The sequence below is a fragment of the Chanodichthys erythropterus genome, chromosome 14 (assembly GCF_024489055.1).
Source record: "Chanodichthys erythropterus isolate Z2021 chromosome 14, ASM2448905v1, whole genome shotgun sequence".
In the NCBI taxonomy this organism is placed as follows: Eukaryota; Metazoa; Chordata; class Actinopteri; order Cypriniformes; family Xenocyprididae; genus Chanodichthys; species Chanodichthys erythropterus.
The window spans coordinates 29,916,809-30,060,987 of NC_090234.1; the positions used below are offsets into that span (position 1 = coordinate 29,916,809).

Genomic DNA, 144,179 nt, shown 5'->3' on the forward strand with positions numbered 1-144,179 from the left:
TGCAAAATCCTTTAATGCCGTTTGACCCATTGATGGCACATACTCCTCAAATGTATAGAGCATCTACAGTATTAGTAGAATTTTCATCTCAAAAAGCTGAATTTATGGACATCATGCAATTTGCTTATCGAGCTAACATATGCTGGATAGAATCCAGCAGCATTTGAACAAAACCAACACTCTTCCTTTAATAGTCACACCCCAAAGTACCTACTGCGTGATGTAAATGTCAACAGCAGGTCGGTCCTTTGCATCAAAAAGCTGCTTCAGCAAATCCGTCTGAACAGCACTTCATCCGACTGGCGTTCCTCAGGGATGTGTACTACTGTATCTCCCCTGTTATATCATGTTAATAGCAGTGAAGTGCAATGTAACAGCAGTGACCTGCTCCTTTCAAGTGTGCTGATGATACAGCTTCGGTCGCTTTCCAGAAGGATGTAAATAGTCTATTTCCAGTATGTTGACAGCTGTGTCTTCTGGTTTGATAACAGCTCCCTACACATTAATATCACCAAGACGAAGAAGCCGTGATTAGAAAGTTACGCTCAAGCTGGCAGCACAGGATGTGAAGCAGGTCACCATTTAGCTACTGTAATAGACAGTAAACTTAACTTTCAGAGCAACACTGACTACATCTACAAGATGCCAAAACAACAAACATTATTTCATGTTGGAAAATTCCTATTGATAAAAAATGTATATAAATCCTCGTAAAACTTTACAGTAAGGTTCAATATGTTAACAATTCATTAGCCTAATACGCTTGTGATATTTCAAGTAGTATAAATTAACATTGGTTAATATATTATGAACTGTATTAACAGTGAATAACAGTACGTTTATAAATCAATAATAACCTAGATAACAAATGCTATTAAAGGTGCCCTAGAATTAAAAATTGAATTTATCTTGGCATAGTTGAATAACAAGAGTTCAGTACATGGAAATGACATACAGTGAGTATCAAACTCCATTGTTTCCTCCTCCTTATATACATTTGTTTAAAAGACATCTGAAGAACAGGTGAATCTCAACATAACACCGACTGTTACGTAACAGTCGGGATCATTAATATGTACGCCCCCAATATTTGCATTTGTCAGCCCATGTTCAAGGCATTACACAAGGGCAGCCAGTATTAATGTCTGGATCTGTGCACAGCTGAATCATCAGACTAGGTAAGTGTAAGACAATGGCGAAAAATGGCAGATGGAGCGATAATAACTGACATGATCCATGATATCATGATATTTTTAGTGATATTTGTAAATTGTCTTTCTAAATGTTTCGTTAGCATGTTGCTAATGTACTGTTAAATTTGGTTAAAGCTACCATCGTTTCTTACTGTATTCACGGAGACAAGACTGTCGTTATTTTCTTTTTTTAAACACTTGCAGTCTGTATAATGCAACTTCATTCTTTATGAATCTCTCCAACAGTGTGTAATGTTAGCTTTAGCCATGGAGCACCATCAAACTCATTCAGAATCAAATGTAAACATCCAAATAAATACTATACTTACGCGATTAGACAATCTGCATGATGAACATCTTGTAAAGATCCATTTTAGGGTTATATTAGCTGTGTGAACTTTGTAAATGCACTGTATTATAGTCGAGAGCTCGGGGGGCAGGGAGCGCATGATTTAAAAGGGCCGCAGCCTGAATCGGTGCATAGTTAATGATGCCCCAAAATAGGCAGTTAAAAAAAATTAATTAAAACAAATCTATGGGGTATTTTGAGCTGAAACTTCACAGACACATTCAGGGGACAACTTAGACTTATATTACATCTTTTAAAAAGACGTTCTAAGGCACCTTTAAGTATTGTTCAGTGTTAGTTCATGATACCCAAAACTAATGAATTGAACTTTACTGTAGTGTTACCATTGGACGTAATCAAGTTCCATTTAATTTTGCTGTTGTGATTTCACTTTACTATTTTAAGGATAATTTTTATGTTCGTAGTCTGTTTGTAGTAGGGGTATAACGGTACACGTTTTCATACCGAAAATTTTCGGTACGCATCTTTCGGTTCAGTACACATGTATGAATACAGAGTTGTATAGCCCATTTACCACTTTTAACCACCATTAACCACCAATATTCGCAATAAGCTCTGTGTTTTATTACTTTTGATAAGAAAAAAAGTCTCATCCCTCAAATTCTGTCAATTTTATCATAAAATTAAAACAATAAATGCCGTTTTGTCGCTCTTTGACATGGTGTGACAGATCATTGTACAGTCGCCTCATTTCAAGTGGGAGCGTGACCATCTCTTCCTCTTTAATACTAGCTACAGAATATGAATATGAACTTAAATGAACATCTGAAGGTATGTTGAAAGATACAGTACAACTTACTGAAAGTTAATGCGAAAACTGCTTTATATGCAATTTACATGTTTGCATACAATTTGTATGGTTGATTCTGTTGTTAATTGTAACCTTTAATATTATAGTAAGTGCTCCCTATATATAGTCATCTATATAATTGAATTTATTTAAAGACAGAGACACAATTTGTTCAGTAAACCTTTGTTTAATAAAAAAGCAAAAAAGCAATTTTATGTTTAGTTGTCTCTCTCCTGCTGTACTGAATTTGTACCGAACCGTGACTTAAATACCGAGGTATGTACCGAACCGTCATTTTTGCGTACGTTACACCCCTAGTTTGTAGTAATAGCTACAGAAACATGTGCATACATTAGTTCTCATTTTTCTCTTTTATTTAAAGAGGTGCATTCATATGCATATATGTTGAGCAATTATTTTTTGCCTAATCAACTCTAGTATCCAGTATTTAGCATTTTGTTCAAAAGAATAATTGGGATATTCAGTTTTAGCAACTCACCTAGAACGCACACACATACACAAGCGCGCACACATTTTTTTCATGTATTATGGGGGCTCTAAATAAACAATGATTTTTATACTGTACTATATATTCTATCCCCTAACCCTAACCTATCCATCACATAAAACTTTCTGCATTTTTACTTTTTCAAACACACACACACACACACACACACACAAAATTGCACCGACCAGCTTATAGTGGTTTGTGACTTTACTGTACACAGTGAGAAACAATATAAAAAGAAAAATGATTGTGCCTCTGGAGAGATCACACATCTCTCTGTGATAGCTGTTGTTCATAATACAGTAAATATTCAAATCAGGATACACATCTAGTCTCTATGCATACTCAAGAGGTAAACATTCATACATAATTCTAATTATTTTTTATAAACAACTTTTTTTTGCAAACTGAATTTTGAAAAAAAAAAAAAAAATCAAAGAAAAAATAGGAGAAAAGAAATTACAGGAATAGTTTCAGATTTTTTTTTTTTTTTTTTTTTTTTTTACAGTTAGACCTCTTTTTACTGTCAAACCAGTTTTTGATTCTGATTCTAGCTTTGTGTTTTTCCCCCTTAGAGTCATCAGTACATGCTGCCACAAGTGAAAACCCCTAGATCAGTAAAATCTCTAGACAAGATACAACAAATATATGTTGACTTTGGGCATTTATTAAATCATATGGTATGTATTCAAGCGGAGATTATTTGATAACCTATACTAGAGTGCGAGTATACAGGCCCGTGTCCCTCTGTGAAACATGCCAGCATGTATCTGAGTTACACAGCAGCTAGAGGAGAAAAAGACAAGCATGTACCAGTGAGTAAGACATCAGACTGAGAGTTAAACGGATTAGAAATGTGAAAGAAAAGGTCTGTCTGTGGATCAAAAGTTTATGAACATAAATAAAAAAAAAATACAAACAAAAACGCAGCTGATTATTGTTTCAGAAGTTAACATAAAACATTTACTTTTCTCCACAGATGAGAACAATGTAGCAAACTGTATAAAATACCCAAATTCACAAATAAGAGAGTCTTCAGTCCCATTGTCCCAATGACCCTGTGGTATTAGAGAGAAACAGCACTCTTCAGATATAAAAATAGATTTCTCGTCTTTTAAAATCCCCTTAATATTTGAGAAATGATGCTGTTCCTCTTGTAAGAGAAGACAGCACCGCTCTCTGATCGCCTCTGTCGACCCCTTTAGGCTTTCGTATATTTTGCATAATTTGTAATATATTTCCTTCTTGAAAATTTTGCAATTAAAACCATAAATACATACCTTACATTGGACAACAGAAAGAAGGACGGAACAAAACGCAGTAGCTTCCGAGCAAAACGACAGTAGCTAAAATCAAACAAGGAATATTTCAGTCCATTTCGAAAGAAGGTAGAAAAAAAAAAAAAACAAACCAAACAAAATCTCAATCAAATGTCCATGTCAAACCTAAAAAAGAGGAAAAAGTGACAAAACAAAAGCATCAAGCATTAACGAGTAAAAATACATGGCGTGATCAAACCGAACATGGAGACAGGAAGACAGCGTTGCTACAAATATAACGCTAACATCTACACGAGACCCTGTATACCTCCGTGTGGTGTGACTTCATATGCTCAGTTCACGCCTACAGATACGGCACTACGTTGTCCCTCGCCGCTGGAGCAATGCCCGAAAGAAGACTCACATCCTCAGACCCACTTAGCGTGGACAGAACGATCACTTTGCTCACAGGAACCCACTAACCTCATTGTGTCCTGTGCTGTATGCCAGCTTATTTAGTCCCCCGTGTGCCAGGTGGCCCATGCTGAGTACGTTTCACTTCCTCTATCTTTACCAGATGACGCTGGAGATGCTCGTCTCTCTGGGCAGCAGTGGGAGCATGGCGTTGTTGCCGTGGTGCTCGTCCAGACTGTGTTGGCGCAGGGTCTTGTTGTTGACGGGTCGCTGGCCGTTCAGGAGGGTGAGGGGCAGGTTGCAGTAGGTGTGCTGGGGTGGCAGCGTGCCTCCGGCCGTGAAGGGCAGCTCGTAGTCGTAGCTGCGGTAGTGCGAGTGTTTCTGCCGTGCCAGCGAGTGCGAGCGGTACGAGCTCCGCAGGGACGGGCGCAGCTCGGGGTGAGCCGGCGCCAAGGCGGCGGACGTGGCCGTGGCCATGGAGATGGCCGAGACGGTCTGCAGGTCGGCGAAGGGGCCGGGTTCGCTGGCGTCCAGTGCGTGATTGGTGAGGGTTTGCTGGGGGCGGCGGTACGGCATGGTGTAGCGGAGCTGCTTCCAGAAGCGCGAGCCGGGCTTGTTGCTCTGCGGGCCGTTCCAGTGCACCACGCTCAGACATTTAATGGACTGTTTTAACTCCTCCACTTCCTGGTAGTTAATGACTCCTCGCAGATCGGCACACTCAATTAAGATCACTTTAATGTCCCCTGAAACCAGAGAGTTGCGCAGACGGGACTCCAGCTCAAATATACTCCACCCGCGACGCAGCACGTAGCTCGGGGTCAGCACGATGATCAGGCGTTTACTCATGTCTACACAGCGGGACACGTCCTCTATGTAAGCTACATGACAGACAAAGAAAGAAACTGTAATACCAAAATAACAGAGTGTACGACGGCTGAAAATAATGCACATTTAAAGACAAACACACATTTAAGACACAACAACCACACTCATTCATGAACAACAATTTGTGCGTACGCGTGTTTTTGCATTCAAACAAAGCTGTACCTCTAAGAAGATGTGTGTCATCCTGGTAATGTTGACTGCTCATACCTGGACATAAACATTCAGCTTTCAGACACAGCACACATACAGGGCAAAAACACCTGACATATGATGAAAACAAACACAGTGTCACATAAACAGGCTAGCAAAAAAAAAAATAAAAAAAAAATATTATTTATTATTCTTGTACTTGCCCACATTTGGAGTATTAATAATTGTTTAAATTATTGTTTGTTTCTTCAGAAAGTTTTATTTTTTGACTAAAGTCAACATAAGGCTTTCTGATTATATTAATGCTGATGAGAGAGTTTAATTACATTTAATCACAAATGATTCAATTATTTTGCGGAATTAGGAAGCAAGGTAAATCCAGTGCTGCTAGCATGTTTATGAGATGAAAATGTCACACTTCATTACGAATGATCAAAGAGTTTTCATTAGTTCTGTACAATTACAGAATCACTTTTTTTGTGATTGTTGTGGGTTTCTGAATACGCTCCTAAAACTTTACAAGAAACTAATTTCACTGATTATTTCTGAAATTCCTGTGAGCTTCTGGCTTATGCTAATGAAAATGTTTTAAACATTTAAGACAACATTTACAAACACACTAACAAAGACATACATGCATTCACATAAAACACACATTCTGCACATACTGCTGGTAGGAATGAGATCTCGGTCAGGGATGAAGAGTTTGTATCCATAATGTTTCTCCAGGACATCAGGGAGAATCTCCAGAGCAAAGCGCTCCTCCTCCTGTAATTCCTGACCCCATTGATCCAGCTCCACCTTACTATAGGACAGGTACGCATCATACTCTTTATTTTCTGAGGAGAAAAGTAAGAAAGAAAGAAAGAAATTAGAATATTTTGAAAGTGTTACCATGTTTCTGATCAAAAAAAGAGTCCAAATTGTAACTACATACAGTAACAATCTGAAACAAAAATATGTGATTGCTGCAGTGTTGTGTTCAGTAGCTCCTGTAGGGGGAGTGTGTGTGCTTTACCTCCATCTGTATCCTCCCCACCAAAGTGATGCCTGTAGCAGAGCAGCAGCTCAATCCTGTAGCACTTATACACAGACAATAACAATGCCAACAGCAGAAGAATCGCACCCAGACCACCGGCCAACTCAACGGTGTACATCAGCTCCACTGAGACACAAAATGGAAAGGGACAAAATTACGTTCTCTAAGCTGACAGTTCTCCCTGGAATACATTAACATTAGCATAGAAAGCATTCAGACTCTTCAGCCTGTCAAAATACTGTGCTGGTAACATGAGTACTGGGATAAGCTGGTAATTCCACATACAAATTAAAGAATACTAATATTGCCTTCATATTAGCGTCCAATAAACATGGTATACAAAATATAGTCCTGTAATGCTGTAGCTGTATAGAGTGCAACAGTGCCTATACATTTTTTTCAGCAGCCTTGGTTCTGGAAGTATTTTTCCCATTTATTTTTTCACATAGATATGTTTTTTTTTTTTTTAAGTCTTTGTTTAAGAGTAATAAGCCATAAACCAAACCAACAAGCTATGAGCTGTGAGGAATCAAAACAATTAAAATCTTTGATCTGAAGCAAAAAAATATTTGAAAATCGAACAAAAAGAAGGCTTTGATGAAGTAAAGAACTACAAATCCATGAAGCATTGTGAATGAAAATTGAATTAAAAAAACGTCAGAGAAATATAACACTAAGATTTAGCCAGAAACTTGATATTAAGATCAATATATTTTACATTTATTTAAACATGCATATTACGCATACAAATATTTCAGTAGTTTGATAGCATTGAGAAACCGACTCTACATCATTCACATTGCTTCATGGGAGTGGGTGAGTCTTAATGCCACAATTTGTTTGTCAAGATTCTCTGATTGTTGGAGATTCTCTGCAGAATCATGGGTAAGTTCACCAGGTCTTTTCCCACTAGGAATCCCACTGTTGAACATGATTATTTAAAAAAAAAAGTTGAATGCTGGCTGGTGGCTTTAACAAAACCATTGATTAACAACCCTGTCACTCACAGTAGATCTGCCATTAAAGGTGCTACAGAGGATCTTTTCGTCGACTGAGAAACCAAAGACTGTTAGTGAGTTTTTGAAATGAGCGCATGCGTAAGAACAACCCCCCTCCTTCACAGCTCATTTCGAGGGAACGCCTCCCAAAACTCGTGCACGAGTATTGGAACACGAGTGTTTACCACCGGCATTCTCTGTGTCGTGTTCGTGGATTCATTATGTCGGACTCACCGCAGGTAAATTATAATCTGCAGTTGTTACTCTTGTCTCCTGACAAAAACATTGCATGCGGCGCCTGTGGAGTGTGGAAAGTTACTGGAGCGCGCAGCCGCGCACGTCTCTCACAAGAAACGTCATGGCAGTGATTGACAAGCCACAGGGCCAATGTTTGGCTGATGGTTTTAAGGCCCTACCTTGTGCACAGATGATGTATATTAATATTATTCCTTACAGTGCACCTAAAATATAGTCTTTTATCAGTTAGTAAAGACAGTTTCAAGTAATATTGCAAAAATGTATAAAACAAAACATCCTCTGTAGCACCTTTAAAGGTTTATATGTTATGTTAAAAATCAATTCCCCTTTGGTGAAAATGAATGGAATTTTTACTTACAGAACCCAAATGTTGCACTCTATCACAGAAACATTCCATGTCTAGAATACTATTTCATCTGTTTTGTAACCATGGCAATTTTATTTGGAAGATTCAATTATTGTCAGATTTTAATGTAAGACTTAAGTAATTTTGAGCAATATGGTCCCTGATCCCTAGCATAGGATTCTAGGGTTGCATCAGGCTTCATGGCTAGTTAAATCGGCAAGACTTCCTTTGTCAGTTCACTAGCAAATCTACCAGCGAGATCAGCACCAAACCAGCCTGGACCAGCATGGAAATTCATGCTGCGCTAAGGACATACACAAGGGGTGAGAAATGCAAAATGACTTCAGAATGAATAAGCGCTAATGATGTTCATATTGTTCAAAGCTCCTCTGTGATACAGCTAATGGAGGAAAACACGCAAGATATACTCAGATGCTTCAGAGAAGCTGAAAGATTGTGAAAGCATGTATGTTTGAGTGCTCAGCAATGAGCTGAAGGAGAGAGGGGGTGCATATGAGAGATTTGGTTTGTGTGTGTGGCTTTGAGATTATCTGCAGAAATATGTGTGTACGGCTAAGACGAGTTGAAAGAGAGAGAGTGTGTGTGTTTATTCATTTGTGTGTGTGTGAGAACAGTTGAATGAGTTTTGAGTTGGGCTGAGAGGGAGAGAAAATGTGTGAACTGCTGAAGCCGTCTCCTCCTCTGAACTGCCATTAAAAGAGAAGATAGGAAGCCTTCAAAGCAGCTCTCTCTAAAAGAGAGTGAATTTTAGATGCTGATGCATTTCCCAAAAGGAGAGAAAGAAAGAGACAGACAGAGAAGAGGAGGGAGACACAGGAACATGCTGTGCTGTTTATGTAAAGAAATCCCACAGCACATTAAAGGGATAGTTTACCCCAAAATGAAAATCCTGTCATAATTTACTCAACCTCATGTTGTTCCAAACCTGCATGACTTTCTTGCTTCTATGAGACAAAAAAGACGCAGCTTTGAAGAACATCCAAGCTGCTTTTTTTCTCCATACAACAAAAATATATACACAAAAGTATAAAGTCACTAGTAGGTGACTGTCAAAATATTGATTTTATTTGATAGAAAAAAAATATTTTTATTATTGTTCAATATTCATTCATTTCTTTTTTTTTCTAGGTACTTCTAGGTATTCTTAGTTATTATGTGACATTCAAATATAGTGATGAGATGTAGAGACATTAAAATCCTCCTCCCAGTGGATACATTAGTAAATAACTAGTGTGGTGAAAACATGCCTGAGCTTTAAAAGTAAACACTTTGACCACTACATTTCCCCCATATTAAAGGTGCCCTAGAACCAGTTTTTACAAGATGTAATAAAAGTCTAAGGTGTCCCCTGTATGTGTCTGTGAAGTTTCAGCACAAAATACCCCATAGATTTTTTTTATTCATTTTTTTTAACTGCCTATTTTGGGGCGTCATTAACTATGCACCGATTCAGGCTGCGGCCCCTTTAAATCACGTGCTCCCTGCCCCCCGAGCTCTCGACTATAATACAGTGCATTTACAAAGTTCACACAGCTAATATAACCCTCAAATGGAACTTTACAAGATGTTCATCATGCAGATTGTCTAATCGCGTAAGTATAGTATTTATTTGGCTGTTTACATTTGATTCTGAATGGGTTTGAGGCTGTGCTTCGTGGCTAAAGCTAACATTACACACTGTTAGAGAGATTTATAAAGAATGAAGTTGTGTTTATGAATTATACAGACTGCAAGTGTTTAATAATGAAAATAGCGACAGCTCTCGTCTTCGTGAATACAGTAAAAAACGATGGTAACTTTAACCATTTAACAGTACATTAGCAACATGCTAACGAAACATTTAGAAAGACAATTTACAAATATCAATAAAAATATAATGTAATCATGGATCATGTCATTTATTATCGCTCCATTTGCCATTTTTCGCTATTGTCCTTGCTAGCTTACCTAGTCTGATGATTCAGCTGTGTACAGCTCCAGATACTGGCTGCCCTTGTGTAATGCCTTGAACATGGGCTGGCTTATGCAAATATTGGGGTCATACATATTAATGATCCTGACTGTTACGTAACAGTCGGTGTTATGTTGGGATTCGCCTGTTCTTCGGAGGTCTTTTAAACAAATGAGATTTACACAAGAAGGAGGAAACAATGGTGTTTGAGACTCACTGTATGTCATTTCCATGTACTGAACTCTTGTTATTCAACTATGGCAAGGAAATTTTAATTTAATTTTTGATTCTAGGGCACCTTTAAGGGGAACAATGTGTAACAATATGCAAGGTGTTCTGTGGCACAGAAATAGGGTCCTTCTGCACAGTCGTGCAGACTTTCAAGAGAGTCTGGTTACTTAATCACCCACTAAACAAACCACATCAGTGCGCTAACGCTATATGCCACATCCACTGCAGATAAAAACTGAATTAAATATGCTCCTCACCAGTTCCGTTGACCGAGCCAATGAAAGCTATAAGCTGCATCTTATTTCGAAGGCTGCATCCTCCGGAGGTCGCATTTGAAGGCTGCATACGTCATCAAGGATGTCTTATTTTTTTAAAAAGTAACCGTAATAAAATTGACTGTTATTCATTGTGAGGTGTAAAATACTGTAATTTCTTCCTTACTTTGAAATCTAAGGTTACTTTTCTTAAACGAGACTGCCTCGATGATGTATGCAGCCTTCAAATGTGACCGGAGGAGGACGCAGCCTCTGAAATGAGACACAGCAATAGCCTCCTCAGGGGACTCGCAGACTTTGGTAACTTTAACAATCATCACATATCACATTAGGGCCCTTTATGCCCAGTGGCATGTAGGGCAGCAACAAAGGTTCGCCACTCCTGTCTGCTTTAGGCCAGCTTCTGAATGGTATCCCACGTGTGGTTCAGGACCTTCAGCTCTGCTTCCACTGTTCAACACCAGGTGTTCTGTTGGTCTTCCTCTCATTCGTTTATAGGGATGGGAATCGAGAACCGGTTCTTCTTAAGAACCGGTGCCAAGTGAATCGATTCCTTTGAACCGTTAGCATGCCGGCTTAACAATTCCGCTTATCGGTTCCTCTCGTTGCTAACGTGTCATGACGTTACACACACGCTGCGTTGTTTTCATGGCATCGAGGCAGAAGCGATCTAAAGTTTGGTTACATTTTACGCGAAAAGACGACAATACAGTCACTTGCAACACTTGTAAAAGTTCCATTTCGTCAAAGGGGGGAACTACCTCCAATATGCAGAAACATTTGGCCACACAGCATGCAATTCATTTGCAGGACTGTCGCGTGTTTGATACACTACTATACAACGACACCACCAGCGAGTTAAGCACCAGCGGAGCTAACAGGACGCCATCTGTTATTAATGCCGAAGGTAATGTGTTAATGTTAATGTGAGCGCTATTTCATTGTGTAAACTTTTACTATACGGATAATCTCCATTGTCATTATTAAATTTAGATGATGAAGAAGATGATGACAGCCAGAGTCTGGCTGGCTCTCACACTGGCTCAGAGGCTGCAGCAAGTATCTCTCGTGCACCTCTAGCTACTCCGTTTACAGAGGCAGGGAGTTTTATTTATTTATTTATTTATTTTTGTCTGGACCAATGAATGTGATATACTGTGAATGTGAATACTGGTTGAGAAACAAGGCTATATGTCCCTGGAATTTACTTGAAGAAGTAGCTCACCTAATTTTAGGTTTGTTCTGAGGTTGCTACACATAATGTGCGTATACTCTGTTCTGTGTCTTCTGATCAGATATTAAAGCGAGTTAATACAAACAAACAAATTTGTACTTATTACCTCACCCAATGAGAATCGATAAGAGAATCGTTAAGGAATCGGATCGATAAGCAACATCGATAATGGAATCGGAATCGTTAAATTCTTATCAATTCCCATCCCTATTCGTTTACCCTCTGGTGTCCAGAAGAGGGCAATCTAGGCGATGACATCTTCCCTCTTGATGACGTGTCCAATCCATCTCCTTCACCTTCTCATGATGATGGTGTCCATACTTTCTTGCTTGCACTGAGTGAGTAGATGTTGGTTGGAGATAGTTTTGGGATAGAAGATTTGCAGAATTCTCCAGAGGTTCTTAGTGTGGAAGGATGGCAATTTGGTAAGGTCGCTCCCAAAATTCAGGGCCATAAATATTGATGGAAAGGATGCAGCTCTGGTAGTGTCTCAGTTTAGTGTGGGATGCTATATTGTGAGGGCCTCCACACTGTTCATCACACTAAAGGCATTTCTGGTTTTGCTGAGACAGTTCTTGATCTCACTGCCTGCTCCTCCGTCATGTCGAACAGTGCTGCCCAGGTAAATAAACTCCTCAGTTGTGGGTAGATCTGTGCCTTCTACTTGGACTGGTGAGGGGTTGGGGTTGTTCAGTGTCATCAACTCTGTTTTCTTCTTGCTGATCTTCAAGCCTACTTGCTGTGCATAGGTGCTAAGACAAGATGTTTTCTCCTGCATGTGCTGGTGGGTATGTGACCAGTGCCAGTTCGTCAGCAAAGTCAAGATCTTCCAATGTTGAGAAGAGAGTCCATCTGTTGCCTCTTGGTTGGCCTTTGGTTGCATCAGCCAGTCGATGGTTATGTTGAAGAGCAGTTATGTTGGTGACATTACGCATCCTTTTCTGACTCCTGTCTTCATTTAGAAATTGTGATTGCTGTTTCCTACTTTGCATGTGAAGTTAGTGTGGAAACTCTTGATAAGAAGGATGATCTGTAATGGAATCCCGTATGCGCAGAGTACACGCCATAGACTGTCCCTGTGGATGCTGTCAAAAGCCTTCTCCAATTCCATGAAGTTGAAGTAAAGTTGTCTCTGCACTTTTTCAATGATGTTGCACAGGGTGAATATCTGGTCAGCATATCATCTTCCTTTCTTGAATCCTGCCTGTTCTTTCCTGAGTTGTTTTTCTACTGCATCTGAGATTTGTTAAACAACAATCTTCGCCAGAATTTTACTTGGAATTGAAAAAACGGTGATACCACACCAGTTGTTGCAGTTATTCAGGGAACCCTTTTTAGGAATCTTCACAATGATCCCATCTGTCCAGTCGTCTGGTATCTTCTTCTCCTCCCATATGACTTCAAAAAGTGGCTGCAGCATTTTGGCTATAATTTGTGGATAACTCTGCGATGAAGTTGTCCTGTCCAGGTGCTTTTCTGTTCTTGATGGATCTGATGGCTAAGATGATTTCTTCTTTCTCTGGTGGTGCAATATTGACATCTAACTCAGTTTCTGGTTCTTGCATGTCAGCCTCTGCTGTTGGTCGTGGCCTATTCAAGATTTCACTAAAGTGTTCTGCCCATTGAGCTTCCTGTTCTGCTTCTGATGTAAGGAGTTGTCCCTGCCTGTCTGTGATTGGTACATCAGTAGCTCCACTATACTTACTGTAGGCTATATTGGTGATCTTGTACAACTTGCCTTGTTCACCTCTATTGGCTGCTGCTTCTGCTTGGCTTACAAGATTGTCAGTATATAGGTTCGCTTATCTTTTCTTGCCATTTTCTTTCCTGTTTGATCTGATTTCTTATACTGCAGTTTGTATTTCTCTTGCAACCTCTGTGACTTGGGAGTTTTTTATTTATTAATAATTTTTTATTTATTATTAATTTTACTCCTGTTTTCTATGGCTTTCCAGGTGTCTGCTGTAATCCTCTCTGTTCTCTTGTTTTGTTTTCTCAGGCTTGGTTTACTGGTTTCAAAGTATGCTGTTTTGACTTGCTCCCACTTGGTGGTGACTTCATTTAAGTCTGGCAGCGTGAAGTCTGCAGTGTCCACCAGAGCCTGGAATCTGTTCTTCAGCTGTAAAATAAAAGTGTTCTTCACTCTGGGATCACATAGTTTCAAATTCAGTGCTGCTATGACCAGATGGTGGTCACTTCCGAAGTAACTGATGTAACTTGAGCCAGTTTTCTGGTTTCAAACATGGTTCACACATTCCAGAATCCTATCCTGCTCTTGTATTTGGCATTCAGGGTTTCCATTCTCCTGTCAGTGGCATCTACTGGCAATCGCACATGTACCGCTCATGCTCAAAGGTAAAGCAATGTTTGCTCAAATGTGAAGTGCATAATCCTAAATCACATTGCAATTAGGCTTGCTACGGTCAGTGTTGCGACTGAACACCGGTTTCATCACTTGCCCACCGCGGCACAGAGGCAAATTTTTTGTGAGAAAATGGGATGTGTGTCAGATCCGCGTTGTGTGCAGCAGCGGCAGATCTTAAAGTGTCAATAATGTTAATCAAAGAAAAAAGAGAGAAAGAGAGAATTACTTACTGCTCTTCACTAAAAAAAAATTAAACATTCTGTTCCTTATTTATTAAGTTACACAGTTTCTGCGGTTGATTTTCAGTTTTTTATATAAACTTTGTGTTCTTATTCGTTTTGTTAATAAATAATAAAATTTGTTTTGTTAATAAAAGCCAGTTTGTCATTGTACTGTTTTGTTGTGTTTTTCAGTAAGAATAATAACCCACTGGCAAGCAATTGCCTCTAATTTGATGTAAAAATAAAATGTACACTGCCGCAGTGGCATTCATAAGCGATTTAAAAAAAGATGTGGAGGCCCTGCCCACTGTGCCCCGGTGACACCGGTGTTGTCACATGTCAATTAACCAGTGGGAAACTTTTCTCACCGTCATATCCCTAATTGCAATATATCTGCAATTCAACATGCTTTATTTATATATATATATATATATATATATATATATATATATATATATACACAAAGTGGTGCATTCTGTGCAGGTAATGCTGATGTAACTATACATACAGTATTATTGCACTTGTTTGTGCTTAGGTAATTAACACTGTTTAAAAAGTCTGGTGAACAAGTCTATGGCAGTGTAATTAAATACAGTATGTGTTATACATAAATAGTAAGTCAGCCTTTCTGCAAATGCTGTAGGTACATTCAAATTTACTTTTAGTATGATAGTTTTGAACACATAAATCTGTGCTGCTTTACCCTATCATTTAATTTGACAAATAAGTGACAATGTGACAAAGTAAGAGTAGTAATTTAGCATTAAACATTACTATGTTACTTGCGGCTAATTCATTAGAACGAAATAAAATCGTGATCAAACATAAAGGTTATAAAACTATTTCAATACCTCATCCATGGACATGATTTGTGAGTACAGTTGGATTGATTTCCATCGGCAGTGGAGGTGAAGACAACAACTCCCATCATTCTCCACTCCTTCACAATGTTATCAAGCTACGCCTTTGTTATTGTTTTGAATATGCGGTGACCTCTAGTGGCGAAAATTACATACTGTGCCTTTAAGTCTGCCTGTCACTTGCTCAAGTTATTGCGAATGGACTAGAGACAGACTAGCGTTCACAGCTAGTCATCAATCACCTTCGCGATTTTCTCAGTCATTTCTTGTAGTGCTCTGGGTCAAGCCACTGTCACCCATGTGCTGTTTATTACCGCGTCCACAGGTAGATCTTTTTTTATTTATTTTGTCAAGTGTCTTCGTAGGTTTCAGCATTTTCAGAAAAGAGTCAGATCAGAAATTTTCTAGAGATATAATCCTTTAAGTTGCATTGCAAAAAACAGCAAAATTACGTACACAACAGATTTAGTGAGAGAAAATATGAGTGTAGCAGAAGTGTCAGCGAAACAGTGTCAGCACCCCCCATTCAATCATAAATGAAGTTTTTTGATAAAAGAAGAAATCTATCTTGTGCACCAAATTATTAGAATGATTTATGAAGAAGCATGTGACACTTTTTTTTTTGACAGACATTGGTCACTGTCTGTTGAAATAGATCTGCATCAAAATTCTTCAAAACATCTCTTGAAGATCTCTTTAACAACATAAGAGTGAATAAATGACAGAATTTTCATTAGGAGTGAACTGTTCCTTTAAACAAGAAGCAGCTGGTATGATTCAGTCAGTTGAGTTCATGTGTGTTATAGTTGAATGTGTTACCTCGTTTCCCAATCTGTACGTTGGCTTGACGTCTCCCATTGCCGTTTTCCGCATAACAGGAATAATTACCCAGATCTACCTCCTCCAGTGAGTCTATGGTCAGAGTAATGGACACTTCCTGTTCACCCAGGTGTTCTCTGACGGTCCTGGTGGAGCAAAATGAAACAATGAGCTATTGTTCACCATGGGTTGTGGAATCAAAGTTTTTTAATTAGCCCCTTTTGACAGAGGATTTTGGGGATAAATTTTAGACCGAGCAGCTTGTAGAGATTAGACATTTTGGGAGGAAGGGCTTCGGGTTTGGTCGGCACTCAAAAAATGGTGCTCTCATTTAATTATAACAAAACATTCACTCTCTTGTTTGTCCTGGCTGAATCATTTGAAACTGAAATTTCATTTAAAAGATGCTGACATCGCGGCTCCTTAACTGCATGTAAATGCAAATGCATTTGGTGCATGGTGCGCGATACATTTTGCTGTGTTATTAGGATGTATTCACAGCCACTCTGATCCAGCTCTCTTTCAGACAGGGGAATTAATAATAGTGTGTCATCACAGCGACCACCCCTGCTAGATATAAATAGGCTCATATACAAGCTTGTGATATCAGTAATTGAAAATGTACTGTCGACATCTCAGTGAACATTTAAAGTAAGCTTTACTGTGCACCATCTATCGTATTGAATAAGCGATTTCACAGTGGAAGCTAGTTTTAAAAGCAACCATTTCTTGTATTCCATTAAAAAACAGTGTGGTGGCACAGTAATAGCAATACCTTCCAACTTTGATATATACCATGGTACTGCATGATAACCTTATTCTTTTACTGTGTTATTTTACATTGAACCTCAAAGTATTTTTGTTAGTAAATAGCCTGAATATAATGCTCAACCAGCTAAACCATCACTAACTGTAAATATAAATTTGGTAAAATATTTGATATTGATAAACAAATAAATACTGGCCTCAGCTGTTTTTATACACCTCATGCGCAATATTCCTGCAATTCTCCTGTTTGCACATGCTTTTCAGTAAGACATCATTAATTTACCACATAGGCTACTTTTTAAAGAAAAGTAGCTTCTTACTTGATTTCACTCTCTCGAATGCGACTCTGGTCCATGTCCTCAATGAACTTCTCTCCTTTCATCCAGTAAACAAGTGGACTGATGTCCCCACTGTACCCAAAAAAAGCTCGGCATGTCAGGTTCAGCATGCTTCCTGCAGGGGGAAGGGAGGTTTGTGATTAAACATTGATACCAAACTTCTGTTTTGATTCAATAGTTCCTCTGCCCAGGGATTGTTGCCTTGTGTAAGAAAATGTAGGGCCCATACTGTGTTGGTGAAGCCAGAGACAATTTCCCTGCATTGGCCACTAGGGGGTCTCCATGTAATCAATGGCAGCTGACAAGCTCACAATGGCTTATTGTCAGTTAATGAGACTCACCACCCGTGTGCTTGAAAAGGGTAATCGTAGTCATGGAGTTTTTTTTCTTGACAATACACTATAGTAGCATTTAAAATGCAGTTTATTTTTATTTCTTTGAATTTAATTTATTTAAGGTTTCTTTAAAACACCCTTAATGGGTTAGTTCACCCAACTCTGTCATCATTTACTCACAAATATGATACTCCAAACCTTCAAAGCCTTTTCTTTCTTTTGCGAAACACAAAAGAAGCCTGTTATGAAGAATGTTGGCAATCAAACTGTTTCGGATCCAGTTGACTTCCATTGTATTTTTTTGTCCATACAATTGAAGTCAATGAGAACCAAACTGTTTGGTTTTTCTTCTTTTATGTTCCACAGAAGAAAGAAAGTCTTACAGGTTTGGAACAACAAGATAATGAGTAAATGATGATAGAGTATACAATATTTGGCAGTAGGTTCCTGCTCTGTCTCTTAACCATCCTTGGTCTGAAAAAGGTTGAAGAGCCTTGATTTAAAACCTTTATGTGGTGTACAAATGATCGATGTACACTATTTCCTCCAGATAACGTATAAACTGTACATATGGTGCGTTCAAGTCATGTCGGTAAGATCGTATTTACGAGCAGAACTGACATGAATGCCACCACAATGTCGTAAATACCAGTGGGAAGCTCGTAATTTTCTTTAAGCTCCGATCTGTACGAGTTGGGGGCGTGTCAGTCAGAAACATGGCGAAATACCACAATATTACAGGTATTTAGCAGTGAATTGTCAGGCTTTTCTATTTACAACAAAGTAAGCTGATTCCCAGCAAAAAATACAATAGCATCACAATATAAAAATGTAATATGCAACAATAAAGTTTACAACAGCTTCATACATTAATTAAAAAACATAAAAAAGCAACATACAACTAATGTACATTATTTGCTCTACATTTTCTAGAAGCAGAAGTGTTGTTATTTTGTGTAATTAATTTAGAGAAGGCACACCGCCATCATACTCCGACGAAAGTGACTTGAACGCACCTACCGTCGTACACACGATTTCCCACCTCGTAAATACGAACTTCCCAGGAAGACTTGAACGCACCAATATTCCCCTTTACTTTGAATTGAATTTCTTTAAGTTTACTTTTAAACACTTTCAAAGCACCAGGATCAGTGAGATCTTTATTTCTAAAGCAAGAGACTTCAACAGGGGTCTGCAAACCCTAAGGGATTGGGCAATTATTGTTTGATGTCAAGCTAATTTTTGAGGGGAAAAAAACTGAAAAAATTCAGCATTGCATTAAAAATTAAAATGCAAAACTGAGAACTACAGTCCCCAAAAACAGAGAGTTTATTTTACTTTATGAACATGTTTATCTTCAGTGGTTTGAAGTGCTGTTTCTTTCTTTCTTAAGTTGCGGTCGAGGTGGTTTTTCTGCCTTAAGGTTGTGATGTTTGTCAGTTGTTTGACGTTAATTAGGCATGTCTTTAGACTACCAACGAATAAGGCCCAGCACCAGGGAAGATCTTGCTCCGGGCCCCCAAACAACCCAGAAATAGCGTCTGTCTCTCACCAGGATATGAAGTTCATATGGAGCATCTGATCAAAGAGATACTGAGACCATGAGTGTGTAAAACAGCACCATACACACACACTGTGAATGGCATCACGTCACAGAAATACTGAGTTTGATGTATTGTTGACACATAATAATAAACACAAATTACATTCATGGAATGCTAATGCTCAGACATTCACAGTTTGAGACCTTTAAACCAATTACATTTACATTTAATCGTTTAGCAGACGCTTTTATCCAAAGCGACATTCAAATAAGGGAAAACAAGTTATTTATCATACAGGAGCCAGCAACATTAGCAGTGCTACAATACTGAATATCAAGAGTAAACAAAAGCTATGCAGAAGTGTAACTGCAGAAGAGTAGAGAAAAGAGATTGGAATTTGATTAGGATGTCAGTGGAGCAAGACCGAGAGGGGTGAGATGTGGGCCCTCTCCCATCGGTTAATGACCAGATACATTGCCGTGTTCTTAAATTGTGCCAAGCTTAATTGAGCTTGTTTGAAGGCCGGCCAAAACAGCACTGCAGTACTCCAGTCTCAAAATGACAAGATCCTGGATTAGGAGCAGCCCTTTGACCTGTATGTGACCTACACAATAGAACACCCTAGCAACCACCTAGCAACCAAAAAGAAAAACTAATAACCACTCAGAACACCTTAAAAAACTGCATACCCTAGTAAAATTTCAATATTGTTATTGCACAAACCTGAGTTAGCATTCAGTATATCTGTCTGACTGTGCTATCTTTTCTAACGGATCAGACTTGTTATTTTCCTTGTGGATGCTGAAAATCTGACAGACATCCATTGAAACTTTCTAAATCATCTATCTTTTTGGTCTCTCTAGTTTTCTGGCTTTGTATCTTTTTCCCAAACCCTTAATGCGGTTATAAATGCTTAATGCTCTATAACCTTTGAAAATTCAAGACTTTTAAAAAGCATTTTTTTTTAAACTTTCAGGCAAAGCTTTGTCAAGTTTGTCTTGACACACTTTCCTTTTCCAGATATTACAGTGCTTACAAGGCAGTACAGATATTCCTTTGAAATTCCTCAAACACTATATTTTGTTGTTGTTTTTCTTATTCTTTCTCTTTCGTAAATTTTTGCCATAACTTCAGCACAAACTGTTATGTTTACACTTCGTTCAAGGAATCGTTCAAAGGAATGGGGTTGGTAAGATTTTCCAATGTTTTTGACTCTTATCCTCACCATGGCTGCATTTATTTGATCAAAAAATACAGCAATATAGTGACATACAATCACAATTTAACAGTTTTCTATTTAAACATATTCTAAAATGTAATGTATTCCTGTGATGTTAAAGCTGAATTTTCAGCATCATTACTCCAGTCTTCAGTGTCACATGATCCTTCAGAAATCATTCTAATTCTGATAATATTTTTGTGGAAACCTTGATGCACATCTTTCCAGGATTTCTTTCTTACGTCTATTTGCATACATAATTCTGATTGGTCTAATCATATGTTGTGTGTTTATTCTCGTGCACAGCCATGTGTATCCTTCTGATTGCCATGATAACGGCAAAGCGGCTCTGATGTGGCATTTCTTCATTCATAACTACGTGTAAACTCAAGCTTTACTAATACTTTAACACTATTCATTTGCTGACTTGCAAGCTCTGGTATTTTGTCTAGAAAATGCAAATCTAGCTGTTGTCTCCTCTGTTATCACCACAAACTCGTCTGCCTTCTAATCTGGGGATAATGCATTACAGATATGGAATAATTTAGCAATTTCAATACATCATTTAAAAGCTGCTGTTTAATAAGGTCTGCCACCAGAGAGAGCTCTAAGCTCTATCCAGGGCCATTGTGCTGTTTTGAGTGTGTTTCTGAATGTATTTGAATGAAAGGCAAAGTGTACTGAGCTGTTAGCTTGCGGTGTTTCGCTCCATTTACCAGCACAGCCGAAACACTGACCAAGCATTCCTTTGCAAACACACACACAAACATGCAGGTCTAAAGACATCACACAGCCGTGAATGAACGAAGAGACCTACGTCAACATTATGACCTTCACTGAGAATTCACTTCACTTAAAGAATGAATCTCACAGCACTGCTGCTTTAGCAGACTGAATGCACAGATTTCTTTGTATCCATCTTTTCCCCCCTCCTCCAATTCTTCAGCTGATTTGTTCCTCAGCAGTGCAACCCAACGGGGACATGTAAGACTTTAATTATCTGTATAGAATAGGGCTTTGTGAACAGGTACTCCTCCGCAGATCCTTTCATACTCCCTGTCCTCCCCTCATCCTTTCTTTCTGATGTCATAATAGAGACCCTGCCTCAGCACCTCTCTCGCCGATGTTACAGCGTGTGTGTCTGACACTGAAAGAGTGTGCAAATGAGAGAGAAAAGACAATTAGTGCAGTTTAATCCGTTTTTTAGAGCTGTGAGCACATTTGAATTGTAAAGGGAGATTCGTGAACAAAGAGAAAGTTTTCTATTATAAAACACAGACTCACACACACATTTGATTTAAGCAGCAACTATTCTAGAGGTTTTAAAACGGTCCCTCAATACAAAAGTGCACATACTGACACATATGTGCCCCATCCCCCTCACACAGGCGGCATTTCTCCAGAGGATCTGTTTCAATCTCCAAAATAAATCTAAATCCAGATATATCAACGCGTCAGCAGGCCCTTACGTATTCAACCCACTGTTTCTATTCTTCTCTCTCAGCATTCTCTCTCTCTCTTCCGTACAGCTTTCTTCCGCTGACAGCGGGATCAAACTCCGTCAGACCCCTGGGAGATCATGTGTGGAAATCGCACGCGTCACATGACTTCCTGTTGGTACGTGACTATAGCACTAGGCTGATTAACTGCGGTAGGCAGTTTTGGAGAATAAATCACATTAGGATGGACAGAGGAGTCAATAGGATAGTCAATTCAATACATTCAAATGTGGGAACCAATTCAGTTTGCCTTTAAACATGGTTTAAGGTTAGCAAAAGTAGTCATGTATTCTGGCGGTTTTTTAAAAAGTGTAAACAAACATAATGGAGGTATAATTAATTTTGTTTTATTAAGTGTTAACAATGAGATTATGTGGTTTTTATAATCGATTAACACTGCTTTTGTCATATTTGTCTCCAAAAAAGTCATTCGGTTTAATCAGAATTTTGTTTTTACTGAATGACACTTTTGGTTATACTGAATGTTGATATTTTCAAACAATACTAACAGGCTGATATCTAGCTAGCTAGCTAGCAAAAGGACAATCAAACATATTATATTTAGTACAAGTTTTTAAAATATTACAACATTTTCCATGTTTTACAGTGGTTGTACCAAATGACCTGATGTTTCGGGACATGCGTATGAGCAAGTGAAAACATGAATTTTTCAAATGAGAGTTAGTAACTTTGCTTCACAACCATGTGGTCCTTTGCAGGTGTCTGAATGATGTCACATCCTGACACATGATATTGAACGCAAAATGGTCCCTTTATATTGGTTTATCCGAATGACATCAACAAAATTATTTTTTCCGGACATTCTTTCTCATAACAAAGCAACGACTTCTACACATAATTTCAATACCATTTTGCACAATGTTGACATATGATGTTATAAAATCATGCCAGAATAAAAAATATATATACATTTATTACATTTTAAGATGTTTTAATCACTAATGAAATGGCTGTATTGGCCTTTGGACGGTTAAACCGAATGACCTTGTGACACTTCAAAAGCTTTAAAATACCTTTATATGTAGCAAAATATAATTAAAACCTTTTGGATTCAATAAAAGTAATCTAGTTGTACTACCTTACATACTTTGGATGTCATATCTTTGTTTTTTATTATTATTAAGGCCTTTGGACAAAAAAATGACAGTCATGTCATTGACCCATATATTATACACATATACCATTCAAAGGTTTGAGGTGGGTAATATTTTGTAATGTTTTGGAAAGCAGTCTCTTATGCTCACCAAGGCTGCATTGAAAATAATAATAATAAAAAATACACTAACAACAGTCTATTTTAATATATTTTAAAATGTAATTTATTCCTGTGATGGCAAATCTATTACTGCAGTCTTCAGTGTCACATGATCTTTCAGAAATAGAATGTTTGGAATGACATGAGTGATTTTTTGGGTTAACTATTCCTTTAAAGGTATCTTTTTATATTTGTATTTAATAGGAATCACATTCTCTTCAGTTTTCTTCAGCTTCTAAGAGCCAACAATGAGGACTGTGCACTCAAATCCCCAAAGGAAAGATAATAAACTCTGGATATCTGACAAACTGCCAGGATGGACACAAATGAGGTGTTTTTGGGCTGCAAATCTGATTTGATCTGATTATTCTTCTAGCTCAGGCTGGGAAAAGAAATAAAAATGGCAGTTTGTTCAAGTATATGTAACTCCCAACAGTTTGTAGATGATTGACTGTGAAACGCTCTGTGTTTGACACGTGCAAGTGTGTGTGAGTGTGTTTGTGTTTAATACTCCTCTTTTCTGAATGCAGGCGAGTATGAGTCTGTTAGCTGACTGACAGGTGGTTTACGTATGGTTTAAGCTATGCCTGAAACTAAACCTCAACAGAAGGGAAGCCGGGTGTTGTGAATGTCAGATGAAAGGATTTTTTCTTATTAAAGTGAAGGACAGAAAGGACAGAGATCAAACAATTTAGAGATACGCAGAGGATATAGTGTCAAGGGTTAAGAATCAAAGAGTGGTGCAGAGTCGGATTCAAGTAGAAACTGAAATGACACTGTATTTGTTGTGTCTCTATGCAAGAACAGTTGATTGGTTACTCAAACACCCATGCCATTTTCTCCTCAGCCATATGAAAGACTTTTGACTACATAAAATCTGTGTCCATTTTACTGTTATTCTGGCCAGGAACAGCCCAGTTAGAAAGGAGGATATTGTATGACCAATCAGCATCTATTTTGTCTGTCAGACCTGAATGAGTCTGAAACTGGAAATTACTCAAAACACAAAGTGAAATATACAGGATCCAATGCTATGAACCTCACAAACTCTGGCAAATTGAATTATTAGTTATTACTAACTAACAAACAAACAAACAAAATAGCATTAACCACATATGACATAAGACAATAACACTTTGTCAGACTAAGTCTGAATTTTTTTTTGGTTATCAGAATCTATGTTCACAAAAAAATAGTAAAATTAAAAATTAAAGTGCCCCTATTTATGCTTTTTCGAACATTGCCTTTCATGCAGTGTGTAATATAGCCGTTGTTGAATGTAAAAGTTATGAAAAGTTTTAAAGAATAAAGTAACGTCTGTAACATCCGTAACATATCTACATAGGTTTGTAATAATTGTGCATAATGCCAACTTATGTTCTTCACTGGCTGATCGCAAACAACGTCTACTTTGACCCAATATGGTAAACCCGACGGCATCATTACTGCTTGTATCACTGTAGCTGCGTCTCATTTCGGAGGCTGCGTCCTCCGAAGGCTGCATATGTCATCAAGGCGGTCTCATTTAAGAAAAGTAACCGAAAGAAGTAACTAAAGTAAGAAAGAAATGACAGTATTTTACATCTCATGATGAACAGTCAATTTTATTATGGTTACTTTTCTTAAATAAGACATCCTTGATAATGTATGCAGCCTTCAAATGCGACTTCCGGAGGACGCAATCTCCAAAATGAGACACAGCTTGTGTATACAAGTGCTGAGGTAGCATCCGGAGCTGAAATTCAGATACGGTAATGGCCATTTTGTTTCTGACACTGTGACAAAAGAAGTTATGCTACATTGTATATTATGAGAAAAAAAAAGACCTTTGATACATGCAAACCTATTGTAGAAGACCTCCAAAACAACATTGGAAACTTTAAAATAGCATAATAGGGACACTTTAAACAAATTTATACACTGAAATTTCATATTATACATTACACTTACATAAAACTCACAATTATACATTACATTCCCAAGTCAAGTCAAGTCACCTTTATTTATGTAGCGCTTTTTACAATGTAGATTGTGTCAAAGCAGCTTTACATTGATAACTGGTACATTATTTTGGCTGCACAGCAGCTCTTAAAGAATAGCGTCAATGCAGGCAGATCAAAGCACTGTTGAATATCAAATGTCAAGTCAAATGTCGAGTGTCCCCAAATAAGCAAGCCAAAGGCGACAGCAGCAAGGAACCCAAACTCCAACAGGTGACATCAGGTGGCAAACAAGTGGCAGATAGGTGTTAAAATGGAGAAAAAAATAAACTAGGCTTAGTCGGGGGGCCAGTTCTCCTCTGGCGAACAGTGCTTTGTTACGACTCAGGTTGCTATCATAAGTCTGATAGGATTGCAACATTCAAAGTATTTATTTCAGTTCCATCCATCCAGTTGTGGTATTCCCACAATACCACAATTTCATTTAATAAAAACACTGCTTATTAGAAAACTGACATCAACTGATCAACTTTGCAAAATTCCTTGCAAAAAGACTTGCACATCCATCTGGTCCTATAGCTTTCTTCCTAATTGTAGTTTGAAACATTTTTCTGACTTCTTCAACATCAATAACAATCCTCTCTGATGGAGAAGGTACAACACTATTTACTGTTTCATTGCATTTAGCATATCAATTCAAAATGATATTGAAAGTGAATTGCAACCACGGCTGTCTCTGATCCCCATCCACTTTCATTTCATGGAAAAATGCAGCTCAGACATTAAGCTAAATCTCTCTGAATGAAAGTCATATGAGTTTGGAATGACATGAGGGTGAGTTAATGATCACAGAATTTTGGGTGAACTTTCCTTTTAAAGGGCATGCCAAAAATTGCCAGCGCATGAAAGGTCATGGCGACTCTAACAGGGTCATACAGTTGATTAGAAACCCTGGCCTTGTGGACCAAAAATGTGGGACAAAGGATTCTGGATTGGAGTGAACACTTCAGAATGGAGATAACGCGACCTCTCTGTCAAGTCATTCCTCTTTTGTGCTCTCTCTGTCTTTCTCAAATTAAGCTGAAAATGTATGTGCTCAAAAAATGTGAAGCGGATAACTAAGCTGCTGCTCATTGGCTGTTACGATCCCTCATTTGCCTACTGTGCATTACATACAAATGTTTATTAAACAAAGATTAGATTTAAATTAACAAGAAATGGCATGAAAATAATCATTTAATTCATCATTTAATCCACAGCTGTGGCCAGATAGCTGCAAATGGGCTTGTAAACCACAAATATCTAGTTCCAGGCTATTTAGCCCAATAGCCTAACAGCTGAAACACAGCTTTTGCATATATCCACTGCTTTTGTACTGTTCCTTTAAGGATATCAGTGTCCAATCTTACCCAATAACAAATTTAGATGTTTATTTAGAGAAATGCCCTCATCTCCTGATGGTTGCTTAGCAACAACTGTATTATTTTGGGCAAGGGTGATTAATATTAAGAAGAGTTCTCTGAATACCTCTGCACAAATCCTCCCCACTTCTGCGTTAACGTACGTCTGTGTTTCTGTGTGTGTTTTGTGCCATCTGTGAGGAAGCAAAGACACACAGCGAATACATTTCAATTAAGTTAGATTATGTTTAGTTAACCCTCATGTTCAATTTGAGATTGACTTTATTTTTTCAAAGACAAATAAAGCTTCAGAAAAGGTATTTAGAAAAAAACGTACAATACAATACTTACAATTTAGAATAAAATAACAATTTTTATGTGAGTACATAGTTAAAGACACCTAATATAAAGTGTGACCGATCTTTCTTTACTTGATATGATAGTGGCATCTAAAATTATTTAAAAATTATCATGAAAATAATTGAAAGTATAAAACATCTTTAACTTAAAACTAACATTCTAGAACAATAATAATAATAATAATAATAATAGACAACGATAGCTTACATTTATTATTTATTTAATTTAAGTCACCACCTGACTTCCTGGTTGCGCCACCTGACTTTTGTAACTAATTTTACATTGAACAGGTTTCTACTTGAATGTTTGTATTAGCTTTTGCCTATGCTAGAAAGGTCACACATATAATTTTAAATGCAATAAAGAAGTTGATAAAATAGCATTTTCCTAGTTTTATATTGGTTGCACAACCTGACATAAGTGTACCAACCTATCCATACTTGAAAGTAGCTATTTCTTCTATATTTGAGAGAGATCTACAAACCTTTTCTCTCTCCCACAAGCAGCAATTGGGGTCCTCCGGGAAAGGACCCCTTTTTTAAAAAAAAAACAATGAAAAAAAATTAAAATAAACAACTGACTGGAGTGTTCACCAGTCAAAAAAAATGACTTGCATGTGAAATTCATTGCATTTATTAATGGTTTGTATCTGGGTTCTCTGAGACTCCAAACAAAAGTAATGAGGCAATTTTTCATAAAGGACGGTTGATGCATGTTATCAAGCTCAAATTTTGTTTATAATCAGATCTCATAAGATTAGAACAAGCAATGGAGTTTCACCCTTATACTTCAATGTTTATTGTTACATTTTTTGAGCCCTTAGGGGAACCAAGACCCCAAACAGAACATGAGGGTTAAGATGAACTCTCATCAGTCCAAATCAATGTATAAAATACAGATAGATAGTCAAGGCTTTCTTGCATTTGTTCCTTTCTATCTGTTAATCTTGGCTGGCGACTGCATAGAGACAGAGGAAGAAAGGTCACCTTTTTTCCCTCTTTCCATGTTGAGTGCGAGTCAGCCTAGTCTCTTTCTGTCTCGCTTTTTCCCCTTTCTTTGTTTGTCTGCGATATTTGAGTTGTGCTTGTGTGTGTGTGTGCACATAGGTGTGTGTGAGTGCCCCTGTTGTCATTAATAATGTTTGGATGTGAAGGTTTCACACACAGCACACTCTATCCGTCTCTCTCTATCCTTCACTCATCATCCCATCATCTCACATCATCATCTGTTCCGCGTCTATGGCAGGGAGCATGAAAAATGATTTCGATAGCTCATCTCTCATAATAAGCATGTTTATAGCAAAGCAATGGCCATATACATCATATATATCACATAGCATTACACAGTTGCATCAACAAATGCTGGAAATATCTAGTATTAGACCAGCAATATCCTCTTACCTGCAAAATACTTATAAAACTGTGTGTGTAAGTTTGCATGTGTGTGTGTCTGTATTTGTGCGTGTCCAATAAGATTTCTGGAGGAAGTGCTCAGCGAGGAGTGATTCCCTCCTGAAACGTTCTAAAAGCATTAAATATTCTTCCACTAGCTCAGAATATGTCTCCATCTCTCTGAACCTCCTCACTCGCTCTTTTAATACTCTTCTTTCCTTCAAAATCACTCTCTCTCATTTCCATCTGTCACTAAATTTCTTTCATTAGATGTCACCTGCAACCTACATCTGTACGCCACACATTTAAGATTTTGAGTATGTATTTAATGGTTCATTTAAAGCGGTTGAGAAATCAAAATTTCCCTTGATCTTTTGACATGAGAGGTCATTGTACTATAAAAAAACATCCTGTAAGTTTCAGAACTCAAAACTTCCCCTTGAGCCCAAATACAGCTTTTATTGAAACCAAGCTCCGAAAATGACTACTTCTGGATTTTTTCAAATTATGATGTAATAGTGTGATGAAAGATCACCTCTGAAGAAGAAAATCAATGTCTATTTCTACATCAAGGAGAGAAGAGAGATACAGGATCACTGGACTAAAAATTTCATTACCTTCCAAATGATCCAAATGCTAGGAAAGTGGTTATTATATGTGAATGTCTCAGTAGAGCATTATTTGTGTATTCGGTACATTACACTAGCTATGTTTCCATCCGCCCATTTTATCAGGAAGTGACGATTTTGTTCTCTTCGACGATACATCGATTCTCGACTGATACAATGAATCTGGATCGATCCTGATATTTTCTCTCTCTAATCGATTCTGAGCTTAGTTTTAACAGCAGATGGCACTTTAGGATAGTTTTTAACCGCACACTCTCAAACGCTCACGAAGAAGACTGCTGGACAGCGCTTGTGTGTTTGGCTGAGTCATGTAAGTACTTGCACCTCGGCTCAGAATGCTTTTATGATGCGAGTTTTGTAATTAGCTTGAACCTTTTTGAACTTTATGAATGTTTATTTTAGGTTTAAAGGGTTAGTTCACCCAAAAATGAAAATTCTGTCATTTATTACCCACCCTTATGTTGTTTCACACCCGCAAGACCTTGGTTAATCTTCGGAATGCAAATTAAGATATTTTGGTTGAAATCTGATAGCTCCGTGAGGCCTGCATAGGGAGCAATGACACTTCCTCTCTCAAGATCCATAAAGGTACTAAAAACATATTTAAATCAGTTCATGTGAGTACAGTGGTTCAATATTAATCATGATTCCGAATATTTATTCGAATCATGATTCGATATGCTGGTTCATAATGCTCTGAAGCTTTCTGAAGCGGCCATCATATATAAGTCGTTATATATGATGGCCGAGCATTCAAAACAGAGCATTCAAAACAGAGGGCTAATATCAGGGTAGAAAATCTCAGCTTATTTCTAAATTATGAGAATTTTTGATGTAAAAATCATACTAACATTACAAGTGCACCTCAGGAAACATTATAAAATAATAAAATTGAAGTTCATTACTCCTTTAAAAAAAATTGGGAAATATTTAATATTTTTATTTATCTTTATAATATTCTTAGTGTCTTGTTCAGTTGATGTTGCCTTAATTTAATTTGATTAAATTATTTGTTAAATTAATAGATACTGTATTCATTAACAACTCTTAATTAATTTAAAAATATATATTGCACTTAATATTTAATTTATTCAATTTGTTAAAGGTGAACATTACATTACAAAAGTTTTACACATAAATAAACAAATAAGTACTTTTGAAAAATGTTTAAAATAATTTATACACCCTTGATAGCAGTAACCTAAAAAATGGTATTATTTTACACCTTATGAGGCCAACCATGTTGAGATCCCATGATCAACGTAAAATATATATTTTTCTTAATTATCGTATACTTTCGCTTATAGAATAAATTGATAATGTGACTGAAAATAATGCATTACATTGGTAACTGAAAGCCTTTGCATGATGCTACATCCACGCTATTAGGTGTCATTACAAGTCCAAAACGACATAAAAATGTACTGAGCAACAATGATTTATTATTAATTCTTCACTACAACTGTAACTTTGTTTTAATAAACATTCTAAAATTTCCCATGATGCAGCAAAGGATATAGAAAATTTAGATTTCAGTTGAAATGAAACCGAACTGAGAAAAGACAGAGATGAAACTGAACAGTTTCAACAACAACATTCATAATCACCACACGACAAAGTTCGACTCCAATGGTTTCTATTATACTTGCTAAGCTGCCCACAATGCACACACCGTCTAAGCCTCAAAATTACTCATCATGTGGTCAGTGTGTCTCCAGTCGATGAGTGGTGTCCTGCTCTCTCTGCTCATTCTGAAGGCAGAACTTGGTCAGCACTGCCACAATATGTTCCAATCTGCTCCTGTTTCCAACATGCCTGGATCCAGAGCCTCCGCCAAACAAACAGACGCGGCTCCATTCACCACATACACACACACACACACACACGGTTCAGTTCAATGCACATGCTAACAGACTAGGGCACATGCGCGAACAAGCACATCTCTGTCCGTTACTTATATTAAAACGGACGGTATGCGTATGTTAACATGCACAATGAGCTCGGATCAACACACACACATACAGTAAAATCCAAAAGAAGGCCCAGTGAATGTTTCGGCACCATATGGAGCGGCTATTGTTGGGAGACAACAGCAGATAATTAGCATAGAGGATTTGCATTTATGAGAACGACTTCCATTCAGAGCGTAAACAACATAGCATCATAATGCTGACTATAGCAGCTATCTGTCTAGCAGGGGAACTCCTTTCTTAGGCGTCAACACACACACACAAATGCTGCTGAGTTAGTGCATAACTGTGCATGGCATGAGTTTAAACATTCTAGATGAGTCTCCTTTAGTAACAGTTTGATGTCTTTTCAATAACAGAAACAGATCACACATTTGTTGAAACTGTTTTGCTTGTGTTTTTGTGAGTAAATCCATTACAATGCCTCTCATTTTACTTGCACAATTGCTTGCACAAACACAATGCAAATACAAAAACCACACTGGCTGTGTGTGGAATGGAATACTACCGTACTGCTTACTCTGCAGTATATAACACACTGCCAACTACAGTAGCCTATTTAAAAAAGATGGTATGTCAAACAGCACATTACTACATTAAAAGGAAAATTCATGGATTAAAAATGAATTGTGCCCACCATTTGCATGCACTTTCTGCTATTACTATAGCACCCAATTAATTAACAAACTACATTTTTTGCTGATGGAAATTTGCACAAGCCGATTCAAGTGCTAAGTTGTGAAGGGTGCAGCAGTGTACCTCAATTAAGGGTTATTTTGCTGGGACTGTAGAGAAACTGGCTTTTTAAAATGCCAAAAATGCACTCGACTGCACCAAACACCTGGATATATGCCCGGTTATAACACTCTTCTACATAATTTCATAATTATTTAATTAATTAACTGCTGCCATGATCAATAAAAAGTGTTCAAAAACACATTTTTAAAGTAGTATTCCATCTATTGCCAGCTTTCCCTAAATGATAATGTGCCAAACAAAACATTACTGTCAACATTATTTGATGCAAACTTTAATTGCATCAAATTCTGCTGATTTTGTAAAAGTGGTACATCAAACTATGCATTATATACACTACAATTTAAATGTTTGGGGTCAGTAAAATTTTTTTTTAAAGAAATTAGTAGTTTTATTTAACAAGGATGCTCAAAAATGACAGAAAATACATTTATTATGTTATAAAAGACTTCTATTTAAAATAAATGCTGTTCTTTTAAACTATACATTAATCAAAAAAAGCCTGAGAATAATTCCACAAAACTATTGAGCAACACAAATGTTTTTAACATTTAATAATAAGAAACGTTAATAATAATTTGAAAAATAAGAAATGTTTCTTGAGTATTGAATCAGCATATTAGAATATAGATCATGTGACACTGAAGACTGAAGTAATGGCTGCTGAAAATTCAGCTTTGCCATTACAGAAATAAATTACATTTTAAAATATATTAAAACAGAAAACAGTTATTTAAAATTATAATTGCAATATTACTGTTTTTACTGTATTTTTTATCAAATAAATGCAGCCATGGTGAGCATAAGAGACTTCTTTCTTTTGAATGGTAGAGTACACTGATACAGTGTATAGCACTTGGCAGAAGAAGAAGCAGAAGCACCATGCGTCACTGATGCCCCCTCAAGATGCCCTGGTTATTTTGAGAAATGAGTGATATGACAAGCAGACGCAGCATTACATTCAGAAACACTATGGCTAAAATGGTGCAACTGTTGAATTTGCCTGAATGTTTAATTTGGCAAGCATTCCAGTCAGCATCTCAGAAACAAACAGTAATTTTTGTTCATTTTTAATCCAGGTTTGTGCAGCAATTTTGGCAGACCCATCAAAAAATGAGTCAACCAGACACATTGTGAAAAACCATGATTGATATCGCCTCCAGTTCTTTTGTCACCCTGGAAATAGAAGGTCAAGTCGAGAGCAATGCATCATGGGATACAATATTCCACACAATGTGCTCTGGCTCTATACTGCATTTTTTTTTTACAAATGTCATAGGTCATTTGGGTAATCCATGCATTCAGAAAATTTGCATACATATATATTACATACAATGTTCTTTCAAAAACAGCACATGCCATTGCAAACAAACTCCCCCCACCCCCCACGAAGATAAACGGAAGCTGTTCTTACCGAGCTGCACATCCATGGTGAGAAGCTTGTTTTCAGAGGGAAACAGAATCCTGGGGGGCTCTTCAGTCAGAGGAGCTGAAACAGACACAGAGCGTTATTTTTACTAAGTGACATCAAGCACCTCTGATGAAGCACACACTCTCTCCCTCTCTCTGCCCACACGTTCGTGATTGGATGAGTAAACTCCAGCATCCTGCCATCAACATCTCAGCGAGAATCGTCTTGGTCTCCCCGGTGCTCTCGTTTCTGTTCTTCTTGACTTTTTTCCCCCTATCCATCAATCCTCCCCACACCCCTCTCTCTCTCCAGATCGTTCTCTCCCTATGTGGGCACGATGCTCCAAATTCCAGCTCATTTCCTTCGAGTCAGAGGTGTGTATGTGTCTTTCTCTCTGGTGATTATGCTGACTGTGTTTGTTCAGTTGGCTTTTCTCAAGCACAGGATTACTGTAGGTAATACTACATGCACCATGTCAGTGCATACGTGTGTGTTTGCATTCGGCTTTATGTAACTTTTTAAACTCGAAGATGTATATTTGTGCATGTTTGTCGCGGCTCTAGATTGGTTCTGGGCTGTGAGTGTGTGTGTGCGTGACGTGGGGGGTGCGCTTAATAGACAGCGAGCTGGTGGAAGTTTAAGCCGCGCGATCGCTCATCCAAAATCCAATTTTCACTCAGCGGAGGAAAGCGCACTGGCCCCTCCCGACGGATTATTCCGGGTGACTGACGGATAGCAAACAGCAAATTAATGAATTATGCTTCCAGAATATACACACGCTGTTGACCTATGCAGCACATTTCCCTGTTAAAGGGAAATGGACACATTAGTACAGTATGTAAGACGGTATGACTTAAAGGGTTAGTTCACCCAAAAATGAAAATTCTGTCATGAATTACTCACCCTCATGTTGTTCCACACCCGTAAGACCTTTGTTCATCTTCGAAACACAAATTAAGATAATTTTTGATAAAATCCGATGGCGCAGTAAGGCCTCCATTGACAGCAAGATAATATACACTTTCAAATGCCCAGAAAGCTACTAAAAACGTATTTAAAATGTGAGTACAGTGGTTCAACATTGATATTATAAAGCGACGAGAATACTTTTTGTGCACCAAAAAACCCCCAGAATTATGTCTTTATTCAACAATATCTAGTGATGGCCAATTTCAAAACACTGCTTCATGAAGCTTCGAAGTAGAGACCTGCACTCCCGCGGACAGAGTGTGGCGCGGGACAAGATTTGATGGGCGCGTGCGGGCACGGGCTGTGAGACACTACCCGTGTGCAGGTTGTGGGAGGATAAAATGATTCGTGGGACTCCCGTAAAATAGAAATATCTAAACATAAAATATCTAAAAACTATAAATTGTTATTCATATATTGCAAAAAAGCAACAAGAATAAACGATTTACAGTCGCAAGTATATGCGAGATTCTATTTATAACTTGTGTTTGCAGTGTTGAGCAATGTAGCCAATCACAGTCATATCTGTTGATTTCTGAGATGCAACACAATCAGGTGTTGATGTTAGAATCCTTTCATCACTCAAAATGCCAGAGATTTTATGCAGTGCTGAAATTTGCGTGCTCACGAATCCTATTATTATAACACACGGAGTGTAACATAACGAAAGATTCATTGTTCATGTATTCATTGTTATAACAGTTGCGATGAACTGAAATGTCAGCTGTTTAGTCATTATAAAGGGAGCACTCTTTGCACACATTCTGCCATACCAAACAATGCACGCAGCAGCTTACTTTTCGGTTAAAACTAACTGTGGTTTGTGGTTTGCTTTAATAACAAATATTTTATCGGAAGCGTTTATGCTGGGATGTTGTGGCGACACAACTTATTTCATGGATGTACGGACAAAAATCTATATAAGCTACTTTTATGTGGGATTTTGCGGGCGGGAGCAGGACAAAACATGAATGTCGCGGGCGGGAGCGGGACAATATAAAATTTTTTTGCGGGAGCTGAAAAATCCGTCCTGCACAGGTCTCTACTTCTTTTGTTTGCCAAAATTATGCGAACCATTGACATTTCAAAACACTTATGATGTAATGAAGCCTCGTTTACTGAAATCACATGACTTTGGCACCTCAAACCACTGATTAGAAACAAAAGATTCGTAAAGCTTTGACGCTTCATGAAGCAGTGTTTTGAAATCGGCCATCACTAGATATTAATAAAGTTGTTATTTTGTTTTTTTGGCACAGAAAAAGTATTCTTGTAGCTTTATAATATTAAGGATGAACCACTGTAGTCACATGAACTGTTTTAAATATAAAATATTTTTAGTACCTTTATGGATCCCGAGAGTTGACGGTGACATTGCTGGCAACGGAGGCCTCACTGAGCCATTGGATTTTATCAAAAATATCTTAATTTGTATTCCGAAGATGAACGAAGGTCTTACGGGTGTGGAACGACACAAGGGTGAGTAATTAATTATATAATTTTCATTTTTGGGTGATTTAAATCTTATATCACAGTATAGTATCATGGTAATGGTCTGTATCACAATTTAGTTTTATGCTAAAAAAAAAAAACATTATATAATATAAATTGTCATCTGTAATGCTTAATTTTGGATAATCTAACATATTAACACTTTCCATACTTGTTGTAAAGGGATGATATATGTAATTTAAAAAATATATATATATGGAAATGAGCAAAAATTTGTTATTGCAACCTCTTACTTTTGACCCAGCCACTGGTTTGACTAGTAAAATAAATTCAGAAATAAAAAGTCTATTTTTGAAATGCAGGGGTCAAAACAGATTTTCAAAATAACTTTTTGATTTATTCCCTTTCATAAAGTCCGAGATGTGGCTTTCAGACAGAAAATAAATTACCACACAACCTTGGTGTTTGTCAAAAAACAGTCTATAATTCAGCTGGGAATGGGGGTGGGGGGTATGAACACCCTCATTCTGGATTCGGGAGGCAATAAAATGTTGAAAATATTTTACAACCAAATGATAAACTATTACAGTCTGAATAAATCTTATGACTGGTATCAGTGGTTTATAAGGTGAAGTGAATTACAACATTAATTTCAGCTCGTTTCTTCTTCACAAAGCCAACAAATGACTTGAGAGTTGTAATACAGCTAAGTCTTTTAGACCAGTTTTATGGTACTTTTAAGTTTCCGACCTTCATCTCCATTCATTGTAACTGCATGTAAAATACAGCTAGCAAAGCCTTCGGAATAATTCTTTTGTGCTACATGGGAGAAAGTTGAAACAACATGGGGGTGAGCAAAAGATGAAAACTCATTTTTATTTTACGGTGAACTATTCCTTTAAAAGATTTTTTTTAAGAATATAAGGGTCTTTAATGAGCCTGTCAAGACTGTAACTATCATAACATGCTTTAAACGCAGCTTGAGGATGTGCAGAGATTGAGAGGATGAGAGAAAAGATAGAAAGCGAGAAAGAGAGAGAGAGAGAGAGAGAGAGAGAGAGAGAGAGAGAGGATGAGTCACCATATAAATTGCTTGCTGTCTGGTAGAACAATTACACAGCTAATCTAAGCAATGAGCAATGTAGTGTCACCACGACTCGAACCCACAACCAAGACAAACACCCTCAATATGAAGATGCTATCGTCTCTATGTCTAAAAGTAAAAAGAGAGAGAGACAGAGGAGAATTCACTAAGATTGAATTGCAGCCACTGACAGCACCATTTATTTGCGAACACTGTCTGCGTTGTTTTAGCACCCAATTTACAAGCGTCCGCAAAATCGGTGCTGCATTTAGATACAAAGGAGGTCTTTGCACTAAAAAGCATCAAAATAGCTAGACCAGACTGTGATAGTGAATAAGAAGCTATTCTGACTAAGTGACTGTTTAGTGAATTCATCCCTGAGAGAGAGAGGAACACAGAGGGAGATGAAAAGAGAGAAAAATGTGAGTTGGATCAGAAGCAAGGGATGAGTGTGATGGAAGGATAGCGTGATGCAGAAGAGGAGAGAAATAAAAACACTCAGGCCAGCACAGTGGGGAGACTGGTTACACTCAGCAGGGGGGGAAGCTACAACCCAGAAAAAAAAAAAAAGTCCGCTTTTAAATTCCTCCATACTCTGTTTGTGTGTTATAGTCCTCTCTCACACACACTCACACACATGTGTAGAGTAGTTTCTGTGTGTGTGAGATGAGTTCACGGAGTTTGAGACTGATATATTGACAGACTGCGTGTAGGAGAGGTGTGATAGCGCAGGCTCCCTCTGAGGTTCACAACTCTTTTTCTCCAACACACACACACACACACACACACACACACACACACACACACACACACACACACACACACACACACACACACACACACACACACACACACACACACACACACACACACACACACACACACACACACACACACGTAAGCACACACAAACTCTCCCACAAAAGCTCACATACACGTATGTGGCTCCACAAAGTAACTGGACATGTTTAAAAATGTAAACATCTATGCATGCACATTTCCAAGTTGGAAGTCTGAATTCAAATGGCGTTCTATTGCATTTTTCCACACACATTCTGGACATTCCAATTTTCCGAATTGAATGGGACACAGCATCACTAGAGGCACCTGTGTGAAATTGATGGGAATTGACTCCATAGCTCCACTAAAATAATCTTGGAATCAGCGGATTAAAAAATAATAGCAAAATAATACGCAATGCCTAATGCAATAGCATTCATAAATCATTGTGTCATAGTGTGGCTTAAGTGTCTTGGGTAGTTTTGGGGCCACTGTACACACACATACACACACACACACCCTTACCCTAATGTCGTTCCACACCCATAAGACCTTCATTCATTTTCATAACACAAATTAAGATATTTTTGATGAAATCTGATGGCTCAGAAAATGCCCAGAAAGCTACTAAAAACATATTTAAAACAGTTCATGTGACTACAGTGGTTCAACATTGATATCATAAAGCGATAAGAAAACTTTTTGTGCGGCAAAAAAACAAAAAACAAAATAACTTTATTCAACAATATCTAGAGATGGGCGATTTCAAAACACTGCTTCATGAAGCTTCGAAGCTTTACAAATCTTTTGTTTTGAATCAGTGGTTCGGAGCAGGTATCAAACTACCAAAGTCACGTGAACCATTTAAATTTCAAAACTTTCCAAACACTTATGACATAATGAAACCTTGTTTACTGAAATCATGTGACTTTGGCAGTTTGATAGATAAATAAATAAAGTCAAATTGAGTTGAATAAAGTCATTAATTTCTTTTTTTGGTGCACAAAAAGTATTCTCGTCACTTCATAACATTAGGGTTGAACCACTGTAGTCACATGAACTGTTTTAAATATGTCTTTAGTACCTTTCTGGGCATTTGAAAGTGTTAATTAAAATGAAAATGTCATTATTTGTGTTCCGAAAATGAATGAAGTCTTACGGGTGTGGAACAACATGAGGGTGAGTAATTAATGACAGAATTTTCATTTTTGGGTGAACTAACCCTTTAAATTGTATATTTTTTTAGATAATTGGAATGAGGCGGCAATATTAATAATAATTATTATAATTATTGTTATAATTAATTATTGTTACTAATATTAAATAATACATTTTAATGAATTATTAGATCATATTATTTATATGCAATACTGTTCTAAATGATATTCTTTTGACAGAAATTAATACTTTTATTCAGCAAGGACGCATTCAATTGGTCAAATGTGACAGTAAAACATTTAAAAATGTTACAAAAGATTTCTATTTCATATAAATGGTGTTCTTTTGAACTTTCCATTCATCAAAGAATCCTGAAAGAATGCATCACTGTTTCCACAAAAATATAATTTTACATAAAAAAGTTGGTAACACTTTTGCAATAAGGTTTCATTAGTTAACCTGAGCTAAGAATGAACAATACTTCTACAGCATTTATTAATGGATAAGTTATGAACATAAATGAACATTGAAAGACTGTATTTTTATTAACATTAACAAAGATTATTAAATACTGTAAAAAATGTATTGCTCTCTGTTAGTTCATGCTAATTAATACATTAACTAATGTAAACAAATGAGACCTTATTGCAAAGTGTTACCAAAAAGTTTTACAATGCTTCAAAAATAATAACTATAATAATAAGCAAAAAGTATAATTGTTTTCATTTTAATTTGTCAATACAAAATGTTGTTTGGCTATTATTATTAACAGTCATCTTTTTGGATCATCGGTGATGATTGCAGACATGGAGGTGCAGCTTTCATTTAAAAGAGATAAGTGGTAAGAGATAAGTCGCTAAAACCGTCTCATTCATAGATCACCATTTTAAGTTATTTCAAGTCTATTTTGATTTGAACCTGACAGAAAGGGATGTCATATGAGTGGCTGAGTAATTCACTTTGTAATTAGTCTGCCAGTTTCCTCCAGTTTGACCCATTCATGGAGATTTGTGGAGCACTGCTACACATACTACTTCAGCCAATATTACGAAATAATTCTTTTGTGGCATTTTTCAAATTTTGCCTCCTCAGAAAAAAACGCCTCTGATTCTGATGTAGGAACCAGACAGTTTTTTTTAAATCTCTCTTTGTCATAGTTCATATTGCATAACTCTTTGTTCAGTGCGGGGTAAATAATTCACATGCCCCTCTGACTGCTGAAACACTATTTTTCCATTACATATAAACCCAAAACAAGGGAACAGCTAATCAAAAACATGCACCTTAAACGGTCTGAGAACCTTAAACACAGATGTAACCCATACCTAACAGTCTTACTTAGCTGCAGCTTAAACTACAAGATAAACCTTGTGTGAACTTTAGCCTGCAAAAGTGTCCTAGCATTAGCCAGAGAGCACGGTTCGCTGGCAAAACTAGGGCAGATTTGATGCTTGGGAGGACACGAGAATGTATTCATTGCGATCTCTGCAGCACACTGCGCTGGATACGATTCACTTTTGTAGAGCATTCAGAATATCTGACTCTATTTTCAGTGATGAAAGAGATTTTCATGCTATGCATTATTCCTGTTCAGATGTCCTTGAGAAATAAACTGTGAGATAAAAGGAAGCTCTGAGGGGAAGAACTACTGGAGTGGAATGTAAAAAAGGTGGAATCTGTGTTACTGCCGTGTGTGCAGGGCCGTAAGCTAATTGGGTGAAAGGTGGGAACGTTTCTAGGGGACCACAAGTCCAGAGGTTAAAATTAAAATTAAAATTACTCAACAAATCACACACACATACACACACACACACACACACACATTTTTTATATATATATATATATATATATACACACACACACACACACATACACATTTCTACAACTTTCTCCCATCTCCCGACTGCATCTCTGGAGCTCAGCCACAGTGATCTTTGGGTTCTTCTTTACCTCTCTCACCAAGGCTCTTCTCCCCCGATAGCTCAGTTTGGCCGGATGGCCAGCTTTAGGAAGGGTTCTGGTCGTCCCAAATGTCTTCCATTTAAGGATTATGGAGGCCACTGTGCTCTTAGGAACCTTAAGTGCAGCAGAAATTTTTTTGTAACCATGGCTAGATCTGTGCCTTGCCACAATTCTGTCTCTGAGCTCTTCAGGAGTTCCTTTGACCTCATGATTCTCATTTGCTCTGACATCCAAATGTCACAATAATGAAAACACAAATTGATTCCCTCTATTTAAATGAAAAATATTTTGTATATTCATATTCTTCTTGTTATAAAATTGATATAAAATCCAGTATAATTAATTGAATGTTGCCCCTGTCCACCTAAATGAAAAAAAAAAAACATTTTGTTATTTATTTTAAAATTACTAATATAATATAAATGAATGTAGAATTCAATTTAATGAATTCCATTTTACATCCAAATATTTAAAAATAATGAAAGCACAAATCTGCCCCCTATCAAAATGTAAAATATTGTATATTAATAATATACATTTTATTATTATTATTATTATTATTATTATAGATGTAAATTCCAGTATAATTAATTGAATGTTTAAGAATAATAATACACAATTGAATGTAAAAAAATAAACACAAATTGTGCATTTCAATCTGTGGTCCTGCACCCTAAATAAAAAAATAAATAAAATATGTTCATATTAGGATAAAATAAACTGGATTTTTACTAGGCTCGCCCACAAGGGTGTTAAGAATTACTAGCTATGGCTCTCTGTGTAAATAGTTTAAAATAAAATAAAAACAGTAGCAGTCAATAGAAATTCCCCAACATGCAGAAAAATGAGTGTGTGTGTGTGCGTGCGTTATGGGGTGACTAAGAGAGAGTTAAGTTGTCGCACTCTCACTTAGCGGCATCTGTAATTATTCCTTAATTAAATATGATTACATAACTCTCTGCTGATTACGGGCACATGTGCACACACACACACACACACACACTCTCTCTCACACACACACACACACACACACACACACACACACACACACACACACACACACACACACACACACACACACACACACACACACCGACACTTACACACAAAACACACACACACTTATCTTGTCCTGATTAGACTTGACAGATGCAAGGTGTTGGGAGCATGTGTAAAGAACGTGCTATCGCAGCCCCAGTGCACTATAGGGGATTTCAAGACAACGGGGGCTCCAATCAACATGGAGATCAATGGATAAACAAACAAAACGCTCTCTTAACCGTGTATCATTTTGTAACCACTTAATACCCACCCTGCCATTCAGCACCGCTTTCCCAGCAGTCTACAGTACCCACAAAAACCCTTCTGTTATCTATGGGTGACTGGATCGAATCTGAGCAACTGTCCTCGCCTGACCGTTTCCATAGAGATACAGTGGGAAGGGCACAAATTGGTACAGGTGGGAGAGGTAAAGAAAGGTTGGCAATGTCCCTGGAACACTCCATTGCAAGTCCCTCCCGGGCACACGCGGTTACACGCTTACACTGCTCAAAACCTGCCGTTGGCATGGACACCACGCAAGTGTCCATGGAAACCACATTGTCTGTACTAAAATAGCAATAGGAAACGCAAGCTACTTTTGGAAACTGTTTTCCAGCAAGCGCTACAACACACAGCTCTACATCCGGATGCTGGACGCCTCTTCTAACATTCCATAGCAGAATAAAAAAAAAGTGACAAATGAGAGAAAACTAGGGTATTTTTTTTCTCAGGAGAAAAAATACTGAGAAGCAGGTAACTTGTGTAAAAGCCTCAATTTGATCACCATTTTGATTGCATTGCTGTCTAGGACAAATAATCAAAATATTAAAGATTTGTGATTTCTTTTCTAGAAGAAATGACTGTAGTTTCAAGTACATTCCTGTTCTTTGAAAAATATTAATTTATTGGAACATGATACCAACTTTAATATGTAAAAAAACTGCATTTTATATGACCTGTGGTTACTAAGGCATGCTCAAAGCAAAAGCCCAAAGTAAAATAAAATAATAATGAATAACCAGAATTATGAATTATTGAATTTCATGGTAGTTCTGATAAACTGAAGGGTGCTAGAAAATAAAATGGGCTGGAGAAAATAAAATGGGATGGAAAGTTAATGTCTGACACTGAAGAAAAAAAAAAATATGATAAAATATTTATTCTATTTATATATTGTGAGGAAAATATCTCTATATATACACATAAGTTCCCTCACAAACAGCTGGTTTCAGAGACATTTTCCCCCACATGATTTGATAGCCTTATATAATGAATATAATGAAGTGACATAAAAAATGATGATTTGTCCCATTAAGTGTTCCTTACTGCAAAAAAAAAAAAATGTGATGCTTGTATTCATTACTGAGCACCTCAACCATTTCTAATGATTTTATATTCTCTGTTGCCATGTATCTAATTTAAAAACATATTCAGCTGTTTTTTTTCCCTGTGTCTTTGTAACATTATCTTGTTTTCTCCAACTACAGGCAAAGCATGATGAATCACTGGGTGAAAGAGAGGGCAGCAGACCGGCCAGGTCAACATGCAGGACATCAGATTCTACAAGAGCATGATGCTCCTGTGTCCTGTAGATATATCACAGGACAATGGTACTCTACTAAAATGCAACATATTCACTGTTAAAAACCAGCCTGAACTATTTTGCTCTCCCATTACTATAAAAATCAGCTTCTATGACTGATACAGAGTTCACACCCAACTACACACATACTGCTCACACAGGAAGTCATTTTTTCTCTGTTTGTGTGTGCGTGTGTGCGCAACATGCATGATTAACTGTTTAAACACACATTTTTGGCTCTCTGCCTCGAGAAAGGATGTACAATAGCACTGATTCACATCATTGGTCGTGTATTTTTGTAGGTCAGTTTCACGCTTCAAATTTTCAGACATGCACGCGCAAAAAAAGGCACAAAAACCCCACTGCTCCAATCGTTGTTGTCGAAAACCGTGTCCGCAGTAATAGACTGTCTGTAAGTACTCAAAAACAAGAAAATGATTCTGTGTTCTTCCGCTAACTTCCTCCCTCAGGCACACAGGCAGCTCCACCAGATAACCCGCTGCAGAGATGTACCATCGAGGCAAGTTTATGTAGCAATTATAGAGACGTACTGCTGTAACCAGCTCAAAACAAATTGAGCTATAGTGTTTTGATTCTGCTGTAACTGCTATTCGACTCCTAACATCAAAACTCTGTCTCCGTGACGAGGGTTAAATCGAGCTATGGACTAAATTTTACTGTTAATGGTGGTTTTTCCATTGAGAATCATTTGCCGTCCTGGACTATAAGTTCCATCCAGGAAATCGTCCCTGAGAGTCTAATGCCATCCTAAAATAGGCTTTAAATGAGCACGGGAAGAGAAGCGCCGAGTGTTTTAATAGGTTTCAACTGAATGAGGGTTTAGGAAGGAGGAGAGAAATAACATCTGACCTCTTTTCACCTGTACGTGCCGTTTTATTGACCTGCTATAGTGGCAGAAAGGACCGAATTCACAAGGGGCCAATAAAAATCTGTTTAATCGTAGACAGAGATGTTTAAACGTAAAAATATAGATGAAAATGACCTTTCCATTGCCGGCTTAGTGTTGTGTCTGTATAAATGTCATTCTCTATCGCTCTCTATCTCTGTTATTGTGTGTAAAGAGCAGTAATAGAGGTCAAATGTGTGTATTGGGAAGAGCACATGCTCACGACACATATGAGCAGTTGTGCTCACGGGAACGCAGGTCTGGCCTTGTGTCATAACTCAATCTCATTCTCCCTCATTGTCTCTCTCGACTATCCTAAAGGCCAAAGGCCCACGAATAATAAAAAAGGCTGTCATTAACCATTTCATCGCTGTATTTTACATTAAAAAACCCTGGTTAGTGTATATACAGTATTTAAAGCTGCAGTGTATAATTTCTGCGACACTAAATGCTAAAATTTGCCTGGTGCCAGTCTGCACAAAACATTCTTTGCCTATTTCTATCTGTACACTGTAAAAAATGTAGGTCATTTTTACAGAAAAAAAGACTGTAAAGATGCTGTAAAGTTATCTTACCATATACAGTGAAAGATTGTAATTGATTTAACATCATATTATATGCAATTTTAATGTAAAAATACCAATGTATGGTTTTTGCAAGTAAAAACTATGAAATATCAGATCATTTAAATTGAAAAACAGTAAAAGGACATTTTCTACGGATAATTAAATTTTTCTCATTAAATTATGAGAAAAACGTTGTTAAATTATGAGAACAAACTTTTTTCTCGTAATTTAACGACATTTTTCTCATAATTTAATGAATTTGTTCTCGTAATTTAACAATTTTTTTCTCGTAATTTAATGACTTTATTCTCAACATTTTGTCTTGACCTTTTTCTCAAAATTTAACCCGTTTTTTCAAGTAATTTAATGAGTTTATTCTCAACATTTTATTTCAACTTTTTTTTTTTTTAATTTAACCATTTTTTTTCTAGTAATTTAATAACTTTATTCTCAACATTTTTATTATTGCTTGGCCCTAATCCTCTTCCATAATTTTCAGACATTTCCTGTGATAAAAATATATATATTCTATGTAAATAATTTTGTTTCTTGTCATTTTTGTTGTCAGTAATGTACATTAGAGTGTAACACTTTGTTATTAAGTTAATGTTTATTGAATTATTTTAGTATTGTGTGCTACCCTGAGGGTATTTTGTCTTTGCTTGCTTGTATGATTGTCCAAGTTTAAAGGATTAGTTCAATTTAAAATGAAAATTACCCCACGATTTACTCACCCTCAAGCCATCCAAGGTCTATATGACTTTCTTTCTAATGAACACAATTTGAGTTATATTAATAAATATCCTGACACATCCAAGCTTTATAATGGCAGTGAACGGGGGCAATGAGTTTGAAGCTCAAGAAAGTGCATCAATCCATCATAAACGTACTCCACACGGCTTCGGAGGGCTAATAAAAGCCTTCTGAAGTGAAGCAATGCATTTTTTACTATAATTTAACAGAATATGTTTTGAAGTGTAGATCATACAATGCAGGACGAGGTACATACTGATGTTTAATACTTAGTGTTTGTGTTTTCATTGTATTGACTTTTTTGTTGAATAATGAATAGCTACGCTAATTAACACTAATGAAACAAAAACCTTTTTGTCACTGTCTTACACTGTTCTGTTATTTTCTGTATTTGCTCTGTTGCAAAAATACATCTCATATTTCAATTACAGAAAATGTCTTTTAAAAAAATTAAAAGGAGCAAAAATTAAAGAAACTGTTCAAGCACCCTCAATCTAAACCTTATGATTTTTTTTCCATCCGTGGAACATAAAAGGATATAAATGAGGGATGATGACTTTGACTATAAAGCTCAAAAAAGCGGTCCATATGACTCATGCGCTATACTTTGAGTCTTCTGAAATCATATGATAGCTTTGCAAAAAGAATAGACTGAAAAGTTATTCACTGAAAAACTTGTGCATTAATGATAGATACAGCAAAGTCATTTTTAAAAAAGCATGGCACAGCGAGTTTGTCTGAAACCAAATAAGAAGCAAAACAACGACAACAACAACAAAAATATACACGCTTCAAAAAACTATCGACCCCTCTCAGCAAGACTATCACAGCAAGTTCTCTCACACATTGAAGAGACGTCACACGGTACTACCTGTCACGCTCAGATAGGTTGTCCTTCGCACCAGGAAGCCTCCAAAAACTAGCTCACAGGTGTAGTTGCCGATGTCATCCTCCCTCACTTCCTGTATGGAAAGCATGTCTGCAGTCTGTAGTATGCTGCTCCTCCACTGCTGCACGTTACACTCCTGAACACCCGCAGGCAAAGAGAAAGAAAGAAAAATTATATAGAAAACAAAGAGACTGCACCATATTGCATGTGTATATACAAACATTTGTATACAGTCATAATGAAAAAACAGAGGGGAATTCAATAAGAGTAACTGTGCTTGCCGACAGCATTCAAATCAAGAAACGGCACAACCCACCCCCCCAAAAAAGAAAAGCTAAACAATTTCTTGATCTTGCGGGACATTGTCACAACACTACGATCCAGACACCCAAATTGGCTCTTTAAAATGCAAAAAGGTGCACTCGACTGTATAAGACTAACACTCCTATGCTAATTTGATCATCATTTGATGAATTACTGCTGCCATGATCGATTGAAAATGTACACAAACACTCTCTTTTAAGTAATTTTCTGTGTATGTGGGGTAAAAGCACACTGTTAATCGCCCTAGGCAAATAGCGCTAACTTTTGTGAATAAGGCATAAAGTATAATAACCCTAATTTACATAAAAAGGAGGTGTGTTTGCACTGAAAAGAATGACAATGGCTTAATTTGAAGTCTCAGGGGGCAGGTGTCATGATGCTGGATCGCAGGTGGTTTGTGAATAAGACACTGGTTTGTGTACTGAACGGCACAACTGTTTAGTGAATTCACCTCACAGTATCTCCCACTGTACCTTGTACCACGTTATCTGCGGTTTTTCTCCAGACTGAACGTAATCCTGGATATCAGGACAGGAGATGTCTTTACTCTTGCCCAGTTCTCCTTTTTCAGTGTAGCGCAGTTTTGAGTTATAACATCCTGCAGTGTCATTATCGGCAACCAACAGAGTCATAGACACCTTCATACAAAACGTGGAATTCCTGTAACACACACACACACACACACACACACACACACACAGAGTATATAAACTGTGCTTTCTGCAATCAGATTAACACAAACTCACCCAGAGACATCAAATTTGTTATCTCACAGATCCTATACACTAAACAAATTATACAAGAATAAAACCTGATTTTATTTGCTATTCAACCATGATAGATGTAATTTGACCACGATGGAACACAATTTGTCTGCAATTTTCATGTGGGGCTACAAATAATTAGCACTTTACTGATGGAATATGAGAAGCAAATTAATAGAAAATGTTTTCTCAAAGGTTTAAAGGGTCATTTCATACATTTTTTATCACTTTACATTTTCCCTGAGGTCCACTTATAATGTTCGTTAATGTTTTTCACCAGAAAAACACATCAAAATTAGTATTCCACCCTCTCTATGACCCTTACAATTAAACTAGATGTTTTTCTTTTCTTTTTTTTTCTTCTATCAAAGATGCGGAAATATGTCATGAGACATTTCTGAGTGTTTTCATAGTACAATGTCCATTTATTTATTTAATTAACCCCCCTCCCATTTCTAATTATATGACCCTGCATTTTGTTTGCATTAAATTCAAAGTCAAACTAAATTACATAGCTCCAAAGGCATATTTAGACGCACGTCTATACACATTCTCTGTAACTGAGAAGCGTTGCATGTCAACACACACTTCTCCACACTGACGTGTGTCTCCATTAAAAGTGCATTACTGTTTGTTTTGTCAAAGGGTTTTGAGTTTAATCGCTGCTGATAAGATTTCTTGAAATTTGACCTTTTCAGTGTAATGACCTCACACTTCCTACTGGGTTACCGTGGTTACAGAGTGCTTGGGGCAGCAACCTGCAATGCACTTGTCTTTTGTAAAATGCATAAACAAATTTACCCCCACCGCAAAAAAAATACCTATAAGCTCTCTCTCTGCCCTATTAACTGTATAGCAAAGACTATTTTTACATGCTCACTATTTTCAGACAACCACATATGTCATTTGAGTCTCGTTTTATCACCCTATAAACCTAAAAAGAATACTAAAATATCTGCACTCTCCTACCGGGGTGTTGCTGAAAACTATTGTTTATGGTTTAATCAGCTCAAAGACAGTCTCAGAGGAAACACAACAACAAAAACTCTATTTCCTGTTGCTAACTGGGTTCTTAATAAACAAAGCTCTATAGCTCAGTTTTAAACCTAGTGAGCTGCCTGTTTACTGCCTACACAGGCAGCCTCCTTCTTAGGCAGCATCCTAACTGGACTAGAATCTCATAAGTGACAACTAGTGGTAATTAATTGGTTTCCAGAGGATCAATGTTTGACTAGTTAATTTAGGCTGTTATTCACTGCTGGTAAATGCTGTAATCTCAACAATATGCTGACAAAAACAGTTTTTTCTCCATTGCCACCCATTCAAAAGTAGCTGTGCATACTGACTAAATCATACTGACTAACATTTAAATCATCAGAATTTCATTACTGATGTGAAAAGGCAGTAAGAAGAAATTTTGAGCTAAATCAGGTCAACATTATTAGCATAAGTAAACATGCAGTACTCTTAAGGACTATTTACACCAAGGACGATAACTATAATGATGACTATAATAAAGTTTTAATACTGGTACTAATCCTGTGAAAATAGGGAAGTCCACACCAGTACGAGGAACAACATCACTAAATCTACTTTCGGAACGATTTTTTTAGCTGATGAATGATTAATACAGCCAAACAGGATCTGTCCGACTTTAAAAAAAAACGCAGATGACATAACAGCAGCAAGCACCTGATAAACAAGAGCATTATCATCCATTGGTGTGGACACTAATGCAGTTATCTTTACAGTTATCGCTCTTGCTGTGAACGGGCCTTTATAAAGCATAAAATTACTAAAAAAATGGTATTTCAAATTTTTTACCAGCACCTTTATATATTGAATGCAATGTACAGTACATACTGTACATTTATTTATTTATTTAAAGGAAAAGTTCCCTTAAAAATTAACATTCTGACATCATTTACTCACCCTCATGTCATTCTAAATCTGTATGACTTTTTTCTTCTGTGGAACAATGCAATATTTTGAGAAAAGTGTTTTGTTGTCCATAAAATGAAAGTCAATAGACTCCAGTGTTGTTTAGACTCCAATATTCTTCACAATTCATCTTTTGTGTTCATCAGAAAAAAAGAAAACCATACAGGTCTGGGAGAACTATCCCTTCAAAATGTCTCACAACTTGTCTGCCATCATGGATGATTATATTCATTGATGCATTCTGGGATTGTCTTCTTTGCAAAAGATACATTTGACGCTGCCTTAAAAATAACCATTTGAAACCACCTTCACATTAGGAACTGGTTTATCTATCAGGTCTCAGTTTACCCAAGTATTTTTTGTGTACAACATGTAAAAAATGTATTTAGTTATTTATTTGGATAGGGACAGATACAATATACATAGATAAAACTGAGACAGCAGCCATACAATGCAAGTATGATAGTGCTTGTGGCTAAAGCTGATTTGCAACATTCGTCCTTAGAAGAGCTTTTATAGACTACAATTGCAACAACAGCAAAAAAACATAAATACAAGTTTGTTGCTGAATTAACCAAGACTTATTAGCACTCTAAAATATTAAAACTTGCAGCAGATTTTAAATAATCAGGTAGCAAATTCTAATTTTGCACCTTTCACAGGGATGGCAGTCTGTAAATAATTACTGTACCGTGAATTTTGTTCAACAGAAATGTGTTACAGTGTTAAAATTCACGTTTTCTCTCTTTCTGTTTTTTTTTTTTTGTTGTTTTCCTTACACTCACACATACACTATGAGAGTGAAATTCTGTGATGCAAAAGTGAATATGATGAGTAGATTATGTGCTTTGACCTCAAGTCGGTTGGAACCTGAGCAAATGAGGACCCTGGAGAGTTGCCTGACTGTTTAATATGTGTGACAGTGGCCTGCGGCATTATGGGAGAGTGCTGGAGTGTCAGTGTTTGATTGATGGATGACAGAACGTCTCACTGTCCTCTGCCGTCGCTCACTTATTTCACTTCCAGTTTTACTGTCCCTGAGAAGATTCAAATACAGACACACAACCCTCACACACACAATACACGCAGACACTAATACACACACACTAATTTTCTCAGCATGACACTTTTCTTGAAGGCTTTGAGAGACAATCAAAAAACATCAAAGGAGGAAGTTAAGCATGTTCCCCGATCCGGCTAATGTCCGAAAGGCAAAGTGTGTGCGTGTGTCTCCCTGTGGATTTGCATATCTAAGCGTATGAGTGTTCACGCATACACATGTGTGCACGTCTCTCTCTCACCTCAGAACACAGGAGTACAGACCGGCGTCCTGCAGCTCAGCAGGCCGAAACCAGATGGCGTCTTCCTCTTTGCTCATGCGTACACCATCAAAGGAGATTGGCTCCTCAAAATCGCCATGTCCCAACCCAGAACTCCGGTACCACATCAGACTAAGTCCAATGCTCTGTGCCTGGGTGTAGTTTGCTCTGATATAACCATAAAACAGAGCACACTTTATCCGCACCGGCTCTCCGTGTAACACCCGGTACTTCAGATAGTCCACGGACCAATCAGTGCAGCCGTCCACTGCAGAAAGACAGGAGGACAGAAATATAAGTCTCCGCACCTTTAGAATTTTGCAAAGCTTGTTTATTAAACACCATTTGATCTCACTGGCCATCCAGCAAAACATAAAACATGTAAAATAAGTAAATCAAGACAGAATTATCTTTATCAGGTGTAATATCTCTTTAAGTTACATTATATTTCAGCTTAATTATTAAATCCATAACACACATCAGATCCTGTAGGTTTAAAAAAAAACTCTCATTAAATGTTGCAGATAAAGCTTTAGATACGAACACGCACATATGCCACTGTGATAAAAGACAAATCTTTGAACTATTGAAATGCAAATTTTTTGACAGAACATCTTATAATTATTGAGATGTTAAGTCAATATTAAGTTCATTTTACAGCTTGGTTGCTATAGAGAAGTTAACCCATGCAAGTAATTATACACTAACTAATTATGTTTCATTGTTGTAATTAACTGCTGTGTTTTATAATGTTTGCATATGCAAGTACGTGTGTGTGTTGGGGTATCGCTGTGCGCATGTGTGTGTGTGTGTGTGTGTACACAGGAGATGGCATGAGCTTGTAATAAAAGCAGTTAATTGCTTTTTGAAACTCTGGAGATGAAGAATATAGAGCTATTAAAATCTGATAGGACAGTCAAATAATCCACTGTAGCGTTTATATGCAAGATATAAAAAAATGAAAACCTAAATAGGCCCCACATTTTACATAATGTGATTTTGCAAAGTGCTCTTAAAAAAAAACAACATTTTATTTATGTTTATTACATCATTTGAGATGGCCCTGGTGGCCTTGAACAGTGAAGACTGATGTGCCTCTGTCTGACTTCCTTTCCAAGTACAAAACCAAAAATAACAAGACCAAATTGTGACAAATACTACTGCTATAGCAATTCAAAAGCAATAAACTTTTTATCTATTGGGTATATGAGTATTAAATCTTTCAAGCGGTATATTGATGTTGAGATTAATTAATAATTAAACAGTAAAAACATGAAGGAAAATCACTAAACTGAAAAAAAGGGAACCTACCTTTCCTTACAGGGATACTTCACCCAAAAAATGAAAATTCTGTCATCATTTACTCACACTCAAGTTGTTCCAAACCTGTAAGAATTTCTTTCTTCTGTATTCTTCACAATTCATCTTTTGTGTTCATCAGAAAAAAAGAAAACCATACAGGTCTGGGAGAACTATCCCTTCAAAATGTCTCACAACTTGTCTGCCATCATGGATGATTATATTCACTGATGCATTCTGGGATTGTCTTCTTTGCAAAAGATACATTTGACGCTGCCTTAAAAATAACCATTTGAAACCACCTTCACATTAGGAACTGGTTTATCTATCAGGTCTCAGTTTACCCAAGTATTTTTTGTGTACAACATGTAAAAAATGTATTTAGTTATTTATTTGGATAGGGACAGATACAATATACATAGATAAAACTGAGACAGCAGCCATACAATGCAAGTATGATAGTGCTTGTGGCTAAAGCTGATTTGCAACATTCGTCCTTAGAAGAGCTTTTATAGACTACAATTGCAACAACAGCAAAAAAACATAAATACAAGTTTGTTGCTGAATTAACCAAGACTTATTAGCACTCTAAAATATTAAAACTTGCAGCAGATTTTAAATAATCAGGTAGCAAATTCTAATTTTGCACCTTTCACAGGGATGGCAGGAATTTCTTTTTTCTGTTGAACACAAAAGACACAAAAAAGATATTTAGAAGAATACGGGTAACCAAACAGTAGTGGGGCACCATTGACTTCCAAAATAGTTTTTTTCCCCCATACTATGGAAGTCAATAGTGCCACATTAACAGTTTGGTTACAAACATTCATCAAAATATCCTCCTTTGTGTTCAGCAGAACAAAGAAATTCATACAGGTTTGGAACAACTTGAGGGTCAGTAAATGACAGAATTTTAATTTAGATATAACTGTACCACATTATATATATATAGTTTGTATATAACTGGACCCTGGACCACAAAACCATTGTATTGGTCAAAATTATCGATTTTTCTTTTATGCCAAAAAACATTAGGATATTAAGTAAAGATCATGTTCCATGAAGATATTTTGTAAATTTACTACCGTAAATATATTAAAAACATATTTTGTTGAGTGGATATGCATTGCTAAGGACTTCATTTGGACAACTTTAAAGCTGATTTTCTTAATATTTTGATTTTTTGCACCCTCAGATTCCAGATTTTCAAATAGTTGTATCTCGGCTAAATATTGTCTTATCCTAACAAACCATACATCAATGGAAAGCTTATTTATTCAGCTTTTAGATGAATAAAACATCAACCCTTATGACTGGTTTTGTGGTCCATGGTTCATATATTATTGTCAAACCAAAATGTATTCAGACACCTTGAACATTTCATTCATTAATACAGTTTATTCACTATAGTTTAAAAACATGGTAATAAAATATGACAAGATCTTAGACAATATGTCAGAAAAAAATAATTTTAATTATGTCAGATAATACTTTAGCAAAACATGGTAAGGTCAAAGTGTGAATAATTTTTGGTTTAAATTTTTTTTATCAATTTTACTGGAGGGTCCACTGTATGAAGAATTATTGTGTACAATATTTTGTTACCCTCACTTACATAAATGAACTATAGTGTCCTGCACCCACTAGTAAAAATATATCAAAAATATAAAAAATGTCTGAATAATTTTTGGTTTGACTATATATATATATATATATATATATATATATATATATATATATAGTCAAACCAAAAATTATTCAAATTATACACACACACACACACACATACACACACACACACACACAATTGTACAAATATACTTCACAATTCAACAGATTCAGCATTAGGAGAGGTTAAATGTGTTTAATTGTCTCGAAAACAATCTCACAATGCAAAAAAAAAAACTTCACTCTCTTAAAAATAGACTATATTTTCGGTAAGCATAATGCAATATCTTTTTATTTTTTACTTTAGACCCTGGGGTAAAATTTGTCCAGGATATTCCTTAAGTGTTCATGAGAATCACCTAACAAAGGGCAAACATCACAGGCTCTTCATAAACAGACACACAAATTTTCTTTTACTTGTTGTGAGAGCATTAAAACACAAAAGGCGTATTATGCAGCCTTACATCCCCTAAATTATTATTCTTTTCTAGAAAAGAAAAGCTCTTGTCATTGAGCAGTCCTCTGTGTTCCTGCTTGACTGCATTGCCCTTGACCAAATTCACAAATGGCTAAATCCGTCTCTGTAATAACTTCCCAATTGTGTTCAAATTAAGTGAAACCCATTACAGAACATTTCCTCCCGATGTGGAGGACAGAGCATCCACTCATTATTTCGCTTTCCGTCTATGCTGAAAGGTATGAACATAAACAGCATAAACTGTGCGGAAATGCTTAGTGACACACTGCTCATGTACAATATGCACCCCTCAAGACGTTTTCCTTCATGCTGAACTTGGGTGCTCGTCACTTATGAAAATGCTGAGGCAATAGATGGCAGTTTGCTGAATCTTTTAAATGAATACGATAGTGAATAAAAATTATTTGATGACATGCGCTTTCTGCCAAATCAATTACATTTAATATGACAATTACATCACCCTTCTCTCCCACTCCACTCTCCTTCTTTCTCCATATCTCACTGTTTTGTCTTACATATGTCTTGCATCAGTATGCTGTAACTGTACTGTCTGATATGATTCTACTAAACCCAGTTAACCTCTTCAGGTGTCATCATTCCCTGCTCTCCATTAGTTTGTTCTCTAGTTCTTCCACTCTCCATGGTGCTGAAGTCCAGCTGTTACATTTTATTTTCCTGTTCTACTAATATCAACTTTACTTTTTTATGTTTGGGGGCACAGAGACTTGTATGATGTTTGTGTAAAATAAAAATAGCAATTTTTATCGTATATGCCATGAAATACCAAACATGCTAGAAACGCGTTAAGTCATGCAACACTTGGCACAGTGCTAATAATAATAATGCATTTTATTTCTAATGTGCTTTTCTTAGACTCAAAGTGCTACATCACAGATTATAAAATTACAACATTAATAATACAATAAAACAAGTCATAGTCAATTACAATAAGCAGCTCTAAAAAGGTGAGTCTTTAAAGAGCTCCTAAAACAGTCCAGTGTTGGAGAGTCTCTAATCACAGGTGGTAATGCGTTCCACAAACGTGGAGCTGAAACAGAGAAAGCTGGACCACCCATAGACTTTAAATTATATACTAGCTGCTGAAGAATACAAGACCCAGAGGAGCGGAGAGAACGGCCTGGAGTGTAGGAGGCAACTAGACTGCAGAGATAAGCAGGAGCAGTCCCGTGAATCGTTTTATATATTAAGATAAGTATTTTAAAAACAACTCGTGCTTGTATAGGAAGCCAATGCAAGTTCTAAAGTACCAGGGAGATATGTTGACGAGCAGATGTATATGTCAATAGCCGGGCGGCTGAGTTCCGAATGTATTGTAATTTCTTGATAGACTTGTTTGGGAGACCGATATAAAGTGCGTTGAAATAATCAAGCCGCAACGTAATAAAAGCATGAATAAGTCTTTCTGCATCTGGCAGCGATAAAGAATGTCGAAGTCTGACAATATTTCTTAGATGGAAGAATGCAGTTTTCGATACCATTTTGACATGGGCATCAAACAATAGTTGTGGGTCAAAAATAACGCCAAGATTGCGCACCTGAGCAGACGAAGTAACAAAGTCATTGCCAGTCATCAAATTGGAACTATTAAATTTACATAAGGCCGTTGGAGTACCGACGACCAGAACTTCTAATGTGTGCGAATAACACCACGAAACAGGAGGTTATTGTAACTCAGGCATACAATGTCCGATTTGCTCCACGTTTGATAATAGTCCTGGCCTGAAGACCTCTACATGGCAATATTCAGTAACAGTCCAAGCGCAACCTGTTGGCAGGAGGAAGTGTGGCACGTCGAAATGACTTTGCCATATTTTTCCTGTATTTAATCGCATTTAATGTCACCCACTATTCACAGTTTTCCTAAGGCCAACAGGTGGTGGTGAGCCCGAGTGCGAGGGCCCTTTCATCGCTGCTTACAGCTTTAATTTTTACTTAAAATTCTTTAAATTAGTTCATCTGATCTTAAAGTTGATGGGCCCAATTGACTTCCAGGGCATAGAAAAAAAAATACTATGGAAGTCAATGGGGCCCAACAACTGTTTGACAACTGACATTCTTCAAAATATCTTCTTTTGTGTTCTGCAGAAGTTTACCACAAAGTGCCTATCCATTTTAGAAACATTGTTTCAGTTTGGGGTCAGTTTGTCCTCTGGAGTAACAATTGCCAGTGAATTGGTACAGTGTGTACACCAATCAGAAAATCTAATCATGCAATTAAAAATTAATTAAAAATAATTAATTTAATCCTATTTTATATATCTCTGACATCCCAAACACAAGCTAAATACTGTACACTAAACAACAGTATTATATTGGGGATATGGTTTTTTTAATTAAATTATTAATTTTATTCAGAAGTGACAATAACGTCATTTATAATGAGAGGATTTCTATTTCAAATAAATGCTGTACTTTGGAACTTTCTATTCCTCAAAGAATATAGAAAAAATGTATAGAAGTTTAGGATAAATATGATTTTTTTTTTTTAAATTAATTATTAATTCTATTCGGCAAGGAATTTGTGTTTTCACAAAAAAAAAAAACTAATTTTCAACATTGATAATAAATAGAATTGTTTCTTGAGGACAAAAATCATCATATTAGAATGATTTCTGAAGAATCATGTGACACTGAAGACTGGAGTAATGGCTGCTGAAAATGTAGCTTTATTTAGTAGGAATGCACCAATACCACTTTTTCCCAACATGTTCTCCAACCAATACGACCATATAGGTCATTTGTCACTTCCCTGAAATACGACCCATAGGAGCGTTTACTAATGTTGCGCCCTTATCGACAACAGAACACTTTCATTTTAATTCATGAAATACGACCCATAGGAGCGTTTGCTAAAATTGCACCCCTTTTGACAACAAGACACTTTCATTTTAATGCATTGTTCCCTTTTATCTGCATCATATTTTGGGTTTTGCGTAGCTCAATTGGCAGAGCATTGCAATAACAATACGCAATCATGTGATCATGCGATCGTGGGTTTTTTAGTGCTCATAAAGTGTATATGCACTATAAATCACTAAGGTTAGGTTTAGGGATGGGGGTGGGTGTAGTCGTTAATAAAAAATTAGTTTTGCTAAATGGAAATAGGAGAAATGGTGTAAAAAGTCCAGACATTGCATTTAAATGAACACACATTTTGATTGGTAATGACAGTCATACGTCATTTCATGACGACATACTTAACACGACACTGTCATTATTTTTACGCCCACCAGAGGGCGCATGACTTTAAAACATAAATATAGGTCATAATAAGGTGCTTGAAAAACAACCTATAGGGTCGTTTTTTTGGAGGACAGTCTACTTTTTCCAGAACGATATGATACTTTCATTTTTAGTGCTTGCCGAGACAGGGTACCGATACCTCTATTTTCATAGCTTTTTTAATCTTTAAAAATATTGGGCAGAAAAAACAAAAGAGTATGAATCAAATTAGCTGGCTTAGCAAAACGCACATTTCAACATACTGTTACACACGCGTTTTCTTTCTTAACCGTTAATGTTCACATAACCAACTATGTTTCACAAGGATACTTTTGCATTTTGACATAATTATGTGTGAATTTGTCCGATCAAGCGCAAGAAGACAATAAAGAGAAGAGAACTCAATTTAATAGGCTATTCGCGCATTGTCTGAGAGGCAGCTTTCTGTGCATGTGCTGTGGATGTTTGTGCACAGAAAACTATTGCGCTATTGAGCGTATTCGTAAACACCTCTGATTGGCCATTGTGTTTACGGCTCATCAGATATGTCTGTGATTGGCTTCAATGATCAACTCTTTTGAACTCGTTTTAAATAGTCATCAATGAAGCTCTTCACCAAGTGCTTACACAGATACACACGTATACGTTTGAAAACAGGCGTCTATCAGCGGACTGGTCCACAATAGACACCTGCTTTTAAACGCATCTGTTTAAAATCCACTTAAAAGCTCCTGCTTTCAAAATGTTTTCAAATTCAAACACTTCCGTGTGCTTTGAAATGCTGCGGTGCGTTGATCATTTTAGCCAATCAAATACATATCTGATGAGCACGTGAACACAATGGCCAATCAGAGGTGTTTAAGAATATGCTCAACAACGCTCAAAGCGTCACATTTTTTAAATTTCAGTATCAATAGTTACTAAAGTCGGTACTTTTGACAACTCTAGTCTAAACACTACACACAGTTTTTGATATCGTAGGATTTTAATGAGTACATTTTAACGAGTACATGAGCACAGTATCGGGCTCAATACCGATACTGGCATCCCTTTTATTTAGCTTTATTTATTTAGTGGGCCATAAAAAGTGGCCATTACATACCAGAATGGAGCCAGACCAAATACATGTTTGTTAAATGTGGCTATTGGTTAACAATACCCATTAGCTCACATGGCATAAGTAAAGTGAGAAGAAAAAAAATTTCTTTGGAATGACGTGCACTGATGAATTGTTCACAATAATACCAGGAACTTGCATTTATGAAGTAAACAGGGTCAATTTTCAATTTATGTTGAATAAAAGTGTATTTTTCAAGACCCTGAGGTCTCAAAGACCCCAAACAGAACATGAGGGTTAAATCTAAGGGCTCTGTGACACATCTCGCTAATAACACAGTCAAAGAGAGAGGAGGCAATTACATAGTCATATTAAACCTGAACGCACTGACCCAATAAAGCTACGGGGTACGCACCCATACACCATGGGCCTGTGGCTCTCAAATGCACACATGCAAACACACAGTTAGCTTTGGTCGGCTGCACATTATGCAAGGATTTCCAGATGTATGAGGGCTGAAATATGTACAGACAAGCTTCCACTCTAATATCAGGTGTGCTTTAAATGTCTCCCCACTGCTATAAGAAACTCTGACCTTTTTATGCAAGCAAAAGGGGGAAAGCAAGAGAAGGAATGAGAAAGAGAGATATTTCATCCAGCAAAGATCCCTATATTTCTTTGCCCAAGCGATGCTAACAAGCCAAGCTTCCCTGAGGCACTCTGGGTAACAGATAAAAGAAACGAAATGGAATCAAACTGGAATCAACTGCATTATTTTCTCCTTTCCATCCTTTTCTCTCTCTTCGAACTCTCATATCACTCGCACACCTGAAACCTGCTTCTTTCCCCCAATGCCTCTTTCTCCTACATTCACTTCACAAATGTATCCCATCATGCTCGGTTCCTCTGCATGTACATGCTTTTCTCTCCCCTCTCCCTCTGCATTCCCCATTCTCGTTTCATCCTCTCATCTACCCCCACCCCATCTATCTATCTTGTTTTTCACTGCTAAATGAACGATAACGAGGTCGGTTGTCTCTGGGGTGAGGTCCCTTATGTAAGCCTATAAAACATTCACATGTTCTCAATCCTGCGCAACCTACTGCACTAAAATAGTCAGAGAAAAACAGGAGGTTGAGAAAACGAATGAGAAGTTGATTGAACACTCCCTCTCTTTCTCTCTCTACACTCCCCTTCCTTCCCATTGTGTAAGATAAAACAACCAGCTTGCAAATCATTAAGATTTTGGATGCATTTCATGCAAATTACATCTGAATCCCTCCACGCACACGCACACAATCCTATCTCAGGTCTCTCTAGCAGTGCACTTTCATCTCTCTCAAGCTCCGTGTGACAGGGCTGCGTTCACATTGCAGCTGAATGTGGCCCAAATATTATTTTTCTTTTCACGTGACACAGATCTGTTTTTTTGGATGACAGTGTGAAAAAAAAAAAAACACATTGAAAATGACATTCTTAATTTTGATCTGGACATTCATATGCGGCAATCATTTGTAATACACATCTGATCTTTTAAAATGTGACTTCAGTATGAAGTTATGCCTGTTATTCAACTGCTCATTAATGCAAATATCTAATCAGCCAATCACATGGCAGCAGCTCAATTCATTTAGGCATGTAGACATGGTCAAGACAATCTGCTTAAGATCAAAATGAGCATTTGAATATGAAAGAAAGGCGATTTAAGTGACTTTGAACGTGGCATGGTTGTTGGTGCCAGATGGGCTGCTCTGGGTATTTCAGAAGCTGCTGATCTACTGTGATTTTCACGCACAACCTTCTATAGGGTTTGCAGAGAATGATCGGAAAAGAGAAAAATATCCAGTAAGTGTCAATTCTGTAGGATTCTGCCTTGTTGAGGTCAGAGGAGAATGGCCAGAATGTTTTGAGCTAATAGAAAGGGAACAGTAACTCAAATAACAACTTGTTACAACCGAGGTATGCAGAAGAACATCTCTGAATGCATAATAACATGTCGAACCTTGAAGCAGATGGGCTACAGCAGCAGAAGACCACACAGGGTGCCTCTCCTGTCAGCTAAAAACAGGAAACTGAGGATACAACTCACACAGGCTCACAAAAATTGGACAATAGATGATTGGAAAAACGTTGCCTGGTCTGATGAGTCTCGATTTCTGCTGTGATATTCAGTTGGTTGGGTCAGAATTTGGAGTGAACAGCATGAAAGCATGGATCCATCCTGCCTTGTATCAACGGTTCAGGCTGGTGGTGGTGGAGGTGTAATGGTGTGGGAGGTATTTTCTTGGCATACTTTGGGCCCCTTAGTACCAACTGAGCATCATTTAAATGCCACAGCCTACCTGAGTATTGTTGCGGACCATGTTCATCCCTTTATGACCACAGTGTACCTATCTTCAGTATCCATCTTCTATATAAAACAATATCAACTGAGAACAGTTTACGTTAGAGTGGTTGCTAAGGGTGTTGTGTAGTGATACCAAAGACTATAGAATATCACAAGACGCGTCACTCGTATTGTTTTGAATGGGAAAAAAGTGCAATGCGCAATATGGCGGAATAAGTCCCGCCTTCTAAATAAGAGCCAATCGCTGACTGGTAAAGTCATTGCGTCACTGCAGTAGCCGTTAGAAGCACCGGTTTGTATAAAAACAGTCAGACGCGCGCCTCTGAAACATGGCAGAAGAGATGCGCATTTAGGTCTGCGCATGCGCATTAGCTTGAACCAGCCTAAAAAATACAGTTTTTTGTCATGATTCGAGCGTTTGGATAAAACATTTATAAGACAGCTGTTGTCAGAATACATTGGTGATTTCAAATATGAAATGTAATTGTAAGGTTGGCGAACAGTTTTGGAGAATTTGATGTTTCCCCATTCAAAGAGATAGGGCATGATGCCCAGGATGCCCGAGAGGCGTTTCAAAGATGGCCGCCGAGTGAAATGACTTGTCTTAAAGGGACTTTGGTGATACACAGAACCGTTCCGTGAAGCAGTCATAGCCGTTTTTTATCATGAATAAAACACAGCTATTGACCAAATCAGAATCAGTTGATATTTTTCATTGAAACTTACTGCATTATGTAGAACTAGAAGAGTGCTGTGTGAAAGATATCAAGTGAGAGAGTTTATTACCAGCATTCAGATTTAGCATTTTCCTTCAGGTCAGTCCTATGTTCTTAATAAAAAATCTGTTTAAATGTCTGATGTATTATCTTGTCCTTTTAACAGTTAAGGGGGTTTCCTGTGACTAACAGCTCTAGTCAAATCATTTGTCAGTTGCGTCGTGTTCCGTGTTCAAAACAATAGACCTTTTTCACAAGAATCAGAAATCACGTGACGCAGGGTAAAGTTAGTTCCGCTATGGGTCTACGGCTATTACGTTGATATGCTCTTTTCTCAAATATCGCTTCTTACCTTTTCTGTTTTGTCTGTTTTCCAAATAGCTTTTGTATAATCTACAAATAAATTATTTTCTACTTGTTTGTAGCTTATACAGCCACTCAGACCGTTGATCGAATTTACCGGAAGATGGATTTATATCACCAGCTGTCATACAGCAAAGGCTACGCAGCTACGCATTCAGCAATTTCCCAGATCGTATTACGTACTACGAACATTTATATAATTTATTAATTAAAAAAATTAACTCCCAATATATACTTTAATGTGGGATATAAAGTCGTGAGATACATAATATTGTCGTGAGTTTAATAGCTACGTTTTAAAAAATATATAGCATGTCTCATATGGCATCACATCCCACATTCAAGCATATGTTATCATTAATCCTGATCGATTAAAATGATTAAACTAAGACATAATTTCCAAAACCACACTGTACACAACTATCAGTCTTTGCATGTTGCAATAGCACAACAATGCTGCGCATAATACACACTTTAAGATGATGATGACAGGAAAATGAGTGAGAGACTGAAGTGTTTATATCCAGAAATATCATGGTGCGAGCAGTCCTGCTTCACGAATCAGAGGATCAGGCTTGTGTGATAAGGGATCTACCAGTCGATCATTTCCCCAGCACGTCGCTAAAAACACTCTATACATCTCATTATGTGCATACTATCCACCCTAAATAGTACTGAATATTAATAATGTCACATAGTATGCACGTTTAGACACAGACACTGTCTTTACAGCACATGGAGCGCGATAATGCACAGCCGCGCCAAACATACACGAAGAATATAACCAGTTTAACCGCCATCACTTCAAATTATTTATTAAATTTAGCTCTTAATGCGAGCTCTGTAGTCTCACCAATAATTCACCAAGGCCGTTCAAACATTTTCAAGACATTTAATTCGTAAAACGACTTTGATTCCCGAACTGGTTCTGATCGAGGCTATCTATCACTGTAACCGGAAAATCTTTTACACTGCGTGGCTCATTCCGGAAGCCAAAAACCCGGAAGTGTGAAAAAGGTCTATTCCGTCTTTTAAATGTAGAAGTCTTCGCTACTGACTGGCACACTCAATAAAGTCTTTGCCGCCATCTAATGGCATAATAATGTAATAAAGTTGCTGCAATAATGTTGCTGTTTACGGTCAGGGACTTTTTCAGGTCAAAGGAAGGCTTTTAGTGAAAGTTTACTTCATGAAAGTTCCATTGATACATATTTTTGCCTTTAATATTTGTATTGTGTGGTAACCGTTTTATAAAAGCAAAAAGGTACTTGAGACTAGTGCTGAATTCAAGACTTATAGCACGACTTCACGCTGACTTATTCACAATACAACACAGCCTCTTGTACCTTATTGCTTACATACATATACACACACACTCTGTATATGAGCAATATCACACTCGTAGCCGTGCGATATGGCTGTATATCAGCACGGCTGTGATTCGGCCGTAGGTAATCACAGCGTGCTGATATACAACCATATCGCACGGCTACGAGTGTGATATTGCGCTTATACAACAGTTCGACGACACTAGTATGTAAATAAATAAGAAATAACAACGGAGTGTCTTTAAAACTCTCTTTTGTGCAGCACTACTTCCTTCCGCCACGGATTCAAATCGAGTTAACAGTTGGACCAAACCTCCGTTACTAATTCTAAAATGTCACTTTAGACCTAGTAACGAAGGAATGTTGAGTCCCTCCATTGAAACTCATTGTATTTTGTACAGTATTAGAGAGAGAGAGAGAGAGAGAGAGAGATCGCCTGAGCGAGCATTACCTGTGTCTGATATGACATTCATTCTTCAGGTCGATGTCCATAATATTATATGTTTGTCCTTTTTAAAGCTAAGGGAATTTTAACATTTAGCACTAAAACAACTTCCTTTGCAAAAGTTCCTTTCAATTTAAAAGTCTCTTGCGACTGGCTCATTGAATGAGTTTCGTTCACTCGTAAAGTTTTGCTGCCATCTAATGGCGTATTAATGTAACTTTCACTCAATCCACATTACACCCTAATGGACCCTTTCTCAATACCAAATACAACATATTTTTATAAAACAATATTTATTGAACAACAATATTTAAATTAACAACAATAGCCATTATAAATGACACACTAGTGTGCCGTGACAGGTTGTCAAGTGTTCCATGGATAATTACCAAATGCCAAAAAATAAATAAATAAAATAAATGCTACAGAGTTAGGAATATATCGTAGTGTCAGGCGGAAACCTATTATCTCTATATTTCCTCATTTTTGTTTTATTTTATTTAAAAAAAAATCAATGCTATTGGTCACTCTTTAAGCATGTATGTGGGTTTTACAAATATTTAACGAATGAAAAGGATTTTACAGAGCTTGTGACAAAACCTTGTAACTCCATTGGATCCTCAAACTGTCAGTCAAACCACATACATTTGTCCCATCTCTATCGTGAATTAAATGCTGCACGCAGTTTGAAGATCTCTGCTTCTTTGTAATGCAAAGCTAAATAAAGATCTGATATTTGAAAAAAAAAAAAAATGCACAGCATTTTCTTTGCTCAAGAAACGCTGTCTATAAAGGTTAATGTTTTATGTATTTGAAGAGTCTTTGTCTGATATTTCCCATCTAGTGTAGCCAACATGCTATGCTATAGAGGATGTAAGTTAAATATAGCCTTAATATTAAATTATCAAATTTAACATAGCACAATTCGATTTTCTCTGGAACAAGTAATAGATTAATAAGACCAAAGATTGCCTGTTTTATGTACCCAAAATGAATTCTATCTCATGTTTAACCACTATTTAAGACACAGTGGCAAATCCCCGAAGCACTGGCCGAGATGAAGCTGTTTTCGGCACGTGCACGACCCCTGAACGGCCGCTGATGGCCTGGAGCTCACATCTCCGAAAATGTCTAAACAAACTGTAAAATAGGCGCTATGATTAAATATGAGTCACATCTTTCAGGTCTATAAACAACTAAATTCTCGCCTAAAAACTCTTAAAACTACAGTTCGTGGTACAACAAGTGTAGTATTCACAAAAATTACAAGCAGAGTGATACAAACGGTAAAAAGGTGTTATTACTAGAATATCGCATGGCTATCAGCCAATCAGATTCGAGAACCAGAAAGAACTGTTGTATAAACACACACACACACACACACACACTTATATATATATATATATATATATATATATATATATATATATATATAAAAAAAATTAAAATGGTTTAAAATTGTTTGAGAATAAAATGCTCTATAGATTGATGTTTCCCTAATGTCATAGCTACAGCAGTAAATAATGGTTTTGATAGGCTGTGATATACTACTTAAAGCATTTGGCTATTTAAAAAAAATATAAGCCTTTCGATTTGTTCTGCCTCAGCTACCCGTTTAAACAGGAAATATGTCAAAACAAGAAAGAAAATTGTGTTTCTTAAACCATTTCATGGAGTCTTTAATGGCAGTATAAGTAAAGCACTGCTTTGAAACCGTGAAAACATTTTAGGGTGGTTGAATCAAGGCTCTGGCCTTGAGACAGATATTAGATTTTTAGTCCAGTTGAGTTTTTGTTCTTCTGAAGGGTCATTAGTAAAAATGAGCCATTTGTGATGAGGAATTTACACATTAAAATGCTTTATTAAAATGAAATAGAACACAAAGAGATTAGTGTTCCCTCACTGTGTGCTTACTCTAAGAGGTTTTTATTCGTTTGTGTGTGTGTCCCCTAAGTAAGGTACTAATGATCACTTGACAGTTTAAGACGTCAACAGTCTTGAGCAATCCCATGTCTGTGTGCACGCAAATGTGAGTCAATCACCTAAACCTCAATGAGTTTAAAGCTTGTAGCTGCAAAAAGGTTGTTTGGCTTCTTTCTGTGTGAGATGTGTTCAGCAGAAAGACTGCGTGCTTAGTGATCCGACCACTGGGGAGTGTCACTGGCCAAGATTACTGCTAATCCACCATGATCCAATGCCTCAACACACACACCAACAATAACCTCTCTATGCATACACACCAACAACAATCACCTCGCTCTGCAGAAGACCCTTGAACACTTACACATGAGTCCCTTTTAAACATATAGTCTTTACTGGTAAATTACTGTTAAGAGATCATGGTCAAGATTTACTCACAGCTTGCACCAGCACAAACCCTCTTCTGGCGTTAAAAAACTACTGTCAGGATTTACTAAAGACACACATTGAAAAAATTAGCTCTGAAAAGGTGGACAGTTATTTTTGCATATGCATTTATAGGAGTTTCAGTATTTAACAGTATTTAAATTAATCATGCAAGGTGATTTACTAAGGTTTGCGCTAGTCAATTTACTGGTATTTGTGCCATTATTTAACACCCCCCCCAAAAAAACATCTTAACTCCCTGAGGTCCGAAAACGCGCCGGCGCGTTTTGCAGGGTTTTTTTTCACATTGCAGCAAAACAGAATTAAAATACTCTGTCATTTTTTTGTCATAGAGACATAAGTAATATATCAATTGAAACTATAGAATGTCTTCTTTTATTTGTGTACACTCAGAGTAAAAACAAAATGTTGTGCTTTTTGTAAAATAAAGAAAACTAACATGATGCGTGATCTCTCATCTCCCTCTGAACGAAGTCCAATCTGATAGTTCTCCGAAAATGAACTGTAACTTATGAATACTAATGACAAAAAAAGACACTTATGTCTAAAGAAACGTTGAAATGTCAGGTTTTAAATTGTGCAAGTCAAATCGAAAACAAACATTCTGTGTTTATGTAATCTGTATGAAAAGAGAGCCATGTCAGAAGTCTGTGATTCAGCTCATTACCCGCTAATGCGGCCACGCCCACAGAGCCAGCGCTATTCAGACGCAAATTCAGAGGCAATACATGTATGCATTGTCTCAATCGTGTATTTATTGTCTTGAAAAGTTTTTATTTGGATGTTAAAGCCATGGTTAGCGATCTCTAGAAGACATGCCATTAGTTCCTAGTTGCTTTTCTTCTTTATATGAATTTGACAAAAAGTGTCTTACAAAAACTAAATCAATATATTTTTTTATATACTCTTATGAAGGAGTAGGCAGCATAATTTTTACATAAATCTGAAGCAAAAACTCTAGTCTACAACCTCCAATACCCAAAAGTCTTGTAAACACAGATTTAATATACTTTTTTTGGCCTTTTTTCAGTGACTTAAGTTTTTTGTTTTTTCAATAACCACGCATAAACATTATTCCTTCAAAAATACAAACATGTACATACATGTTCCTCACATATTATTGTAGCCTAGTTTGTGCTAATACAGTGTAATGACACTTTTGTCATTTATATGTTTATGAACAACTGAAAAAAGCACAAATGTCAGGGCATGTCAAAACTTCTCCAAGCCCCAAATCAGCCTCAGACTCCAGAGGGTTAAACCAGACGCTAATTTGCGCTGCTCTTGGTAGATTGTGTTTGTCATTATGGAAATGATCTGGCTGCGTCTGTGTTTCATGGGATTGCACCCTCATGCTAATTTGCCCTCATGTGTGAACAGGACTTTTAAAAAAAATACTGGTAAATCAGTTCTGGCAATTTACCAGTATGAGAGGTAACATTACCAGCAAATTACTGGTATGATGTCGTGTGAGAACAAAGAATGAAGATTACCGGTATGAGCATGTACATGCATCTGAACATGCAGATGTAAGAAGTCTGCTTTGGGCCAATCATAAAGTTCTTATGGAGATAACACAAGTACTCCACACTTTTTACAGTAAGCACTGCTGCTTTTTAATAGTTTTTCTATGTAAATACGCACTAGATGGACATCTTTGGCAGTTACGCCATGTCCTGCAGCTTTTTCAGTGTGTTGCGCTCGAGACATTGCCTTTTTTATTCATCAGCACTGCGGCTCTCGAGTTTTTTTATCTTCCATAGAAAGCAACAAAATTACCACATTCAAGATCCATAGAAGTAGTAAAAGAATTGTTAAAATAGTCAACTTGACTACAGTGGTTTAATGTCTTGAAGCAAGCAGAATACTTTGTGCACAAAATCAAAAATAACGACTATTCAGCAATTTTTGCTCTTCCCTGTCAGTCTCCTATGCAGTTGGTGCAGTGAACGCAGTGTAGTTTCTGTGTCCGAACACTGGCTCAGTATTGGCCAACGCTGTTCATGTGAGCACCATGACGCATGCGTGCATTGTTTTCACTGCGTCAACTTCTATTAACCTTGAATGTGGTAATTTCGTTGCTTTCTATGGGAGATAAAAAAAAAACTCTTGGATTTAATCAAAAATATCTTTATTTGTGTTCCGAAGATGAACGAAGGACTTATGGGTTTGGAACGACATGAGGGTGAGTAATTAATGACAGAAATCAAATTTTTGGGTGAACTAACCCTTTAATGGTAAAAAGCCAGAACGCTGTTGCTTGTGTGAACAGCGTGTGAAAAGTCATTCTGAACAGCGTGTGAAAAGGATTACTGTGTGAAAGGGGCTATTGTCAAAGATAAAGTTTTTTTTTCACACATAGGGTGTTATCGCGTGCAAACAATGCACTTACAACTGAAGTGTACGATGCAAGGCACTTCACCAGAACAAAATGCTAAAATATACAGTGTTTTAAAGTATAGCCACAATAATTAAACATTAAAACATGTTAACATACATGCAACAATGCAAGAAAGAGACCCACAGGCCTTACCAGAAGTTCATCTCCTAAAATAGGGTGAAAAGGCTGGTTTAAACAATTTGAAAGCTCAAATAACAAACATTATTGCATGAAAAAAATAAGCACTTCAACATTCAGATTTTGACCTTTAAACTCCAATTGTTTCCAAATGTTTGTACAATAAAATCCTTTCTAGATTGATACCACCTGTCAACGACTAGCTTTAGGACAGTAGTAAATCATGGTGAAAATGCTGATTTAAACTATTTTAATGCTCAAATAACAAAATTATTGTAAAGAAAATGCATGTACTGTAAGCACTTCAACATTCGCATTTTGACTTTTAAACCTTCCATAGAATTGAATGGTAACTGCATTACTACTCATTTTTTCTGTTTTTTAGGAACTGAGAGACAAATCTAAATGAATTTCTGTGGTATCCAACAGCACCTCAGAGATTCTGTCAATAGCGCTTATTTTCTATTGACACCATAAGATTCCCATTTCCTTTTAACAAAAAAAGAAAAGAAAAACAAATTGCTGACATTTCCAATAATTAAATCATGATGATGTACAGCATGTACTGTGCAAACATCTAGTCAGTTCAAATTGCAGTTCTAGGGCTGACCTGTGCATGTACGTTCATGTGTGTGCGCATGTATGTCCAAGGATGAGAGATTTAAAAGGAGGAGGATGTGGAAATGTGTGGCTTGCAGACTTGTGTGTAATTCAACGCAGTATCGATCATGCTACAGGACTGTCAGGTCAAGGAATTCCGCCTCCACACACACCACAAATGCACAACACACAAACAAAGCACATAGGCCTCTAGTGAGATGTGTGTGGTTTAATGTTTTAAATGCTGCCCAGATGCTCTGCGCATAAAGGAAGGATATTAAATAAATAAAAGGGAAAGAGGATGAATAATCCTGTTAAAGATCAAACAACTCCCTCTCCTTCTCTCCCCTCTACAGTCCTCATGGGAAATATAATGCACACACACACACACACACACACACACACACACACACACACACACACACACACACACACACACACACACATGAAAGTGCATATAGAACCAAATGACAGTAGTATTCCCTGGTCAAAACAATGCATGACTGCATTTACCTGTGTGGAAAGATTAAAGGGAGAAGAGGACAACAATTGTGAAAAGGGGAAAAAAAAAAACATGTGGATGTTGCCGTTACTGATAATGCTGACTAGTTTTCAATGGCTTAAGCTTGAATCGCTATTAACATTGCTCATACTTAGCATTAGGGCTCTGTCCTAAACTATTAAACTCCATTACTCTTAAACAAAGTATTAAACTTTGGCACATAATTCATCCTGCACCATCTGTGCTGCATGAATTGTGCAGATTATTCAAGAGGTGTGCTATTGCCTAATATTATTTTTAAGTGACTGATTATAAATAAAGTTAATAATAATAATAGATTTACAATCAAGGAAGGCGCTACAGTAGGTCATATCTAGAGACCATGATATTATAGAGATTTTGTTGACTAATCACCTAGCATATATATCCAGATCCCCCAAGCACCAGCATCACAACAGGCATAAGAACACTCAAAACACCTTAGCAACTGAATAGTAATGCCCTGGCATATGCTTGCAACATGGATGGAAAAATCTAGTTTGCTATATTATTACATCTGAACTGATGTTGAGATGATGCATGAGAGCAAATGAATTAAATGCATCAAAAATAAAATACAGGAGTAGATAAAGAGAGATAATCTTACTTGATAATCATACTTGCAGTCTTCTCTCTGTGCACTTGTTCCTTAAGTTTGAGGGAATCACTCATCTTCAAGGGAGCTGTGTGTGTGTGTGTGTGGTTGGGTGGATGGAGGTGGAGAATTAGTTTAAGTGGGTTTCTGTTGCTTAGATAAGAACCTTGTTAAAATGCTTCACTACAGAGTTTCCATAACTACAGACACGTTTCCAAGCAAACAGGTCATGATTAGCACATCAGATTGGTGTTTCGCCCTAGAATAAAATGGCTACTTGCAAGAAAAAGAAAATAGAACGCAACAAAATGTAATCTTAAAGGGATATTTCATGTAAAAAGAATACTCATTTACTCACTACAATATCATTCCAAACCTATAGGATTGTTTTTTTTCATTGCAACATAAAGATGCAACAAAAAAGATGTTTAGGATAATATTCATGCTGCTTCAATTAGATTCATAATATTTATATTGCTCATATGAAAAAGGCCTTTCAGCTCCAAAAATGATAAAACAAGACAAAGCAGCACCATAAAGCAATATTTCAGGTCTTCTGAAGTAAAATGCAATAGCTTTGTGAACTGTAAAAAATGTTGGCCTGCAACTGTCACCTTAAGGTGCTATTTCTACCTGATCTAACTCTTAAAATGTAGTTTTAAATCTTTTTATTAATATTTTATTAATAAATATTAAAGTTGATTACTGTCTTGGTTACTGTCTGCAAGAACATATTGGACATTCTTATTATACATTATACAGTTTGGGAACAACGGTAATAATTTAATTTCTTGTGAGAACTATTCCTTTAATAGAATGGAATTTGCACAAATCTATTTGAAACATCAGAATCACGGGACAGTAAAAAATGCAGATAGATGTATATGGACAAATGAGACATGCATGACAGAAGCTTTTTCTATTATCATAACAGTTAAGAAGAAGAACATTCATCAGACTGGACTGAACAAATCTCCTCCATCATGGTCACTCGGAATGAATTTTTGTTATGGAATTTGTTTTCCTCTGCAGCTATCAACGTTGTATTTACATAATTGCATAATACAACATCTAACAGAAAAGAAAGAGAAAGCACAGGTCAAGTTTTAAGCCTGGTTTCCTCATTAATTCGCCCTCAAATTGGCCCTAACTAGGTCTGAATAAATATTCGTCCTCCGAAGATATTCTGTAATCAATTATGAAATATGCTAATCGACTGCTGTTGGCCTTGAGTTATCATGTTACTGTCACTAATTGTAGGTCACCTCATCCCTGGAGATCTAACATTCACTCTCAGTCTTTGTCACTCTTACTTTCTCCCCTCTCTCTCCCTCTCTTTCAACCAGAAGGCAGTCCTCTTCTGTGATATTAGCGTGGAATGCCCGACCACTGGAGTCAATTACAGTAATATTAAATTAACCATTGTATCTCATTTAATTCAAATGTTCTGCTTTAACAAAGAGCCATTTAAGGATATGGAGTATATCTTGCGCTTACTTAAACTGGAACATCTTAATAAGACTTGGCAAAGGCCTCTGATCAAACGTAATAAAGCAGAAATACGCCACATGCTGTCATCCTGCCACAGGTGGGCTCGCACCGAATTCGACAGACTCGTGCAGGATTCCAGAGGCTCTCACGCACAATCAAAGAAACCCAAAATATGTCTAAAGCCAATTTGGAGTGTTGCGGTAAAAAAGCAAGTGCTTCTGAACATGACAGGCTTCTGTAAAAATGGCTTTTCAGCCATAATTACAATCATTTCTCTGCATTCAGAAATAAATAAGAGAGTTTGGAGGGAAAAACCAAGAGGTCTGAAAGCACTGCAAGTCCTGTTTTCCATTAAACGAGAGAATGAGAATTTCAAAGATGAAACAGTTACTTGTAATTGAGAGATAGGGTATATAATCATGCTTGGAGGAATCTAAAATTCATTTTGACAATCTCGATTGGCTCTTTCCATGCAAAGGCGCATTAAAAGCCATTCTTTTAAGAGGAAACTCGAATGTTGGTTTCTAATTTCCCATTCCCCGCTTGAATTTGAGCTGGTAATTTCTTTCTCTGATATTGAGGGCAAATGCTAGTCGGTATTTAGTGCAACAGTAAATGGCTGTTTGCTTTAGACACTGAGAGCAACTGCACCCCAGTAAAACTGTCATGTTGACTTTGAGTTACCACTGCTCTCTCAGACACTTTGTGTCTTAGTGTGCGTGTGTTTGCGTGTGTGTGTTTGTGCTGGCTTGACGCCATGCAAATCCAATCACCCAGACCCATAAAGTGTGCATTTCCATTTCCTACTGCTCTCTGTAGAGACAGAGAGAGAGAGAGCGAGAGGAAGAGGTGGAACGGGGCTCCTTTGCTTCGCCGTGCTTTATGGTTATAGCTGTTTTGAGTAGGTATATTCATATAAACTCATTATGTACCCCATATTTCTAAGCTGATGTGTTTTGGGCCAAACAAGAGATTTTAATCTCCCACAATGCACTGCTGCTCCTATTTACTGTTCCCATGGAATCTTACCACTCTCTCGGATCAGCGATCGCAAAAATCGCTTTGTCTGCCTCTAATTTGTCTTAGTCAGAATGCATCAGGCGAATTGAGGACATTTCCATGACGACGCACCGTGTCGACCGAGCGTCTTCCTCCCCGCCCCTTGTTTTGACCTTTCCTCGACCACGCACTGATCTTTCCGAGTTTCCGCTAACCTCGAGCAGGTCTCTGTTGGACAATAGCCCGACTGTTCGTCCCTGATCTTTTCCCATACCTCTCATCTGCTCACCTCCGCCTCTGGCTTTCCATGACGACGGAGGTCGAGCAGGTTCGCTGGGCGAGCAGGTGGCCTGTTAACCAATGGGAGAGAGCGATTTTCTCACAGCTCGGAGGGGAATAATGGAAAAATTCCTTCAGTCGACTAAGATGGAGAAAAGAGGGATTGAAGTCTTTTCTGTCATTAGAGGCCTTTCATTGGTCACATAAAGAGAGAGGGTCCGCGGGTCACAGTAACATGACAGCAAGAGAAAAGAGAGAGACCTGAGAGAGAGAACTGAAACAAACATGGAAATAAAGAGAGAAAATCCTGAGGCCAGAGCACGGGATAATCCATCATTAGCATTTAAAAAAAAACAGACATAGATTGAGAGAGAGCGAGGGGAACTATAGTGCGCTTAATGAGACAGGATGAACTGACACTTTGAGCGTGCTTGCATGTGTTTGTGCATGTCAGAGTGGCGTCGGTTTGTTTTATTTGTAATTTCTGTCATTTATAATGTCAAACTTTCACATTCACTGTATAAACACACAGATTTCCATCCTTAGATATTCTGATACAAATATCTCTTGCTCACACATGCTATATCACCCCTTAACCTTTAAAGTTTCCCTCATTAAAAATGTTTTACATTTTTCAAAAAGTACTTTTAACTTTTAAGTACTTCTTGCATATCAAGTCTTATCAGTAGCTTAATAAAAGCTGTTTTATTCTAAATGGCTCGGGTTGTCTCATGGGGGATGCCATGGTGAGATACTACTAGCCTCATCTCAGTAGTCTCCACAATACTGGAGAGTTTCGATTGCTAAATAAATGACTGAGAATGACCGGTTCAACAAACCAAAGAGGCAGCAGAGTCACGACCATTACCTTTTGGTTGCATTCAAGTAATGTTGGAAAGATCTTAACTGCGAGTGTGAAACAAGTTTTTCTTTGAGCTTTGCATTTCAAAGATGGGGGAGAAACAAGGCGGACACAATAAATGCAGCATCTGTAGATGACAGCAAATTTTTTGAAATGTATGAAATTATATATAATTTTATTTTCAGTAAAACTAGCTAAGTTGCATGTACAAAACACAATATTGTACAATTACAGTAGAATTTATAATTCAGTTTACAGTGCCTTTATATATTGAATATATGTTATATATTTATATATTGAATAAAAACATAAAAAGCAAAAACACACCTAAAGCACATTCTTTATTCTTCACTTTGTAGAAGTAGAGTTAAAAACCTTGCTGTATTGTTTGTAGAAAAAGAACTCTGATCAAAGTGATTTGAAAGTTTTTTTAAATAAATAAATAAATAAATAAAAATATCAATCAATCAATTAATCAGTTAATCAAATTTAACAATCAACACTCAAAACTTAGTTGAACAAACATTTAAATTATACATAAGACAGTTTTTATATAAATTTTTTAATAATAGAATTATTTTTCTACTCCAAAGTTTTGGTGGAATAAACATTTAATCGATAATAACGTGTAAAAACTAGTTTTCATTAGAGATTTATTCAAACATACATTAAATAATGAAGACATCACTAACAGGTTAAATGAAAATATTATATGTAATACAGTGCATGTATTTATCAAAATGCTCCTCTCTAGTTACTTTTTGTAGTTAACCAACAAGTTTATGGTTATTGAATGGCTTTGATGTAAATGTAAAGTTACAACAGTATACAAGCTGTTTTATGGACGTCTTTCCCCGGTTGATATACTGACCGAGCAATTACATGAGAATGATACAAGTTGTACTGTATCTTTCAACATGCCTCTGATGTTCATTCATGTTTATTTTGTGCTATAACTAAAAGTAAAGAGGAAAAGATGATTGGTTCATGTTCGCTTGATGTGTGCTGCCACTTGAACTGAGGCACTATAGCGAAGCATCAAGCCGTATTAAAGAGCACCAAAAAGACATTTGTTTGATTTTCTTGATAAAATAGATAGAATTTGAAAGCTGAGACATTATTTTCATATTAAAAGTAACAAAGCACAATGCTTATTGTGATTAATGGATGGCATGTGCAATACAAATGTTTGGTGAAGTTTTGTTCATGGATCAACAGAAAACAGCACAGAATAAAAGATCAATCTTGATATTTAAGAATCCATATCAGTAATGATTAAAATCGAGCAATCGATATTGTCAATCTAGCCCTATATATGAACTATAGTCTATGAACTTCCCAGGACGACTTGAACGCACCATTTAATCTTCTACATAACTATGATAAAACACTGGTAAGGAGGGACTTAGTCAGGACAGATGTCATATTTATTTTATTTGAATCAAAAAGAGGCTGTGAGGGATACATGTACACTCTGTTAAATGGGTTGCATTGTTGTTAGTCAATGAAATATGGCCTTTTTAAAATTCTAGTGTAAAAAAAAAAAACTTCAAAAACATTGAGATATGGGTTGGTTTGTACAAATTTGATATCACTTAAGACAGAAAAACCCATTAAATAGACTGCACTTCTGGTCCTCGCAGCCTTGGTATCATTCACGTCAAATTTAATGTAGTGTCTACCCTGACTAAAGTCCATTTGCAATTTATTTTTGTTTCATGAGGTCTTGCCCTTCCTTGAAATTACCAAATGTTCTTTTTACAAGCCTAATATGAATAATATAAGCAAAAATCTTGTAAAAATGCACCAATGAATTAGCATCAAATCAACTTAAATAATTTCTTTAGAGAAGCGGCGTCCGTCTTCTTATCTAAGGATGACATTTTTCTCCTCATTTCTCAAATCTCTTTTTATGAATCTGCACTTAAATTTCAACATCTTCATAATCCATAATGCAAGACAATTAGAGCTTGATATTTCATAACCAATCAGAACATGGCCCTTTTCAATTACAGCTGTGAAGTCCTTTAAAACACATCAAGAGGAAAGCATGCTGTGCTGATGAGATGTGTGTTTGTGACGCTCAAAGTCACGAACACACACACACACATACTGATGTTTGGGCCATGCCTTGGGCCTCTGCTGAGATGATCACATGGAAAAGAAAAGAGTTATTATTTCATCTTCAGCATGGAGAGGGATGTTGATGTGTCTGACATTTAATAGTGTCTTTGAAGCGTTGATTCTGCCGCAATACAGTCAGAAGCATCACTGAGCCGAACAGTGCAGAGCACACAAATAGTCCAATAAAACTCTCTTGCTGGTTTCAACACACTTACCAATTTCATTAAAAGAATATTCCAGGCTACATTTGATCTTGTCCTTGGGCAAAAATGTAAAGCTTGGGTTTTCACTAAAACTGTAGAATTCTGTGCGTTACCTAAGTTGTAAAGTTGTCTGTATCATCCTGTTGAGGTGGGACTACTTTTCCGGGTGGACAAACTTCTGGTCATGCATAAGTGATGAAACTTCTGTGAGTGCAGTTTCTAACAGTTGCTCAGAATGGATTTTCTGCATACTGCATAGAGTAGTAAGTACTGTATACTACACGTTAATCTTTTTAAGTATGTGAAACAGTATGCTGTACACAACTGTCACATGATCTCACTATGGTGCTACTTCAGGGAGTGGAGTCACTTTGGCCAGTGCAATATTTTTCACACTGGAAGGAAAATGAAAGTTGAGCACATTGCATTGTGGGATACCAAGCGAATGTAACCATTTTTAATTTAAATAAACAATCAAAAGTTTGGATATGACATACTAAATTATGTAAATACAGTGTGATTTTAAATGTTTGTTCGCAGGGCTGCTGTTTGCCTGGTTTCTACTGCCAGTTTATTATTGTAAACGCATTTTCCTTTTTTTTTTTTTTTTTTTTTTTTTTTTTTTATAAATGGAGGAGCACAGCAAAAATATTTGTGGTAATCAACAAGAAGCCACAAATTTTGTCTTCATACATTACTAAAAGAGGAAAGCCAGCATGTACACATTTGAGTACATCTTGGTACTAGACATTACATCCAGCATGCTTTCATCACACAGCGGTCGGTGGCAGTCCTGCACCACTGTAATTCTAGAGTGCCTTCAAAAAAGCTTTAAAGTACTGCACCTTCAACACCCCCATGGTCAAAAGTCTCTGTAAGGCTGTGCTTTAAGTGATCTCAAATGTGTGCATTTTGAGTGTCTTTTCAAGGCTGCATTGAAGTGCATTCTCATAAGATGACTGTGTTCTGAAACACTCTTTTTAAATTCACCATGAAATCAAAATAGACTATTTACTTTCTTAAAGTTGCACTCAGTAATATTGTGCTCATTAAAAAAAAGTTTTACCCGTGCAGAAATGAATAGTACTTGTGAAACATGTCTACATTGTACACTTACATGAGTTGTCATTAGCCTAACTAAAACGGTTTTATTCTACATATGGTGGCCAAATACTGCTCATTATCTTGGAAACCCTTTTATTATTAGATATCCTTCATGGAGCAAATAAATCATGGCTGACTGCGAATAACACATTTTTACAATGGAATCATTAACTGAAACTTGATTTAAGGTACAGTGATATGGCAATTTAAGGCCAAGACAACCATGTCCACTGCAACATTCAAAAAAAAAAAAAAAAAAAAAATCTTAACAGAAGTAGAATTCTATATTGTGACTTATATCAGAGTGAAATGGATTACTGAAGAAAAAAAAAAAGTAGAGCGTGGACTTGATTCAATAGTTGAATGGATGGACAATGCAGGCTTAATGCAAGCTTGGAAAGAAAGGATTGACGTTTATAATTAAACCGACTAAATATTTATAGAGGTCCCAGCATATGTCACCAGAGAAGAAGATTGAGTTATGACATTATGATTAAACATTACGAGGTCAAAAAAAAAGAAGAAAAAAAGGAATTATAGGGTGTCATAGGAATTTTGATTTCATGCCGATTTTAAGTACACATTCCAATTCTCATTCTTTCGCCTCTCACCTTTCATTTAGGCTGTGCAGGCTTTTGTTTAATGCTGGACTGAATTGGATAACCCAACCGATAACCAAATAGCTATTTAGATACTGTTTTAGCAAACAAGCATTCAGATCTGGCTCTATTCTGGTATGTAACATCCACTTTTCAAAATCCAAACAAATAAAGTCCTCACAAATAAAATCAACTCCCGTTCTACATTTTTTTCCACTCGAATATCCTGTTTCAATCTGAAATACGCATACTTACAGAAGTATAATGGGTTGCGAATGCCATTTCATGGTGACTTTAAGCCAAGGTACTGAAGTTGTCCTCAAAAGACTCCCGCCAGTTTCCATCAGACTGTATATAATAACTGTTCCTTCAGCCAACGCTGAAATAGGGTTCATATTTTTAGATTATTTTCAGTGAACGCATTGAGTTTCAGTAATTGAGTAACTCTTTTTTTGTGTTGTCATTATGCTACAGGAGAAAAATGAGGTATCAGGAAATACAAATTTTAGTCCTGGGGAACATCAAACTGCAGCTGAACTCATAACACCTCCCTGCACCTAATTATCTGGAGAACATGGTGGTCTTGGCTCACATTTTGTGCTCTTTTTCCCAGTCAGTCATACACACGCACACACACACATTTTCTCGCTCCCTTAAACACCCACACCCACACACATACACACCCTCCCTCACACACATTAGAGTATCACCTCTGACAGATGGGCTGGCACTGCTCTCTTCCCAACCTGTTCTCTGTTGCAAATTGTATGTGTGTGTGTGTTTACACGTGTTCCCATTTGTGTGTGTGTGTGTGTGTGTGCGTGCAGTTTGGTGATTATGTACATGCCTACTTGTGCGTAGAGGCAAGCAAACACACACTCACTGTCTCAGCACACAAGAATGACCTTCATCATCAATGCTGCATTAAATTATGCTTTAATATGTACAGTCACATGGCCCGTGAGAGCGGTTTAGCATAGCGGCTTTCATTACGCTGTGAAATAATATTTGATGTTACACTTTAATGTGAAGAGCAAGCCCTGTGTAAGTAATGAGAGAGAGAGCGACAGAAATTGGACATACCTGAGCCTCTCTTTGACACCACCTTCAGAGTCAGAGACACAGAGACACCGCAGAGAAGGAACAGCACTGGGTTGAGAGCTGTCATCTTCCTCTCCAGCCTGACGGAGACACAGAGAGAAACCTCACATGTCATACAGGCAACATACAACCACCAGCTACCCATGTACAGACCTGCAATTGCTTTTCTGCCAAGCACACGATTTAAAGGTGAAGTATGTAATTTTGTCAGTGTTAAAATCCAGTAGGCTGACTTCCTGAAGAGGGTAAACACGGTGACGCTGTCAAACATTTCTCTTTTTGTTTGAGCAGCACGACATTTCAACTTCTGACTCAAACAACAGTGTGAATTTGGGGCAAGACTACTCTTTTGGAAGTATAGGAACTATTTGGCGTGTTTGAGAATTTTTAAATGACTGGAAATTTTTTGGGTGATAAAACTATAGAAAAAAATATAGACTTATATTAAACAATACCAGCATTTCCCATACATTGATTTATTTGTGGCAGCCTGCCACAGTATCAACACTGACTGCCACAAATAGATTTCAGTGCTTCCCATTTATTAACTAGACTGTGGCGGCCCAAAAATTTATTTAAACTTCTCATAAAAAAGGTCTTTAATGTCATTTTTTGCAAACAAACTAAAATCGAAAGCACGATAAGGCTTTGTGTCCTTATCAAATTGCAAAAGGCGTGATCAGCTCCGTGTCTCAGTTCACAGTGAATGAATGCAGTGAACTCCATCTCTTTAACATACATTTGGGAAATCTTTAGCAAGTGATTAACAATATTTAATATGCTAATGATTTTTAACATACTTTATAAAATGGATAGTTTCGGTCCTTGATTATGATTAGCTAAGCGTTGTAAAATACTCTATAAACGCACATCTGTGATCTCATTACATCAGTATTACTGCGCCACTGCGTATGTGTGTTGATTGTCAACCATTCTGCTGAACATTGCTAAAGAACTACATAGCTTGGCGAAAGAATTATTATTATTCATCAATAAATTATTACATTTTTGTTGCTTGCTGTGTGTTTATTGTATGAAACCTTGCCAGATATAACAGTTTATGCTCCGCATTGTGCACAACAATGTCTCTTATTCTAAAACAGTGGTTCTCAAACTGGGGGCCGCCAGATGGCGCCAGGGGGACCTCACAAATGTCCTAGAACTTTAACAACAATAATAATAAAAAAATATTCTATTAAATATATGTAAATTAAAAGTTCAGTATTCATCTACTATGCAAATAGTAAATTAATGTTAAATATTAATTAATTTGTCAGCATGGCCGAGTACCACCGAGTAACACCGGCAGTGGTGTGCTAAAGCACATTTTTGCACACATGAATGCTGGATAATGTGGATATCAGGAAACGAGTGAACTAAAAAAAAAAGAGTGTTTTCAAAAGAAATGACAAGTTAGCAACCAAATGTTACGTAGCGACAATGGAAACATTTGGATTCATGCCGAATGAGAGAGGTACATTATATGAATTAGCCTACTCCTCTGGACATGAAATCTCGTTTCTTTCCCCAAATCCTTACTCACATCTCCATTCACAGTGGATTATAAACCTTTCTTCCTTTCATTCACTTTCACATCTTTTATTATGGTAAAGGAGAAAAACACTGTATTATTGGTTTCACAGTTTGTGCATGTTAGACAAGGTAATGCATGTCAAGTTTATTTGTATTGCGCATTTCGTACACGCTGGTAATTAAGGACATTCCGTGCACGGATACTGTTCTGAACGCTCGCGGAGCAGAAATGCTCCTGCGCGAGAGTGGTATTCTGCTCCCGGATACTGTTCTGCGCCCTCGTATCCTGTGCACATCTACTTTTTGAGTTTTGAGACATAATAAATGCCATAATATTCAGTTGTAGTAGTACATATTTTTCTCATGCAGAAGATAAAATACCTGACCTTTTACAATCAATGGCAATTGCTTTGGAACATCGGGAGAAAAGAAAACATAAAGAACACTGACAGTCCCCAATAAGCACAGAGCGGGATATATGTGAAACCATTTATCTTTATGAGAAAATATAATTAAGTTCTAATACTCTAAATACTTCCAAAATTTTGTGTAATTTCTAGGCTGTTGATTTAGTTCAAGGACTTTGTCTATTGTTTTTTTTTTTTATATACAATTTTAAATGAAAAGCATAATTTCTGCATTAATCTGCAAAACTTTGGCCCTTTAAAACTGCGGTGGTAAATAAATAAATAAATAAAAATTGCCTGTTTTGTTGCACTTTTCCCAAACAAAAATTTCTGAAAGTATCAGTTTTCAACACAATACATTTCTAACAAAACAGTCTCATGACAATTTGTTCCACTGTATAAGATATAGAACCAGCCAACAGAATTGATGTTCCAGCACTGTATAATTTAATATGCTTTTGCTTTAATTAAAATTGTAAGTCTGAGACTGTTTTGGATCATGAATTTTCTTTGGGGGGCCCCAAAGGGATACACCCTACTCAAAGGGGGCCTTGTGCTGCAAAATTTGAGAACCACTGTTCTAAAAGCACTGCAAACCAAACAAAATTCTTGGGGCTTATTGCTTTAAAGCAACACTCAAATACCTTAACAACCACATAGCAACATATCAAAAAGACACTCAGAATTGCAGCCACCCACAACCCATTTTATTCAAAAATGTTTTAAATCAAAAATGGTTCATAATGACCACATAGCATCACTCAGAATACCCCGGTAACATAGCAACCTTTAATAATATGACTGATTTCAACACACTCAGAACACCTTAACAACTGTCCCCCACCCATATTGTACTCAGTAAATGTACAAATGTCTATACTGACTGACTGACACTACTAATTATTTACTATTTTGTCTAGTTTTGAAATTTGTGAAAACTAACAATTTTGTCAGATCTTCAGTATAGGGGTAGCACGTACCTCCAAGGGCCATAAGTATACAATCTTGTTCATACTGACTAGCATTGTCACAATACTGGATTTCTTACTTTGTTACAGCACAATCTTTGATACCACAGGGATAACTGCCACAACATTAAGGGCATTAAATTTGAACAGTATTCAAGTTAACTTACTTTATAATAATCAAAGTATTTTTATCAACTCAAACTCACTTCACTTGCCTGACATTTCTCAGCCCTGATAACTCTGAGGGGATTATATAATAATAATAAAATTTATTAATATTATTTGTATAATATATAATAATAATCTATTTATTATTTATAAGACATAAATGTATTACTATTGTAATACAACTGCACTGTAAAATAAAATTAAAAATGAATATTTTATGAATATATATTAATAATTTATGAAAAATTAAATATCAGAATTTCTGAACATTTATAATGAAAATGGCAAATGTCTTCCATATGCTTCCTTGTATTTACAATGACTTTCTGCTCTTTTTGTACAAAGTTCCCTCCCTCAATGCTCCCTCAATTTGCAAAGTTCCAGCAAAAATTTGTACAGTCTGCAAAATTTAATTTCTCTGGAATTCAGACAGTTTTGCTTTCCTCCATATATATGTATATGTGTGAGACAAAGCTAAGAGAGATACAATCTTTAAGCATTTCTTTCATGGTCAAATCATATTAAAGTATGACTTTTTCATATTTTATCTGATTTCTCTGCCTTCCCACAAAGCCACTCAATCACCTGAGTTCTGTGTTCATATCTGAAATCTATTTTAATCTCTGTTTGCTGTCTGTGCACAACGTCCACACAATTCCCCCATCTGAGAGGTTATAGAAGACTGTTTTCAAGGGGGAACCTAAACCATTTCCAATAGAATAAGTACTGTACACTTATTTCTGTCTTCTCTCTCTTCATGAGTATTTCTAAAACTTAAATGTTTGAGCAATGTAGGACATGCATGATTATTAAAAAGAAATCTGGGTGTACAATATTTGAAGAGAATTAATTAAACGTGTTAACAAAGAGGTCAGAAATAAAAAAGAGCAGTAATGATTTAATGTATTAATCTCTCTTTAAAGTGCAAGAACAAATGATGTGAGCGATCAGAGAGGCCAACATGAAATCTGAACACTATGTGCAAGCTTCTTAAGGCTATTGAACCCAAATTTGACTGAAATATTCATTAATAAAGAGGCACAGAGTTTGGTACCTGGATTCTAAGGCATATATATTGGATAGGAACATGAGGAAAAGGAACATGAAAATTTTAAATTATATATCACAGCATAAGGGAAAGAGTATATTTTAATTGCTGTAACTGTTTTTCACTATTTAGAACAACCATTTAACTTTTTGCAATTAATATAAATAGCCCTATAGTTTGACAGATACATTTTTCAAAACACAAGTACTACATGTATATGTCAGCCACCCATAATCACCTCTGCTTACAGTTTTATTTGAGGTCTCCCACTGATAAAGCACCTTAACATCAATTCAGGATCGGAATTTATTTCACAACCCTGTCACATGACTCCCCCATAATGCACTGCTCCTGTCACTATAACGCAGACCTCTAAATTACTCCCTGCATCTACATGGTATTCTTGGAGTTCCCTCCAAGGCTTGTTATATCTAATCAAATAACACCTATATTTTCTGCTTCTCATCTTTTTTTCAAATAATTAATGTAAACTTAATAAGTGTGTGCAAACCCTTCCTCTTCATCCGTAATTATCTTACAATAACATTCTACTGATGATGAATTGCTTGCCAAATTCAGACACTGGAAGGCCTAAATCCCATCAGGAACAGTAGCATTTGAGAGGTTAATAGACTTTATTTTGTGTGTGTGTGGGAGTGTTTGTGTGTCCGTGTGTGTGTCTGTGTTAAAAAGGCAAAGGGGCGACAGAGAGAGAGTGCTCTTGTGATCTCTTTAAAGGGCTTATCATCCCTCTCCCACACATAATCTCAGGGTTTTGAAAGAGGAAAGAGAGAGAGGGAGAAAAAAAAATGAGAAAAGGTAGAATATAAAGATTTCACATTTTCACAGCCACCAGTTAATGTGTATGAGAACACCTATTACTGCTTTAATTAAAGAGATAGTTCACCCAAAAATTAAAAAATCTGTCATTTACTCACCATTATTCCATTCCAACCCCAAATTACTTTATTTCCTCTGTGAAACATAAAGGGTACATTTTATAGGACTATTCTTGAACAGACCTATTTAGGCAATTATTCACTGACATCCGCCCTTGGCTGATGAAGTAGCAATGTCTAAATCATGAATGAATCGTTCTTTTCTATAAATTGGTTAATCCAGTAAAAAAAAAAAAACACACACAATCTGAATAATTCGTTCACAAATCTGACTGACATGGTTGTTCAGTTCAACTTACTGGTTCAATGAATCAATCACAGCAGTTAACAGCTCACATAGAGGAGAAAATTATCAGTGAACTATGACTTAAATTTCCATGAGTTTCTTTCCACACATTTTTTTATAGTGCTTTATCTCCAATTTTAAAACTTATGAGTTCCAGTAAAATTTCATATAAAGATTATAATTTCATGGAAAAGAGTGACCAGTTCAAGAAAGAAAGTCATACAACTGAGTAAATGACTATTCCTTTAAATTACATAAAAACAAATATGACAAACCCAAACTCATTGCAAAATGTAATTATTTTACGTGTCGACTTTGTATGTGAATTGTATGAAAGTCTATGATTTTTAGCAACAACAAAAAAAAAAAAGCATAAAGGTCCACCCCTCACCCAACTCCTGAACATAAGATCATCTAAAAAAACCTGATCTTATGAATCAGCCGAATCATATGAATTAGCCACCAATTTGCTATTACAATAAAAAGTTACGAATAGCCATTAGATTGTGTTGATTATGACAGAGTTAAACATAATTTTCTGAAGAAAATGCGAGTATAGTGCTGCAGTGATGCTAGGTTGTTGTGGGTGGTTGCCAGGGCAATGCTATGTGGTTGCTAAGCTGATATGTGACACATTGGTGTGTGGTAAGTTATACCCCACTAAGTATATAGATTCAGCAATATTTTTGCACCCATTTTAGCACAAAAAAAAAGAAATAAGCAAATAAGAAAAAAATAAGCAAATTATAAATGAATTATATTTATTATGTATTGCATAAAATATATAATTTATGTAATTTTCTATTTTGCCTATATTCTCAAGTTCAGTTGCTTAGAAAATAACAGTATGCCTCTCTGTCATATGATATGAAGTACAAACAGTGTGGAATGACTTGTGTGTCATATTTTAATCCTTAAGAGTTAAGGCTATTTAAAAATGACTTAAATCACCTGCAATCATACAGTCACCTGTTAATCACAGCCACCTAATCATCTTCTAGACTGAACACTTTTAAGATCGAATAAGTCCTTATAAGCAATGCCTTATTTCAGTCTCAATTGGCAATTGGCAATTCAATCACCGTCCAGTTAGAGGCAACCAAGAAGGTCTTCCTCATTTCTCATTGGAGCTAATATCCACATACACATGTACGGTCGCTCACACACATGCACAGGCGTGTGGCGGCGGGCCCAGCTGTGAATGATTGATGTGGTGATTTTATGATTTAATCCAATTTAAACTCTCCACATCTCCAGGCCTGACAGTCAACACATTTACCATGCGGTAAATATAACAGTGCCCCTGGAGGAAGAGTGCTGCGTTATGAACAGATATACACACTGTTAACCCCCCCCCCTCCACACACACACACACACACAATTACGAGACAGCGGAACGAATGATTCAAGGACAACCTGAGCCACATCTATATTCAGACATTACATATATGACAGTTCACAAGAGAGCCAAATGGACATGTATGCATATATGTATTTGCGTTACTTTAGGTGTGGGTTTGAGTTTGTAAAAAAATGAGGGGGGGAAAGGACAAAGACCACATCAGTCTTTGTGGACTCCATTATTTATTGTGGCAGTTCCAGCTTTCTCATGCCAGCCAAATATCAGAGTAGAAGTCGAACATGCTCGAGGGCATCAAGTGTGCGTGTGTATGTGAGAGAGAGAGAGAGAGTGCAAAAGCAGGAAATGAGAAATAATAAATACAGACTCAAATATAGACTCCTGAAATATTTTTTTATGATATGCACATGCAACCTTGACTACAGATACTTTACTCTGACCATACATCACACTCATGAAAAAGTCAGAGAACACAAATGTAACAGACTTTCTGTTCCCTTAACATGAAATGAAATTCAGAATATTGATCAGGTGTGTGTGTTTGTGTGTGTATGTGGTAAAAGCAGCTTGCAGACTGTTCACACTTCACTGATCGGACCCGGCTAACAAGGGACCCCTGAGTACTCTTCCATGCTCTGCGCTGCTGATGGTGATTAATTATTGAGTATTACTGCTCTCCTACACCACCTCCAGACACAGCACCACTAATCCCCTCACCAGACACACTCATTCTCAGTCAGGAGTCAAAAAAAAAAGACAAGATAATAGGTGGTCAAAGGGCTAGCAAAGATAATGGATAGCAATAGGAGAGAAGAAAAGAGCCATGTGCAGGTAACTTGAGGTTTTCAATTTAAATTATGTCTGACATGACTTTACATGATGAAAGGTTTAGGTGTCTGCAGGGCTCCCACTTCTACTGACTATTCCAGTTGTTTTTGATGCTTGAAAAACATTGCTGCTTCGACTTATACGTGTAAAAGCATTTTGAGATTGACTCTCACATTGGCTACACAAGAATATAATGATATTTATAGAATAATTTTTATACTCACTATAGAACTTTCTATGACTTTTGAGATTTAAATGAGTTGCATGAGTTTTCCAGGCATGAAAATCACCAATTTCCAATTCTCTGGTTTTCCATGACTGGGAAACCTGCCACTGGCACATCATGAATGGATAAATTAGTCAAATTAGCTATTTATGCAAGGACCAAACTATCTTCCAATGCATGAAAAACTATATAAACATGTGCTTGAATATATATTAGTTCACAACATGCATGATACTAGAAAAAAATATATACAACATGTACAAGTCAGAGATTAGAAACAATGTTTTTTATTTCAGAGCAGACAGCATTTTTATATTCTGGCTACGGTGATCCACTGCTTTATTTCTGAGCGCTAAATGGATAGAATCATATAAAACAATGGGGAAAAAAAGAATGTTATCATTCAGGATGTGCTAATAAGCTTCAATGTTAAATAAAAAATGATACCAAATAAATAACTGCTGAATTTATTTAAAAACAGATGCTGTGACCTAAACATTTTATTTGTGTATTTAATTAGTAGGCCTACTTTTTACAAATTAAAAAAAAAAAAAAAAAAAAAAAAAGTATGACTGATGTTTCATAGATATAGCATATTTGTTTGAATTTTAATTCATTGCTTCTAATCACTGGTGCACATACACAAAAAATGAACTGAGACAAGTTGTGTCACAAAAACTATGAGTTTCTGTAATTCAAATTTTCTTTCATTTAATTATCAGCTTCAATCAATACATTCTGGTTTACTGTTTGTGTTAATATACAATTGAGAATACTGTTGTTGGCTGAACCGTTTCAGTCTCCTGCTTCTCAGACTTGTCTGCTGAAAAAGACCCTAATAATCTCACAAGTATTCCCTCTTGAGTTTCAGAAGAGGCACTCAACGGCATCTCAAACAGCACTCCGATCTGCTGAGGTATTGGAATGAAACATCAGAGATTTCAATATGAACTCAAACTTTCTCATCAAATTCTGAACAAATTATCTGAGCTATGTCATTCATTTTACTACTTAGTCTCTGTACTATTACTGTATGTTAACAATTGTCTCATTTGTCTGGTTTTTATTTTCTTTCATCTGAGATTAAGTTTTAGATTGAATGAAAAATAATGAAAAACTCCATTAAGTTTCCAGAGTTCTAAAAAAAAAAAAAAAAAAAAACAGCGTCTGAGCAGATAAATGTTATAAGATAGTGATGCTCATAAAACCTATTTGAATGTACCTCATGTGAATACAATTAAATTGAAAAAGGAGACACAATAACTTCTGAAAACATTTAGGGTATCATTAAGAGGAAAGCCTCACAAAGGAAGAAAATCCAATAATGTTGAGCAGAACACTTTTAAAAATTATACTATAATGTACAGAGAACTGTCAGTGTCTTCAGTCACCAAATGATACTCCAGTGCCCAAACCAATTCCATTCCAAAAAGACCAATAACAGAATGTTACATTTTTAACATTCCAATCTACAATCAAATCGTAGCATAATAATGCAACTCCAAATCATACCCTACTCCCGTGTTCTGAATTATGTATACAACATACTGGAATGATTTCAGAAGTACATATTTGCATATTTGAATCTCAGTAGATAAAAGATGTGACCTATTCATAATACACTGTAGTTTAATAAACACTGTGGTTGAGTTTAATGGGGTCATATGCAACATCCTACAATTAACAGTTCAAAAGTTACTGCAACAGCCTATTATTAAAGACTGTAAGTGATTTACTTTTTTTAATTATTATTATTATTAAAATATACTGTGGGGTCTGAGACCACATTGGAAATCTGGGATGTTTAAAAGAATGAGTAAAAAAATTAAGATTCTGCACTATTTCTAAGTTGCTAATGAGCAAATTTGTCAAATTGATGTGAATTATTTTGTACAAAAGGTAAAATGTTCTTTCATTTAAGCACAAGATGTTCTTTGGATCATTCTCAAATCATGCTGGAGAACATGATCATCAGTTTTTACACAATCTTGTGGAGTTCACGCCAGCTCAAGTGCTGCTGTCATTAAAGCAAAAGGAGGACAAACTAAATACTAAGACATTATGCATGTCATTAATTTTTCAATTAAAATTTCCCATCAAAATGCTATTCTAATCTAATTTGAAGTGAAAAGTTTTGCATTGAACTCTCACTACTGGTCTAAGACTTCAGAACCCCACTGTACAGTGTTTAAATGTGTCTTTTTCCCTGTTTTTCTCTGGGGAAATTAGTATTCTAGCTCATTCCAAATCTACATCCTGACCAATGCTTTCAGAATTACTGTGATTGTCATTATGGGACTACTTTTCTAACTCACGACTAGGTTCCTGACTCAGTTTCGCCAATGTAAATGATTGCACCATCTCATTTACAAGGAGAGGACTGAAAATTGAGGCAGATTCTCAATTCCATCAAAGGTTGTCAGCCCTAGAATCCATTGCATTTGTCATGAGCTTATACTTCAAGGTTAAATGGCGGGAGAGAGAAGCAAAAATGAGGCTTCTCTCAAACTGCGGCCACCACAAGTCATATGAATAAAATCGAGAAACTTTGAAGACATAAACATCAGGTGTTGAATTCTACTGTCTGTCTGAAATCAATAATGAATAAATTAACATTCAGAGCTATTTTATGAGTAAAATCAGTGTAGGAAGTGCTGTAAAAGCTGAATGCTCTCGTCGTACTGCAAACACACTGTTACCATCATATAATATGAGATTAAATTGGGTCTACACAAACACACACTCATACGGATTCACACACTGCAGGTTTCAGTACTATTCGGTGGGAATCAGTGAGGATTCTGACAGTTTGACAGTCTTAAGGGAGAGAGAAAGTGACAGTAATAGAGAGGGAGAGAGCTAGAGAAAAAAAAAACAAGGAAAGATTACATGTCAGACTTCATCAGCAACAGGAAAACCAGCAGTAAATGAGTTTGTGTGCATGTGTCAATGTGAGTCGACTTGCATATTCTGCGCATACAAATATACAAATAAATGAACTTATTGTTCTTATTTATTTGTGTGCATGTGTCGTTTGTACGTCCTTCAAATTGAAATTCCCTACATGTGTTATGAAAATATGGGATGCGAAAGCTCTGATGCGTGATGCATCACCTCCACAGGTGCACTCCAAATGTAAAGCACACCATCAAGGTCAGGAAACCACGATGGACTTTCCCAAAAACCCAACAACTTCTCATCAACTCAAATCAATGCGTTCTCTTCTCGTATTACTAATTGATCGCTATTCTTTTGAGACCCAATCAATCAGCATGGACCACAGGTCATAAACATCACCAGGACGAGAGCTGGCAAGAGTCCTCAACCCAAAGGATTCCATTAACGACAAGACAACAGAGAACGAGCTTATTGTTTCAATCATCTAGCAATCCACCTGAGTATCCTCTACTTGCTTCCTCACTTGCTGTACTTGACTTTAATGGCCTGAGAGCTCAAACTGTTTTATAATGAGGGCTTTCCCACAGCATACTCTCCTCATTATGCACACAAACACACATATATACACACAGATAGAGGCTTCTTATTGATATTGTGCCCAGTAAAGTGGTCCCTAAGAAACTAGTAGGGGGGTCTCAAGAGTGTGTTTTATTAGCCAGGAAAACAATACAACTATACTTCATACATGCAAACACTCACACGCACTCAGGAAACCTATGAACTTCCAAAGTTAACCCCATCCAAGATTTTTAGCCATTTAATAGCAACGATTGGCTCTGCAAACATGTTCCAATCCTAATGAAATTCAAAAGCGCAACAGTATCAGAACTCAACTGCAATACAGAGTTCAATTTGAGTGCGTTCTGTCACGCATACTTTTATCAGACATTCCCACAGATCAGGGGCATCAGTTATAGTGTTTTTTTCATTTTAGTCATACGTGAGTTGACCTGCTGATGTATCAAGGCAGAGAAGGTTCTGACAGATGTGTTGTAGTTCAATAAAAGAGGGAGCTGTTCTTTCAGCACCACTCACAGTCAAATGGCCACATCACATCAAAGTGCATTTTAACATATTGGTTCTCGTGCAGATTCTTCTTCACAGATTTTATCGACAAGTGGCTAACTGATGCCCCTGGCCATTCAGTATAAGCCCATGACAGAACATGCCTTGTTTATTAATAGGCCATCCAAACGCCGCTGGTGATGGCATGCTCTATCGCCAGATCTCTTTGGAAACTTAAGTAGGGAACTGTGTGTGGGTCCATCTTCAAACTCACTCTAGGCAATAAGAGCCCCACCATGGGACTAGATGCATTCTTTATAACCGCACATACTGACACAATAAACCCGGGCTGTGCCCCATGCCACATTCAAACCTGAGTGACAGTTCCTTTAAGAGGAGTCAATGGTGCTGTCAAAGACAATTTTCGCTAGCATTTCATCAGTGTATTCTAGGCACACGTTTGCGGAAATAACCTAAAGTAATCATTAGCATTAGGAGATTGGCTTGTTTATACTAATAATGCATCAAATGGAGGAAGTCTACATGTTTGATTGAGAATTTTTGCGGGTGCACGAGGTAAAAGAGGGCAATGTGAGCTTTTGAATCTGCATCCATGACAAACATAATCCACACGCCTTGGGTGTGTTCTCACATGACTCTTGGATTGTAACAGCAACACTAGGCCAGCCAAAAGGGTTTTCATGCTACGCTTAACTGGGTTAAGGCCACTGTTAACCCTGGGTTAAGCAACTTTCACACTTATTTCGAAAGAGGGTTAGCAAGGCTTTTAACCCTGGGTTATGAAGACCTGCTTTAGGCTTCTGCAGTGCTAACACCTTATAAACTGGTATACAGTGAGAAATGATGCAGAAATATTACAGCGAGTTGTTTAGAAACATTGAACTAATTATAAACGAACAGAGCTTACCTCATTAAGTATTCATGAGCTTTGTGGTACACAAACTTTCACGTTATGTTTTTCCCCTCAGAGAGACTAATGTAGAACAGTGACAAAATGCGTTAACAAGGGATGATAGGAATATATTAAAGTATCATTTTTGTTGTGTTTCATAAGGCTTAAGACAACCAGAGCGGATCTATGTGGCGACTGTTACATAGATGAACAAGTAGTTATTAATACAGGGTGTGTGCTTTATTTGTCCAATCTATGTTACTAACCTCATAAATATGCAAATAAGTACATTGACTCGTCGTTTACAAATGTGCAGTGAGAAATAACCCAGGATTACGTTAGCCAGTGTTAAGATTTAACCTAGGTTAACAATTTCAAGCATGGAAAGCTCAATAATGCGGTATTAAAACGATACAGTGAGTTATTCAGCAGAAGTCAAACAATCATAAGCTAAACGATTGTTTGCCTCATTAAATATTAATGCCACATAAACTGACTCTCTGCATTGTTCCAAGGGAGTTGTTGAAAATGTTTAAAAGGTGGAACAGTGACTCTAACGCGTTAACCAGAGTGAGGAAGAGACTAATATTTTTACAAAATTGGTCCGAAAAGTTCACACACGACAGGTCGCGTGCAATATTTGTCCAATCGATATTATTGATATCATAAATATGCAAATAAGAACGATAACCCGCGGTTCACAAATGTGAAGTGCGAAATCACCTGACTACCCAGAGTTAAATACTAACCAAGGGCAGTGACTGAGCAGTGGGAAACAGTAAACAAGGTAACCCAGCAGGGATTAAGTTAACCCAGGAATAAAAATGACCCTGGCTTTATAATTTCAAATGTGAAAGGCCCACGAGAGGTCTAACCAGCCGGTGTCGGCACAGATACTCATGCGCACGCTCTCTCTCGCTCACTCTCTTGCAGACTGTGATCAGACGCCACTGCAGTGTGTGTGAGAAAGAGTGTGTGTGCGTGCGTGCGTGCGTGCGTGTGTTCTGTCCGTACCATCGCAGGAGGGTGCAATACTCCCGCAAACACCGCCTTTAAACAAGCCATCACATTGCGTTTTTTACATTTAGAGTCATTCCTAAACTAAAACGAGATTATGTATATATGCGTGTACTTTAACAGTGGTTTGTCACACACCGCACAGCTGGTATAAAATGTTAAACCTTAGTTTAGTCAGTAGCTAATGAAATTACCACGATTAAAACCTCGTCTTTTTTTGCGTGTATGTAAAGTCCGCTGCTCACATTGAGATTTTCACTGGTTCCCAACTGAAATTCTGCCTTAGGTAGGCTATGGGTAAATGCGAAGACCAAAATGTTCAGGTTATATTTTACCCCCAAAAAAATGGAGAACTTGTAGAACAATTAAGATGTTTCTACATTTTGCCATTATTTCCATGCCAGTGAAGCATATCTCTGCCCTCATTTTGGATGCCTTGAATTTGTTTATAATTCCCATTAATCTCAATGAAGATTCTTAATAGTCGCATTAGGCTACTGTAATACAGTAGCCTAATAAGAAACATCCAGTCTTGATACATTGATTTTGAAAAATAGGTATAAATTAAAGGCAGGACAGCAAAAACTACTTTTTATATAATTACAGCTATATACGTTTTCACATAATTACTAATAATTGGGGGGGGGGGGGTATTGAATGCTGAATAGTCGTGAAATACCGTCACAATCAAATTCTAATGATGCAAAATACGGCTTACTCTCTTTCACAAAACCTTATTTTCCATTTATTTTTTCTTTAATTTAGGTAAAATATGATCTGGGCATGTTGTTGACAGGTTTCACTCTACAGTTCAACCTTAATGAAAATGAGTTGTCATTATTTAGGCGTCAAACTCCACATTTACATGATTTCGATATTTTCTAAAGGTTAGAGTACATAGCATCTTCACGAGCCGGAGCATATCAACTAGCCACCCCCGCATCACCATGAAACCTCTCCACTTCAAACTTCGCATGGGTAACTAAAACAGAGCGCGAGCTTACCGTCAGCCAACGTCCAAAAATTGATCCGCGGTCAGTCAGTAAGACACTTGAAAACGGAATAAACGCGCATCACGATGAATGAGGAATCTGACCAAATCATCCATCCGAACAGAGAAATTCACCAGCTGATAGTTTATTCCAATACAGACGCTGCCTTAAGGAGAATTTAAAGGATTTCCAGGGGTCTCTATGACTTCATAATGCATTAAGAACTCAAAGGTGCTGAAGAGGGACCCATGACCGCGCGCCCTCATCCAGCGGACAGTCGGACGCTCCTGCGCATTCCGTGGCGCGCCGTGCGCTCGTCGGTCAGAGGGATGATTTGAGATGTCTCAGGTATCCGGCAGCGAGAGCTCCTGTGGGGGTTTCCTCTTCAAGACGCGCTGTGTGCGCTCGCTGCTGTGGGAGATCTCTCCATGGTCCTAAAGTCCGCCCCAAAACTAAGCCTGCGTGCGCAACGACTGTGGTGGGCTGCATGTATTTATGAACATCTTCAGTTAAAGGAATAGCTCACCCCCTAAAAATAAACATTCTGTCATCATTTACTTACCCTCATGTCGCTCCAGAACTTCATGACTTACTTTCTTCTGCGGAAAACAAAAGGCAGATCTTTCTTCTGGCACAAAAAAGCATGTCGCTATATTCGACCAGTGGATTTCAAGTTGCAAAACTGTCAAAAAGCACCTTAAGTTCCACAAAAATAGTCCATATGAGTCGTGTATTATAAGTCTTCTTAAGTCATATTACAGTTTTGTGCAAAAGAGATTTAAGACGTTATTCACTGAAAATATTACCCTCTACCTTTTAAAGCACCTTATAGCTAATGTCATTAAAGCAATATGTGTTTAAGCTGGAGCAAGAGAATACTGTAATCATGTAAACGTGGTTATAGGGTAATCATACTCACAGTAAAATGTGTAGTACACAGCCATGTTTATTGCATTTATTCTGCTCTGACCAAAGTGTGCACTAGTGTTGACAGGTCAGAAAACATACAGTAACAGAAGAAGCCACTTGGCCTTCAGCAACAAATAAAATGTCAGCCTACAAATAAAAATGTTGTCCCATGCAGGAAAGTTTAGTGATGGCCCTGAAATGCTGCTCTTTTAGGAAAAAGAATAAGTTTATTCTTAGAGCTTTATGTGATGTGTTTTACTGATGGCTGAAAGCATCAAAAGTAAGACATTATGGTTATGTTTAAAAAAAAAAAAAAAAAAACTTTGAAGCAGGTAAATAAAAACCATAGCAACAAACAGACCTACTCCTTTTGAATGTAACATTTTGTGTTTTGGTGAATAGCAACAAAATAGCAGTAAACCGACCACATTTTATAGCAAATAATAAAAGTAATGCAAGAAGCAAGTAAACAACATTGAAAATGTAATGTAAAATCTTAATCTGCTTATTCTTTTCTCTGATTATTGGCAATAATCAGACCATTGGTGTACATGTAAAAACAGCCACTGGTCATATCTGAATGCACATGAATGCAAATGAGATTTGACAGCTACCGCTGAAGGAAAGCTGCTTGGTGAATAACAAATTCAATTTCAGTCTGTTCCTCACACAAAGTTATTGCATGACTTCAGAAAACTTAATATAGCCAGAAGTCATATCTACTACACGTTCAGTTCTTTTATGGTGCCTTTTTAGAGAAGTGCAGGAATCTGTAATGTATAGGAACAGACAAAATATTTTTTTTAATTTTATATATATATATATATATATATATATATAATATATATATATATATATATATATATAGTCAAACGAACATTTCATTCATTATTACAGTTTATTTATTAATTTAGTATAGTTTAAAAATATGACAAGATCTCAGAGTTAAACTGTGTCAGAACAAATGAATCTTAATTATGTCAGATAACACTTAAGCAAAACATGGTCAGGTCAAAGTGTCTGAATAATTTTTGGTCCCAAATTTGTATCAATTTTACTGGTAGTCCACTGTATGAAGAATTATTGGGTATAATAATGTCACACTTTATTTGGCTATCCTCACTTACATAAATGAACTATAGTGTCCTGCACCCACTAGTAAAAATATATAAAAAATGTTATCTAGTGCCTGAATAATTTTTGGTTTGACTAATATATATATATATATATAGCACAGTAACAACAAATCTACATCCAGTAACTCAAATCTTAGCTTAAAGAGTGAACTTTTACATGAATTGAAAGTTAAAGAGTAACCAGGACATTATTTTTATATTTTATTTATTTTTATTTTATTTCACATAAGAATTGAAGTCAGGTTTGGAGCATTATGAAGGTAAGTAAATATTCTTTTTCATTTTTAGGTAAACTATTCCTTTAAACTTATGTATGTGTGTATGTGCATTTTATACATGTGTTCTGAAAAGAGACAGCCTTGAGACCCAGGTGTGTGCATTGGTGTGTATGTGTGTGAGTGTGTATGTGAGGGAGAGAGAGAGAGAGAGAGTCTTTTCCAAAACACTTTGCTGTCCTGTCCAGGGTGAGTCTCTCGCTCTGTGAGTTGCATAACAATGAGGAGGTTCACAGCAGAAGAAAAGCCCACTCAGAACACAAACACACACAAACACACACTCTTTCTCTGGTTTCGCTTGTTTCTTTACCTCTCTCTCTTCTCTCATCCATAAAACCACACACATTTCTCTCTGTATATTCCTCCTGCCCAAGGGAGAGAGTTCTCTCCTGCATACTGTCCACGTGTTTTTATAACTTCCAGTATCTGCTGCCCACTCCACTGATGTCATACAGCTCAATCTCTTGTAAGGCCGATTCGGAACTGTACATCTACAGTAATCTCTTTCCACACACTGCACTATAAAATCTGGTTCCAAAGACTGGACGCTTACACCATTTCACCGTGAGGCTGGTCAAACACCAAAAGCAAATGCAACAGTTTAAATAAATTCCAAAAAATTCTAAAAACACTATCAATTAATAAATAATGGATTTGCTGAAAATGTCCAATTTAAAATCAGAATAAATGCTTTGATCAAGCTGGATAAAAACTTTGCAAAACTCCTACAAATGAGCTCATTCCATGAATGCTGCAATATCTTAAACCATCTAAAAAAAATAAATTTACTTTCTGTGGATGGTTTGAGATTTTGCAACATTCAAATTTTTTATCCAGTTTGATAAAAGGATTTATTCTGAGGGGGGGGGGAATCCTAGTTACAAAACCCTTCACAGTAGCCACAAAAAGTATCTTAAAACTGTATTTTAAAATAGTATTTTAATCTGCAAACAGATGATAACTTCAGAATTTGTCTGAAGTTACAGTTAACCAGCTGGTCTCAAGCTAATTTTAGTGGATGAAGAACATCCCTGTGGTTAAATGTCTCTCCGAATGATGTTCAAAACATATACTGTAGTATACAGTAAAAATGGTCTGTTTATATGTCTGACTCTCTGTGTTCCTATCTGTCTGTCATAGTGGCTAGGTCTAATGTAATTTTAACGGAAATTAGAAGGGAAAGGAGAATGACACAAGAGGTTTTAGCAGCTATTTTAAGCCTTTCCCCAAAAAGACAGAATTCATTTTTCATACAGTTGGTGATTTTTTTTCAGGGGCTTCTAAAGGTCTTTTGTCATTTCATTAGGTTGAATACATGCAGCTGTTAGGGTGTGAGGAAGTGAGAAAAGATGCAATACCTAATACACTACACACACAATAAAGTTCCTTAATGGCATCTATAGTTCAGTGAACAACCTTTGATATCTATGTAACTTTCTTTTGCACTAAAGGTTCTTTAAAGGTGCCCAAGAATGCTTTTTTACAAGATGTAATATAAATCTAAGGTGTCTCCTGAATGTGTCTGTTAAGTTTCAGCTCAAAATACCCCATAGATTTTTTTTTAATTAATTTTTTTAACTGCCTTTTTTTGGGCATCATTAACAATGCACTGATTTACACTCGGCGCCGCCCCCTTAAATCTCGAGCTTCCTGCCACATGAGCTGTCGACTATATTACAGGGCATTTACAAAGTTCACACAGCTAATATAACCCTCAAATGGATTTTTACAAGATGTTCGTCATGCATGCTGTATGCATGCTACGAATTATGTGAGTAAAGTATTTATTTGGATGTTGAAGTTTTATTCTGAGTGAATTTGAGGCTGTTCTCCGTGGCTAACAGCTAATGCTACACTGTTGGAGAGATTTATAAAGAATGTAGTTGTGTTTATGAATTATACAGACTGCACATGTTTAAAAAATGAAAATAGCGACGGCTCTCTTGTCTCCGTGAATACAGTAATTAACCGATGGTAACTTTAACCACATTTAACAGTACATTAGCAACATGCTAACAAAACATTTAGAAAGACAATTTACAAATATCAATAAAAAATATCATGCTATCATGGATTATGTCAGTTATTATCGCTCCATCTGCCATTTTTTCGCTGTTGTTCTTGCTTACCTAGTCTGATGATTCGGCTGTGTGCAGCTCCAGACGTTAACTGGCTGCCCTTGTCTAATGCCTTTCATAATGTTGGGAACATCATGGGCTGGTATTATGCAAATTTTGGGGCGTACACCCCGACTGTTACGCAATCTGTTATGTTGAGATTCGCCTGTTCTTCGGAGGTCTTTTAAACAAATGAGATTTATATAAGAAGGAGGAAACAATGGTGTTTGTGACTCACTGTATGTCATTTCCATGTACTGAACTCTTGTTATTTATGCCAAGATAAATTCAATTTTTCATTCGAGGGCACCTTTAAATTGGAAAAACACTCATAAGATTATTAATATGTTCTTCACACTAATAAAAAAAATTTCTTTTAAGAACTGTTCATTTAAAGATTCTTCGAGGAACCTAAAATGGTTCTTCGTATAAACACTTTTTGGAAACTTTATTTTTAAAGGGGTGATATAATGCCATTTTTACAAGATGTAAAATAAGTCTCTGATGTCCCCAGAGTGTGTATGTTAAGTTTTAGCTCAAAATACCCCACAGATAATTTTTTATAGCATGTTAAATTTGTCACTTTTTGAGGGTGAACAAAAACATTTTTGTGTGTCCCTTTAAATGCAAATGAGCTGCTGCTCCTAAGCAGAGGGCGGGGTTTCAAGAGCTTGTTTTAGCACATAGTGTTACCGTGCGTTCACACCGCCGCCGGCAAGAGCGTCAACATTCGCCTTGGCCGCCCTGCCAACAACGCTGTACTGTTCGTTCAAACCGCCGCCGACGGGAGGGTCAAAGCAGAGCCAAAGTAAATTTAACTGCTACTTCTTGACGTTCTACTGTAACCGTCTACTACGGCAGGGTAGCCGATTTGCCGTAGTCGATAATACGTGACAGACTAGATAAGTAAATGGTATGTTCTATGGTTATGTGGTATTTTAGTTGTATCTGTATGTCATTTAATGCCAACAGCAACCATTCTCTTGCTTTTATTTACATGTAATGTATTGTTTACTATGTCAAATGATTAAATGATCCACGCCATCCTCTTTGTTGTTGCTTAGTGATTTTTGCGTTCTTTAGCTACGGCAGTTGACAGTTTACTTCCGGTTGTCGTTGCCGTTCCATCAACAGCTGTTGCTTAAAGTCCCTATTATAGTTCTTAAACAGAGAATCCTTTAAAAAAACTGAAGTTTGACATTTGCACCACCAAATGGAATGGACAAATTAATGACTGTTTTCAAACAGGTTTCTTCAAGCAGTCCTCCTTATCTGCCACTGGTCCTATGAGTCATATGATATTTTAACATAAAAATACAATTAAAATAAAACATTTCTAAATTAAAATATAATTACACACCAACTATAAGTAAATCCTGAATCTGCATAAAGGGCAACATAATGATTTTATGACTGCTTAAATCTGAATAACTGAGAACATTACCTTACATATAGTGTGCTACAATAGCACAATAAGGCAAAAGTATGAGAAAAATACCAGCTTAGTTAAAATGACCTTGCTAAACCTCACAACACATGAAGAATTGTACTAATACTTATGTATTAAATTTTTTTCAAATGCTGTTCTTATTTCTGAAAACATAATGTGATTTCAACAGTAAAGTGGAGATGTGCATGTTCTGATATGATAATGTTTGACTGGTGTCAATGTTTGTCCATGAGGATAAGATACAGTGAACACAATAATGCGATCTGACGTTTAAATGTGATCTCATCCCTGATGCTCAACACATAAGTTACACCCAAGGAGGTCTGAATACCTGGAGAGAGCGTTAGCATTTCCATTCATCTCAATAGCAGATGCTCAGCTGGTGTATTCAGCCCCTGAAGTACACAACCTGCAACCTGCCATCTTTGCTCCTGGGCACTCAGTTCCTACATATTTTGAGCTGCTACAATACATGACATATTTATCCAAACCTATAGTAAAAGTGCAAAATAACCAGATTTATTTCTGAGATAACTACATGGCACCATACTGAAATAAAGGCACGCAACGCAGAAATGTTCAGTTACTCTTTGTAAACACAACATTCAAATTTGGCCCCTCCTCATGGGTGGAACACTGCCACAAGTGCACCCTAATAAACAATAACTATGTGTCATCTTTAAAACTGAATATAACTGTCTAGTAATCTGTCGAGTTACAGATATCAGTCAATAAAGCAAGAACAAAAATAAATTGTGTTGAGACAGAAGAAATTAGCAGGTTCTTCTTCCCGAACTTTAAAACATTACAGACTTTAAAGTCCCACCTTTACATGCACCACCCGTAGTTATTGGCTGGAATGAATGACACACTCACTGGCCGAAGGTTGCAGCCCAGAAACGTCCTGAGCACAGCAATTCAAGAAGAAAGCAAGAAATTACAGGCACAGGGCAGTGTCCTTGTAGACACAAACACCACCAAATAATTCTAATGGATTTTAAGTAGGGATTATTTTTGTATGAGTCTATACTTTATCTTTTTAGAAAATTCTGCATGCACTTTTAAATATGCAATGTAGCGAGCTGCTCACTGCCATTTGAAATGTTTATCATTGCATATTGCATACCGTTTCATATATTATTTTTAAAATTTGTAGGCAGTTCACATTATATACTGCACAGTATGCAGTAAGCAGCAGCCTATGTTAGTAATCCATTCTGAAAAGCTATTCTCTTTCTCTGCCCTGTTTACCTGCAACAGTGTGTTTGTGTTTGCAGTGATCAAAGCCACTTTGATGTGTGTTACGTGTTAGCACGTGGGCTCCCGAAGTGGAATACGTGTCATCATTTTAGTCCATCCCTTCACTGCTGTAATCTGCATTGATTGGCTGAATCTTAGTGCTTCCCACTTAGCAATTCCTTCATTTGTAGTAAAGGAGACGATTCTCTGTGTTGAACTCCAAGCTTAAAACACAGAGTTCATGGATATGTGTAAAAGGAAATCCCGATATATCTGTGAATTCCTCATATGCAGCTTGCAGATGAACTGTTTCTTAGACCATGCTATGTTTTTGCTGACTTGACACCCTTCAAGCTTAAAAAAGAAAAAGAAACAACAGTTCTTTGGCATCTGCGATATTAAAATGTCTGAAAAAATGATAAGTCTTAATTAAGAGGTAATAATGTATTAATAATTCATAGATTATAGTATCCGTCCTATACGCATGTGCGCGCACACACACACATCTCAACACCCGCCGAGAATTAAACACAGAAGAAGAGTAACAAAGGTAATTATCTTATTCTGGTTATGTGGGTTAATAAGGCTTTTTTTCCTGAAGGCCACAAGATTAATGTGAGTCTATATAAAACCCCTCAGCTTTTGCCAAACTTGAGTTGAGTGTCCGATAGATTCCAGAACTTTCTGTGTGCCAGGGATAGAACTGCGTTAATGTAATTATGTGTGTCAAAGAGGAGCCTTTTAAAGTAACAGTTCACAAAATATGCTAAGTAATTTCAAATTAATTTTATTTTTTATTTTTTTTTCCCCATGGAGCACAAAAAGATGTTTTGGAGAATATATAATTTAGTCAACATAACTGGTTTATGTGTGAATCACACACAAGAATCACATTACAGATATACTGCAGAGGGGACAATTTTCAGTGAATCATGACTGAAACATTCATTTTCTCACCAAGCTATTGTTATTTATTTATTTTATTTTTTTAGGGCTGTCAAATTAAAGGGTTAGTTCACCCAAAAATGAAAATTATGTCATTAATGACTCACCCTCATGTCGTTCCAAACCCATAAGACCTCCGTTCATCTTCAGAACACAGTTTAAGATATTTTAGTTTTAGTCCGAGAGCTTTCTGTCCCTCCATTGAAAATGTATGTATGGTATACTGTCCATGTCCAGAAACATAATAAAAACATCATCAAAGTAGTCCATGTGACATCAGTGGGTTAGTTAGAAGTTTTTGAAGCATCGAAAATACATTTTGGTCCAAAAATAACAAAAACTACGACTTTATTCAGCATTGTATTCTCTTCCGGAATCCTTTCCATTGAATTGATTCCATTGAATTGATTCCATTGAATCCTTTCATCTGTCGGCGTTGGTAATGCACTTTTACGTTGCCGTGGTTGTTTTTGGCGATTAGGACATCGCCAAAAAAAAGAGCAAAACCATGCCGTGTTTATGTGTCCCTTTAAATGCAAATGAGCTGGTGCTCCCAGTCCCCTTTCAAGAAGAGGGCGGAGCTTCAAGAGCCTATGCTCCAGGATACCAGTGTAAGACAGATTGCCAGGACTTATTGCAAGCCTATATATTCGAACTGGAGTCACTGAAAAGACCCTAGTTTGTGAAGCAGTCTGGCGCAAAATTATTGCCGCTTTACCGAATTTCTTCAGGACAATTCCATTCCCCAAGCTACTCGTAAGTTAAAGTAAGTTACATTCAAGCTCCCCTTCTGAAATAGTAGTTAGCTAGACTACAAGTTACTATCAAAAAGTAGCTAGCTACATCGAAACTACTTTATTTTTTACAATGACATTGTTACAAATAACTGAATAATTGTTAATGAAGAACGTAATCAGTAAAATACACTGTAACCGATTTCTTGACAATGCATCTTAAAAACGTGGCATGAGATGCTGAAAACCAGCGAGATGCAACAACAACCAAAGACGTCAATTCGTTTCATTTATTTTCTCGTCTGCCACAATAACATGCTTGAATCACCTTCTTCTGGTGGATTCTCTTAACAAACATTGATATATGTGATTAATTGTGCTTAATGTGGTCTAATAATTGGAATTAATTTGATTAAAATCAAGCATATTAATTTTGGAATCCCACTCAGCATTCACTTTCATTGTCAGCATGAACGTTCTGTCAAACATCTTCTTTTGTGTCCCATAGAAGAAAAAGAATGACAAATCTAAATAATGGTAAATGACAAAATTCAGGTCAGGTTTATGTTCTGTTTTCATGGACTTTTATTTTGTATCACCTTGTTGTCCTGTGTTCTGTTCCTGTTTCCTTTGTTCCCCACTTTCCCGCTCTTCATTTGTTTTTAATGATTTAGTTGCACACCTGTTTATAGTCTGCTAGATAAGCTGTTTATATGTAGCCCTCAGTTTTAGTAGTTCTTTGTCCGTTCTTGTTGTATATCACAGTGGTTTGCTTTATCCTTGTTGTTTTCCTGTTTTTCTTACGTGTATTGTATTTTGGTTCTTTTTGAAAATAAATATCACTGCTGCATCCTACATCTAAATATCCTTGCTGCAACCCAACCATATTTCTGACATTTTTTTAAACTAACAACTTATTTAAAAGTAAAAGTCTTTAAAAGAAACATTACAGACAAAAGTGATGACTTTTCTAATAACACAAATATGCATTCATCATAGATTTTTATGCTTGCACTTGCAAGTTCTCAAATTCAAAATTCATCAGTTTGGAAATAAATTTCTGCCTGTATTTTGATAGTGAATTAATGCAAGAAAAATGAAATCTATGGCATCTATAAATTTGTTATGGGTTATTTCTGCATTCCTGCAGCATTTTTGACTTCTCTGAACATCGCAGATGGTGTTTAGATAGCCGTATGCATGTATAACTACTACTGTGCAGAAAAATGCAAGCCGAGTGCCTTAATATTGGCCGCTTAAAGCTGTGCATTTAGAAATGAAGCGGCAAGCTGTGACATGAGTTTCAGTAAGGCACTCGTTCTATCGACATCACACGTAGTTTATTGATTCGAGTCACATTAGTGGACAAAGGATTCAAAGTTTCGACATTTTGGTGTGATGAGTAAATTGACTGTTTCTTTCCTTTTGTCCCCCCAAGTAAACACACACACACACACACACACACACACACTGATCAGCTGGTGCAGACTCGCTTGGCTACACTCACAGTCTGTTTTTCTTCCAGATGAGTCTTTACCATTGATGCCCAGTGTGTGCGCATGTGTGTGCCGGATTTGGCATGTCCTTTAGTTTAACAGCACTCCTGTGCACAAACCACAGGCTTGGCTCTGTTAGATCATGGCAGTGGTAGATGACAAGGTTTAACCTCAGTAACTGAATCTGGTTAACAGCAGGGTGACACCAAATGAACAAGCCCTGCTTTCACACCAACACATACTCGTTGACCCAGAACGGAGAGCAGGGACAGGGGAAGGTAAAAACCTGGGATAAAGCCAAGAAAACAGCAGAAGCACAAATCGAATGTGCAGAATATCACATTAATCCATGCTAGAACACTCTGACAGTAGCATTTTGCATGAAGCATGGGTTGCCTAACGCGATATGTAAGCAGCGAAAGGCCTCCAGGTTTGAGATGAAATATGGACCGGTACATCACAGGGATCTAATTTCGATTGTCACATCCTCAAGGTACTAATGAATGCCGACTCTGTCGTTGCTCTCTTACGAGCGCTGTCATAGCAATCCATAAAAACAATACATTATGCATTTCAGTCGGGGGAAGATAAGTGTAACACTCGACTGTTGCATACTCAGAATTGGCATAAAAAAGCCAATAAGAAAAGGTGAGCTATTTTAAAATCTGCATTACAAGCAATCTCTCAGGAAAAGAGGGGAATCAATCACTCAACAATCCATAATACTACCTGCCCTGATGACACACGGCATTTAAACCCAGACACAAGTACATACTCGTGACAGGAAATATACAGAGAGAATTCAGACACAATTGGCCAGATGAATGTTGACACTACCTGCTAATTAACAGGTTGAGCTATTCCACTGAGGACAAATGCTTTGACATACACTGACATCTGAAAATTGGCAGAAGGTATTTTGTAAATAACCCCTTGGATTTGATTACAAGAAGACATTAAGAAGTTTAAAGAGGTCATATAATGCCACTTTTACAATATGTAAAATAAGTCTCTGATGTCTGAAGTTTTAGCTCAAAATACCCCATAGATCATTTTTATAGCATGTTAAATTTGTCACTTTTTGAGGGTGAGCAAAGACAGTTTTTGTGTGTGTCCCTTTAAATGTAAATGAGCTGCTGCTCCTAAGAATAGGGCGTTTCAGAGTTTCAAAAGCTCTTGTTAGCAGCGCCGATTAACTCAACCAGACTCACTGAAAATGTCAGAAACTGTTCAGCCTTTTATGTTCAAACCGGAGTCAGACAATAACGGAGAGATGCAAGAAGAAGTGACAACATGTAGAATGCAACAGGACATTTCTGAATGGTTAGTTGATTAATTTATGTAGCTGATGTGGATTTAACCATCTGAAAGTCATTAATTAGCATATTCTATATGATAATCTATAAATTGCTCGTGTGGGAAATGTTGTAAGATCCTACAGAGCCAGAGAATATATGCTGCATGAAGATAGAACATGTATAGTTTAGTTTAATTACGGTTATAACTTATGTTGTCATCTTGCATTTATGATATGCTATTGCATTTGTGTCACATACAGTATTGCAATAACATGGCCTCACCTCTTTGTTGCATGTTCTCTGGGGCAGGGTTTATGTAAATTTTAGGGTTAGTGATGTCAATAACATGGGGAGAAAGCTAGTCCCTACCAGCTGTTATTGTAGTTCTTAAACAGAGAATTCTTTAAAAGAAAATATTTCTCCCTTTGCATTGAACTTTGAGTGTCCTAACTTTGCAGATGTTGTTTGTGCTCTAACAGCAACATTACACACTAACTAAAGTTAAAAAAGTGAAATCATAATCAACCACCCCTTTAAAGTATTTTTCAGCTGCTGTCTGTTTTGCCTCTTTGTTGCCATCTCTGTTTGAAACCTGCAATTGCAGTTATTTGCGGAATTATCATCTTTACGCATGTTGTGCATCGGCACGGCTCCTCAGCGCGGATGAATCTAGTGTTTGCTGTTAGTCACCACACCAGTGTGGATACTGTACTTCGGAATCACAGATTCTACGTCTTGGAAGTATGACCAAAATAAGAATTTTCACTGGAAAATATCATCTGAACAAGTAAGTAACATGTCTGCAACTTTTGTTCTGAGATAAAAAGCATTAAAATAAATCGAGCTGCCAATGATGATTAAATCTAACGATCACTTAGCTCAGATCACATCACACCATAAAAATTATTATTATTGTTATATTTTGTTCTCAAATTGTTAATGTTAACAACATTTACAATTACCTGTGATTTCAATTTCTGTAGCCACTCCACAGTTCGAAGACTTTTGCTTTTGACTACGAGTGAATCTCCAGATGTCACTGATGATTGTTATTTGGACCTTTCTGGATTACAATCCGCCATCAAAATGATAAGTTTCATTATTGCAGCTGTGAGAAAAGGCTATAAATAATCCGCCGCCTGCAGCATCCTTCACATGCCATATAGCCGACTAGCTGGGACACCTTTCTATAAAGAGACGTGACGTAATGACGCAAAGACGTACAGCGGCATGCTTGAATTTCCCACGGAAACCCACCAGTACCACCCGAATTAGAAAACATTTTTACAAGCTTACCGTTGTGAATCAGGCTAAGGTAAGGAGATAGTTTTAAACACTGGCTTGTTATGAACTTGCTCATAAATTGATTTTGGATCATTTTTAACCAAAAAAAGTTACGGACTGCAGCTTTAAATAAATAAATAAATAAATATGAATTTATTATAATCAAGCAGCGCATCATCGTAACAACCCAAAAGTGTGATGTGGGACTTAAAAATAAATAAATAAATAAATAAATTTAAAAAAAGGGAGCATTTTGTTAATTATTTGGAAGTTATTAACCAAAATTATACATAAAATAAAATAACACAAGCTATTTTTCATAATGACTCAAAAAGGCGATCTACGACTTTTAATAAATTGGAACCCAGATGCAATACTATCTAAACACTGGCTGCAAAGTGCCTTTTAAACCTACTAAATCAGTTTGTAGAATATCTGATTAATGACTATGCAGGAGATAATATAAACAATGGTTGGTTAGACCTTAGGGAGTGTATTTGTAAGTGGGGCTAGCTGATTATATTAGCATTTATCTACACTTGAGCCTAGCCCTAATGTAGAACATATGGAACATTTACAGCAAGCACTTTACACAGAAAGAGAGAAAGGAGGGAGGGTTGAGACAAATAATAGAGACTTCTGCTTTTTAACACTAAATAAATTTTATCATTCTTTTTTTTTTTTTTTAATTCTCATACAGTCCAAAACTATATAACTCTCACAGACTTATGGCTGAACGGACCTCTTCCTGTAGAGCTTTTTGTATTAAACAGCCAAATCTAGTCAGAATATTGCAAATATGCTCCTCAAGCATTATGATGTGGTAACTTTCATAAATTAACCCCCACGGTAAAAAGTGGTAATTTCCTTTTGCATTTTATTCCTTTCCACAAAAAAGACTTTCTAGGGACCTAAAAAGCAAATGAACATGTGCTATAATTTTATAATAATAATTTTGTAATGTTTTTTAGTCTTTCTGTTTCAGCTAATAATATGTTTGTACTGATCCCATACAAATACATTTTAAATAAGTTAACAATTAAAAATAATAATAATAACAACAATTTAAAATAAACAAATCATTCAGATAAAAGTGAATAAATAAATGAGTTGATTTAATCATATTAATTAATAATTTTGTCTTTGTAACAGTTGTGTTTTGTATGTTGATGTTATGTATGACGATCTACTCAGTTATTATTTGATTATGTTAACCTGTTCCTCATCTAATCTCCTTTGTTTGTATCTGGTATATATACTCCACACTGACCATGTTTCAGTTACTCTTTGTTGGTTCTCAATGTGTGGACTTTGTTTCTCCTGTGAGTTGATTTTGTAAATTAAGACAATAGCCTATATTTTGGAATGCCCTGTTCATCTTCATCTTTGTGCGTTTGGCAACTACAAATGTGACATTGAATAAAACTTAAATAAAACTAGCTAATGTATTGTTACGGATGCACAGATACCATTTTTTAAGGACAGAGTACGAGTACCGATACTTTTTTTTCACTATACTCGCCGATACCGATACCTATACATTTATTAATTTCTCTCTCTCTTTTTTGTTGCAGTTTTCCAAGCACAACACAGTGAGACTAATGAATGTAGGACAGCTTCTTTATTATTACTCTAATGTCACAAACTTAAAGAATAAAAATTTCACAGTGTCCAGTAACCTTGAAAGGGCATAATTACCAATACATATATAATTGTTGTTATATAAAAAGAAATGTACAAACAAATTACAAACAAGACAACAAATACTATAGAGATACAAATTAAATAAACGTGTTCGAAAGAGCGCTTCTGGTCTATGTCATTCAGCGCAATTCCACCTATCCCACCTTCAATAATCGATAACGAATTGTGATTGAAAGTATGCAGTTCGCAATGTGTGCGTTGTAGTATTTCCACACCTCTGAGGCTGACATTGTTTCTGCTGCTGCCGTCGGTGTCTCTGTGCACAGGAAGTTTTGTCAGTTACGTCACGTGAGGTATCGGTCTTTAGTATCAGGGGTATTTTTACAAGTACGAGTACAAGTACATGAGCTTGGTATCCCTACCATCCCTATTTATTGTTACTACATTCTTAGGTTATTTTAGCGTTTTACAAAATATTATTGCTGTTAGATATCAAACACTGCTAGATTTATTCTGTTTTTCTTTTTATTTGGCTATGAGTTCAAGGCTTAGACAATGGAGTCTCATGAATTTCTTCATGTACTCCATGAAGGGAACTCAAAGTTTTTCATGGACAACCAGTATAATCCACAGCATGTGATAATATACAGGTTATAATAAACACACTGGAGGCAAGAGCTTGTCCGCCCCAGAGATAGATGACCCCCTCTGATCCATGCCCTTGGTTCTGGCTCCATAACTTCTTCTTCAAGCCCAGATTTGGCTCATAACTCGCATCCAGACTTATTCACAAAAGTTAATTGGCCACATTTCATTCAGAAACATTAAAACCATCACTCTGTCAATGAAGCAAAGCAGTAAGATTGCTATAGTTACTCTTTTGTCAAAGTTTGCCACTCTTCCTTCTATCAAAGATGGAAGTGTATTGTCATTTAAGAGCAATTAATCACTATAAACACACAAATACATGTAAACAGATTAACACATACCTATTGATATATGGTTGCAGCCTATCTTTATTTTTTAACAGAGCTCAAGGTTCACAGCTGCCTATATCATTCCTCAAACAGACTTTTTGCAGTACAAATATGGCCATTGTTAGCCTTTCTGGATTTCAAAGCGTACAAATAGCTTTCTACTGGGAGCACTTCTCTCATATATAGTCAATATATGCAGTGAGATGGATGTTGAAATTGCCTGTGTCAGTTCACTCTTTGGGTGGCTGCATTTGTGTCTGAGCCATTGTAAGGACCCAAGACCTTGAACGGCAGCCCGGATAAGAGGAGGTGAACAGGTGAAAAATGTGCCTGTCCACACACACTCAATCCTGCCTACACCCTCGGCACTGCGGAGCATAAATACACTCCGAAAGCAATCAGCCTTCACCTTAAACATCCATAACAACAGCATGACTAATAACAGTGCTAATGATAAAAGAAAAAGAAAGCGAAAGGGCAAGCAAAGGATTTTTTTTTTGTGTGGTTTTCTCTATCTTTATCTATCTCTCTAGTCCTGGCTCAGTGATTTGCCACCATATGGCCTGGCTCATGTACTCGAATATGTGAATGCTAAAACAATGAAATCAACAGCTGCTCCAAAGAAAAACAGATCCTGAAGAGGAAAACAACAGGAAGACAACCGCACAAGTACCAAATATCGCAGACTTAAATCTAACAAAGTCTATGTTCAAAATGAAATACTAGCATACTCGTTAATACATGCTGCACATTATTTACTGTATAGGCTACTACATGCCATTTAAAAAAATGCATCGATATGCATTATGAAACGCTATGATATTCGATATTGTCGTCATGTTGTTACTGTATAATTCACCAAAAAAATAAATATATGCCTAAAAAGTTGTTGTTGTTTTTTTACATTATACTGTAAAAAGAAAAACTTTAAAATGGACTTTAATTCAATCAAATCAAAATTAAACATTGTTACTGGTTTGTCGCAGGTCAGCCTTTTTCCTCTCTCTGAGAACTGCAGTTCATATTGGTTTCTTTTATTGCTCTGGAATTCATTGCTTGTTTAGATTTTTTATTTTTTTTTTTCTACTCCCACTTATTCTGTTTGGAATGGAAAGTGTCAAAAAAATCAGTGTTGATTTGTCACAATGGAGAAGGAAGGTCGCGAACACTGCAATGTGCTGTACAGCATTTTGGCATCCGAGTATTCCATGCAGAAATTTGCATAGTGTGCAGTATATATACATACATACATACAACATCAACAACTTCTATTCCTGTTCACAAAAATTTGGATCACAGGGATTTATTAATAAAGACTTATTTTTGTGTGGTTCCTTCCTTGCACAATAGGTTGTTATCACCACAAAACAGTTTTACCATAGAGCATGAATTTCACATTATATTGTGCGTGTTTGATCTACACGTGACAAACGACTTGTAGAAGCAAGCTAAAATGGCATGGTTGCTTCAGCAAATGTGTTTTTATTTCACATTTTCCTTTCATTAACAATATAGGTTAGATTTAGGGAAGGGTTTTACATCTGTTTTACATAAAACTGAACACACTTTTAGTGGTCATTTCACTTCAAAAGTGTTGAGAAACGTGCAAGAAACAATGTAATATAATTTTGCAGAAATTATGCCACAAGCACGTTTTTCCAATGAGCCAGGTTTAGAAAAAAAAAAACAATAAGAGAGAGAATAAAAATCACATCAGTTATGACTAAATACAACTGTGCTACAAATTACAGGCAGGTTTGATATACATTTGTGATATATTCTGATATTTGCCATTACATCTGACATGATATATGCCTAACATTTGCTATTAGATAACTCAGACGGATTAAATAATAATCTATTTTTATCAAAATAAGTTTCAATATGAAACAGGTAATATGTAGCAGGCTCTAAGCACTGGCCCAGCTGCTCGTTGTTGTCATGGTGATCTTAATCACCACACAAACACCTACAGAAGGACAGAAACTATCACCCAACCAGAGCCTCATAAAGAGTGTGATTGTGGAGATTCAGAATCATAAGATACAATCTTCTGCAGACAAGCCCTTTCATTTCTTGCACTCTGACTTTAAAATGCCTAATTATAGACTGAAAATATGTGTGTCGATTCACTCTAATAAAGGAATGCTTGTGTTATTGCAACCGACAAACAAGATGACATATGCAAAGTAATGCATATCATATTGATATTTAACACAATATGCAGAAAATCTATATTATGTGGGTGTAGGTATGTGTGTGTGTGGTAATTAACTACGAAATGATCTCTGGTGCTTAGCGTTTCCAACTCTCTCTTGTGTAGAGGCTGCTAATTAAAAAATAATTAAGAGGTGGGGGGAAAAAAATCAAACATTGTTTGCGATCAAGCGCTGCATGCCGGGGGTGGGCATAATTATGGTACGCCGTCGAGAGGGTCATGTCATCACCACAGCTACCTCTCAACATCGATTAAACACATGCCTTATCAGTGACACAACCCGAGCAATCCACTTCACAATCAAAGAAAGACAAGGGACGGACACACAGTGGAAGGGCCTTCTCAGTGGACCGCCAATTACGTGCAATTACTCTGAGAGAGCGTCATAGAGAGAGTGAAGCACAGGAGGGGTGGTTACATTAACTCCTGTACGCTCGCTCCAACGTACAGTCGCCGTAGTTACCGGTCTATTCTGGGATGTGAGCCCAGCTGACTGCACATTTATCTCGACTCTCATCTGTGAGCCATACAGGCTTGTGTAGGTGGGCACAGAGAAGTTCGCAAGCTTGGACGAGAAACAGAACCGACAGAAAGTTTGCACAGGAGCTAAACAGGAAGTAGTGGTAATGTTACATGCACTGCGTTTCAGCAGAGATCCCTGGTGGTCAGAAAGGCATCGTAAACGCATCATGTATTGTGCAATACTCTTTTATCCCCAAATTACATCAGGCTAGCTCCAGAACACTCAAAGTGTGAGTGAATAAAACACCGTAAGAGTGAGGGAGGACACCAAGATTAATGACACACATCTGCATTTAAATTATGTCTGATTCCTCATTAACTCTCCAAGTTCACGTCGCCTCCCTCCACCCCCTCAAACGTACCCTTTGGAGGAGTGGTGTGGTTTTACAGAGAATACATCAGCTCCAATGATAACATGACCCCCTGATATGGGCACAGAGCAAATGACAGCTAATTAGGAGGAAGTTCACCCTTAACACACACACACACACACACACACTCAGAGAGCAGGTGTCTGACTGCTAGAAGCCATCTGATGGGAGTCTCGTTAGGATGTAGAAGTGAATTGAGCCCAGAGAACAGGACATTTGCCCACAGTATTTCATGGCAAATTATATAACACTGTGTATGAGACGGTTAGCACATATTTAACATAAACCAGTACCTGTAATTAGATAAAAATTATATATAATAATCTCTTGGTTTTCAAGTAGATTAATAAAAAAATACAGTAGTATTTATACCAAATTTCAAAAATCACTTCATTAAACACATTACATCTACGTAACTTAAATTAACTTGGATGAGGATAAAAAAATACATTGTGCTCTTTGCCGTTTGACAATCCTCAGCTCGTGAGACTTCAGTTTGTATCATTTAAAGTCAGAATTAAAATGAAAATTATATTTTCTAAATGCATGTTATTGAACTTATCATGAACAGTTCATCAGTGCATATTTTTCACTTTTTTGATAACATAATTTTTAATCAACCTTCAATTAACCTTCTGATGAAATGACAGACTTATCAAATCTTTTAATCCGATTAAACCCTGCCCATTTCTTACTACTGTCTGCAAGCTCACATTCAGACCTGAATTCTGACCTCCTTCCAATCGACAACTGATGTAGGGAGTCCTTTTTACATGTTTTTTTATTCTTTTTTGATATTCCATTTCACAATTTGGAAGAAAATGTCTGGCACTATTTCCATTTCATCACAACTTTAACAATCAACTTTGTCGGCGCCGATGGCATCGTGGGCAGCACGCCGACATGTAGCGCCAATGCGCTTTGTTTGGGCAACCTGAGTTCGAGTCCCGGCTCATGGTCCTTTTCCCCTCTCTCTCACTGTCCTATCATAATAAAGGCAAAAATGCCAATGATAAAATCTAAAAAAAAAAAAAAAAAAACAACAAAAAAAAACATCTTTGTCTGAGATGTCATTTCAGGTCCTTTGGAGAAATAAAGACACAAAATGAAACATGTTGACAAAGTAAGAGCACACAGCTATATATATATATATATATATATATATATATATATATATATATATATATAAAATAATAATAACAAGAATAGCAATACTTTAAAAAAAGTACAAACAAACAGAATCCATAACCTCTTCCAAAAACTCTAAACCCTAAAGACTGCAAATGGCAGTACCCCATCGTAAGGGATTTGTTCTGAGACAATATATTGAATTTTCTTGAGTACATTATAGAACATCTGAGGAACCTCCAGAAGAGACACATCTGTTCAGTGAGCACTTGACTGAAATCCTGTTAATGCGCTTACTTTAAAAAAATCTCTTAAACATATACTTTTCTCACTGTCATCTCTGCTCTACTTCTCTGAACAGTTACGGAATATTGCAGCACTTCTGCCTCACTTATGTTGTATTCCTCACATATAAGTCGCTTTGAATAAAAGCCTCTGCTCAATGAATAAATGGAAATGTAAGGGTACTTTCATTGTGAATATAAAAGCGTGATCCGAGGAACCCCAAAATGGTGCCTCAAGTATATTTTCATTTTTACATCATAGCCCAGATACTAGGTCTTGGAAGAATTTAATGAGAAATATTTGCACTCACATCAAAATCTCTGACTTTTGATCACAGATTTTGATGTCTTGGCAAAACGGAGTAGAAGCTGAGGCATTATTTGACCTCATGTGAGATTTTTTTTAGGATAAAAATCTGAATAATCAATAACCATTTGATCTCCATTTAATCTTATTGTCATGCAGGGAAAACGAGATGTCAAATAAATTAAACAAATATTTTTTTTCCTATGAACATCCACCATTGTGTCCTTATTAAAGATTCTCAGGTTACTCTAGAGGGATTGTTCCAGTAATAGTGTCCGGTAAAAAAGCCATCAACTGTGTAGCAGTGCTCATTAAGTCACTTAACAAGTTCCACACATCCTGGTCACGTGGCATATATAGACTACTCTCTATCCATACTACACTAACATAGATCTGAAAGTGAAAGCATGATAATAAAATGGAAAACAGTAGCACCTGGCCTATATTAACATGAACCTTTTGCAATGGACTGGCATAAGGCATGTACTCATTCTAAACCTCACAATTAATCACCCTCCATTAATTATGAAATAAATAATTAGTCTCCAAAGTAGACTCGGAATGATGTGATTAAACCAGACTAATTAATGTATTAATTGATTTTATGTTAATTTAATTTTCTGCTAGAATGGCCGAATCTGTAGAGAATCAAACTGAGTTTAATACAGAACCTGATGACAAAGGTCAGCTTAATGAGAGGCATGCTGTTATATGACTAGCCGAATTTACTTTAACGTGACATTTACATTCATGATGGGAAAGTATTTTTTAAAAATAAATAAATAAAACTGGTTAGTTGGAACATTCTGTCAGAGTGCCATTTAAAAAAAAAAAAAAAAAGAGTACTGAGAGAAAAAAATAGTGCTCGTTGTAAGCACGAAACAGTGAGGCTTACAAAAGGACTTCCTGCATTTTGAATATTTGATAAATTTTTAAACATAGCTTGTACTACTACAAAGTGCAGAACAGTTAATCTTTCCATTGTATGAATATTAACAATCCAGCATCTGTTTAGCTAGAGGAGCTACTTCTCCCTTTTGATTCTACAGAGTTTAAAAAGTTACAGGCCTACATACAAAATATTTTAACATAACTTCAATTAACTTGTTCAGAAAATCCAAATTTCTACATTTATTTTTTCTTCAGACCACATGAAGTATGAAGACACTCACTGACTGCTGGACCAGTTTACTGCAGACATATGAAAACATTCAAACTGCATACATTTTTTTTCTTCAAATTGCAATGAGATCATTATGGATAGAAAGGGAATATTCAGATAAAACCACTAACAATGTATCGGAGAGAATGCAGAATTTTTATGCAGAAGTGCATTTTTTTGTTGTTGTTGTTTCTCTGCCAGTGAGGTAACAGTTGAAGTTACTTCCACACAATTATACCCATAATTCATCAGTAACCAACTTCAGCTAAACACAATAATTGACACATGAGGGTTTAATTGGCGTGATTTACTGAGGGGGGACATGGGAAGAGGCGTGACAAATCAGCTGTTGCTCTCAAACTCATTTCCACAGATTGTTCCAGAAGCTTTGATAGCTCCAGTCAAAGAGTGCGCTAGTGCCCATTTAACATTCAAATAATGCTAGTTACAGCAAACTAAATAATAGATCAAAATGCATTTATCACATCTGTGAAGTCCAGTGAATAACCCAGTTACAAGTGCGGTCTGTCAGCTCAATAACAGCTGTCAGATTCACAGTGATGGAATGGGTTCAGTTTCTGTTTCAGAGTGTGAGTACTAGATTCTTACACAAGTGATTCTGTGAGGAGTTAAAATGACAGATTCTTTACTGCAATATGCAGTTCACAAACATATATACTACCTTAATAAGGGAGAAGTACTAGAAAGAATGTGCATACATCAAGATTTGCTCATATATACACTTTATCCATAAAGATCAACACCATACTGCAGCATCCAAGATGAGAGATGATGTTCTTCACTGATGTAAGTTCATGATAGCATATTCCATTTGAAATGCACAACACTTCATGCGTTTGAAGTCACTTGCTTATTTAAGGGATAAAAAAAGACACCATGTCATCCTGTCCAATGGGTGATGATATTATGATGGTGTTTTGGTTATCCAACCATCAAAAGATGCTGATTTTGTGCCTGTTCAGCTATATTGAGGTCATAACAGAGGGTTATTACTGTCGTTGTGAAAGTGGGCAGTTAATGATGTGGCTGTGACAGCGTAACCATGGAAACCCTGAGATGTCACAGCATCTGAGAGAGTTTTATCAATGGAGACCATTGTTGTGGAGCAATACTTTAAAAAGCAATGGACTGCATTAGCGTGTTAATCCTTATAAAAAGTAATTAAGTTGTTACATCGTTACTTTTTATAAAACAGAAGCTCATTAGTCATTAGATAATGTTGCATTACTTTAACATTAAAAGAGCCATTCCACTGAATTGATGACATTTCAATATTTGGTAAGTCTTTAGACTTTGCTCAGTGTCCTCATGATATTAGCATGTATACCATATGGCAGTATGTCATGTATTTGTGAATTCTGTGCTTAAAACTCAGTCGTGTTACTTTCGGCCCTGCACTCATATAAAAAATAACAGGACTGAGTATTAGTAACTGGAGTGAGTTGTGTCCATACATTTATTTAATAGTGTGAGAATTAGTTGATATACTGTAGGCCTAATACTATTCACCTGATTTTTTTTAAGTTTTACAGTTGAAATTACTGATGTTATACACATTTAGGATCAGTTTTACAATGTGAGTACCACAATTACAGGCAGCCAATCCACCTTTTTTGTCAGTCCAATCCAATTTTGTCTTTGTCTTTCTTACCTTTTGTAGAAGATGAAGCGAACCCATACTATGCAGGAGCCAGAAACACCCACCCATGGCTTGCTGCAGGGGAAGGAGCAAGACACACTTTAAAAATAAAGTTAAACCACTTCTTTTTTTTTTTGGTCCATCATTTATCCAAATGTTTAATAGATTACATTGTATATACACCGATCAGGCGTAACATTATGACCACTGACATTGGAAGTGAATAACACTGATTATCTCTTCATCACGACACTTGTTAGTGGGTGGGATATATTAGGCAGCAAGTGAACATTTTGTCCTCAAAGTTGATGTGTTAGTAGCAGGAAAAATGGGCAAGCGTAAGAATTTGAGCGAGTTTGACAAGGGCCAAATCGTGATGGCTAGACGACTGGGTCAGAGCATCTCCAAAACTGCAGCTCTTGTGGGGTGTTCCCGGTCTGCAATGGTCAGTATCTATCAAAAGTGATCCAAGGAAGGAACAGTGGTGAACCGGCGACAGGGTCATGGGAGGCCAAGGCTCATTGATTCACGTGGGGAGCGAAGGCCGGCCCGTGTGGTCCGATCCAACAGATGAGCTACTGTAGCTCAAATTGCTCAAGATGTTAATGCTGGTTCTGATAGAAAGGTGTCAGAATACACAGCGCATCGCAGTTTGTTGCGTATGGAGCTGCATAGCCGCAGAGTGATGGTGACCCCATGCTGACCCCTGTCCACCGCCAAAAGCACATCAGAGCATCAGAACTGGAACACGGAGCAATGGAAGAAGGTGAATCATGTCTTCTTTTACATCACGTGGATGGCCGGGTGCGTCGCTTACATGGGAAATACATGGCACCAGGAAGCACAATGGGAAGAAGGGAAGAAGGCAAGCCGGCGGAGGCAGTGTGATGCTTTGGGCTAAGTTTTAGGGGGCACAGTTTAACATGTCTTTATGCTTCGTTTTTTTGAAAACGCTGTATTTTTCATATATTTTAGCTTTATTCTACACTTCTGTTTCCACTGTCATATGAACGGCTCGTTTGACTTCCTGCTTCTATTAAGCCACTCCCTCCGAAATACGCAATGTGCTCAGATTGGTTGGCAGGTTGGTTGCTGGCCCAGTGTATCGTGATTCACTGAAGTGTCCGGAAATGCCACGCCCCTTAACATTCGTAGTTATGCGCTAAGCTGGAAATGTAAATAATGGCGTCTATATTGCTGTATTAAATTGAGCCGAATCAGACCCAGATGAAGAGAGTAAAGCAGAACCTCTGCAATCATGGCTTTTAAAGGACATTTATGATTGGTATTTCATTCAGTATTTGTGTCAAAGTGTTTAGATATTCTGTCACTGCTGTTTGTTAGCTTTCAATATACAGTTTTATCCTGATTAAAGCTTTACTGTAGCCGAATACATGACTGAGTAGTCGCATTTTTGTAGAGGTATTGTTTAATTTATAGCATGAACAACTGTTTTTCTATGAACAGAGACAGAGATTTGTTGGAATAGCCCAAAAAGTGTGTGGGTAACGTTAGGCTATTATTATATTTACACAGGGACTGCAATCATATCTAACAATGTTGATTTTCGAACTCATCTGACAAAAAACTATCTAAAGTAGGCTTAGTTGTAAAACACAAAGGTACATAAAGCAATAAACTAAATAAAGTTATTCTTTTTATGATAACTTTAAATAAAATATAAATTCACAATAAAATAGATCATCAAATAAAAAACTATTGATAAAAAATTTAATGAAAGCATATGGAACATAAAATAAATAAAAAGCTGGGCGCTCTGTAAGCCTGTGACTCTAAAACACGACTCTAAAATAATATTTTATTTCTTTAACATTTCTGGCTTCTCGCAGATGAATAGACTGTTTTCATGAGCAGACAAACAGATAGCAGGGGTTAAAGATAATGGTAAAGTCGAAAAGACTCACGATAGTTTATTTCCATTGAGAGGTGTGGGCGTGAATCTGCCGCCGATGAATCAAGTGTGTCGAGGACGCCGACGCCGGAACTTCAGTGCCGCTTATTTCCAAATATTTTTACATACTTTTGAACTGTGACTTCTTTATTAATGCCCTATAATTATTACAGTGAAATTTAATTTCCTTTACCCTTGTGCTGTGCCTCTAAATAGCAATATAGTGATGTCTAGAAAAGCTTCGAGCCTACAGTCCGTGCAGGAATAGCGACACACCTGGCGGGTGGTGTGAATGCGTCAATCGTCAAATAGAAATTTGAAATTATTTAGCAGCACATGAGCCCAAAATATAAACTCAACGCGTTTTACGTTAAACATTTTCATTTAGAAAACCATTATAAAATAATAGTATTCAGCCACGTTAAGTGTTAGCTATAGAAAATGCGGTTTTGGCAGAGGTGAAAGATACCATACTTAAGTAAAAGTATTGATTCCTCACAGAGGAAACTACCCCATTTGGCCTACAAGTTACAAGTCACAAATTTTAATACCACTTAAGTAAAAGTCTTAGACTATCTGATTTTAACAATACTTAAGTATTTTTTCTCAATGTAGGCTCAAAGATGCACTTAGCCTAGTCATTAACACAGACATGCCAGTGAAAAACAAGAAACAGCTGATTTATGTGAAGAGCAAGAATAAAACTGAACACATCAATAAATCGACACAACAGCCTCTTAAACATCTAGGCCTACAGACATTCAAGTCTCAGTTAAGCTCAACTGCTCTAAAACAGTGAATCTCAACCTTTTTTGAGTAACGGACCCCCGTCATATTTGGAACCATCCTCAAGGACCCTAGAACAAAATTGGCTCATTGGTATCATTAATGTCTTTGTGACGTGAAGTGTAATTTACGTTAGTTGACTTGCCCAATATTCAGTCATATCATCAGTTATATTATACATATATTATCTTCTTTTATGGGAACATGTCAAATGTCAAAATATACAAAAATTCATATTCAGATATTTTATAAGGACCCCCTGGCATTATGTCAAGGACCACTTTGAGAAACACTGCTCTAAAAGAACATAAGCCAAGGTCTAATTATAATTAAAGTCTAAAAAAGTCAAAGCCTACTTGCACTGGACTGAAAGCTTTATCATCGGCTGCAGCCATGTCCTCATCTAAAAAATTTAGCAACTACCTGCTAATGCACTTACTTACATTCATGTTTGAGATGCAAAACTTTTATTATGCCACAGTCGCCGCTTCCGCTTCTCCGGTCATTAGTATGAGGTAACGAAGCTCTGTTTATCATATTAGATACATTTGATTGAGTGTGTTGAAAATGTTATAACGTTACTCTGTGTGTTTGCTCGCCGGTTGCTGTGAGACATTTGTTGCACACTGCAGTAAGATAGATCGATTTTAGAATATCATATTAAATACTGGATGGCTTGTGTTGATAAATGGAATGCAATTATTTTTAAAACGTATTGTATGATGGAGAAAATGCTGTATTACTGTTACTAAAAATAAAGCTGCATCTGAGTATGCTATGTTAGCTATTTGACAAAATAGTGTTTTTCTCTGAGGCATGGTGAAGCATGGTACTCACAAATAAATCAAGAAAATTAGATTTAAACAATAAGACTAAACATGTTGAGCTATATAACAATAATTAGTTTTCTGTCTATAAATATATCAAAACCATTGTTTCCTTGCCTATTAAAACATGTAAATATTAAAGTGTCTTTGGTGCTTCCATAGTTTCTACAAAATAAAACCAGAAACCGAGGGTAACACGGGTATAACGCAATTGACAGGCAACTCCAAAAAACGTCCCGTAGCCTTGGTTAAAATTGCAATTTTCTCAAGATTTACAAATAGTTGGAAACATTTGGGATATTGTAAGTACTCAAGTGAACAAAATATATAATATTGGCCTAGTGGTTTTTGGATATTTTACTGCAAAAATATTACATATTGCACCTTTAAAATAGCCTTGTTGACGAGTTTGGGTAAGTAACGGCAAAACCATGGGCAAAACGCACAAGATATAGTACTTTAATGATCTATAGATGGTGATACTGCTTCTTTTGTAACAGAAATAAACTGCTGCAGAAAAAGTTAGGTGCCATGCAAAATGTACCCTGCATTCGGAAGGGATCATCCCTATGCCCTAATCCCTTCAAAGGGTTTACCCTCCGGAGTGAGAGTTTCCCAGGGATGAAGGGGTCAAAAAAACAATTTTTTTTTAATGCACTTCTGCGTCATCTTAACGTGACAATCAAGGAGGCGGCTTTGTCTTTTTCCCACTGGTGTACTCTTTGTATTAATATGCATTAATTTACTGTAGTAACATTATAAGCTACTGCTTATTGGGGTGCTACTACATTTTGGGATGTTTTAATGAATGAAATACTGTGGTGGGTGCTGTACCTGGATTGAAGGTGCAGTTACTTCACATATCTTTTTTTTTTTTTTTTTTTTCCTTTTGAGAGGTGATCTAAATATTTGTGGCTTGAAGCAGATTGAAAATTGACCTGTACTGCAGTTCTCATGTTTTGCCCTCAAGGGTATTACTGCACCAGCTATTTGTAAGTTCTACATAAATTGGAACATAAAGTCTACATTGAGGTTTAGTAATTAATAGTTAGTTAAGTAACTAATAGTTACTAATTTCTGTGCTTAATTTAGTTACACCTTTAGTTCTTAAGGTAATGCGTAGTCGCATAATATGACGTTTACCTTTTATGCAATAGCAGACTTTAAATATGTGAACAAAAGGTGTGTTGAAGTGCTAGGAATTTCATTTTACCCTTTTAAGGCTGATTCCGACTTCTTTCGCCTCACGTAACTTACGGTAAAAACAGGCCTGGCTCCAGGACAAACAAATAGGGGGCTCTTTTGCATTTCTCAGGAGGGCCAGCAATCGAAATTAAATCACTTTCCAGGTGGTGGGGGTGGTTTGGCACAATAGATATGTATACGTAGAATCCACATTCGACCGCTCTAGACATGTCGGTGTGCCCACCATCTTGTAATGGTTAATGTGTTGTCACTCACAGTAAATCAATGATGCAATGGCTTACATATCATGACCTATGGAAACAGCCGCTAATGAGGCATTTACTGTATCTATATATATCTCTATGTTTGGCACATCATGAAGTGGTGTTTACTTGTTTATGGTTGCCAAGCAATGTCACAACTTGTGCAAAATTTAATTGATATATGGTTATAGACTTTATATTGCCCTTTTCGGTTTGTATTTCCATAGCATGAAGGTAAGATCTTACGGATTTATGAATGAACCGCTTGTTGTAAAATCTTAACAGTCTACTGACATTTATGACATCTGCTTCAAACATTACAATGCTCATGATAACTTTAGTTAACTCTACAAAAAGTAAATCCACATCACCAGCTAATTACTCTTTGACACTGATGCCATAGAAATATACAGAGCTAGCGCAAAAACAGAAGTTCACACACAAAATTCTAAATATGGCTGCAAGCTTGTTTCTCTGGAGCATAAGGTTATTAAAAGCTATTTTTACAACGGCTTTAATAGTGACCCATCCAATGTTCCAAATGACAAGAAAAAATATTGAAATGAGATTAAATAGGTTTGGCGATCTGTTATATTTAATTCATTGTATTTTTCAAGGCATTATCACATTATATTAAACATAAATGTTGAATTTCCTGCAAAAATTACTACACCACGATATTACTCATATTCCCATATAGATTTTGATCACGCTACCAACATTGTGGTGTAACTGTGTCAGTGGAGGGTGTGTGATGACATCATGGCCGGGAGGGATTTATGATGTCATACAGCCTGCGAAAGGGCGATGCATTGTGTCTGCAGAATTCTGATAGTGTCACAGCGTCCTTAAAAAAGTCAGCGGCGACTGTGCTACCGCTGCACAGTGCAGGATTACAGTGGGTGACATGTTGAAAAGGGCATCTAACTTCATCTCAATAATCTCTGTCCTTACAAAAACCACACTTGCAAATCCCCTCCAAAAGATTCAGCCCCATGAGACATCACAGTTGACTGCTCTTCCATCCTGCTGCTTTTCCTTTACCTCTACCTTCATTTTTCCATCACGCATGTCATTCTTTTCTCCGTCGTCTGTGGTCAGGGGAACTGTCCCAGAAACAGCGCTGGGAGGCCTGATCCCTCTCTCATCTGTCCTCTCCTGTTCCTCAAAGAAAGTCCAGGTGGACGACTCTAAAATAACTCAGCTGAAGGGCACGCTCTTCCTTTTTCTTGTAGAAATGAGTGGGTGTCCTCCTGGACCCCTTGCCTTTGAACATCTTTATACAGGTGATATGAGAGCAGGTGACTTTCTTTCAGTGAGATTAATATAGAAATTAAATTAACTCTGGCTTTCATATAATGCGCCAAAGCCCCGGTGAGTCTGAACACATCCCTGCTACATCCCAGAATATGTGCCTGTCTTCTCACCTCTCTCTCCCCTCATCACTGCAGGGCTGGAACAGTGCTGCTCACTCGCATATACATTAACTCCAGAAACAGTCATTTAAATCCCTGAGAACATCCTATATAAGCCTATGCTAAAATGAATATCAACATAAATTTGAAGTACATAGGCTGTGACCCTGAAAAAGGGGCGGAGACCTCATTAAAGCAAAGCCTTCTGGGATATACATATCATGAATGTAGTCCCCTCTCTTTGCTAAGTATTTGAAACCCAAAAGTGTGATCCAGCAGACATTAGTTGCATGAGTACAGCTCTCTTAAGCTTAAAGAGGATTAAAATGTCACGCACAAGAACAGAGCGGATCTCAACAAACTCATAGCGTGTGTTAAGCAAATGATCAGATGGTTATTTGCTGCTTTTTTATTTACTCACGAGTCAATTATTTTTATTACTATAATTGTTTTCATTCACTCTGTTTATACAATAACAATCAGCTCTGTTCGCTTTTAAGCAGCATTAATTAAAATCCCAAATCTCCTACCAGATGCCCCAACCAACTAATCAAATATTATAAAATGATGATGATTATCATTTTGATTATAAAACTTTAATAAAAAAAAATACTAAACACATGCATTGCTCCGCAGAAAAGCACACAAGGGACCATGGACTATGCAGACAACTCAAGAGGGTGTTTTGCTGAAAGGTTCTATAAAGAATCATTCAAGAACCACAGTTTCTATTTTACACTGAGTGGAAAAGACCAAGCTTGTTGACAAAGGCTCTTTTCACTAACTCCATTCACCATCGTGTAAACAAGATGTTATTTGTTGTTATATATGCTTGGTGCAAACTGTATCAATCACTATTTACACCTTTTTTACACTTGTGATTTGTGAAAGTATTAAATAAATTACAGGGTTTTTCTTTCCTTATGTTTATTGGGTAAAAACCAAACCCTTAAAGGGTTAGTTCACCCAAAAATGAAATTTCTGTCATTAAGCACTCACCCCTATAAGACCTTTGTTCATCTTCAGAACACAAATTAAGGTATTTTTGATGAAATCCCTAATAGAAAGCAACGCAATTAAGTCATTCAAGGTCCAGAAAAGTACTTAAAACTTTGTTAAAAAAGTCAACGTGACAACAGTGGTTCAACCTTAATGTTATGAATGCTATGAAGCAACGAGAATACTTTTTGTGCATAAAAAACAAAACAAAAATAGCGACTTTATTCAACAATTTCTTCTCTACCCTGTCAGACTCGTATGCAGTTGATGACAGTAATTATGCTGCTTTCTATGGGAGAAAGGATTTCATCAAAAATATCTTTGGATTTCATCAAAAAACTTTGGATTTCATCAAAAAATATCTTAATTTGTGTTCCAAAGATGAACCTTACGGGTGTGGAACGACATGAGGGTGATAAATTAATGAGATAAATGTATTTTTTTGATGAAATAACCCTTTAACTTTATTTAATAAGATTTCAAAGAAGTTGGTTGACAGAACTGCCTTTTGATAAAACAATAATTCATGGCTAAACTAAACTAGGATCATTTAGACATAATTATTGCAATGTTTGCTTTTCAAGATTAGCCATGACTCTGAAAACGGCCTCCTAGGAGACTGCAGCCCCATTTATCAGTGCTGTCTCTAAAGTGTCAGCTAGAGTAGAGAGTTCAGGACGATGTTGGAGTGTGACAGATTGCATTAAATGGCCCATGAATCAGTGGGGCAGAAATAGCAGGAGAATGCCTGTCAGAATAAACCTCACGGGTTAACACTCATGACTTCAGCGATCCTGAATTTGACCCTGACCATATGTTTTGAACTTTGCCCTGATTAAAGCTGCTCAGGTGCATCAGGGCTGAACAGATTCAGGTTAATGTATGTAGAGTGGAGCGATGAAACGTGTCAAAGTGGCACAAATTAACTATTGATGGGCAAATATTTGCTTCTTGGAATTTTTTTCTAACTATATAGAAGCATTGCATGCTGTCCATGTATGTCAAAGATAATTATAAAATCAAATCAATATCAAATGCTAGAAAGCATTTTAAATAATTGGTGGGTTTTCATGTTGGAATATTCAAGCTCTGTACTGTCACCGCATAAAATATATTAGATATTAAAGATAACAGGTTCCAAAAATTAGAGGAATTTGCTACAGGGACTTGCCACAACTTTTCAGTCATTTATCACAATAACATTTCTGCCAGAAACATACACAATTAATTCTAATATTGCAGAATAACTCAAACCTTTGCACTTACCACTGGTTACAAAAATAGTTGTATTAATCCTAAACAAATAAACTATTCTCAGATACATATGATTATTTTTAGTAATCATAATTAATCATAACAGAGTCAATGCTCAGGCTCTTTCAATGGAGTTCACTATATTCAGTGTTGCTGTGGGAGTGTGGATCAGGTGCCTATAAACAATGACTCGGCAGCAGTTTTTCAAATTTAGTTTGACAAGTTTTGTTTTTAGCCTAAGAGCAAATGCCTAGGGTTGAGATGGCATTGTGATAGTGGGTTTCATAGGAAATCAAGTCATCATTTAGTTTCTCTCTAGCTGCGAGCATTCTCTAGGCACGCTTCACGACACAATGCGCAAAACCAAACACTCTGACAGACTTTTCTAACAAACCTTTAATCATAATCACCAACTTCTAATTACATTTATTCTAATTAATTTATCGATGTCTTAGCCCTCTGAACACCAACACTGTTCTAATAAAGGTTAATTTAGGGAGGAAGATTAATGCGTGTGTGTTCGTGTGTAAACGGGTGAGCGTAGCAGCAGAAAGGTCATCAGCAGAATTAGCACTGTAATGAATTATTGCACTTTGTTCCAGAATACAGAACAATAACCCATTTCTCAAACTGACAATAACATACTAAAATTGGCGTGATATCCAAAAGGTTCAGGGCATAGACGTTCATACACACAGTCATGTAGAAGCTCTCCAAACAATTACACACACTGACACTCTTTGTTGACCTGTAGTGTGCTGTCTTGTTGACCGCTGTTGAAGAGGTACCTTTCTATGGTCCCTGATAGCACAGTCTAGCCCTTACATTATGTCTGTGCCATGCTGAAAAATCCAGATAAAACCAGATTCTGATGTTTATCTGGTTTCACAAGGTCTTTAGGTGATTGAAGCAGACCATTAAATAGACAAAGCTGGTTTAGATGGTTGGTGAACTGGATTACTGGTAGGTCTGACAGATACAATTCATGAATATGAATTGAATTAAAAAATAGGAAAGTAAATTTGAAGGTAAGGAAGTAGAAATAAAATTAATTGAAATTTATATCACTGTAATTTTAACTAGAAATGAACAATTTGTCAAGACAAACTTTGTTGTGTTGACAAAAACTTGAAGTTTGAATGTTTGTAGGCCAGAATGATAGAACTGTTACAGAAGAGGATGATGAAGGCCGAAGATGTGGATCTGATACATGCAGCTTTAACTTTATTAGCAAAATAAAACAAAGGAGGTCATCAAAAAAGGGTGAGTAACAAATGCAACAGCTTCACACACAACATGCAAAGACAATACGAACACTGAACTGAGGAAACTGAGGGCATTTATACACTGGATAACATGAACTCAACAAAACACAGGTGAACAACAAAATGCATGCCAGGCCAGGAAATACAAACTATGAGTCCATGAACACAAATTGAATCCAAGACTGAAAGTGAGAAAAATGATAGATAGAGCAATAGAACGATAGATTGAACGATAGATAGATAGAACGATAGATAGATAGAATGATAGATAGATAGAACGATAGATAGATAGATAGATAGATAGATAGATAGATAGATAGATAGATAGATAGATAGATAGATAGATAGATAGAACAATAGATAGATAGAACGATAGATAGATAGATAGAAAGAACGATAGATAGAACGATAGATAGATAGATAGAACGATAGAACAATAGATAGATAGAACGATAGATAGACAGATAGAATGATAGATAGAACGATAGATAGATAGAACGATAGATAGATAGATAGATAGATAGATAGATAGATAGATAGATAGATAGATAGATAGATAGATAGATAGATAGATAGATAGATAGAACAATAGATAGAACGATAGATAGATAGATGGATGGATAGATAGATAGATAGATAGATAGATAGATAGATAGATAGATAGATAGATAGATAGATAGATAGATAGATAGATAGATAGATAGATGGATGGATGGATGGATGGATGGATGGATGGATGGATGGATGGATGGATGGATGGATGGATGGATGGATGGATGGATGGATGGATGGATAGATAGATAGATAGATAGATAGATAGATAGATAGATAGATAGATAGATAGATAGATAGATAGATAGATAGATAGATAGATAGATAGATAGATAGATAGATAGATAGTGTTACGTAGGGTGAACTCAAAAACAAAGGAGAGCTGAATCCAAATGCAGTGAGTTTATTAACAGAATAAATGTAATAACAAATCCGACACGGAGAACAGAGAACCAGGGAACAGAATGAGTGCACCAAACATAACATCCATGTAGGACAAGACTTGACAAAGAACACAAGAAACACTGGGGTTTAAATACACAAATGGTAATAGGCAAACAAGACACACCTGGGAATAAATCACAGAACTAATCAACTACAAAGGACCACAAAATGGCACACAGGAACAGAAACAGGGTAAATTGCAAACTAAAAATACAAATGAAACACAAAGCCAGGGACAGACAGATGATGATAGATAGATAGATAGATAGATAGATAGATAGATAGATAGATAGATAGATAGATAGATAGATAGATAGATAGATAGATAGATAGATAGATAGATAGATAGATAGATAGATAGATAGATAGATAGATAGATAGATAGATAGATAGATAGATAGATAGATAGATAGACAACCCTGGTACAGTCATACTTTTATTGTCCGTGGAGAACACATACTGTATTTATGGTCTGATTTATGATAATTTGTTGACATTTTTTCTATCCATTGCTATTCAGTTTAAAAACAGCATTATTTAGCCTGCAGTAAAATAAAAAATAAAGAATATCAAACCTGGGAGATGCATCATCCAAGCAACAAGAAGTAGCAATTCGGAGAAATTAAGGTGCAATTACAGTTGTAACCCTCATTCACGTAATATAACTTCTGCAGTGACACTAATGTTGGGTGCTATACATTTTTAAAACCACAATAAACACATTTGTTCATCGATGCATATTCAAGTGCTTTTCATCTGTCTATATCGTTTTTACATTCAGAATACCTTATTCCCAGGTGTAGGAGCACTCTGGCCATCAGAGGTCCCAAGACACTGGCCCTATTGGCACGGGGCACAATCCATCCATCTTTGCCATCAACCAGGGGGCAATCGGTATTGAGTTCACACTTAACTCAGCATCTATATCTTCTTCCACTTCTGCCTATCACTTACATGAAAAGAATGACTTATTTACACCTGGGAACAAGACTAAGCAGAGAAGTGTATATATTAATATTGCAAACAATCATCTGAGGGCAGTGTTGTAAGGGGATCAGAGGCCAGTGACTAAGTATGACAGTGGAAGCAATAAATCTCAATCATTTATGTAACATCCGAGTGAACAAAGAGAATGTAGTTCATTCTCTTCTGACCTATTTCTCTTTGCCCCACTCATCAATAATGGATGAAGAAGATGAGGCTGCCTAGAATCCATCTGGAGAGGACAAGGCCTGCCTGGGTACATTGGCTCCACTCATTTTTTAAAAAAATAAATGAAATAATAACAATATTTCCTCCAGCTTTTTCTCAAGATGCTCTAGATAAGCTATTCGGTTTCATAAGGCAACTTGCGAACAGCCTGCAGCACAAATCAAAGACACCATAGAGTTAAACAAGGAGGTGATGCGTTGCAGCATAGGGTGGTTTGTTTGCTCGTTCGCTTGCTTGTTTGTTTGTTTGTTTGTTTGTTGGCTAGGAAAACTCGCTTTATCGTGCTTCTCCTTTGTGAGAGCTAGTGCTCGAGTTTGATCTTTCACATGGTAATGAATGAGTCACAGACGAGAATAAGACAAAGAGGAACAGATTTTGTTTGGTGCTCATGGCATAATGATGTGAGCTAGTACAGTGCAAGCACACCGAGTCAGGTTTCAGGGACAAAAAGAGATATATTTTAATCAAAGCCCACTCCTTGACAGAGAAAGAGGGAGGGACGGATTAAGAGAGTGAGGAGACAGAAAGAAAGCGAAACTGAAAGATGAAGAGGAGAAAAAGGAGTTCAAGACAAGAAGAAAGCAAAAAGAGAGAGAGAGAGATAATGATGAAGCAGTTTGTTGTAACCTGCATTTCCTCAGTTGAGCAGCTTTGTGATGTGTGTGCAGAAGACAGTTTCCTCCTGTGTACAGTCGCTGTTATTTTGGGATATGAAATCATGGCTTTTGTTCTAAAAATGGGATGATGGCAACGGACGAAAATACACATTCAACGTCAACATTTTATGACCTCAAGAAGTACTCAGTCCGGATCGGCGCTGACATCTCAAGATGTTTGCAGGCAAACCTCATCGCGTTCCACGGGACAGATTCAGCACAGCACTTAAGGAAAAAATCCCCTCATGCAGAAGTTAGATCCCATAGGACAGAGAGTCACAAATGAGATCTCTTTAACATGGCAGGCATTTCTGCTAGACAGCAATGATATTAATGGGAGAGCGAATGGAGAAGCTTGCTTAAGTCTCTTGCTTCTCAGACTTTTCCCCTGAGATAAAGACTCCATGTTCTCAAATGGTTTTGCATCAGGACCCAGATTTTACATTGGACATCAACACACAAGACAAATTATTTATAATAGTATTAATATTACCATGAACATAGGCCCAGAAATACAAAATTGCTAGCAAGACATCAAACTGGAAAAATGTCAGTTTTGGTTTCTATATATTTCTCTTGAATTTGATTGTTTTCATGCTTTGGCAGCCAATAAATTACAGTACAAAACAAATTGTGGCCGGCACAAACCTCATTTGTCTGTGCTGCGAGCCTGTATCAATTGACCGATTTTTTTTTTTTTTACATTGTGTAGTTTTGTTCATGGTTTTCAAGGATGAGTGGATGTCAAGCAACCTGTTCATGCTGGCATCTGCTTAATATATTTCGGTTCTATCGAGAGACAGATGATAAGACACACAACCTTTGACATCAACAACAAAAATAGGTGTTTTCTCCTCATTTTACAAGTCGATAAGCCAGTATATTTTGCTATCCTTACAATGCATGATTAAATGGTTGGTTGCATCACATTATTTGCAGTTAGCTTTTCATTTTTTAATCTCCCAAGACCAAATAATATTTTTAAAATAATTATTAATAAATAATAATTAAAGGATTAGTTCTCTTTCAAATGAAAATTAGCCCAAGCTTTACTCATCCTCAAGCCATCCTAGATGTATATGACTTTTAATAAATATCCTGACACATCCAAGCTTTATAATGGCAGTGAACAGGAGTCACGAGTATGAGCTAAAGAAAGTGTTTCCATCCACATCCATCCATCTTAAACATACTCCACACGGCTCCAGGGGGTTAATAAAGGCCTTCTGAAGTGAAGTGATGCGTTTGTGTAAAAAAAAATCCATATTTAAGTTATGAAGTAAAACATCTAGCTTCCTCCAGACCACCTTCCGTATTCAGTTACGAAGAAGGTGTAAAACTCTCGCAATTCAAAATGCTTACACTACATCCTACACCTTCCTTATTCAACTTACGGAAAAAGTGTATAACTGATGCAATGCCACTTTACACTTTCTTCTTAACTTGAATACGAAAGGCGGTACATGGATTTTTTTTTTTTTTTTTTACACAAACGCATCGCTTCGCTTCAGAAGGCCTTTATTAACCCCCCGGAGCCATGTGGAGCACATGTTTATGATGGATGGATGTGGATGGAGGCACTTTCTTCAGCTCATATTTGTGACCCCTGTTCACTGCCGTTATAAAGCTCGGACGCGTCAGGATATTTATTAATATATCTCTGATTGTGTTCATCAGAAAGAAGAAAGTCATATACAGCTAGGATGGCTTGAGGGTGAATAAAGCTTGGGGTAATTTTCATTTGAAAGTGAACTAATCCTTTAACTTTAAAATTATATAAAAGTATTTATAATTTTTTATGGCATTTTTAATTAATTGTCATATGATAGGAATTTATAGCTCTATATTCTTGTCAACAACAGTATCTTTTGTCTCGATTTTTAGAGAAAATGAAATGAAAAATGTTTTGAGACAGAATTGATGCTTAAATAAAACATAACTCCATTTAATACCCTGAGATATGAAAGAGCAACATTTTAGCACAAAATACCTCTGAATAGTCAGGGTAGACATTTTTTTTATTAAATGCATATTACATGCACAGAACATGAATATATGTTACATTATTACTGAAGAGCAGTGACTTGATAATCAGAGCGGAACACTGTGCAATATAACATGCTCTTTAAAAGATACTGCATGTCTTGCTATTCACAGAATCACAATACAGGCTTCACAATAAAGGCCCTGGTAAACGAGATTTGCTCATGTCGGCATTGAGTATTTTTCACCGCTTTGGGGTTTCTTATGGAAATGGAAATTTCAGTAGATCATTTGGGACATCAAGTATGCATGTCCTGTAATCTTCTTCATTAGGCATATTGATACTACTGAGAGAGAGAGAAAAGAGAAAGGAATAAAAAGCTTGTTTATGACTGCAATAGAAGCTCAGATCACTGTTATTGATGGTCTTTGCTTGGCCAAATGCATTAAAGGCCATGTTTGCGTGTGTACGCACAGTCTTTTGTTTAGTTTGACCTGCATTACAGACATTATGCTTTTGTTATGATGCTTTGTGTACAGTGACACATCATTATGATAAATCTGTTCCTTGGTGACAAGATGAACTACACTTTGAAAGACACACGATTTCTCTTTCTTCTCCCTTGCCACACATACACACACAATGACCCTGGTGTGAGACCAAGATGGATTGCTGTCAAAAAGACAGACACAATAAATAAACAAACAAAGCTATAGCAGGCCATTTCCATGCAGATCTGAAAGCATCCATCAATAAACACCTGAACATCTGCAGGCGGGACGTACGTATGCGACGTCTCGACGTGGAGGTATACAACTGGGTTATGAATGTAGTCATTTTTGTAATCTATCAGGGCTGAGTTTTAACTGCAGTCTGTCTCTGTGGGGGCCAGGAGTGTGTCACAATGACAAATGCAGCATTTTACCACTCATCAAGTACTGCTAATGCGCTCCAAAATGAGCTTAGAGACTGCTTCCTGTGCTCCCTCTCTTTATTCGCTGACATGAGTTGACGCCGCACGATGAGTTGCTCATTTCTGATTTTTTTTCTTCACAAGCTCACATCTGCTTTTCGGTTAATTAGCTGTGTTAACGTTAAGGTGGCACTCACAAAGACCTGCATCAGAAAACTAATCACAAGAGGAGTACATAAAAAGGAGCTGATCACGCCAGGCTAATTATTTTCTTCAATGAGATTTTGACTTCCTAGTGTTTCTCGAGGAGTAAAGAAAGTAATGGCCCCAAAAAGTATTTTGACACTTAAGCCACACTTAAAAAAAATACAGATGTCATTTGCTTTAGATAGCAACATATCAAACCAAGTGGAATCTTAAAACATAAAAATATGAATTTAAAATTTCATTTTGTGAAATGTACAGCTTGAAAAGTGTGCCTCTGCTATCATTCTTTTAAATAAATGTCACTTGGTTTAATATTTCACCAAATGCAATGACATTCATACATTTTTAAGTGTGGCTTCGGTGTCCAAATAATTTATGAAAAATTATGATGCTGTTGAGGCTATACTCATAATGTCAGGAACAGCTTTTCATATGCAAACCAAGATGCATTTTCAACTACATTCACACGAAAAACTGATAACACCAACCTATGACACTTAAATGATAGGTTTCACGTGGTTCTTTTTTACCCAACCCATATTTACAAGTAGTAATTTCCAATAATGTATAATCATCTACTCTATAGAATGGTGGCAAAAAACACATTTTTAGGCTTTCACTGGGATTACATTAAGTAAAAAAAATCACTGGTTTAAAGTCTTTGAAAATCCTGAAAGTCTCTTCTGAACTGCGAGTGTAGTTCTAAACTGTTGAAGGGATGGACTCTGGAATCCACTGCCGCTTCAATATATATATCTTTTAAAGTTATTAAAGGTGCCCTAGAATTAAAAATTGAATTTATCTTGGCATAGTTAAATAACAAGAGTTCAGTACATGGAAATGACATACAGTGAGTCTCAAACTCCATTGTTTCCTCCTTCTTATATAAATCTCGTTTGTTTAAAAGACCTCCGAAGAACAGGCGAATCTCAACATAACACTGACTGTTACGTAACTGTCGGGATCATTAATATGTACGCCCCCAATATTTGCATATGCCAGCCCAATGAGCCCATGATCGAGGCATTACACAAGGGCAGAACGTCTGGATGTGCACAGCTGAATCATCAGACTAGGTAAGCAAGCAAAGACAACAGCGAAAAATGGCAGATGGAGCAATAATAACTGACATGATCCATGATATCATGATATTTTAGTGATATTTGTAAATTGTCTTTCTAAATGTTTCGTTAGCATGTTGCTAATGTACTGTTAAATGTGGTTAAAGTTACCATTGTTTATTACTGTATTCACAGAGACAAGAGCCGTCGTTATTTTAATTTTTAAACACTTGCAGTCTGTATAATTCATAAACACAACTTCATTCTTTATAAATCTCTCCAACAGTGTGTAATGTTAGCATTAGCCACGGAGCAAAACCTCAAACTCATTCAGAATCAAATGTAAACATCCAAATAAATACTATACTCACATAATCCGATGCATGCATGCAGTATGCATGACGAACACTTTGTAAAGATCCATTTTTGAGGGTTATATTAGCTGTGTGAACTGTGTTTAAGCTGTTCAAGGCAAGCGCGAGCTCCGTGGGCAGAGGAGCACGAGAATTAAAGGGGCCGCAACCTATATATCGGTGCATAGTTAATGATGCCCCAAAATAGGCAGTTAAAAAAATGAATATGGGGTATTTTGAGCTGAAACTTCACAGACACATTCAGGGGACACCTTAGAATTATATTACATCTTGTAAAAAAAAAAAACGTTCGATGGCACCTTTAATCAATATATATATTTTGTGTTAAATTATTTGAATGACTTCTTCAACGTATTGTAAAGCATTTATTTTCCTTTTCAAACACTAGAAAATAAGTTTTAATATTGTCTGTACCTCTCACGGAGAGATAAGAACATGTTATCAGTATGTTTTGGGAAAGTTTCCTGCTTAGAACAGAGCTCAGATCAACTTCAGCCTTGAAGAAGCTGTGAAACGTGTGTATCTGTGTATGTGCGCTAAGTGTTCTGTGCAGGTCCGTTATACTGGTGGACAACTGGCTCTCTGCTTGAGACCAGCAGACGCCATGTCATGACCCCAATAGGACATCCAGTACCTAAATCCAGAGTATCTTCGTCAGCACCGTGACAAAGGGAGATATGCTTCTGACTATCTGTCCATGTGTGGAAGATTACCAAATTTGTCTATTTTTCTTAGCCAATCAGAATCATTCAACCTGAAGTAATGACGTAGTTTGTAGACTCTGTTAGAGTATAATTGTTGTGGAAATGTGAATGTACGCAGAGCGACCTACAAACTCCTTGTGAGACCTGAAGCTGGCTTCTTCTGATGAAACTGCAAACTATTCTTCAGTAAAATTTCTTCAACTGATTGCATCTCTGACTCCTGGTCTTTCATTCGACATAAGGGTCCTAAAACTGTTTATCCCCAACACTATCATAATTAGAAATCCTGCAGACACATAGGCAATATTGAGCCACTGACAGTGCCATTCTGACATAACATTAAACATTTGACAACATCTACAACATAACACTAAAAAATATTACATGATAACTGCTCAATAAATGAACTTAATGGTTCTCTAAGCGATCCTGGGCGGAGTAACTTCCTGTTGACGTTCGAAGTGTTGTCAAACAAAACAGAGGCTAGCTAGACCCTCCTCCTCCGTGTTTCCTGAAACATTCATGAACGCGCATTTAAAATCATTCTTGTCGGTTATTGGCTGGAGCATGTTTATTATGTTTCATGGTCCAGGCTGCACCAGTTTGTTTTTATTGCCGTTTTCGGAGCTTGTGGCGACTACAGAGACCGCATTTTTTTTACAGTGTGTTCAGGGGACAGGCAGCTAGCGGATAGTGAGGAGATGTTTGCTGTATGTGACAAAAAATGTTTTAGCCTAAAAACGCGTGACATCACCTTTTAAGAGATCACCTACAAATGAAAATTCTGTCATTATTAACTTGTGTAGTTCCAAACCTGTAGGACTCTTTTGTGGAGCACAATAGAGGATATTTTAAAGAAGTGTTTCTTGTAAAGGCCTAGAGGAACATCTAGCAGTTGCTCTTTCATAACTCGGGAGATTTAAAACTTCTATATAGTGTTTATTGTTTTTACATATCTCATTTACATCTCAGACTGTTAAATATCCAATTTATCTCAGATATTTGTCCTAAAACGATTAGTAATCACTAAAATGAATTCAAATGAGACAATAGTTGACATAGATTAAAGCGACAGTCCACCCAAAAATGAAAATTCTGTCATCATTTACCTGTAGGAACACAAAAGATTATGTAAGGCAGAATGTTAATGCTGCTCTTTTCAATATGCAGAAGTCTAAATGAAATAAGAGAGATTTTCAGTGAATAATTACTTAAATTCCAATTACTCAAAAATTGATAGTGGCTTCGGAAGACTTGAAATATAGTGCAGGAGTCATAGGTAATACATTTTTTTTTTTTTTTCGTGCATTTCGACAGGACCTGGTGTCTGCTTTTGCTTTATTGATAGCCTGCACATTCTCCCAAAAAAATCTCCTTCTCAGTTTCACATATGAAAGAAAGTGGATGACAGAAGTTGATGTTATAACACTTTATAATATGTTAACATTAGTAGTTAATTAGTTAAGAACTTCTAATCAAAGTATGTATGTTAATGCACTGTGAACTGACATGAACAATGAAAATGTTTATTTTTATTAACTAACATGAACAAAGTTTAATATATGCTGTAAAATTATATTGCTTACTCTTAGGTTATGTTAAGTCCCCCAGTGGTGAAAATCCGGTTTTTAATGTTGTTTATGTGATGTTTTTAATATGCTTTAAGACAAACCATGTGCAAATTCATAAGTCAACACCATTGCTGAGTATTTTGTCTTTTAAACTGCAGTTATCTAAAGACAGTCTCAAACCAGCGGTTTGAAATGGCGGGTGTTTCTAACATCACAAACTACCTTGTATCCAATCACGTCAATGTGCTGGTGGGCTTTAGCATATCATTAACTATGACCACTCTGAAGCAAGGGTGTTGTGTAACATTAGCAACAGATTATTAGCTATTTGATAATGTAGTCAAGCAAATGGCTAATCATATTAATTACCGTTATGTGTCCGACGTTGTAAAAAGCAATAACAATACCTCAGTAAGTTGACCGAGTGGATCTTTGAGCTTGAACGAGTTAGTGGAGGCGGGGCTAATTAGCATATTCATAGATCCGCATATACGAAATGAAGCAAAGGTATAGGGTTACATTCAAGTTATTTTAAGGCATGAAGACATTTTTTTTTCCACAGGAAATTTTTTTTAAATATATCATTTTAGTGATCAAAGATTAGTTTTAAGGGATAAAATTATTGACTACATGGGGACTTTAACTAACTTATTGTAAAGTGTTACCTTTCTTTTTTTTTTTCTTTTTTTAAGATTACGAGGGTCCATGAATAACAAAAATGATGTGCATGGATAAATAATACCGCAATATTCCATAAAAAATAAGAATTGTCAATTTAGATTTCATGGTGACTTTAAATTTGATGAAATGTGATGTTTCTTGTGCATGTAAACCATCATTTTAACAGTGCTGCTGTGACAGCATTAGTGAAAAAAACATTATTAGTGTGTAACATTATGAGCACTGACCTGATAATAAATACACATTAGCGGCCTGCAGTGCTCTGCGGTTAGGGTTTGATAGGTAATCTCCATGCAGGTCTTCCCAGTGATACAATTACACTTGGGACTCGTTAATATTAAATGAACTATTAACGTATAGGCCGTTTTATATAGAGGACTCGCACGCTGGCACATAGCCGAGGTTGATGACTCTCTGCGCATGCATATGCAATGTATGCACGCCCACACACAAGTACACACACACAGGGGTGCAGCTGTGCTTACTTGTTGGATGAAAATCCCCCAGCAAAATGGGCGCTGTGTTTTTGCACATGACAAAGTGCTGGAGGGGCGGGTTTGGAACAGGGATTGATTTTTGAATTGAAGAGTGCAGCAGCGGCTATGTATCATCATCTCCCTGCTCCTTCCCTCTCTCTATCTCCCCTCCTCTCGGTCTTCTGATGTTGGCGTTTAGCGTGTGTGTGTGTGTGTGTGTGTGTGTGTGTGTGTGTGTGTGTGTGTGTGCTTGCCTGCCTGCCTGCCTGCCTGAGTGCATCTCTAGCAGAGAAGCTCAGAGGGAAAGTGGGTCACACTCGGCTCGCCTCAAGACTAAAACCAGATCTGCTATGCACACACGTTTAAACACAGCACAACGCACCTACACACACGCACACACGGACAAATCCACCTTCACATAAAAATGCACATCATATTGCCCCTAATCCTCCAGAGAGAGGATCTTGGTACATCACTATGAGTCTTGAGTTATTTGAGTGGACAGTTCACTATTCAGAAGAGTGAATTACCCTGCAGCTTTTCAAGGGAGAATAGGACACAGTTTGTGAGGACTTACCTCTCTCTCTCTTTCACAGCCCCTCCTTATATCTACTGGGTGGATTAAACCAGTGTCTCTTTCATCCTCATTTGGCAGTATGAGCGCTTCTCTGAGTCATGCTCTTCCCGGGTTCTGCTGAGCTGTTGGGTATGTAAAATCTGTGCAGGCAAGTGAGCAGCATCACCTGGGAATACATAACTGTACCATACTGTCACTCTATTTCACAGCATGGTGAGCATTTCAGCCATTTAGCATATTGGGGACATTTTGTGCAGGATATGGATATAGTTTCCATTTCATATAATCACTGCTCTGTATCCAAACCAAAACTACCTACAGTATGAGAAGAAGAAGCTTACCGTAAGAATAGAAATATCACAAATGGGATCTATTTCATTTAACTTCTCATTTGTTTTAACAGCTATGAGATTAAATGGAGAGCAAATTGAGATTTTGAGTGGTCTTCTGCTTCTCAGATTCTTATTTAAAAAGACCTGGGTAATCTCACATGTGTCACTAGAGATCTCAATGACATCTCAAACTGTACTCAGATGTACCAGGATATCAAAGTCTGCAATCAAAAGTCATATATTTTAATATTAACTCAAATACTTCTCATCAGACATGTCCAAGATCAAATTAACTGAGCTGTAAGATCCACATTAAGCAATAACCATGCCAACTGTGCCTTTTTTTAAATAAAGATTTTACTTTTTTATTACCAAGTTTGCTATTAACTAATGAAAGAGAATTATTTGACCTATAAAAGGTATTTTAACATATTATATTATATACTACAGGGCTGTTGAATGCTTGAATCTGATTGGTTGACCAATGTTCTAAAGTGTGCAATTATTTTCAGGTAAACGCACGGCTAATGTAGTTCCAGCAGGTCTTGACCACACTGCAGTTCCATATCACTTCGCCAAAGGTTTTCAGTTACTTCAATAGGTCCTTGCAGCCTACAACTGCAAAAGAACCAAAACCCACAGCGACAGCGACCAAGCAAATAAATATAGTAAACAACAGGATGAAAACAACAAATTATTGTCATGGTTTTTGCCACAAAATACGTTTTATTGTGTCCTGAAAGCGCATACTCTCTCGCGCTCTCTCTTTTAACGTATACTTGTGTACGGACACACACTCACACAGAAATGTGTGAGGCAATAACTGTGCAGTTCTTGAAGTAGATAAACTTATAGTTCGCTATTAGTAATATTGCTGCCGTGATCGTGAAAAACAACAAATGGTGCTTATAGGCTATACACAATGTGGTTTAATACTACAAAAAATTATAATCATAACCTTTATCTCCATAGCAAAATTCCAGATGCCCAGACAGTGATTCATCTTTTATAAATCGTTAAAATATTGTCTGTGACGCTGTTTTGTAGACTGTAAGTATTTAAAATGTTTAACTTTTTAAAATGTTTGATGTTTAAAGGGATTCACCCAAAAATGAAAATTTGATGTTTATCTGCTTACCCCCAGCACATCCAAAATGTAGGTGACTTTGTTTCTTCAGTAGAACACAAATGATGATTTTTAACTCCAACCGTTGCGGTCTGTCAGTCAAATAATGCGAGTGGATGGGAACTTCTACTATAAGAGTAAATAAAACTTGCATAGACAAGTCCAAATTAAACCCTGCGGCTCGTGACGACACATTGATGTCCTAAGACACGAAACGATCGGTTTGTGCGATAAACCGAACAGTATTTATATAATTTTTTAACTCTAATACACCACTATGTCCAACCGCGTGCAGCACTCGTTAGTAAGGTCTGATTGCGCTCTGACAGCGGCAGTGATGTGTCGCTCTCATTGAAGTATATGCGCAAGACATCACTGCCGCTGTCAGAGCGCAATCAGACCAAACAAATCAAGTGATGAATGCAGCTGGACATAGTGGTGTATTAGAGGTAAAAAATGATATAAATACTGTTCGGTTTCTCGCACAAACCGATCGTTTCGTGTCTTATGACATCGATGTGTCGTCACGAGCCGCAGGGTTTAATTTGGACTTGTCTATGCAAGTTTTATTTACTCTTATAGTAGAAGTTCCCATCCACTAGCATTATTTGACTGACAGACGGCAACGGATAAAAATCATCATTTGTGTTCTACTGAAGAAACAAAGTCATCTACATCTTGAATGCGCTGGGGGTAAGCAGATAAACATCAAATTTTCATTTTTGGGTGAACTATCCCTTTAATATGAATAAATAGCTCTCATAAACGGCCGTCGATGTCATTCTCAAGTGAAACGAGTCAAGGCTTGGACCCAGAAACGGCGCTCCTTATTTCACGACAGTCAGACGCGCGCCTCTGAAATGAGACGCAAGAGACGCGCATTTATGACTGCGCATGCGCATAAGCTTGATCCAGCCTGAAAAACGCCGTTTTTTGCATAGACAGTAAAAGAAATGGACACAGCGACCCCATTGGAACTCAATTGAGTCAAGTGAAGCCCATTTTTAGCGATTTTTAGCACTTCCGTTTCTGACGCGCAGACTCACACTAAGCTTGATGACGTCCGCAACCTGTCTGACAGATGTAAATCTTCTAGTAGCTGTGCGTGCAAACTGCCATCGTTAATCTCGCAGAGACGGCGAGCTTGAGCGGGGAGTTCTTTGGCGTGAGTGAGCAGGAGTAAGTATTCTGATTAATTATTTTGTATAGTATTTTAAAATGTAACGCCAGTACGCCATATTAAGATAATCTCCCCGATTGCCTGCGAGCTTCTCCTCCTGTCTGTACGGTAATTTCTCTACTGTGCGACAGAGAGTCGAGTGGTTATGACACAATCGTTAGCTTATTTTTACAAAAACTGTTTCTACGGGGCCATAATGTAACATAGAGGGTAATGGAGCCCTTTATACATTGTCGTGTATCTTTGGAAATAAATAATGGACAAATGGAGTCTTTAAACGCCTCAGATATAAAGTTATTCACTGTCAAAGTGACGCCAAAATGAATGGGAGTCAATGGGATGCTAACGCAAGTGAAGTTCTGCTACAAGATGGCAGCACACGGCCGACTTCAACTTCCGGTCGACTTCCTTGGGCACTGGTTTTTTGTCATGATTCCAGCGTTTAAAAAACAAAATTTCAAATATGAAATTTAATCGAAAGCTTGGCAAACAGCTTTGGAGAATTTGATGTTTCCCCATTCAAAGAGATAGGAGCTGCACTTGCATGCCCGGGAGGCGTTTCAGAGATGGTCGCCGAGTGAAATGACTTGTGGCAAACGTGGACAGCCATTACACGGTCGTAAAGGATATGCAGAGCGAACTGGGGCAGCCACGCCAACGTTTTTAAAAGTCTCCGTTTTGGTACGTTACACTAAAACCCATTTTCAAACTAAAATGGGGTCTGCAGTGTTTTCGAAAGTCTCTGTTTTCGAGGTTTGCAAACGCTGGCGTAGTGTAAACAACAGGCGTAACTGTAGCAAAACTTGCACTAGTGTAAACGGGTCCTTGCTATCAGTCAGGGCTCAAGCCTCCGTTATTAGATCTGAAATGACGTTTTAGAATTAGCAATGGAGGCTTGGGATGAGATGCATAAGAAATTAGTCCCACACACAAGTGAACCTGACAAATGTCTTGAAACATCAGAACAGTGTCTTGAAGTTTGATAACCGTAGTATAAGCGGAATAATATATTATACACGCATACATATATAGCCTACTGATTATTTAAAAAAATAATATACCAGCCATGATTGTTTTAAGTGTTATAATTTAAATAAGACAGATCCTGTCATCACTCTTGCATTGCTGCCATATGCTGTTTTGTAAACTCTGGTAGTATTGAATTTTAGAGTGATGGAATATTATTTAACTAGGTGTGCAATCATTATACTAACGTCAAAACTAGCTGTGCACTTTTGGCCTCATATTTAGTCAATACCTTGTATGCATGTGCGCGTATGAATATTTCCACACCACGGAGTGCATTGGCATGGGCTAATGAACTACTCGGTGTGAGACAGCAGGGAAGGGATGCCACACTCAGTGAATAATTTGTTTATTGATTGCAGCATTTAAATGCAGTATTGATAAAGAGGAATTCACTCTAATGGAAAGGAATGGTTGCAGTATCAAAGACTTATTGCATCTGGGAAAATGCAGGACTGACAAATTTTATTGAATGACGCTGGGAGCGCTCGAGGGAGAGATAAAAAGATAAAGGGAGAAGCGGAATGGAGAGAAAAGAAAGACCCCAGCATTGCTGTCATTTTTGCTGCTGCTGGGCTGATGTCCACCAGCCAAACCAGCACCAAACCAGCCTTGGGAATTAATTCCGTTTTAAGCTGGTCTTTTCATCATACGAATGTTATTGTTTTGCCAGTCATTTCTTTCAGGACATCAAGAATCATCTTTAACCCAGTTGTAACTCAAAGCCTCACAATCCATATGGCAGAAATCTGTGTCCTTGAATTCGACCACACACTTACGGCAGCATGTGTCACTGTGGGTGGATCGTTCCCGTGCGAGTAACAAGCAAGACGACGTGGGCGTATTCATTGGCCTTTCCCGGCAAAATACTATACGTTATATTTGAATTGAGTTCAAGATGTGTTCAAATGCACATATGAAGGCCATGTGTGCGAAGCTTCGCTAAAAATGATGTATGCGTTGTATGCACACGGCCTGCTTGAATGCAGTCTCCATAAATGATTTAATGTGGAGCGCTACACTCTGTGCTTGATCCGCAGGCCGTTTCCTACACACTTGCACTAGATTATATATTACACACAGTGTAATTTATAGACGGTACTTTGGGCGCAATATTAGATGCAGAAAAGGCAAAAGAAAAAAAGCCATCTAGCATACCAGAGAGATTTGACTATCGTCATTTACGGTTATTCGCTATTCTGAGTCATAGGGTTGGTAGGATAGAGAAAAACCTCATGGGCCTGTCAAGGAATATTAGACTGCAGATATTCAATTCAATAGTGACTTTATGAGTTTCTGCATTACTGTAGAAATGACTGGCATGGTAGCGGCATCGAAAGAATCAGTGACAACCTTTCTTTCCATCTCTCTCTGATATCAGACGAGACATAAGCGAAGGAAAGAGAGAGAGAAGGAGAGAGAATGGGAGCGTGGGTAGAGTCCCATGCTGCCACAGTAGGGGTAAATTATCCATAATCAGGGCATCAGTGTGGATGGGTCCATCGGAACCTAACACTTATACCCCATAATCAGCACCTCCGTGTCAACCAATCGCTTATAGCCACACAAATTGCCACCATTTGAGCTCCCACACAGTCTATATTACAGATGTGTTTGAGTGTGTGTTTGTGTGTGTATCAGTGCACACTGCCTCAACACAATAGAGAGGTCAAATTCTCAGAAAAAAGGAAGAGCAAAATAAGCGAGAATGATTAGAAAGAGAGAGATTAGATTGTTGCCTTTCAAAGCCGTGTTAAATCACCTTTCTTCTTTCAGTTGGGGACCTGGCAAATTGCCCTCTAATCTTCAAATCATCATCATAGGGAGGAGGACAAACGATGACAATGACAATTCAAAAAATGCAAAAGATTCTGCACCTCTTGAAATGAATTGCGGCAGTTGTTTCCTACTTTTCTGCAGCACTCGAATCTCCAGCCACAATAAACTCTTATCATTTCCAAGTGAGAAGCTCTGACCTGGATTTGTCAGCACTGCGTTTGAGTAAGGACTCTCAGCTCTGAACATAAACTGCATTCTTTTGTGCTGCTTAAATTGGGGCTCTCAAAGCTCTGTTAGATACTCTGGCATGACCTATTCCTGTTATTTCTCAACCTCTTGCAACTTCCAGCCAACTTAACAGCCCTGTCTCTCGTTACGTTACATATGGTGCACATATATAAGAGATGCATCATATGCCGTGCTGATATTAAATAGGCCACTGCAATGTAAAGTTCACATCCACATTGGGAGTCTTGTTTGTTATGCATACTTAACCCATACTCAACCACAGAGTGGTGCAGTACCATGGGGTGTACTGAATGATATGCCTGTTTGGGGCACAGAATAGTCAATATTAATGATATAATATGGAGCCAGCCAATTCATTGCATTCTTGGGGTATGTTTACACGGCAACGATGTACTAAAAATTGAACATTTTTCCTTTGTGTTTTTCACGTACAGAGGACAGTGTTGTCAAGACGATTCACCCGGATCAGCGAAAATGATTAAAAATGCTGTATTACGCATGCCAGGCCAGTAGTTGGCATGGTCACTTTGAAAAGAAAAACTACACACCCATATACTGAACACA

At 37.0% G+C, this 144,179-nt stretch overlaps 1 protein-coding gene across 1 annotated transcript; it reads right to left on the reverse strand.

The window, feature by feature from the left end:
• Positions 1–4,690: 4,690 nt before the first annotated feature.
• il1rapl1a (interleukin 1 receptor accessory protein-like 1a) lies at positions 4,691–78,908 on the reverse strand. The gene is made up of 10 exons (XM_067409952.1): positions 78,824–78,908; positions 50,497–50,782; positions 46,964–47,150; positions 46,149–46,302; positions 33,027–33,101; positions 17,276–17,408; positions 16,188–16,333; positions 6,588–6,734; positions 6,238–6,408; positions 4,691–5,412 (listed from the first exon to the last, which is right to left on the reverse strand). Exons 1-10 carry the CDS (start codon positions 78,906–78,908, stop codon positions 4,691–4,693), a joined length of 2,106 nt encoding a protein of 701 aa, XP_067266053.1.
• Positions 78,909–144,179: the final 65,271 nt, after the last annotated feature.

Coding starts and splice junctions, on each gene's coding strand:
- il1rapl1a (XM_067409952.1), bottom strand. CDS start 78,908: ATGACAGCTCTCAACCCAGTGCTGTTCCTTCTCTGCGGTGTCTCTGTG. Junction 46,303..46,963: donor CGCAGATAACGTGGTACAAG/GTACAGTGGGAG, acceptor GCGGGTGTTCAG/GAGTGTAACGTGCAGCAGTG. Junction 17,409..33,026: donor CACCATGGATGTGCAGCTCG/GTAAGAACAGCT, acceptor TTCCCCCTGCAG/GAAGCATGCTGAACCTGACA.